The following is a 143,413-nucleotide window of genomic DNA, read 5'->3' as shown; positions in this document are numbered from 1 at the left end:
GGGGGACAGCTAAATAGGCCTTTATTTATTTAAATTTTTGGCTCACAATCTCAGCATGCTCATTCCCAGGGTCTGGGTGGGTGCAGTGAGCAGGAGGCAGCTTAAGGAGGACTTAGCGCTGTGTCTTAGACATTTCCCTCAGAAATGTCAAGAACACTGTGGTTGGCCCATTTAATTAATGCTTCCCTATGCAATTGGCCTCTGTGGCTACCTTCTCCCTTTACTCCCTCCAGATTCCCACCACTCTGGCAGGGTGGCAGAGTGGCAAGAGACTATCCAGATGTTTAAAAGCCACGTGGAGAATTCCAGCACCTGGAGCATGGAGATGCAGACGTTGACTTGTAGAGTGGACAATGTCAGTTCTCAGATCCAGGTGCTCGGTGGTCATCTGGAAAATGCCAGTGCTGACATCCAGATGGTAAAAGGAGTTCTACAGGTTGCCAATACCTTGACTTTCCAGACCCAGATGTTAAGGAGTTCCGTGGAAGGTGCCAGTGCTGAGATCCGGAAGCTAAAAGGAGATCTGAAAAAGGCAAATGCTTTAAATTCCCAGACCTACAGTTTCTTAAAAAGCAGTTTAGAAAATGCCAGCATTGATCTCCACATGTTGAATGGAGGCTTAGAAAATGCCAACACTGAAATTCAGATATTGAAGGCAGGGTTGGAAATGGCAAATGCCCAGGCCCAGCTGGCAAACAGTAGCTTAAAGAATGCTAATGCTCAGATCCATGTTTTGAGAGGCCAATTGGATAGTGTCCATGATTTAAGGGCCCAAAATCAGGTTTTAAGAAGCAGTTTGGAAGGAGCCAATGTTGAGATCCAGAGGGTAAAGGGAAGCCTGCAAAATGCAAATGCTTTAAACTCCCAGACCCAGACTTTTCTGAAAGGCCATTTAGACAATGCCAGCTCTGAAATCCAGTTATTAAGAGATCATTTCAAAAGGGCAGGTGATGAGATTCACTTGTTAAAAAGAGATTTAGAGACTGTCACTGCCCAGACCCAAGAAGCAAGCCACCATCTGGAGCAGACAGATGCTCAGATCCAGTTATTAAAAACAGAGCTAGAAAATTCCAATGCCTTAGATTCCAAGATTCAGGTGTTAAATGGTTATTTGAAAAATGCCAGCAGAGAGATACAGACCCTAAAACAAGGAATGAAGGCTGCTTCAGACTTAGATTCCAAGACCCAGATGTTAGAGAGCAATCTGCAGAAGGCCAGTGCTGAGATCCAGAGGTTAAAAGGGGATCTACAGGACACCAAAACACTAACTACGAGAATCCAGGAGGAGCAGAGTCGCCTGGAGACACTCCGTGTGGCCTTTGGTTCCCAGGAGCAGCTACAGAGGACACAAAGTAAGTGGGAGGCAAGGGCTTGGCCGGGACATATAGTCTTTTGGGTGGCTGGAGTCTTCTGTCCCTTCAGTCTTTTGCTTACTTCAGCACGTATCCCCCTAGGAAGGAGGCTGGGTGCTGGAGAAGGGCTGAATCCTAGGCAGTGGTAAAGGTGGCATAAGGCAGCTGACCCTGCTCTCAAGTTGTTTGTCATCTGGCCAGAGTGACAAAACAATAGTTGAGAAACGAACGATGTGTGGAAGATATGCAAAGAGGTGCAAGAGGTGTTAGGTAAGGGACAGCTCTAGGAACTGGGGTGGATAGGAGCAAAGAGGAGGGAGAAAGGATCTTCTGAGGTTGATGTCCTCTGATATAGACAAGGGATCTTCTGAGGGGGGAGAATTTTTTTGGAGGACAAAGGATTAAAGGATGCTTTGCAGAGAAGATGGCCCTTGAACTGGGCCCTGAAGGACTCATAGGTGTTTGTCAAACAAGTAGGGTAAGAGGGTGGCAGATTCATAGTCATGAAGATGTGAAACCATGAGGTTCAGAAAACTTCAGGCAGTTCTGTGACTGGACTGTGGCCAAGAGGGCAGTTGATGAGAGGTTAGTAGGCAGGGGCCAGGATGGTGGCTTTAAAACTGTTTGGAATGTAAGCACAGCCTGAAATTAATTTTATATTGTGACCCAGTATAATTATGTGTATCTCTCTCTCACTTTCTCTCTCACACACATATGCATACACACACACGCGCAAAGACACACACACATTTCAAAAGCAAACATTTTAACACATGGATGCACTCTGATATTTTATAATCTATTATTTTTTTTTATTTGATGGGTGGGGGAGGGCAGAGGGATATATAGAGAGAATCCTAAGCAGGCTCCATGCTCAGTGTGGAGCCCAACATGGGGCTTGATCCCATGACCATGAGATCATGACCTGAGCTGAAATCAAGAGTTAGGTGCTCAACCAACTGAGCCACCCAGGCACCCCTATAATCTTTTATAAAAACAAAAAACAAAAAACCCCAGAAAACCAAAAGACCTTGATGCCTCCCATGAATGGGTTGATGATTGCACTTTGAAAATCACTATGCTAGGGGCACCTGGGTGGCTCAGTCAGTTAAGCATCCGACCTCGGCTCAGGTCATGATCTTAAGGTTCGTAAGTTCAAGCCCCACATTGGGCTCTGTGTTGACAGCTCAGAGCCTGCAGCCTTCTTAGGATTCTGTGTCTCCCTCTCTCTCTGCCTCTCTCCTGCTCGTGCTCTGTCTCTCTGTCTCTGTCTCTCTCAAAATGAATAACATTAAAAAAAATCATTAGGTAGACCTGGAGACGTATCAGCTGGATGTGGAAGGCTTCTGAGTTTGGGTTGCATCTTCTAGGAAATGAGGGTATATTGAAGGGCTTCAAAGAGTCTGACTAGATGGGCCTCCTGACTGAGAGGGAATAAAAGAAGGGAGAAGAGCAGTGAGATTTGGACATGCTGAGCCTGAGATGCTTTGGGGATATTCAAGTGGTTGTCATCTGCATGCTGTGTGGAGTGTAGGTGACTAGGCCCTGGATGCAGACACAGATGTGGAAGCTGTGGTTATGTTGGTTCTGGTTGTGGCAGTGGGTGTTGGTGGAGGCAGGAGGCATTGCATACAATAAAATGCTTTGTGGGAAAAAGGCTGAGGGCAGAAACAGAAAGTCAACCTTCAGGTGGCAAGAAGGAAAAGATGAGTTTTTGAAGGAGACTATTAGAAAAGGCAGTCTTAGAGGAAGGAATAGAACCAGGAGATGTGCAGTTGGGGAAGTCAAGGAAGGAGGGAACTTCAAGAAGGAAGGAGCTAGTTCTAGCGAATGCCTGAGAGGTCATGTGAAATAACCAATAAGCACCCGCTGACACTGGGCAATTAAGAAGTCATTGGTAATGAAGTTCCAGTGGAGAGTTGTGTGTGGCCTAGAGGCCAGACCACCATCAGCAGGGTGTGAATGAGAGCTCAAGTGCACAAGCCATTCAAGGACCTCGGCTGAGGAGCAGAGGAGGCTGTGGGGGAGAGGGGGTGACATGGTGGAGGGAGGGATGAAAAAAAAACACGTAATCGATATTTACATTATAAAACCTCCATATTAATTATAGACAACGTGGCAAATATTGAGAAAGAGAATGATGAGAAAACAACCACTTGTATTTCCATGAAAAGTTCTATATTTTCTGTATGAGCCCACTGCTAACATTTTGGTGAACTTCCTTGAGAGGGTTTTTCTAGATTAAGAGGATAGGCTTGGTCTGAAGATGGGAGAAAGGAGCCAGCAAAGAGGGAGGAGGTTGGAGGAGGGAGAGACTGAGAATGACATACACGGCTGAGGGAATTCACCTTGAAGCGCTGGGACAATAAATACTTGAACCTCTGAGGCTAGGAGGAAGAGGTGTGGCAGTAGGTTTGCAGATGTGGGAATAGGAAACTGAGGCAGCCAAGCTTTAGTGGTGCCTCTTCCTAGGTAGGGTAGGCAGTCACTTGCTAAGGATGGGAGAGGGGACAGTTTGAGCAGCTGCTAAAGAGAGCTGACAAATGAGGGCCTTGGCAGGCAGCATTGAGGATTCCTGGTCTGTCAGAGCCTGGAAGTCTGCCCTCTGTAATGTCCCTCCAATGCCCCCTGTTGTCCTATGTCTACCTACTGCTTTAGCATAGACCTGTGTTTCTCCACCTTGGGGCCACACTGGGATCACCTGAGGAGCTTTACAAATAGTGATGCCTGGGACCCACCTTCAGAACTCTGACTTTTTTTGGAGGGGTTGGGGATCTGGGATGCAGTGTGGGCATTAGAATTTTTTAAAAAGTTCCTTAGATGGTTCTAATGGGCAGTGAGGACTGAGAACCATTAGTTTAACTTTTTCTTAAAGGGCCAAATAGTAGATATTTTGGGCTTCTGGATGAACAGGCTCTGTTGCAACATGTCTGCTGCTGTAGCAATAAAGCAGCCAAAGATGTATATAAAGAATGTGGTTGTGTTCCAATAAAACTTTATTTATAAAAAGAGGTTGCTTGCAGGTTGCAGTTTGCCAATCCTGTTTAGACTACCGGTTCTCAGGTTTTGGAATACATCAGGATTACCTAGAGGGTTTGTTAAGACACCAACTGTTGGGATGCCTAGGTGGCACAGTCAGTTAAGCATCTGACTTCGGCTCAGGTCGTGATCTCACGGTTCATGGGTCTGAGCTCCAGCTCAGAGCCTAGAGCATGCTTTGGATTCTGTGTCTCCCTCTCTCTCTGCTCCTCCCCTGCTTGTGCTGTCTCTTTCTCTCTCAAAAATAAATAAATAAACATTAAAAAAAAAAAAAACCTACCAACTGTTAAGAAACAATTTCAGAATCAGCCAGTCTGGGTGGGTCTGAGAAATTTACATTTCTACCAATTCCCAGATGATGCTGATGCTGCTGGTCTGGGACCACTCTTTGAAACCCCTGGTTTACACACTCACCATAATTACTGAGACATTTGCAACTATGTTCTAATTGGTATCTCTGGCCCGGTTAGGATTGGCTTCTTCCTATTTAGTCTCCACACTGTCACCAGGTTGACATTATTACAATGCAAATCTGAGCATACTACTATCCTTCTTAAAACACTTCAGGGCTTCCCTGTGCTCACAAGGGGAAAAAACCCCAAACTCCTTTATACGGCATGTACGATATGGTGCTGGTGAGCCTGTCCAAGTTTGTCTCCTGTCCCTTATGCACTGACCATCCCAAGCACTTGAACAGATCAGGCCATGCCATGCTGTTTCACACCTCCATGCTTTTTGTGTCTACTTTTTCCCCTGCCTGGGATGCTCTCTTTGGCACTGACCAACTGGCAAACTCTTCCTCAGTCTTTTAAGACTTAGCTCAAGTGAATCTCACCTACGTACGAGTCCTTCCTGAGAGCATCACTTGCAGCCCAGGTGAAATAGACCAGACTGTCTTTTATGCTTCTATTCTAGCATGCACATGGTTTTCAATGAATGCATCTTCAACACCCTTTTTACATCTGTCTTGTTTACTAGACTGTACGTTCCTTGAGGGCACAAATCATGTCTTACTGGTCTTTGTATAACAGTCCCTGGTTCACAGAAGTTAAAAAACACTGAACCATGGGTGTTGAACAAAAGAATAAATGAATGAATAAGCGAGTCTGTTGTGGCCCCATTTCAAAGAGCTGTGGTACAGATGATGTTAGAAAGCAGAGCGTTATAGTGGGGAGGAATGAAAGAGCTGAGAACACAAGATGCTTGTGCTCATGGAATGAGCTACTAGAGCTTGACATTGGGAGGTCAGGTAGACCAGGTCCTGAGTATGGTCTGGGGTATGGGCAGCTGAAGTGGATGGAGATGAAGTCAAGGAAATGGCTGACACCACGGGATGGCTGTAAAGTCTTCTAGGGAGATGGCAGGAACTGAGAGGCAGAGGACTGTCAGGTGATAGCAGTGAATGGGGAAAGAGGGTAGTGGAGCCAGAATGCAGGAGTCTGGAAAGAAAGTGTTGCCTAGGTAACAAAGCTATCTGAAGATCCTTGGAGAGATGGAGCCAGGTGTCCTGGGCTGCTTTCTGTTGTACTGGGTATCAGGCTGGGGGTGCAGCCTCCCAGGTCTTGCCCCCAAGCACTGGGCATCAAGCGCTGTGTGGGCCTGTGACTCTTGGTGGCCAGTCCCTGGAGATGTCAGGAAGGGCAGCTCTGGGGCATCCACATCCAGCCCCTGGTTCTCTCTCCTCCCCAACCTTTGCTCCAGATCAACTTCTTCAGCTGATCCTGCAAGGCTGGAATGCCTACAGCGGGAGCTTGTATTACTTTTCTCACGTCAAGAAGTCTTGGCATGAGGCTGAGCAGTTCTGTGTGTCCCAGGGAGCCCACCTGGCTTCAGTGACTTCTGAGGAGGAGCAGGTCAGAGCTGCAGGCTTGGGGTGGTGCTGACGGGCTTGGTGTGGGATGAGGGACCTTGGTGCTTTGGCCTTTCTCCTCTTGCAGTAGCCTGGGCTGTTTCCTGCATGTTTCCTCTGTCAGTCAGGGAGCAGATGTTTATTGGGTTGCAACGAGTGCCTTGTCTGGAGGTGAAAACACTGACAGCAAACCTCGATGTTCTTGATGAATGAGGGAGACACCCAGAGGCCCACAGATGTCAACAGTGAGGAAGGGCAAAGAGAGGTGGCATGGGTGACTGCCCTTAAAGTGTTGGGAACATATGTCCCTCCCCATTCCTCACTTCCCCCTCAGCGTCTGCTCTAGTTGTCAGTCCCGAGTTTAACACCAGTTAATCCAATGGCTGTGGAAGGCCCATGAGCAGGAGACCCAGGCTTCCTGGGAAAGCCAGACACAGAAGTTTGAGGACCACCAAAGGCAATATGGACCTTGGGTGGCCCATCTGCCAAAGGTCCTTACCAGAATTTACTAGGGTTCTTGTCAAAGGACCATAATTAGTTTGGTCCATTTCAACTTACAGAACTGCCCATCCTTTGTGGTTCTTCTGAGGCTGTTCTTGTATATCTGTCAAAGGCCATGCTATTTTTTATTGCATGGTTGGTCTTTGTCCCAGTGAAGGCACACTCATCACGTCAACATGGGAGAAGACGGATTTTCTCTGCGGGCACCTGGATCCTGCCCTCAACTCTGGACAAACCATGGAAGGTTCAGGAAGGGGCTCAGCTCCTGCAGAGGAGTGGGCTTCATGCCCCAGGACCAGGGAGAGGACAGCCTAGACTCCTTTTCCATACGGCCGGGAAAATGAGCTCCTCACATAGGATTAAACACTGCCTTTTCTCTGCAGGAATTTCTGGTAAAGTTCACGAGTACCTCTCACCACTGGATTGGCCTCACTGACAGGGGCAAGGAGGGCTTCTGGCGCTGGGTGGACGGGACACCATTCAATGCTTTCCGGAGCAGAGTGTGAGTCCAGCACTATCTGGTGCTGTCCTAAGCAGAGTCTGGAGCAGGTCTGGCTAGAGACTTTTGCATGTCCTTGTCTTGTGTGTGTATTCCTGCCCAGTAAGTGTTACTGTTGTGTATGATATATGTGTATGATGTGTATGTGTGATGTGTGTATAAAGAGTGGATGTATGGTTGTGTATGTGATGTATGTGTGATGTGTGGTATGTATGTATGTATGATATGTGTGTATGTATGATGTGTATGATGTGTGCGGGGTGTGCATAATTGTGGTCCTTGTGTGGACCCTTCCACAGAGGGGTATCAGAACAAGACAGGTCCTGGGGCTGGCAAGTGGCCTATGAGTGGGTCTTCCTGCCTTTTTTTTGTTGTTGTTGTTCTTTGTTTGTTTGTTTGTTGCCTATCCTGTAACTTTTGAAGGCCGTGCCTTCACCAGAAGGTATCTGGATGTGAATTCCGGGGTGGGGGCTTACAGCTTCAGACACCCTTCCTATCCCTTGACCCTCAGTAACTAAAGGCAACCTCAACAGAGCCACCCTTAGGGCACCCTTGGGCCCAGCTCTGTCCCCATCCACGGCCACCAGGAGATTAGGGACCCATGTCATTTCAGCTCCTTATACCAAAGTCGGGGGAAGGGACACTTCCTTTGTCTGGCGGAATAAAGCTGTCTTGTTTCCAGGTTTTGGGGCACAAATCAGCCAGACAACTGGCGGCACCAGGATGGGCAGACAGAAGACTGTGTCCATATTGAGCAGAAGTGGAATGACATGCACTGTGACACCCCCTATCACTGGGTCTGTAAGAAGCCCATCAACCAGCATGTGGCCTGAGACAGGCCAGATCTGAAACGTGGCCGCCGCTGCCAGCTCTGGACCCACCCTATCACCCCTCCCCCGCCGACCTGATGCCTTGTGAACCTCTGAACCCAGCTTGTTCTCTGGGGCTTTCCATTTGGCCTTTTGTGTTTCCTGCTCTGTCCTTTCATGTAACCCTTCAAACATATTTACCCCACATGACCCAATGGGATCAAGGGCTCTTCAGGACCAGAGGCTTGTTGTGCCTCTGTATTCCCCTCAGCAACCGGCACAGGCCTGTCAGACAGCGGGTCCTCAATAAATACTGAACGCACAAAAGCGTTGTGCTTGTCTCTGTGACGGCCACCACCCTTTGTTCTCCCTGGATTGGTCTCCTTCCTCAATGTCCCTTCTGTCATATCAAGCATAATAAGCATATCTTTGTTTAAGGGCTTTATAGCTATGAATGTTTAGTTAGTTCCTTGAAAAACAGCAGAAGTTTAACACAAACCACAGGGACATCTTACAGGGGTACGAATTCACAAGAAGTAATAGTCATTCCAGGTGTTCCTGCATTTCCTTTGTTGCAGATGGGGCTGGAGCTGGATTTTTCCAGGCCTTTAAAACACTCCAAAAACTTCTTTCTGTCCTGTGGCTGTCCTCATCTCATTTCCCAACTGTTCCTCTTGAGGTCATATCTCTGGCTTTGGCCTCTTCTCGTGGTCCCACTCCCCTTCCAGGGACTGGGATCTCTGCCAGCTCAATTTAGAATGAGAATTTCTAGAGCAGCTCTTTGCCCGGCCTTGTGGAGTCCCGTCCTATGCATTCAGGCACAGGGAGCCCAATGTAGGTTTCTGTGGCTCTTCCTCTGTACAACTGCCTCTCCTTCATGTTCCTCCCCAAATCCTAGCACTCTCAGTCTCCCCCAACTCCCATCTTCCTCTCTCCATACTTAGTGCAACTGTCATTCCCTGTGCGGGCGGGACCCTCCTCCCTGCACTGGGGTCTGGCAGGAGCCTCCAGGAAGAATCCTAGGGGGCTGGTGGGTTCAGCCTGTCTGCTTCCCTAGCCAGGAACTTGGGTTGCAATTGTCCAATGTCTGAAAACAATTGTTCATCAATTGTTTCATAAGTTTTGTCCAGTTTCCCAGTTGTTGACAGCAAAAGGACTGGTCCAGCTACTCCATTAGGACCAGAAATGGAAATCTATTCTACCTGGTATGATACCTTTGGCTGAGTAGGACTTTAATCTGTTCGTATTCATATTTTCCTTTTGGCTTTTCTTTTGGCCTTTTCTTTTATGGCTTCTTAGCTTTTTATCGATCTTAGAAAATTCTCCTCTATCACAGGCTTGAAATAACATTTTGCTGTATTTCTTTTATTTATTTAAAAACAATTTTTTTTAACGTTTATTTATTTTTGAGACAGAGAGAGACAGAGCATGAACGGGGGAGGTTCAGAGAGAGGGAGACACAGAATCTGAAACTGGCTCCAGGCTCTGAGCTGTCAGCACAGAGCCCGACACAGGGCTCAAACTCATGGACCGCGAGATCATGACCTGAGCCGAAGTTGGCTGCTTAACCAACTGAGCCACCCAGGCACCCCTTGCTGTATTTCTTTTAAATACCTTTATTGTTATTATTATTTTTAGACTTACCTATGTTGCACGATTTGATTTCCTGATAGTTTATTCCTTAGTAGTTTGTACTATAGCAATATAGATATATAGGGATGGGTTTATTGTTTTCTTTTTATGTGTTCCTATTCTTTGTTTTATGGTTTCCCTAGCCTATGCAAAAAAGGTAGCAGCCAATATTAATATGTCCCACTTTTGCAGAATTTACAGAGCTTTTCTTTATGGCCTAGTAGTATCTGTTCACTTTTTATAAATATTCCACAGGTATATTTATTAGATTAGGCTTGTGATTTTCATTCAATATCCTTATTTATATGTTATCCATACAACCTATCAATTTCTCTAGGAGGATTTATTTGTGTTAACTCTCCCATGTAGAACATTATATATGTTTATTATCTTGTCATGTTCTTATGTTTCTAATAGCTTTTGATTTATGTATTTTAGTATTACTTTAATGTCTAAAGACTCATGACCATTAAGTCTACCTGAAGACTTTTAGTTTTTATCAATATTCATGCAATCGAGGACTATTTACTGTGCCTCTACCGTGTACCAAGCACTCTTCTAGGTTTTCAGGATTCGAAAGTGAAGGAAACATAAAATTCCACCCCACCCCCACTCTCGAAGCCAGCATTCTAGTAGGGAGGAGAGGTACTTAGGACATCCTGCCCCTTCTCATAGCCGCAGGAAGAATTCTCTGGAACCTGAAACCTGGTGGTGACATTCTGGAGTAGCAAGCTAGCTTCGTTATCTATCTAACCAACCATGGTCTGTGGCCTAAAGCTAATGGGACAGGGACAGGTAAACATGCTCACACTCCAGGGTCAATTCTCATGCGCGAGCTGGCCCTTTCTTCCCTATCGAGAAGGTTCTGAAAGCTGAAATTTCCCCAAGACAGTCAGAAAGGCAGAGGAATTAAGTTCTCTACAGACTGAGTGGAGCCATCTGGGGAGACAGAATGAAGTCCCCGGTTGTCCTGGAGGAAGTGGTCAGCTTGTCACCCTGGAGTGATAGCCTGCTCCACCCAGCCTCCACTGTATAGCTGCTACTCTCGGTGACCACGGATTATGTTGGTGATAGATATAGGCTGTAATAGACAGTTGCCACCACTTGGGTGCCCACAGCTTTTTCCCCCAGAGCTATGATTTCCAGTCTTTTAGGGTATGAGGGCCCAACCTGATAGAGGCTGGAGTCTACACATTATGAGTTAGGGGAGATCCTGGCTCTAGCATAGGGAGAAGAAGGCACAGAATTTTTGGCTGTCATGAAATGACCTCCTAGGCTTGGTTTTCTAGGGGCAGGGAACAATTTCTTAGTCAGGAGAGTGAGCATATTCTGGAAGCAGATGTCACAGCATTTTGAGGATGACGCAAGTCATTAGTTCAGAAAAAAATCTACCTGTGCTTATAGTCAGAAACTGTGAGTGTCCTATATCAGCTAATGCCCCAGCCCTCTATACTCTGGAATTCTTACAACACTTGCTCCCATATACCCAGATCTGGGCCTGGGTCTTTGTCCAACTCCCTTGTATGCCTATACCATGCCTTTTGGAAAGACCCTCTCCCTTTGTGTTGCTCTTGCTTAATAAGGGCCAGTTATAAGTGGCTATGCTTCTATATGCTGCTATCAATTCCTACAGCTCAAAGCCAACCAAGCCCAGGGACTCTTGCCGCCAGTAAAAGCCCCAGCCCCAGCCCCAGCCCCAGCCCCAGGGAGAATCATGGAAGAGTAAGGAGGCCTGGGCTACTCGTGGGAGGGACTTAGGATAGAAGAGGGTCTGCTAGCTGGGCCTCAAGAAGGCTTCTTCCTGGAAAAGGCCTTCCAGGACAAGGCCACATGAAGCAGGGTATCCATAACACAGCTGTGCCTCTCTGTTCCACCTGCTCTCACCAAAGCAGCCTGTAGCTTACTTCCTCTTGAATATCCTCAAAGCCCTACTTTTGTTGCAATCTCATCTTTATTAGATATGATAAGCATTTCCTACTCCAGCTGGTCCCAGGATGGAGGTTTCAGGCCCTCTTCAAGGTGGCCCCAACAAGCCTTTCATGATATTTCTGCTATGGGGTCACCAGAACCGAGCCCTGGACCTCAGTGTCTCCTCAACCAGCTCTGACTGAAGCTTCTGCGCTTTTTCTCAGAACACCCTGCCTGGGTCACTTATGTGTAATAGCCAGGTTTCTGGACATTCTATCTGGTTCATATATCATCATTGCTATTGTAGTTATCACTTACAATGTGGTGGGAATTATGTGAGGCAGGAGAGATTGGTGGTTATAGACTGTTATAGTCTGTGGCCAGACAGCCTGGGTCCAATCCCAGGTTTACCCCTGTCTAGCTGGGAAAGTTGGTTACTTGACTTGTGTGTCTCAATTTCCTCTTCTATGAAAACATTACAGTACCTCTCTCTCTTGAAGTCGTTGTGTGATTAAGTTAACCCATAAAATGAGCTTAGAAAAGTACATGGCACATGGATTCCATTATACAAGCCTATGGCCTAATTAACTCCTTGCTACAACTCTGAAGAAGGTTCTGTCACAATTTCCCATTTATAGATGGCAAGATGAGGCCTAGAGAGTTTGGATGTCTTGCCTGCAGTCCTATGAACTCCTGTGCTGCAGAAGCTCTTCCTTCCCCTTGGACCCACAACTAACCCTGAGGCCCTATAAGTCCCCATTCTTCTGTGAGGCCCCATAGCCTGCAGGGCTCCAAGCTTCTACCTACTCTTTCATGAGGCTGCCAGGCATCGTTCTTCATCTTGTCAAAGCTGGAGGCTACCGGCTGCTGCTGAGCACAGTGGCAAAAATGAGAAGGATTTGAGCTGGGGGTCCCTGACCTTTCATCAGCTTCTTGGGGACAAAGCCTGTGGGTCTGTTCCCTTTCTCTGTTCTTGGTAGAAAAGCACTTCTGACCTACAGTTAACTCTTCCGGTGATGTGGCCAAGATAGTTACCCCAGCTCATGCTCAGTGGGGGTGGAGGAGGAGGAGCCTCCAGGGAAGCGAAGTATGGAACATGGCAAGCAGGGCCTGTGTGCTGGTGGACCAGGCCAGCTGGAAGTGTGGGATTTCCACAAAGGTCTATCCCTGGTGACCCTGGGACAGTGGCCATTCAGATCTCAAGGAGAAGCTGACCAGTAGTGTAGCTTTGGCTAGTGACTCAACTTCTCTGGCATTGATTTTCTCATCTGTACAATGGGAGTAAAATCAAGTGCCCAGGAATATGGTGAGATTAAATAAGACATAGTATGCAATAATAATATGAATTTACATTAATATGAGTAATAATATGAAATTGCCAAATTGATTTAGATAGGCATTCTGGGCAATGCAAACTTGTCTTTTTATAGTTTCTGGTCCCTTTTAAAAATGTCATTCTTTGCCTTCCCTTATTAAAGCTGTTTGTTAGCAGCTCTTTCATGTTTTGACTGAGGTACAAAGATTAAGGCTACTGTGTCTAAGCCAAAAACTGGTCAGTGGGATGAGGAGCTGCCAAAGACCCAGGCAGATATGGGGAGTGTCCCTCTTAGCTGGGTCCCAGGGTAGGAAACAGGATTGATGAGGTGAATCTGCTGGGGCAAAAGATGGAGCAAGGGCCAGTCTCTGTGTGTCTCAGGCAGAAGAGACAGTGGATTAGCTCCCCCCCCACCTTCTTCCTTGCTCCTTCCATTCCTCCAGGGTGCCTCTCTGCATTGTAGAGGCAGAAGTCTGAAATTCCATTTCCCAGAATCCCTTATTCCCAGAGTACTGGATGTCAGTTAAGAGGACCTCCTTAGAAACAGGCGTATGAGATGACATGGACATCAGGCAGAGCATGGACATCAGGCAGAGCTCACATCCCTGTCCTTCCATCTATTTTCTGTGGACAAGCCTGGGGGTGGGACTTGGCGTTTCTCTGCAACAGTGTTCCAGGGCCCCTTTCCCAGCTTTGGGGGAGCTGAGTGGCTGCTATGGTAACATTGGTTCCCACTCCCTGGATTGCAGCTTTGGTGGTATGTTCTCAAACTGAACTTCTCCTGCTTCACCAGCTCTCCCAGTGATGGTGTTAAGCACCTAAATCCCCGAATTAAACCACTGGCTCTGCTTGGAATACCTAGAGGAATTTCTGATCCTGCTCTGACTCTTGATTGGGGTGAATGCCTGAGGACTTTGCTGCCACTGGGCACCGGCAATGGCAGAGGCCTCTAATAGGGCAACTCCATTTTTGGAAATGACACTCAGGAGCCATGGTTTGGAAGGGACCTAAGTCCCTGGGTGACATGAGGAAGAGAGATGAACTATGCCTCTCACACTGCCAGAGGGGAGAAAAATTAACTTTTGGTTCACTAGGCCATTGTATCTTCGGGGAATGGCAAGGTGGAAGCACCCAGTCACTGTCAGGTGGAACACCTTGGCTCAGGTTAGTTCATGTGATTGCTCTCCCTCAGCACATACGGCCCAATATACAAGTCTAACAGACAAGACGCCAACAAGTTATAGTTGGAATTGATGGAGGGGAGCAGGTATGGAGGAATAAATTCTGGGGTTCTCACACTGGGCCCCTGACACACACTAGCTTATCCACTCCAGGGTTTGGCAATAAATTAGAAAATGTCCTTTTTGATACTCACGGAAATTCAAGTAAATGGGTAAACTATCTCCATTTTAAGATTTCCGCATATTTGGCTCTCGTTACCTTCTATCTGTTTGCCAGCAGACAACACCAAATAAACTTAGAGAAAAAAATTATTTTTCTTCTTAAATGTGTACATATATATAGGTTATATGTATACACTATAGAAGTGACCCACGCTTATTGTGAAAAATTCAAGAAATATAGAAGATACGAGGTACAGATCTTCCCTCATTCCCAGGCTCACTGCTCAGAGAACCCCAGTTAAACATTTGGTGTGTCCTCTTCTCTTCTCTTGCAGGCAGTGTCATGGCGGGAGCTGAGGAGGAGATGGGGCCGAGGAGGTGGCTGATGTGGCTAGGAAACTGGATGTATACGAGAGTTGAGCAAATAAATAAGTAAATATACTGAGGATAACAGGAGTCAGGTTTCTCACTGTTGGAGAAGGGAGTTACAAATTAGGGAGAAACAAGAGAAAAATGTGAGTTATTGGATTGGAATTGGAGATATTAGTGTGAACTCCTGCGTTTTAACTCTCTATCATCTATCTACACAAAAATATAGATATAACTGTGTGTGTATACTTATATATGTACATATGTATGTTTTCTATCTGCTAAAGGGGCTTAGAAGCATTGACACCCCAAAAGGAATGAACAACCAAGCTTCCAAATCTTTGTTTCTAAATTCCATCTTCCACTAGAATTGACTGATTCCATGGCTAGGCTGGGAAGATTCAAGATGAGCCAGGAACATGTCATGCCTTTTTGGTACAAGTAAGAAAGCACGCAAAGAATGATGGGGTCATGTTAAAGGAACAGAGAAGCCAGCACAAAAGGGGCTCCTTCAGGCCAAATCTGGAACCATTTGAGCACTGAAATAGTGATCTGAATAAATTACATCTTATTGAGCAAAACATAAAGTCATGAGTTCATGCTGAGATAAACACAAAATGAATAAATAAATGAGGAGAAGGAAAAGCTCATCCCCCCAATAGGTTGTCAACAATTCGGCCACAAAATAGTGGTTAATTCAGGCAGGAGTCATCAATGGATGCTAAGGATTTTGGTGATTTCTTCACAAAATATTTATCAGTCAAAAGGAAAAGTTAGTCCATGTATGGTGAAGGAACCTGGGAGACACCACCGTGACTGAGTGATCAAGATTAACTTCACCAGTGGTGGGACAGGTTGGCATCATGTATGTCCTGATGGGATGCACTGAGAAAAGCCCAGCATCTTTTCTGTGGAGTCCCTGCCAAGAAGGGATGGCCTAGGTCTGGACATGAGGGAACATTGGGCAGAACCTAGGTGAGGGACATCCTTCAGAATGAAAGACTTCTCTTAGAAACTGTCAAGGTCATGATGACAGGGCAAGACTTAGGAAACACTTCAGAAAAAGAATAATGAAAATGGGAATATTCCTAGAGAGAAAGAGGGCAATGGAGTAAATGTGGAAAAACGTTAACAAGTAGAAAATCTAGGTGAAGGGGCTACAGGACCTTTTGGTTACTGCTCTTGCAACTTTTATTTATTTCAAAATGAATTTTTAAAAGTTTTCTTTGTAGCCGGCAAATTTTTTGTCTGGTAAATATATACATGTACATAAGTATGTTTGCATACATGTGTATACATATATCCAGAAGCTCAGTCCTCAGCCTGGACTGATCAAACTGGAATTCTGGGGATTGGAATCCAGGCAAGCGGATCAAGAAAAACCCAATTCCCCCAGGCGACTCCAGTGTGCGGCCAGATTTAAGAACCGGTGCTGTCTGTAATCCAGTGTTCACCAAAATCACCGGTGCAGCTCGTGAAACGCGGCTCCCCGAGCGGCACCCGACTTGCATTAGGCCGGGGTAGGGGAACCGGGACAGGTGGTCCGGGCCCCAGGCCCCGCCCCCGTGCTCCGCAGCTCGTGCCGCCGCAGGTGCGGGAGATGAAAGGCCGCACCGCCCCCAGCCCGCCGCCCGCCGCCATGGAAGCAGCGCCCGCCCCGGCTCTCCTGAGCGTCCCGCAGGCCGAGGTGCTGGAGGACGTGCTGCGGGAGCAGTTCGGGCCGCTGCCCCAGCTGGCCGCCATCTGCCGGCTCAAGCGGCTGCCCTCGGGCGGCTACTCCTCGACCGAGGACCTCCAGTTGGTGCTGGAGCGGCGGCGCGTGGCCAACGCCAAGGAGCGCGAACGGGTGAGCGCCCTGCTCCGCGCGGGTCCCCAAGGCCACCCGGGCTCGGCCGCCTCACGACCCGCTGCTCGCCACTAAACACCTGGCCGGTAGCCCGTGCACCCACTTACCCCCACCCGCCGGGTTCCGAGGCGACTGGAACCTCCTGAGGCCCGAGGTTCCGTCGTTTGGGAGACGTTCGCTGACGCTAGGATGGCCTCCTCACCTGCTGACCACCCGGAACGGGGTCAAAGGGTGGGAGTGGGGACACGCGAGGCCCCTGACAACGTTAGAAATGTCTCACCTTGGCAAGTGCTTTCAAAAAGGTTAGCGCCCAGGAGTCGCGCTTAAATCTCCCAACCACTCGGCGCTGGGTAGGCGCTTGGGGTGCAAAGGGCTCCCACCACCCCTTTCCCTTGCACTGCATCTCTGCCTCGAAGCAAGTATGGGGTGAGGGGGCCCAGTGGAAGTTACTCTTTCCTCTTTTTTTAGAGTAAGGAAACACGGTGCAGGGGTGTGCACGGGACTTGCACTCCAGCTAGTGTTGTTTCCCAATCAGGCTGGGACGCCGCGGTGAATCACAACGCGGAATGGTCTTGTGCGCCGTAGTCCGAGCGGCATCTACTGGTGGCTTTTAGTATTTCTCATCGAACCTGGGCCCCCAGTTTGTCCACTCTGGCCTGCCTTCTGCTCTTTGCAGACCTGGGGGTTTGGCCGCGGCGGAGGAAGTCCAACGGGGAGTGGGGTGGGGGGTGGAGGACAGGAGAGGACGGAGGGCGCGCCTTCGGGCTTGGGACTTGAGGGAGAGGTTCTGCTGCCCGTGCCCGGGTCCTCTGGAAGTGGAGCCCCGGTGCCTCAGCTAGGAGCTTTGGGAAAGGGCGGGAGGAGAAAGGACCAAGTGAAAGTAGAACAGGGGAAATTGGGGTAAGCTGAGGGAGTGGAAAAGCCTGGTTTCACCAGGCACGGACCCTTTGTGAAAATAACCCTGGAATCGGATGTGATGATGTGGCCTCAAACAAGATTCTGATTCAGTAGTTTGCGTTTTGTATGGGCCTTCCCATCAGGAAGGAATTGCTTTCTGCAGAGAATTCATCCTGGTTTTACCCTCTATTTTAAAGCTAATGACCTTCATTCTTCTTTACAACGACAAAATTAATACACCTGGAAAATACAGAAATGACCAGGGAACAGAAGCAACCGTAACACAGATATAACTACCATGAATTGACATTCTTGTATATATCCTCCCAGTCTTTTTTCTCTAGTTATGTGTGTGCCATATATAATTCTATAAAACTGTGAGCTAGTACGTATTTTTTTTCCACTTAACACTATCAAAAGCATTTCCTCATTCTTAAGCATTCTTTCAGCTTTTTACTGCGTAGTCATATAAATAGACCATAACTTATCCAGTCCTTATGCTTTTTGCAGCTTTTTACTGGTCTATATATCTATGTGCAATTGCTCTCAAAATACTAGAAATGGAATTACTGGAACATAGGAGCTATACAATCTCAAAAGTTGTGATACAAGTTGCCAAATTGCTTTCTAGAAAGTTTACTCATTTTCATCCTTTCTTACAGGGTATAAGACTGTTCCCTTTGTCCATCTCCAATGCTGGGTATAATTAACAAAATGACAACATTACCAGCTTGGTACATGAAAAATGGCATTTAATTTCTATTTTATTTTATAGTCCTTTCATCAGAGTTGCACATTTTCATATGTTTGTTGGTCTTTGTATTCTGCTGTAATGAGATAACTATGTCCATTGTTGACTTTGATCTGGAGTGGGAGAGGACTCTCGGTTAACAGGAGTATATTGGCTTTATGGTGTAGTGGAAACCAGTTTTTTCCAAGGCCCCTTTCCCCCAGGGGGATGGTCATCAGAGTTCCAGGCATTGTGAGCTGAAGGATTGGACCCTGGAGAATTATAGAGAGCTAGCCTTATTCTGCCTTTAAAGTCTTGCCAACATGCAGACTCTCTAGACACTAACACCCGATTTGGCTGGGAAAGAGATTAAAGAGTTGATGGCACAGTGCTTGAGTAGACCAGTGTTTGCACATTTTATTCATTATCAGTACCACTTATGGAGGACTTTCTATGCACCAGGTCAGGAAGAAGAGTTTTATGTATAATTATGTTAATCACCACAAGGATGTTTACAAGGTGGGTATTTTCCACTTAGCAGATACACCATAATGTGGCAATATGAAGTATCCTAACGTTCTTGTAAAGTTAGTATGTATGTGGTGGAGCTGGGTTTTAAATCCTGATGTATTGACTTAGAGTTTTTAGCCACTACCCAACTGCCTGAACATTACAGTGCAGCGGGTATGCTCTAAGAGGAGGAGGACAGGGTTCAGCAAGAACACAGACCCCTTCCCCCCTGCTAGCCCGTCCACCCACAGTGCTGAGTTTACGCCGCTCCTTCCTCCATTGCCAGCAACTGCACTGCCAGTGGAGTGGGGACTCTGGCATATGCCTATTTAGGTTCACCACCCAGACATGAGCTGTGAAAGCAAGCCCTCACAACCCTCATCTATGGTTTGGGGGGGCATCTGTACAAATTAGCTTCTCTGTGTGTCACTGTGCTTTTTTGTTTTCCAGATAAAAAATCTCAACCGTGGTTTTGCCAAACTGAAGGCGCTTGTGCCATTTCTTCCCCAAAGCAGGAAGCCTAGCAAGGTTGATATCCTTAAAGGTGCAACTGAATACATACAAGTTCTCAGTGATGTTTTGGAAGGAGCCAAAGACTTGGAGGTAAAGGTTTAAGAATTTAGAACAATGTCCACCATTTATTGAGCCCTTTCCATGTGCTGGGCAATTTATATGTTCTGGTTAGTTTGTAACAATCCTAGGAGTTATTTATGATCCATGTTTTACAGAGCAGGAAATCAAAATACAGGTAAAGGCTACATAGCTAAGAAATTTCAGGACTGGGGTTTGAATCCAGATCTGTGTGAGCTTTGGAGCCAAGTTTCTGATTATATACTTGCCTCCTGTCACTGTCCAGGGTACGTGGTTCCTAACTGCTGCATCTTTAATAGAACCTTGATAGCTAGGGTATGACAGGAGGCTTCCATAAATCCACTCTATAGTGGTGGTTTCCCATCAGACAGGACACAGAAAGGAAGAGGCATTTCCCTTGGAGAGGCCCTCTCTAAGACAAGTCTGGTGGAATGCTCAGCAATGGTTGGGGATACCAGTCTCATGGGATTTTCAACCATTTGGTGGGATGACATAAACGAGCCTGCTATGCAAACTGTGAAGCACGTAGTGTCAGCACAATTATCAGTGTGTAGAGCTCACAACTGTCCATTAGGTGATGGAAGCTGTGGGCTAGTTATATGGGTTTGTTGCATGGTCAGGCAGGACTTGAAGGCCTGTAAGTGAATTAGTCATCAGAGGAGGTAAGATACGAAGAGAGAAAGACCTTAGAAATGAGTCATGAGTGACACCATTGGCAGGAAGGAGGAGGAGCCATCAGAGAGGAGAAGGTGGCAAGAAGGTGGAGAAGCAAGACTGGTCCTGAAGTTGGGTGGGGAGAATCTTGGGAATCTGAGGGTGGGAAGTGGTTCAAGAAACTATGGAGAAGCCCAGAATGTGAGGTGTAGGATAGGAGTGGGCTGGAAGTCAGCTTATTAGGGGCTTGAGGGCGTGTAGGTGGCCCTCAGAGTAAAATGGGCCCCAGGCAGAGTATAATGGCAAATTTCAAGTCCATTAAACCTAGAAATCTGAGACTGGAAGAAGGATCAAAAGGATGGAAGAAGAAAAGTGGTTAGATCAATTGAAGTCTTTTGTAAGTAGCAATGTGATTGTGTTTAGGGACAGAAGAGAAGGACCGATATTAGAGAGTAGAGAAACATTATCATTCTAAAAATTTAGGCTGGAAATAGCCAGGTTATATAATGGTTCTTTTCATTTTTTTCCTTGTCCACTCACTAGTCCTACTTGGGTGACCCCTGAGGGGATAAATTCTGCAATGGTGGGAATGGATTGTCCTGTGAACCAATTAGATGCTTGAGTTGTGGCATGGTCATAACATTTGTACATGAACAGGTGGCTGCCCTAGTTTTTCCTTGCATGTGTAACAGGAGGGCTTTGTTTTGTGCCACATTCATTATAAAATACAGGATCTGTTCCATGGGATAATATTTTTAATGCAGTTGCCAACTGTACAAAATCTTAAGGTTATAGAAAAACAAATACAGTCTCGTGAGTAATGATTTTCTCTCCATCCATGATAACTTAAGAATTGCCCTTATCACTTAAACTTCATTGGTTAAAATTTTGGAATATATTGATTTAAATCTTCAGAATCTTGACTGTCATACTGTTTGACAACTACATATGGTTTCTAGAGACAAAATCTGGATCACCAGAGCTATAGCAACAATGTTTCTGAACCACCTATATCATTGGCTAGAGATCTATCGAGAAACATCACCCAACATGCCAGCTGTACTGTGGGCTTCAAGAACGAGGAGGAGAGGCCCTGGGCAGATGGTGGCAGTGGTGAGTCAGCACACACTTGTCGCCAGAGCATGATGTCCACGACCGGAGTTCTCTCCCCAACCAGGAGTCTGGTAAAGTGTTTTTTCTTAAATAGCCACATAGATGTCAAAAACTCAAAATATTTTCCTTGAAGTGTATGGCATTTTCCATGCTGAAAGATGATTGAAACAAAGTCATTTTGTGAAAGTACCTAATGGGAAGGTGGAGTTTGCTAGTTTGGAAAATTTATTATGTTTCCAAATTAATAGGTAAGCAACTCAAGGGGAAGGAAACCCCTCCAGAATTACCCACTTCAGACCGAAGTTTACCTTTTATGACCCTAAATAACTCATCAAAAATATTTCTGACTGTGAGGCCTCCAGAAAAAGAAAGAAGTAGCTTGCCATACACAAGGATAAATGGTGATACCACAGACACATGCATGCACATGTGTGCACACACACATTTTGTTTTTGAATTGGCCTTATTGGAAGGCATTTTCTAAGTAAAAATAAGAGTTTATTTAATAGCTCCTAGTACTTTGCCAAACTAATGAAGCTGCTGGATAGAAATAGCAGTCTGCCTCTTCAAGTCCACAAGTGGACATTTAGCCCTTGCTGTGACTGTGTTACTCTGATGAGACCCCTTGGTCCATCCTGCCACATGACTGCTAGAAACAAGAACAGCTTGTAGGAACTGTAACCAAGCGTACTGTAACAAGTTGCTTAGTGTGACATAAGGGGCAGTGGGAGCTGTGGAGTCACAAATGCTGGTTGGTGGAGGGAGGCAGTTTAAAATAGCAGTTGAGTGCAGGATCTAGAGCGCCAACACTGGGGTTCAGATGCTAGTTTTGTAACCTTAGGTGAGCTGCTGAATCTCGTCCTCTGTTTTCCCATCTGTGGAATGGGAATGATAATTGGACTACCTTGTACATGAGATAATTGTGAGACTCAAATGGCATCATGTCAGGGAAGTGTCTAGCACAATACCTGGCATGTCAGTGTTCACTTGGACGTACATTATTAAATCTGCTGGACTCATCATGAGCAATCAGTATTGATTGATGGGTAATCAACAATAAGCCACAGGCATTCTGTTTGTAGCAAGTGTTCTGAGTTTTCTCACTTGGCCTTTAGTAGTGCTCTACTCTGGTTTGGGTCTTCCGGGCTTTCTGCTGACTGACCTTGGCTGCCATTTTTTTACTTGATTACTGTTCTGTAAGGGTTATACTTCTTGTACATGCTCAGTTTTAGATTTTTATATTCTGGCCACTTGACCTATATAAACCAAACCTTCCCTTGACAGTCAACCTTTGGGAGACTGAATTCCTGTTGCTACTACCTAAGCTGACTGGGAATGACTGGGAATAAAAGTAAGGATGAAGACCTGACCTGAGCTGAACCTTGAACCTGGCTATCTGTTAACAATAGTAATGTTAGTTTTGGGACGCCTGGGTGGCTCAGTCAGCCAAGCATCCAATTCTTGATTTCAGCTCAGGTCATGATCTCACCATTTGTGAGATTGAGCCCCACATTGGGCTCTGTGCTGACAGCTCTGAGCCTGCTTGGGATTCTCCCCGCCACACACACCCCTCCCCTGCTTTCACGTGTGTGTGTGCATGCACACACACTCTCAAAATATTAAAAAATAGTAATGTTTTAATATATACTCAGTATTAAGGCAAGAATCTTACTTGCATTTAATCCTCACCTATCCTTGTCAGATAGGTATCACCATGTCATTCTTGGGGTGAGCTGCTTGGCTATACCTTCCTGCCATTCCTTTTTGGGCCTGGGCTGGGAGTGGAACCTAAAAGGAAGCACAGTAGGCATATGCTTAGCAACACCAGCAGCAGGGATGTACAGGAGGTCTTTGTCTTCCAAGGATAATTGATCCTGGAAATAGTCTCCGCTTTAAATCTACTTACTATAAACAGCCTAACATTTTCTATTAAGAAACAGAAAAGTTCTAACTTTCTTTAGGAAAGGGAACAAAACACTTAAATTTTAGTCTTTTGGTTAACTCAGTTTAAATTGCTAGTTGAAAGAGCATGCTAATTCTTAGACTAAACAAAGAATCATGTTTTTGAGATTTTTATATATGCATGTAACTTCTGCCAAGTGCGACTTTCCAGGCCTGAATGTAAAGAGTGACTTTCTTTTTTGCAGAAATGTTCTAGGATTTCATCAGTTTTGTGAAGGGTTTCTCATTCTTTGACATTTAAATCATTTATTTTTAAAATAAAAGCATTTATTCTGAAACACTTTATAGAAGGGTCACAAGTACAGTACAAATAACTTTTTTCCTGACCCATTTGAGAATAAGTTGCCAACCTGATGCCCCATCGCCCCTAATTAGTATGCATTTCCTATAAACGAGGGCATTGTCTTACATGACCACAGTGTAGCCATCAAAATCAGGAAGTTAATGTTGTGGCGTTACTGCCACAAAATCCTCAGGCTCCATTCAGGTTTTCACCAACAGTCTGAATGTCCTTTCTAGCAGAAGGACCAGCTGAGAATCATGAGTTGCATTTAATTGTCATGTCTCTTTAGCCTCCATCTGTCTGGAACATTTTGTTGGTCTTTTCATGATTTTTATGACCTTGACACACTGAAAGATTACAGGCCAGTTGTTTTGCAGAATGTTTCTTGATTTGAGTTTGTCTCTTTCCCCCTGATTAGATTCAGATCTACATCTTTGGCGGGAACGGCATGGAAGTGATGCTGTTGTCTACCCATTGCATCTTATTAAATGGGGTACATTTTGATTTGTCCTATTGCTGAGGATATTCACTTCCATCACTTAATGTAATAACTTCCAGGCCTCTCTACTGTAAAGTTAACCTTTTTACTTTGTGATCCGTATTTTGTGTGGAGGTGCTCTGAAGCTCTCTCGATATCCTGTTCTTCACCAACATTCTGTATCTATGAAACTTTTAATTTTGAAATAATTATAGATGCACAGGAAGTTACAAAGATAGTACAGAGAAGTCCCATGTACCCTTAACTTGGTTTCTTTCCCTCAATGACTGCATCTCCTGAAACTATAGTACAATATCAAAACAAAATCGATATTGGTACTATGTGTGTCTAGTTCCCTGTCATTTTATCACAAGTGTAGATTTGTGGAATCTCCACTACTGTTAAGATCTAGCACGGTTCCACCCCCATAAAGCTCTCCTGCCTGCTATCATCCACTGCCCCCACATCTCCACTTTCTCTACCCACTGACCACCAGTAATCTGTTCTCCATGTCTCTATCATTTGGGGAGTGTTCTATACTATATGGAATCATTCAGTGTGTATTCTTTAAAGTCTGGTCTTTTTACTTAGCACAGTGCCCTTTAGATCATCCCAGTCATTGTATTAAAAGTCTATTCACACCCCTCCCCCTTCATTGCTGAGTATTAGTCCATGGGATGGATGTGCCACAGTTTAACCATTGACTTATTGTAGAACCTTTTGGTTATTTCTATATTCATTTTAATGGTTTTCTATTTAATTCAGTAATTATTATATCATCATAATATCCTAGTATTTATTTATTTTGTTATTCCAATTGTCCTCGTTGTGGCCAATGAAAGCCCCATCAGATGGGCTAACTTTCCACTTGACCTGTCACTATCATTCTTTGATCATTTCCTTTCTGGCAGAAGATGTTCTGAGCTCAAGCATCATGTCCTTTCCCACCCCTAGCCCTGGAATGAGTCTTTCATCAAGGACACCCTGTGTAACTCATTTCTCCTCTCTGTGCTATCTCCCCCATGCCTGGCTCTTCTCTTCACCCCTTTTGGGCTTTAGCGCCTGTGTTAGTTTGCTAGGGCTGCTGTAACAAAATATACAGAGTAAGTGGTTTAAACAACATAAATTTATTTCTCGCAGTTCTGGAGGTTGGAAGTCGAAGATCAAGGTGTTGGCAAGTTTGATTTCTTCTGAGGCCTCTCTTCTTGGCTCACAAACGGTCTTTCCTCTGCATGTGTGCCCCAATTTTCCCTTATAAAGGCACCACTCATATTGAACTGGTGCCCACCCTCCATTTTAACTTAATCACCCCTTTTAAGGCCCTATGTCCAAATACAGTCACATTCTGAGGTAGGGGGTTAGGACTTCAACATATGGATTTTGAAGGGACATTATTCAGCCCATAACAACACCATGACTAGCTGCCCCTCCGTAAGAACCTTCTCCTTGGCTCTCACATTCCACTCAGGCCATCCCTCACCCCACACATGGGTGTCTCCTCATCCTGCTTGGACTCTGGGTCACCATGTAAGGTCACCTGCACATATGCATGGCTGCCTGATTTGGCATGGGCTGCTTCTCCCCATGCTATGCTGCCCTCTGCCTGGGCACCATCCTTGCCTGGCTTGGGTCTGACTCCCCTTACCACACTGCCCTTCCAAGACCCCTCTCCTGCTGATTGGACTTCATCACTTTGCACTGAGCCTCCCCACTGTGTGGCCATTCCCCTCATCTGCTTGGTCTCTGACCTCCTGTATTAGGCCACCTCTATGTGTGGATGCCATCCTCACCCTGCTGGGTCTCCAATAGCTCACTCAAGGCCACCATGTCTCTCCCCCCATCTCACTGTGAGCTAACAGTGTTAGGACTGAATTGTTCAGGATGGGAAGGGAGAAGTGAATTTTTTCTCTTTTAAGTGCCTACTGTGTGACTATCTTTCTGACTAGTTTTTTTTTCCCCTGGCTAATAGGTTTAACTCTGAGATCCTAATTTACATGTGGCTTTGAGCAATTACTCAACATCACTTTTACTAACTTTATAAAAGCTTGCATTTTATAATCAGGAACCAATATGAAGTGAGAGGGACCAGAGAAACAAAGCTTAGCCTGACCTTTATTTGCCAAACAATTCTCATAAGGGGTCAGTGTAGTTTACATGAAGGAGTGAGTATATAGGGTTTCAGGATCCTGGCCAGACGCCCTAACCAGAAACCTGGGGATAGCTGATGTGACTCATTGGACTGAAATGCTTATGTACAGAGGGGCTTAGGATTTGGGATGCAGGCCTCCTCCAGCTTCAGTTTGCAGGAACGGCACCCTTCTTCCTGCCCTTGGAGAGGATCTGAGGAGTGGAATCCTGGTGCTGGCAGAGATGGGCATTTTTGGGGATTTGAGGATGGGGTCAGAACAGCCTGTGCAAGATCAACAACATTCCTGAGAGGCAAAAATCCCAAATGAAGTACATAAGAATCTGCTGATGGCAGGCATGGAGATTAACTTCTCGGGCCAGAGCAGGTTCACTTGGGGACTGAATCAGCAAGTATGTGTGCGAATGGAGAGGGCCCTGAGCCATGTGAAGCTGCAGCATCTGGCCTTGGTAGGAGTAGGGATCAATGTCAGGATCCTGGCAAGGCTCATTTAGGATTGGATTTTCAAGTGTAGGATTTTGCTGTTTTGGGATTGGGCATTGCTGGATGGCAAGATGTTTACTGACCCACCATTGCTTATTTCTTTTGTTTGACACCTGTGTTTATGGTTTGAGCATTTCCTATCACGCAAGGCTCTGAGTTTTGTTCACAGTTGCCTATGATCCTGCAGAGGCTGTGTCCCTGGACAAAGGCCATCCTCTGTGTTGGAGTGAGATGCCAATTGTGCTGGGGTCAGAGGGACTCTGGAAAGGAATATGTGGATGAACCTAAGTGCCTGGTCTGGGGCCTGGGTGTTCTGCCATCACACACTTCTAAAATTTTGGCCTGGTGTGGGAGTATTCCTTGGAAGAGTTTCTGAGAGGAAGAAGCCTATGTGGATGGTAGATTTCCACTACTCCCTCTGCAGATTGTGGTAATCCGTGTGTGGAAATTAATCACTGGGAGCATTTCTTCTAATAGCATTTTAAGCTCTGAAATGGAATGATCTAACTAGCTGGGATGAATTCATTAGCACCCTGGGAAGGCCTTGAAGCAACTATCTCCTGTCTTCCCTCTCACATTTCTGCCAGGAACTGGCTCTATGTGATAGCAAAAATTCTACCACAGTAGTGTGGTGGTCTAGGCTTTTCCCTGGGAATCACATTTGTCTGCCCTGGTGTTCACTGGGGCCTAGGGGGTATATTCTGATGAACGTAGCAGCAGAATATTTTAGAAACTTGCACTTCCTTTTGATGTGGTGGATGCTCGCTGGGTTGTCGGCCCCCAGACACCTTGTTGTACCACCAGTTTGGGTGTTAAACTTTGCAGCCCTGGACCAAGAGTGCTGGGACTCCGAGTGTGGAGGCTGCTCTAGTGGTTGTGTTGGCTCAGGATGTGACTGTGTCTTCTAAATTCTGGGGACTGAGGGATTGTTGCTGTGATGATATGGATGTTGGTTTTTTTCCCTGGAGCTTTGGAAAGGTGAGGTCTGGAGCATACAAGCAGGATCCATCTAACCTCAGAGTGATGCCACCTCCAGTGGAGGGTTCCCCTGGGTGCAGCTACTCAGGAAGAGATCCAAGCAGCACCCAAGGGAAACTCTTGAGTCCCAGTCTGACCAAGATGAGAAGAAAATGTTAGAGGAAAGGTGAAGTTCTTCATGAACATAAGATAGGGAGATTTCTTTTGTTGGAACTCTCAATCTTCTGTCCCCATGGAAAAATCAAACAAAAAGTGGGTTTTGTGAATGTGTGTGAGGTTTGGTGTGTTTGACAAGATGTCTACCTGGTGAGCTGAACATAATTTGAGAAAGCCAATAATTTCTATTTCTCTCACATATGATGGGCTTGGTAGTTAAATTAGTTGAAGTAAGGGGTGCCTGGGTGGCTCCGTCAGTTAAGTGTCTGACTTCAGCTCAGGTCATTATCTCGCAGTTCATGGGTTCAAGCCCCATGTCAGGCTCTGTGCTGACAGCTCTGATCCTGGAACCTGCCTCAGATTCTGTGTCTCCTCTCTCTCTACCCCTCTCCTGTTCATGCTTGGTCTCTCAAAAATAAATAAATGTTAAAAAAAATTAAATTAATTGAAATAAATCTTGATTTATTCTAGTGGACTTCTGGAGGGAATTTATATGAGTTTTATAAAAGACCCAAACTCATTGGTCCCACATGGATAGAGAGGAGGGTTGTAAGAATTGAGTGGAAAGGTCTCTCAAAGTTAGCGGCAGGATTCCTATGATGTGCTACTGACCTCCCTTAAGACAGACTGCTCTTTGGGTTAGCAGGAAGCCATCAAGTACTAGGACCACATAAGCCTGCCCCTCAGGGAGGTCAGTGTGTCCTCCTGCCCTCTCCCATCTCCCCTTTTTCTAACCTCTGAGTTATCCAGAATGGGTTAGCAATGAAACAGACCCCAAAGATATCATTTTAAAGGTAGATCTTCTAGTGGGAGGGTAAAGGAACCATAAATATAGCTTGATTATTTGGGGGGAACTCTTCTGGTCCTCTTTGGATCACTCCTTTTTTGGAAGACTTCCCTCCCAGGAATGTGTCCTTCCAGCAATGCTAGTGTGGAAGATGGGCGTGGGGCGCCTGCCTCAGTGCTCTGAGGTGAGAAGAACCTAGGAGCAGAGTTTCCCTGCTTCATGCAATTTGGACCAGGCCCCCAAGGGAAGAGAAAGACCATGTGGGGCTTGGTGGCCAAAGCCCTGCTCATTATAAAGGAGCTTTATTTGCTGGAAGATCATCTGTACAACTCTATGAGGTGGCAGGGCTGTGGTGACCATGCTGGGTTCTGATCTCTGGGTCCTGGCTGGATTTGCACACATCAAAGCAGGATTGACAATTGTGAGCACAATTTATATGGGAAGAAATATAACTTTACTTTCTACACTGTATTCTACTTGTTTTTGAGAACCTAGTAAAGACCTTATGACTCAGATGGTGGAAGATTCTCTTAGCCCATTAAGGTCTATCTTCTTTGAGTAAATACTGTTACCAGTTTAATATTCAGAATCCCTGTGGGACTCTTTGCCCCGTCTCCCCTAGGAGATCCTCTTGTCCTCCTTTAGGTACAGCAAGGAGTGTGTGTGCTATGGCTGGAGGCTGGAAGGAGAATGCTCATGTGTATTTCCCCAGCTAATCCTTAGGCCCCCAGTCTTCTTGAGCTGACATCTGCTGAGGATGTCCATGGCCCCACTATGGCTTCTCTTCTCTAGGCCAGGCTCACTGGGCTGCCTGCCTTCAGAACCCAGGCATCTTCTTGTCTCCCTGGCTTTCCCACTCCTAGATGGGCTATGTAGCTGCCCTCAGGCACATACTTAAAAATTCCTTCAGCCATGTGGTCACTAAACTGTGAGAGGCTACATTCTGAGAAGTGGGTACAAATCCTGGCTTTCCTCAGATTCTTTTTTATCTTTCTTGGGTTCTGTTCCCTTATGTAACTCTTCCCCAGGATGGTGTGGTACAGGGGCCCTTCCCAGGGATTAGGAATCAGGCAGCTTCTACAGACGAGTTCCATCCCCTCCAAATAACTACTTCCTGCTATTTCAACTTTCATTTCCATTTTTGGTTGTAGGAAATCTTCTCCCACATCATGTCTTGCCTCCTCCCTGCTTTGTGACCACCTGAGCTGCCATCTGAGCTCTGGCCCATCAGAACCCACATGTTTATTATTCTCCCTTTCAACAAAGTCAGCTTCTTTCAAATGAGAACCTTGCTTTTCAGACTGTTGTTGCTGGGAACTGAAATATGAAGCTAAATGTGGACTTCTGGTTCGTATCTATCTACCTCAGTCCCTGGCCCCTCCCCCAAGTCTTGGCTCAGTGGGTGGAGGGAAGGTTACATTGGATAATATGTCAAACCATGCAGCTATACAACCAACAACAGGAGCACGCCTGCCTTATCAGAGGGGCTGAGCAGCAAGCTGGGTTTGTTCCTCAGACCACCCTCTTCCTAGACCTTCAACTGCTTAGATGAGGCCAACAGGCATTTTTTTTTTTTAATGAACTGTGAGAATAAGGCAAAATTGATCATCTTTAGCAAGTTTTCATATTCTGATACTTAAATACTACATTCCTGGAATTTTCTAGTTAACACTTAAATCCAAACTAAGACAATGATCTATAATACACTAGACTGTAGGCTATTGGAATAAATTATCTTTTAACTCTGGGTAAACCTAGCAATACATGAACTTATCTCTTAGGTTTAACACATTATAAGTATGTGAAAAGTTTAAAAAAATTAAATGAAACTTTTAAAGCTAAATTTGAACTCAAAAAGTTAGCTTAATCACATGCATAGTGGAAAGACTTGATTAAGATCAGAAAAATTATTGATACTTTGTGCTGGACACTATTCCTGGTGGTGTATACATAATATTGTAATTTTCATGACCACCTTATGATGTATAATTATATCCATTTTACATGTCAGGAAACTAGAAAACAGAAGGAACTTGACCGATATCCAGTGGGTCAGTGAAGAATGGAATCCGAGCATATGTGTAATAGTGTTAAACTCTTTACTGCCTTTTGTTCTAAAAAACACCCTTGAAATATAAATGAGAGTGGGCTAGGAAATAGGTAAATGTGTTTTTTATAACCTGAATTAAAGCATGTGACTGTAGTATTTTATTTTCCACAGTGAAAGATTGGAGTGGCTTTATTTTTAGTCATGGGTTTGGCTTTTTCTTCAGGTTGAGATTTCAGAATATTAAGACCCAAAGTAATCTTACCATCTTAGTAAAACCATGGATGGAAATATACTAAAATGCTTCCAAATTTTTTTCTTACACAACTGAATTAAGAAATTATAACAGGGTATATAACACTGTGTTGTATTTCTTCTTATTCTACCATTGACATGTTTGAGGTTACTGTGTAGTCTTTTTCACAAGTTTTAATGATCAATTGAATGGAAGGGTTTTCTAATTGGGGATCATTTAAGTTTTCAGTTTTTTGTTCTAATCAACATGGCAAATAGCCTGATGTATTTACCTCTTTCTATATTTAAAAAAATTTTTTATTTATTTTTAGGATAGATTCCTAGAAGTGGAAGTCCTGAGTCACAGGTAGGTACAATCTAGGACTTGCATGAGGCCAACTTATAATACCATCAGTTCTGAGTGCCGAGTTCACCATATCCTTGCTAACAGTGGGATCTATTAAAATGATAGAATTTTAATAGAAAAAAAAATGATATCTTTAAACTTAAACATTTTTGATTACTAATGAAAAAATTTATATAGTTCTTTTGGGAACTATCTGTTATTATCATTTAGCCATTTATAAGGGACTTTCTTCTCTGTTTCAGGCTCCCCCAAGTATGAAAAGTGAAAAGTGCCAGCCCAGGGATACCTTCTAGAGACAAATAAATGCAGTCTTGAAAGTCTTGAAGTCTCTTAAAAATTGTGATAATTCAAAGCTTTGCAATTACCCTTTAAATGGCCTTGCTTGTCACACATCTACTCAACTATTTTTCCTTAATTTCATGCTTAGAAGAAATAGGCTTCAGGGTCTTCAGCCTTCATGCTTATCCCCCAGCTCCTCTGAGGTTTCCATCCTTATCCTTTCAGGACCCGTAGCTATTATCTTTCATTCTATCTATTTTCATCACTTGAGGAATAAGTGCCTATTACCCTTCTTGGGGAGATTAATAGGAATATAAACTTAAGCTAGAAAAGTAAGGAGTGGTAAGCCTTGGCCATTGGCAGTGAGAATTTTCAAGGCTGTCTAAATACCCAGCTAAATCCATAATACACCTTATGCAAGTTAGACACCGAAGCACCTTGACCACAGAGACCGTCTTCATCTCTGTAACAACTGCTCACAAAGACCTAGCACTTGTTATATGCTGTATCTGTTCCCATACTTTCCATATGTTCCCTTGTTCTCATAACAGTCCTATAAGATAGGCATGATTATCCCTGTTTTACAGGTGGATAAACCAAGGCACAGAAAGTATATAGTCTGCTTGGGCTGCCATAATATAAATCCTGTACTGGGTGGCTTAAACAACAGAAATTTCTCACAGTTTTGGAGGCTGAGAAGTCCAAGATCAAGGCTGAACAGTTTTGGTTTCTAGTGAGGTTGCTCTTACTGGTTTGCAGATTTCTCTCTCTGGCCTCGCATGGTGGGGGCAGAGAGAGAGCAAGCAGTGTGTGTGCAGTCAGCAAACTCTTGTCTCTCTTCCTCTTATAAGGACACCAATCCTATTGGATTAAGGGCCCAACCTTATGACCTCATTTAACCCTAACAACCACCTAAAATCCCTGGCTCTTCGTCACACTGGGGGTTAGGGCTTTAACATAGGAATTTTGCAGGGCACAATTCAGTCAATGGTTTTTGGTGACTGACTCCAAAACTTCATACCCTTAACACATGCAAAATACATGCATTCCATCTCAACATCCCCAAAAGTCTTGTTCCAGCATCAGTTCTAAATTCTGAAGTCCAAAGTCTCATCTAAATGTCCTCTAAATCATGTATGGTTGAGACTTGAGATATGATTCATCTTGAGGTGAAATTCTTCTCTAGCTGTGAACCTGTGAAACCAGATGAGTTATGTGCTTCCAAAATACAATGGTGAGCAGGCCTAGGGCAGACATTTCCATTCCAAAGGGAAGAAATTGGAAAGAAGAAAGGAGTGATGGGTCCCAAGCAAGCTCCAAACCTAGCAAGACAAATTCCATTATATCTTAAGCCGTCATAGTAATCCTCTTTGGCAGTGTCCCACCTTCCAGGTCCGCTGTGGTGGAAGCCTCACCCCACACAGCTCTGCAGTGGCCCTGCCCCCTGAAGCCAGGAGGAAACAAACTTGGCCCCTGGGCCTGTGGTTGGAATGGCAGTGCTGATGATCTCTGAATCACCTTGGGGGTCATTCTCTCCTTTCCTGGAAGAACAGTGTACTTTTGCAACCAAATAGTTTTGTGGTCTCCTCCAGTAGAATCCAAGAAGTTTAATAGCCTTCCTTCATTCTGTCCTGCTTTTTCTGTTCCCTTTAGTTCAAAATGGCACTGTCTTTGCTGGAAAAATCCATCTCTATTCCTGGCCTCTGCTGAGATGGCCGATTAGGTCCATGAATTACACCCATGACCTCTTTATCAAATGGTTATTCAGCCACACCCTTCATACTCCCTTCAGAACAAGCTTTGTCATGTTTTGCAATGTAGATGGGCTGAGAATTTTCCCAGTCTTCAAGCTCTGGCTGCTTTGTGTTTAAAGAGTCTTCCTTTAATTCATCTCTCCTCTTGCATTTTGCTAGAAATAGTAAGAAGGACGCTAGTTGCACCTTCACTATTTTGCTTAGAAATCTCCTCCATTAAATATCTAATTTCATCACTTGTAAGTTCTACCTTCTATGAAACACTAGGACACAATTCAGCCAAGTTCTCTGCCACTTTATAATAAGGACTGCCTTTCCTCTGGAGTCGGGGGCCTCTCTACCTCACCCTGATGACTCTTCCCTCTGTGACCATGGTTTAGCTGTGTCTTTCTAGTCTGTAATAAGACTGTAAAACTTACTAAGGCTTGGTGTCCTATTTTGTCTGCATGACAACCCTGGATGGTAGGAGACCATTAGTTTTCTAGGGCCACCATAACAAGGTAGCCTGGCCTGGGTGACTTGACCAACAGAAGTTTGTGTGAGATCAAGAAATCAAGGTGTCAGCAGCGTTGGTTTTCCTTTCTCCTTGGCTGTTGGTGGTTGACTTCTCCCTGTATCTTCACATGGTCTTCCCTCTATGGCAGCCTGTGTCAATATTTCCTCTTATAAAGACACCTGTCCTAGATTAGAGGACACCTAATTTTTTCATTTTTAATTATCTCATTAATTTACCTCATTATCTCTTTGAAGACCCCCATCTCCAAATATAGTCACATTCCGTGGTTCTGGAGGTTAGAACTTCAATGTAGGGATTGGTGGTAGAGGGCAGGTAGAGGAGCACAGTTCATCCCTTACCAGAGGGCAAGGGCTGTTACCTTTACAGCCAGGAAGTGAGACCTGGGATCAGTCCTTTCTGAGTCCACCCAGTCACTGGGACTGAGACGAGCCCCAGGCCCTGGGCTCCTAGTTCAGTTCTCTTTCCACAGCATGCCTCAACCATAGGGTTGGGCACACTTTTGCTTGTTGGGAGAGGGGCATCTTCAGGAGACCTAGACTTAGAATTTATCATTGGTCTTACTTTGAAAGCACTGTCATTCTCCCCCACCCCCCCCCCCACTCTCCTGTCTTAAATTTGATTTCCCTAAAAGTAGGCCATGATTTATAGTTTATTTGGGAGACAAGGCCAGGAACTAACAATAGAGGAGTGGGAAAGTAATACAAGGAAGAAAAGCCAGACTATGAAACATGCATGACTGAGGAGGATACTACTGGGGGCCTCTGGGGCTCAGTCCTGCTGAGGCACTCTGGGAAACTGTGTACAGCATGCCTCAGTGGTGTCTTCCTAACACCCAGGAATGAGGGAGGTGGGCTATTCATAGATTCCCGATGGTCGATGGTCGTTGGTTGAAAACTGATCCCCTGGGGTGTCAATTCCTCCAGAACCTCTGGCATGCCCTGGGGAAGGCAACTGATAAGTATGCTTTGGCCTGGAGGGTGCTAAGGCACTGTATTGGTTATCTAAAAGCTGTGTAACAAATTACCACGAACATAGAACTTAACACATTCATTATCTCACCGTTTCAGTGGGTCAGGAGTCACACCTGGGCATGGCTTAGCTGGGTCCTCTGCTTTAAGCTTACTCTCAAGGCAGAAATCAAGGTATCAGTCCGGGCTGGGGTCTCAGCTGAAGGCTTGGCTGGGGAAGGATCTGCTTCCAAGCTTACATGGTTGTTGGCAGAGTTCATTTCCTCTAGGACTTTTGGACTGATAACCTCAGTTTCTAGCCGGCTGTTGGTCAGGTGTCACCCTAAGTTCCTTGCCATGTAGGTTGTCCTAGCATTGCTATTTGATTGATCAAAGCATGCAAACCAAGAAGGTGATCGAGAAAGTCAGCAAGTTGAAGAATCTTATGTAATGCAATCACAGAAGTGGCATCCCATTCCCTTTGCTGTATTCCATTGGTTAGGAGCAAGTCACAGGTCCTGCCAGCACCTAAGGGGAGGGGATTACCCCAGGACATGAATATCGGGAGGTGGAAACACTGTGGGTGTCTGATATACTGCCATCTGCTCTCTCTATAAGTTATTGCTGGCCAGAAACATTTTTTGTCAAGAGACCTGGGGATTAGAAATAATTTTACTGCAAAAAAATTTTTTATTGCAAACCAGTCAGAAAATCTAATTTTAACCTGGCTATTGGAGGCTAGACAAATGTGATTTTTTTCTGGGTCTGACATGGTGTCTTCTATGTCCCTAGTTAAGGGCTAGGTATCTTGAGCTTTTTGTGGTGTGGACTCTGAATTCTAGCGATCTTCCCAGGATAGCCTATATAGACAACTTTTGAAAATCCTTTTTTCAAGTCCCTTTGTTGGATTTCAAAGTGAATTTGGAATTGAGCAAGAACTTTAGGAACTTCAACTAAAATTCCATATAGGCTATCAATATGGAAATTTATATGTTGAAGTCTTGCTTCCTATCTGATATTTGAACAATTCCTAAAGCCACAGGATGGTGCTAATCTTTCCAGCACTTGTCACATTCAGGTGGCATCTAAGAGAAGCTGGAGGATTTATTTTTTTAAGACTGAGGAGTAGAAGAACAGAATCACTTTTTTGGGAAAAGAATGTATATCAGCCTATCAACTTTATCAGTGACTTGTACTAGTTCTAGTTCTGCTTTTTATTATTTTAATTTTTAAAGAGCATGAGTCGGGGAGAGGGGCGGAGGGGTAGAGAGGCAGTGGGGTGGGGGGGTGGGCGCGGGCACGGGAATCTTAGGCTCCACACTCAGCATGGAGCCAGATGCAGGGCTCAATCCCATGACCCTGGGATCATGACCTAAGTTGAAATCAAGAGTTGGATGCTCAACTGACTGAGCCATGAAGGTGCACCAGTTCTAGTTTTTAAAGTTAATTTTTTTGTCCCCTCCAAGAAGCCATGTGCTGGGTAGTGGTTAGGGCTCATAAGCTCTGGAGCCATATTGCTTGAGTTTGAATCCTGGCTCAGCCATCCACTAGCTATGTGACCTTGAGCAAGTTACCTAACCTCTCTGTGCCTCAATCTTTTCAACTGTATAATAGGAGTAATAATAGTACTGACCTTATGGAGTTCTTGTGAGGATTAAATGAATAAAAATGCATGTAAAGCCCTCAGAGCAGTGGAAGGAGCCAACAAGAGTTTGCAATTATTAGTTTGAGAAAGCTAAATAATGTATCATGAAGTGATATATTTGAGTGATGGAGATGACTTAAGGGGATTTATGAAGCCTGTTATTTCTGGACTAAACAAAAATTCTCTATTCTCTTTTTGAGTTCTATTTCAGAAAAGGGCCCACCATACCTATGATTTCAGGGCTCTGGAAAAGATGTTCCTGATTCCCTAGATATCATCACTCAGTACCAAATATCACTTACAAAATACATCTAAAATTAAATATAGTGCATAGCCACTTGAAGTGTCTCAATAAACACATCACTTCCTGGTTCTGGCCAGACAGACCTTGGGTCCTATTAGCTGAATTGCTTGTAATTCTAGCAGGTTTTGACAGGTGAATGGGGGAGAGGGCTTGTGGACTCAATTCTGAAAGTGAAAGGGGATGTAAAGAGCCTAAATGTCCATCAACTGATGAATGGATAAAGAAATTGTTGTTTATATACACAATGGAATACTACGTGGCAATGAGAAAAAATGAAATATGGCCTTTTGTAGCAACGTGGATGGAACTGGAGAGTGTGATGCTAAGTGAAATAAGCCATACAGAGAAAGACAGATACCATATGGTTTCACTCTTATGTGGATCCTGAGAAACGTAACAGAAACCCATGGGGGAGGGGAAGGAAAAAAAAAAAAAAAAGAGGTTAGAGTGGGAGAGAGCCAAAGCATAAGAGACTTAAAAACTGAGAACAAACTGAGGGTTGATGGGGGGTGGGAGGGAGGGGAGGGTAGGTGATGGGTATTGAGGAGGGCACCTTTTGGGATGAGCACTGGGTGTTGTATGGAAACCAATTTGACAATAAATTTCATATATTAAAAAAAATAAAAAAAAAAGTGAAAGGGGAATGAATGAGAAAGAGGGGATTGAGACTTGGGGGGGGGGGTGGAAGGTTGGAAGAGCTACAGCAGAAAGACACAGTTCTAGTGTCTCAGAATATTTTTCAGTTCTGGGGTTGTTGTGGGCATTTTCTCTTCTACATCACTAGTAGCTCACATAGAGTGGCATTTTTTAAATGTTAGTGTACGAAGGAATTACTAGGGATGCTTATTAAAAATATGGATTCCTAGGCCTACCTCCAGAGATTCTGATTCTGTAGCAGCACTGTGGCGGGGTCTGTGGTTTTTATGGGAGTGTCTTAAGGCCATGGTGCCCTGGAACCTACAGGGAGCAAAGGGGCCATGAACTGGTTGGGGAAAATGACCAGGGGGCTTTTCTGGAAACCATACTTGCCCTGCATTCACATTTTTAAAAACAGAGTAAATGCTGATTGGGGGAGCTGGTGAGATTATGCGGGTCTAAAGTCCCAAGCAACCACTTGATATGCCTACTCTGAGGGCATATTGAGAAACACTGTCAGAAAGTAGAAGTGGGAGATGCCTTAGGTACACTGTCATTTTACAGAGTAAATGCCCAGAAAGGTTAAGTGACTTCATCAAGGTCACACAGCTAGTTATTGGCAGGTCTGAAACTGTAACCAAGTATTCTGTTCTCCATCCCCTTCCCCATTCACTGAACACCTGTTCCCTCTGGGATGAGGAGAGGGGGCGAGAGGAGGAAGTAATGAGAATTGGAAGGAGCTGGGCTCACAGTTCCAGAGAGTAGCACAACAAAAATTTTGCTCTAGTTGAAAATGGAGCTGGCAGAGGGATAATTTTGGCTCAGAATTCAAATGGTCAACAATTGCTATTAAAATCGCTAATAGTTAATTTTCTAAAGGCAGATGTCCTTCCCAGACAACAAATATTCCAGCTGCAAGACTTTTTTCTTTTATTATTCCCAGGGAGGATACATCCTTTAAGGGAGTTCACATTTCAGATTTTCTTCCTAGCTCTTGGCTCTTGCGGGCAGTTGGTGGTGCCGGAGTGGACGTGAGCAGAGGCCGGGCGGCGGGACTGCGGCAGCGCGGGCGGCGCGCGCTGCGGGTGGGGGCACTGCAGCACCGCGGCCCTGGGGCAGCCGGGCAGTGGCCCGCTAGAGGGGGCGCTGTGGGCGCCGCCAAGCGTCCTTTTGTCAGCTCACTCGGCCAGGAGAGCTCTCATTTCCTCCCAGCCTCGTGCGGGAAATGGATTTAATTCTGACGGCAGGGCTGTAAGGGACGAGCGGGAACGAAAGCCTTTTGTCAAGGAGTAGCAGCCTCTGTCGTCTGTAATTACCACTGACGCGGAGAAGCTGCATTGCTGGTGGAATTCCAGGCAGCTCTGACAAGTGTGGGGCTGCAGGATGGGAAGAAAACATTGCTCTGCAGATTAGCTGGGTGCATTAAGCAGACACTCAAAAGACAACAACAACAACAACAAAGCAAAACAACAGCCCACAGTGGAAGACCAGGAATGGATAAGATGCCGTGCAGGAGGTAAGCCCGTCTTGGCAATGAGTACCATGGCTTTTGCCTTGGTTTTGTTTCTTTTAATGGAATTTGAGACCCCTACAGCATCCCTCCACCGTGAGAGAGCTGGTTGGTCCAGATTGGTGAGCGTCTGCTAGTGTGGGTGTCTGCGATTCACCCTTCCCGGCGGCTGTGTGTTTCATGCCTAAAGGTTTCTGTTGACGATGTAACGTTGGAGGTTGTTTGGAAAGCGGGGCTAACTGGCGTTGGCCTCTGCATGAGGATGGTTGGATGCCCTCGCTCCGAGCGCCACGCCTGACAGGTGGGGCTTTCTTCTGGGGTCCGGGCTGGCGGGTGGCAAGCGTTGTTGCCTCGCGGGGGCCGCCCCTCCCTTCCCTTCCTGCTCAGCCGACGCCCTCCCGGGGAGCCGTGCGGGGTGCTCGGCGGGCTGGGCGCGTTCCCCCGGGCGTAGCTAAGGCTCGAGGCGGGGCATTGTGCCGCAGCTGCGGGGCCAGCAGGCGCGGTGTCGGTGTCGGCAGCCGCCTGCATTTGGAGCAGGGGAGCTGGCACGTGAGTGGGCCCCATTGGACTTGGATTTTTGTGCGACTCCACCACTTTGGAGGGATAAAAAGCCACTGCCCCCAAGAGGTCTTGCCAGTCTGTTCCTCCTCTCTTAGCTTCCATCTTCCCTCCCCTCTCTTTTTTCTGCCTTCCCTCTCCTCCCGCCTCCGGGTTGGAGGCCACCCTGGCTCGGGGAGGTGGGGGTGGAGTGGGGAGGATGGGGAGCGTCTGCCAGTTTTGAAATCGCGACCACTGAGCTACCAGGTGTTGGGGGTAGGGCGGGGCATACTGCTTTAGGATGCCGATCAGGCTCTCTGTCTAGCCTATTGTCTTGCTTTTTCTCCCCCTTCCTTTTCTTCTGTAATCTCCACCCCTTCCCAAAGAGAAAGAGAAAGAAAGCCCCAGGAGAGAGAGAGAGGGAGACAGAAGGGAAGGGGGGGGGGGGGGGGGGGAAAGCCCCAGCCCACACCCTATCAAATTCTTTTAAAAATTGTTATGTATCTGTGACATATGATTATTACCCATCTGTTTCTTTACACCCACTCTTCCCTCTTGCTGTTTGTCGTCTAAGGTTCAACTGACTCAAATGAGCCTTATAAATAATAGAAATCAAGTCTCAGTTTTTTAAATGGACATCTTGTGCTTCCTGACTAAGCCCCAAGGAGGGGTTGGTCTGATGCCCTGATGGGAGGAAGTGACTGGAGAGGGCAGACCCACCTCCTTTCACGCCTAGTGTGTGGGTCTAGTTGAGGTACATGGGATGCATGTTTAACTTGTGCAGCAAGGGGTGTCTTTGTTAAATGGATTTAAACATTGGATTTCATTTTTGAGAAATGAAAAATGGTCCACATATGAAGTGAAAGTACTTTAAAAGAGTGAGAGCAGAGCAGAAACTGAAGTTTCAGACTTGCAAGTCACTCCAGCCGCAAGCCTATGAATAGCACATGATACAGACTTTACAAAGGGGTTTAGACTGTTGGATATTTGGATTATAGCATTCTACCTTCATTCTGTAAGGTGATCAGACTTTTGTCAGTGCATATGGACCAAGATCATGCCCAGCCCTGCCTCCCTGTCTCTCCCTGCTGCTCATCTCCCCGCCCCCAATAGCAAACCTTTTATTATTAGAATTTCAATATATTTTGGAGAACCACTAGAGATAAATCATTCCTTGATCCCAAATCCATACATTTTTGTGGCAAGCCGTTTATTCTTTCTTGTCCAATTGCCTAGCCTTATTAGAAATCTGCCTGTTACATTCAGAATATACAACACTGCCTGAAATGACGCACTACATGTTGTTTCTAGTCTTGGGTTGAATTTGCCTTAAATGTTAGTAAGGTGCTGGAATTAGCAAATTACAGCTATTCTTAAGAGCCTACAGGTGATCAAATATGTTTGTTGGGAGAAAGTTTAGTGTTAAGGCTTTAAATATGTATATATATGTATATATATAAAAGACTTCAATAAATATATTTATCACAAGAACTTTAAGACCATTTACAGGCCTTCATAAATCATAGCAAGGGAGACTAACTTAGAAGTAAATGAGAAAGAAAAAACAAGACTAAGGGTAGAGGTATAAAATGGTATTAAGAATGAAGCTAATACAAAAATACAAGTGTGAGACCCGCTACACTTGCTAAGCGGGGAAATAAATCCAGCACTAAACTTTCGAGCATTTCATGGAAAAGGGGGACCTGACCAATCCATGGTTCATATGTTCTATTTATTCATTGATTCATTCACTCATTTGTTCACTTAACACTCAGGACTTACTATGTGCCAGGCTCTGTGCAAGGTGCAAGGACAGACATGGTCTCTGCTCTGACAGCAGTTACAGATGATTGCAAGGAACTGACATTCATCAGAAAACCTTGTATATATACATGAATGTATAATTACAAATAGTGCTGAGGGCTGTGCAGAAAAAGCATGAAACAAAATGTCCCATATCTAGAACATAAAACACAGAAACTTGTTAAGAGAAGCACAACAATTCTTGATTCTAAGAGCAGAAAGGAACTTCTTGCAAATATTACAGTGTTTGGAATGATGTCTTCAATCATGTCCTTGTCAGCCACAAGGAGGTTTTCATACCGCTGTTTTTATAGTGTTCCTTGGTGTGCACTCATATTACTTCTTGGGGCTCTCAGACCCCTGGAGTTCTGAGAATATATACATTTTGAGGGATCTGTGTCTTTTCTAAAATTAGCAGTTTTACTTCAGTGATAATATTTTTGTAATGTTTATTATATAATTTAAGAGAGAGAGACAGAGCATGAGCAGAGGAAGGCAGAGAGAGAGACACACAGAATCTGAAGCAGGCTTCAGGCTCTGAGCGGTCAGCACAAGGCCTGACACGGGGCTCGAACTCACAAACAATGAGATCATGAACTGAGCCAAAGTCGGACGCTTAACCGACTAAGCCACCCAGTTGCCTCTTCAGTGATAATCTTAACAATAAAAATGTGTTCTGGATTATCTTGATGGCAACCCCAAAACCCATGGTGGGGCCTGTGTTTTCCTCTGCATCTTCCCATGTGAACCAGGGGCAGGCCTGGTAGCTCAGGTCATGAGGCAGCGAGGAGTTTAATTAGAGGCACATGGAGAGAAGGGTGAGCCCACACAGGGCACAGGCTTGTCAAACTCAAAGGAACAACTCCTGGGACCAGTGCTATATTGGCAAGGAATGATGCTCTCATGCTGGTTCCGCCCTCATATGGACTGGGCTGTAGCCATTTATTAGCAGCAGGTGTTGTAGTGAAAACACAATGACAGAGTTGCTGTTGCTGATTTCAGCAATAATTGGGTTAGATCTGTATGCAATACAGATTTAGTGACCTGTGATAACTACCTTATGTCCAAAACAATGAGACAGGTAACTAGGCATAATGATTGGGTGGAGCCAGACTGACTTCTAATTCGCTTTTCTACTTACTAGCTGTGAAACCTGGGCAAATAACTCAACCTCTCTGTTTCTCAGTTTCTTCTTTTGATAATATGGAGATAAAGATGTGGTATTAATTTCATAGTGATATCACAAGGATTAGAGCTATTATGTGTGAAAGACTGGTAAAGTCTTCAGTAAAGTTCAATAAATGTTAGCAATTATTATTATCTTTATTAGTATGAAATGGCACCCACTTAGGTGGGTGGTTTTTAGCAGAATTTTAAATTATGATACCTGATTATCTTAAAGTAGCAAACACATTTTTCAGGTTATCAATATTGTTTTGCACACATGCTTTAGGAGTTGTCTGCATTGGTATCGTTGAAGCCAGGATTCAGATAGTGGTAACATGTAGTAACTGGGCCTGAGACTAGATCTTTCTGTTAAGCCCCAAATGGTGTTTTAATCTTAGCAAAACAATATTATCTGTTGTATAAAGTTAATTTTATTAATTTGACATTTTAAAGTTTGATAATTACATGTGCTTGTAAATTGGCTTTGGTATTTTAGTTATATAACTAGCTATTAATGCCTAGGTGTTTAGAACTGGTCTTTATGTGTGCACATATTTAATAAAAGTGATGTAGGTCAACCCTAGGTCCATGGAAATATTTCTCTTCAAAAGAGATAATTGTTTAGTTTAAGCATTTTGCACTGTGTGCAAGGACACACCCAAGATTCTTGGAATAGAATTTTCACTCTCTAGAAGAGAGATTGCAGCCCTAATATTTGACTCTATATACCTTGACTGCCATAGTTTTAGCCTGAAATAATTTTAAGACAGTAATACCAAAAACTGCCTCTGTTTTCAACAACAACAACAGCAGCAAAGTCCCCCAAACTCAAAAAGCATCTATGGAATGGCAAGCTTCCAGCAAAGATTCATCCAGGCCTATCTTCCATGATAAACTACATGTGAGAGGTTTGCCAATGTTATTGAATGAGGTGAAAAGAAAGTCTATTCTCTGTGCACTACAATGTTGGATTGTATAGATTAAAACAAGTTTATTGATTATATTCAAGTCTATTTTTATTTTTCTTTGTACCTAAGTGATCTGTCAAAGATTACAAGAAATATGTCCGTCTCCTACTATAATTGTGTTTTTGATAGCTTTCCTTTTGATGTATACATATCATAGACATATGCATTTATATTGTATTATGTTACACACAGGTTATATTTGATGCAGTATTACTTAGGGCCCTGATGGCTTTCCTGGGATGGGGGACATTTAGTGCTAAAACCAGGACATGCCAAGCAAAGGAAGATCTATTTTAGTTGTAGAGAAGAGGGAGATAACAAACAGTGGGCCCAGATTCTTCAAGGACTCTCCAGAAGACATGGCAGAGATGGTGCCAGCCAACGTCAACCAGCCCATGATTCAATAAGGGGCACTCCCCAGAAAAAGGAATGTTCTCTCAGCTGAATCCTAGAATAATACTCAGGCTCAAAGCACCAAACCTGAGTGGGTTATGGTGTGGTCTGGGAGAGCGTGGGGGTATTAAAAGACTCTAAGAACTTTATCAGCACCTTCCACTTTGGGTATCTGGCCCCCCCCCCAATCTTGATTTGTGCTGAGGGAGCCTCCGATAAAGTGGGGTTTTAACATAGCCAGCTTCAAGCCATATCAGTTCTACTCACCCCAACAGGTATAGCTGAAAATAAAGTTAAATAAGTACATAAATAAATGTCATCTGGCCCAGCAGTAAATATCTCTAATGTACTTGGATGTCACCCCACAAGCAACCTGGGTGAGACCCAGAGGCTAGGGAATTTAGGATGTGGTTGCCAGAGAACAAATATCAGTGCTCCATATGATATCTGGAATGGTCTTCCCTGAGCCAAGCCTTGAAGTGGATGAAAAAAACTTACCAAGCCAAGTAGCAAATGCCTCTGGCTTTTATGAGTGACAGCCCTAAGGATCATTTGACATCCTCTACCCCATGCACCGCCCCCCCCCAACACATGCAGACAGCTGATTGAACCAGGTGTGGACCTGTGAGGACTTGGGATCTCAGAGCTGGTGGCCATATTAGGCCAAATAAGAGAGGGAGTCAGGGTGAGGAGGCCAAAAAAGAAAAAAAAAAGAGAGAAAGAGAGAAGCCAAACCCAAAACAAAACAACAAACCAAAACAGACATGATGCAATGATAGTGATAGGTCATCCCCCTACTTCCCGCGCCAATTTAGAGAAGAAGCCACTTGGTTTTCCTGAGGTGGCCACAGCGATTCCAGTTCTAGCAGCTTCCATGAGGCCCAGCTAGATATTGGTTCCTATGTTGATGAGGTTGCCTTCCATCTTGCCTGGGCTAGTTTGCTTGGGTTTGTGTTTTATCAGCCACACTGCTCCTGGGTAGAACTTTGGGTTACTCCAGAGCCTCCCATTTGTCTTCCCTACATCCAACTTGAACTCCATCAATCCACAGTGATCTTGCTGAAACAAAGCAAATCTCAACATTACTTTCAGGATAAAGCCCAAATTCCTTGCTTAGATCTGCTTTACATCTTCTTCCTTCATACTCCACATCCTAGGTAGGCTGACCAAGCATCTTTCTGGACATGCCCCTTCTCCACAGCTCCCCACCAGCTTCCACATCTTTCTCATCCTCTTTCCTCCACCTTACATGCCCCCCCACTTTGTATCTGGCAAGTTGCTTCTTTCAGAAAGCCAACCAAATAGACAAACTTCTAGCAAGCCTGATTAAGATAAAAACAATAATACTAGAAATGATATATGTAACAAAGAGAAGATTTGAAATCATAACACTATGCATTATTATATCCTAACATGAAAATCTTGATGAAGTGGACGTTTTCACAGAACATATGAGCCACCACTATTTCAGAAATCGAATGTCATGTTTCTGGATGGGAAGAGTTGATATTGCAAAGATGCCGTTTCTTCACAGGTTCTGCCACATGGATGGCAGCCTTCCCAGTAACCAGAAGTGATGCAGATTTCTTCCTATTTTTCTATTCCTTTGATTATTTTCTGTGGAATTTTGGAAGGGTTACTTAACTGCATATACTCCATTGCAAATCATTGTATTGAAGGGAAGGTCAATATGTGTGCATTTGAATGTCATTTATAAACTGTTTTTCTCGAAGAGCAAGTGAAGTTATTTAACTTTGAAATGCAAAGGGACTTTATGAAGACAGAATTTCACTTAACAAGGGACATGATTTTCAGCCCATATTTTATTATGAATTTCGTTATGTTTGCTTTCTTTACTCAGCATGGAGTCCATATAAGAATCTCTTGACTTTTGATTTTAAAAATTTATGGTGAAAAGATACTCGAAAAGTGAGGGCATGTACAGTTCTTTCTTCCTCTACTGTGTCAGATGGCAGAGCATCCATACAGATTATCTCAACAGTCCTTTATTTAGAATTTATTCGTCTTCCCTCTTAGCACCACATTTCTCTTAGATCTTTCCAACACCCTCATTTGTGTCCCAAATTAGCTACATCTGTTACCATAGTTATGCAGCTTAACCCATTCCATGCTTGTTCGTGCTGTGCTGTGCTGTGCATGAGACTTCCTTTCTTGCGTTTCCATAAGTCGTACTGTTAGTTTTCTTTCTTCTTCTCCTTCCCCCCGCCTTTTAAACTGTTTTTAAGGCAATGCATATGCATAGTTAATAAATCAGACAGGACCGAAGGGCTTCTAACAGAAAGCAACAATCCCTGCCCCACCCCAAATCCTTATCTACATAACGGCAAACTGCTTTTAGCTGTGTTTCCCATTCTGCTGTAGTTCCCTCTGTATCTCAAAATAATATGCATACACTGCTGTTTCTGAATTTATCAACTTCAATCATCATCTAGTGATCTTCTGCCATGAAAGTCAAGGATGTAATTTATTTACATCATGCCTACATCTCCTCACTGTCTTTCTCTCGTCATCCCTGCTGCTCCAGACAATGCATTTATTAAAATCTGATTTTTCACTCCATGGACTATTGACTAGGTCATTTGACTCTCTACTGTGTATAACATAAGGCTATTACCACCGCCTCTTCTTGCCCTGCTTCCTCCTTCCCTCTAGCTTCCCTTTACTTTTGCATTATCAAAGTTGATAAAATATTCATTCTGTTCCATGGCCATAGTTGCTATCTATGATTTGTCTATAATTATGGTGATTCTAAATGCTGAAAACTTTTAAACTGTTCATTAACTGGGTTGATATTGTTCACTGCACAATAAGTAATATGCTAGGATTTCATATCCTTTTCAGGGGATATTCCAGCCTTTGGGCCCCTAGGTGGCAAACACAGAGTGACCCTGGGGACACCATCACCACCACAGCTGCCCTGTTTCACCCCCTGTAGGGTTCAGTTTCTGTAAGACCCCTCCAGATCCCTCTGAGATACAGAGGGATCTATAGCTGAGCGCTTGGCCAGGGCCGTGTCCTGTGACTGAGCACAGGAGAAGCGGCTGGTGGGGGGGCCTGCTGCTCCACGGAGATGTGCAGTTTGCACCCCTTTATTCAGTCTCTTTTTTCTTCCTGCCCTTTATCATGCCTGCCATATCAGAGTATAGGACACCTTCAAGGCTCTGCCACAGATCATCTGCTTCCTTGGCTCCAGCATCCTCTGCCTGAAATTTGGGCTGAGGCTTCTTTTGCTTCAAACATTAGTCACCAGTTCTCCATCTGCTTTTTGTCCTCCAGAAAGTTGTTGAAATCTCTCCTCTGATAACCACCTGCTTTTACTTCATCATTGTAGGGTTGTGCATTTTTCTTCCCTTATGATCAATTTAACTGGAGACTTAGGAGAGAGAGAGGAACATAGGGATAGGTGGGATTAGGCCTGCCATCTTGAATTAGAAGCCACGGTCATTAGTTTTCATCAAGCCATGCATGGTAGCAATAGAATAAACTAGTGACAATGACATGATTTAAATTCAAACTCTAGTGAAGTTTGCTCTTCTTTGTTGTGAAAACGACTTCAAATGTGTGCAGTACGTATCAGCTCAATTCCAGTATCTTCTCACATCTAGAATAGTGCAGAAATACGGAAGCATCCTTCTACTCCACTCTAAAATGAATGACTCTTAGCTTATGTACAGTTCTAACAAGCTCAGTTGTTTCTATTCAGAAAAGGGCAAATGGCAAATTAGAAGGGTTTGGCTAATAGTCTAAAAGAGCTCGGGATAAAATGAGGGCTAAGAGAAGACAGAAGCTTCTCTAGGGACCCTGGGTTGTAGTTATTGCCCAGGTGCTAGGGAGATCATATGTCAGAGTTGCCAGTACTCGATTTAGATACAGAAAGTTAGTGAACTCACTAACAGTGTGCATCCTCCAGGGAAAGGGACTGCTAGCTTTTTTTTTAAACCTGGTTGAGAAGGAAGGATTTGTGGGTACCAAAGGTTCTTTGTTCAGAAAGTAAATCTGGAGTTATGATGGACAAGAAGTTTCAGTTGCCTCTATGTTTCCATCGAATTTGGAGATTATTGCTTCATTTTTCAGCCTTAGCAATGATCATTGAGACAGAACACAGTCTGGGGGCTCCTGCTTTATATATCTTAACTGTTAAAGTTACAAGCTGTGAAAACTGTTGCCAACTGTTTGAAGCCTGTACTTGTTATACTGAATATCTATCAAGATTAAGGATGTCAAAGAATTAAAATCTGCTTTTCAAAGTCTATTATATTTATGGATCAAATGATAACACCGTCTATGATTTATCTCAAAATCTTTTTTATTGGGAGATGAGTGGATTGGGATGGACTACAAATTGCTAATTGTTGAGGTTGGGTATAATCTGTTATCTAAACTGGCACTTTTTAGAGTGAACGGAGGTGCTCTTAATAATCACACTGGAACAAGAGGCATGTCCCAGACACTCAGGAAAATTGTAATCTACTCTGAAGCTAGGTGATGGTTACTTGGAGTTCATTATATAGAATGCTCTCTAATTTTGCATATTTTCAAATTTTTCCATAATTAAAAATTTCTACTGTTTTATACTCTTTGCTGTTTTATTAAGATTGGAGACTTTCATCTTAACCATGATGTTAAACATTAGTTAACTTCAAATACAAAATGAAAATAGCTAGAGAGTATTGTTAAAGGACAAATCTATTAATTTATAATAATGGGATAAAAATCCATAGATTCTGCAACTGGGACATCCAGGAAGCAATACTTAATTAAGTAGACAATGTTATAAAGCAGATCTCTAGCTTATTTATGCAAAGGAGCCTTGTTTCCATTGCTGAGTCGGGTTCATCAGGATTTTATGGATGGGTGGGTGCATCCCCAGAAAGGTCAAGTCTGTTGGGAAATGAGGAGCAAAGCCAAGAAAGCAGCGTTTCTATTTGCGGAGCAAGTCTACATGCTGATCTATAACTATCTTGGTGTCTCTCCTATTTGAGGTTCTCCGTTATCTTTTACCTGCTAAAATAGTCTTTCAGAGTTAGAGTTTGAGAAAGAAGGTCTCCAGTCTCGTTTTGTAATTACCATGGTATGTCATCCCACAGTTTACTGGTATTTTTGCTTCTGTGCCTGTAAGGTGGTATGGCTGAGGTACATGGATGAGGCAGCAAGGGTGGGCTCTTTCAGGATGAGTCATTTTGTTTCTGCCAATAAGAGGGCCCAGGTGGTTGTGGATTTGGGGTGAGGTCCTTTTGCCCTGTTCAAGGAGGGCTGAGATGAATGACTGCCCAACTCCCAGATGGTACCCTGACAGGAGTATGAGGCAAGGTAGTATATAAATATGGGCTTTTTCAAGGCTAGAGTGCTGCTTCTGTAGGATCAGAAACCAGTTCTGTAAAAATGATTTGTTCTGATGCTGTTTGTGTTGCTAGTATAATTTACATAATTTACTTTTGTGTCCCCTGTATTATGCAAAAGAAGGTGACTTTTTAATTTATTTGCTGTGCTTTTTAAAGTCAAGCTTATTGAGCTATAATAAACATCATATAGTACAATTCACTATTCTTAGATGTATTGTTCTATGAATTTTGACAAATATAGACATTCATGTAACAACCACCACAATCAAGATAGAATAAATTTCCCATGTGCCCCTTTGTAGTAAATCTCCGCCATCCACCCATGGCCCTTGATAACCACCCATCTGGTTTTGCCTTATCCAGAATGTCCAATAAATGGGATCATGCAGTGTAGTCTTTTGTGTCCAACTTCTTTCACTTTGTATAATCTTTTTGAGATTAATCCATGTTGTTACAAATATTAACAGTTTATTTCTTTTGATTGCTGCGTAATATTTCTTTGGATGGCTATACCAGTTTCTTTAGCTATCTACCCGTTAAAAGACATTTGGGTTGTTTCCAGTTTTTGATGATTATGAATAAAGCCACTGTACATATTGCCTTACGGATTTTTGTGTATTTCCATTCTTTCGGGTAAATAAGTACCTAGGAGTGGGATTCCATCGTAGTATGGTAAGTGTATTCTTAACTTTATAAGAAACTGCCAAACTGGTTCTAAAATGTACCCCATTTTGCATCCCCACCAGCAATGTATGAGTTCTAGTTGCTCTAAACTTGGTATTGCTAGTTTGTTTTTTTAAATTCTAGCTATTATGATAGATATGGGTAGTATCTCATTGTGGTGTTAATTTGCATTTCCCTAATGTCAATGACTCCGAGCATCTTTTCATGTGCTTGAATGCCACAGTATCTTTTTGGTTGTTTCTTGTCTTTTAAATGTCTGCAAGTTTCTGCCATTCTAACAAACAGGGGAAGGGATATTTCTTTAGTCTCAAAGGGGGAGCAGAAGCATAATGGGGGTGGAGAGGAGCCATATGGGGGGATGTAGGGAGAGTTGCCTAAGAGGAAGGTAATATGGAAGGGCTGGAGAGGGTGAAGTCAGGAGCTAGGGTATCTCATCCTTCCCTCCTACCCAGGCTGCTTCTTGAGCTCTTCCCTGGAAGATTTTGTGGTTTACATTATGAGGAACTACCCCCTTAGGAACTGATGGAGGAAAGGAGGAAAACAGCTATAATATTGATCCTTTTTTTTTTTTTTAATCCAAGTACTGGTCTTTATACATTTAGTTCAGTAAATATTTCTTTAAAATAGATGTTTGGCCCGGATCACCCCTTCTGTTAATTTTTGGGCAGAAGGGAAAGGAGAGTTACATAAACGTTCAAGAAAATGTATTTAAATTTTTTTTTTAACGTTTATTCATTTTTGAGACAGAGAGAGAGACAGAGCATGAATGGGGGAAGGTCAGAGAGAGAGGGAGACACAGAATCTGAAACAGGCTCCAGGCTCTGAGCTGTCAGTACAGAGCCCGACGCGGGGCTCGAACTCACAGACCGCGAGATCATGACCTGAGCCGAAGTTGGACGCCCAACCGACTGAGCCACCCAGGCGCCCCAAGAAAATGTATTTAAATTTGATTGATATAGGGACTCAAAGAGATATTTGTATACCCATGTTCATAGCAGCATTTTCACAATAGCTAAAACACAGAAACAACTCAAGTGGCCATAAATGGATGAATGGACAAGGAAAACATGGTGTGTGTGTGTGTGTATATATATATATATATATATATACAGATATATATACAGGTATATATACAGATATATATATATATATATATATATATATATATGAATTCTGACATATACTGTAATAAGGATGAACCTTGAGGATATCACTAAATGAAATAAGCCAGTCGCAGGAAGACAAATACACTATGATTTCACTTATATGAGGTACTTAGAGTAGTCAAAATCATAGAAACAAAGTAACATGGTGGTAGCCAGGGTCTGGGTGGGGGAAATTTTCTAATGCCTTAATGTTTAATGGGTATAGAGTTCCAGTTTTACAAGATGAAAAGAGATCTAGAGATGTGATGGTTACACAACATTATGACTGGATGGTACACTTAAAAATGATTAAGATGGTTGGGGCACCTGGGTGGCTCAGTGGGTTAAGCGTCTGACTTCAGCTCAAGTCATGATCTCACAGTTTGTGAGTTCAAGCCCCGTGTCGGGCTCTGTGCTAACAGCTCAGAGCTTGGAGCCTGCTTTAAATTCTGTGTCTCCCTCTGTCTCTGTCATTCCCCAACTCACACTGTCTCTCTCTGTCTCTCAAAAAAGGAATAAATGTTCAAAAAAATTTTTTTAAATGGTTGAGATAATAAATTTTATGCTATGTACATTTTATAGCAATAAAAATGTTTAATGTGATTGAGGTATATTAGCAACAATGAATAATTTATCACAGTAGTAGGTAAATTTATTATGGTTTGACTATGAGTATCAATTAGTCAGTTGACAAGTGTTTACTTAACACCCTCTATGTCCATCTACTGTTCCAAGTGCTGGGCATGCCTCTGTGAACTAGGAGATTACATTCTAGTAAGAGAGAAGAGGCCAATGTGGGTATTTGAGGAGAGGTGAGAAAGTAGGATACAATCTCCTTGAAGAGTCTACACCAAGGAAGGGCAGGCTGTTTGGTAATATTTAGAAATAATTTGAAAGGGTGTAGAGAGAGTTTTGAAATAAGTCTAGTTTGCACAGCTGTGTGCAAAGGTCAACTATTCAGATGTATACTGGAAGCAAGGCCTTATAGCATTTGACCAAAGGTAGGGCTCTTTGAGGTGAGAACAGCGGAGGAGAATGGAAAAGAGGAATTTGAGGTATTTTGCAAGGGGATTATTACCTAGTGGAGCTAGTTAATGTAAGCAAGATAAGGAAGGATGTGAAGAGTGGAGTTTGAGGCTAGATAGTGAAAAAATGAGCAGAAGTTCACAGAGACATTGGAGAATCAGAGTAGATGGGCTAGAAGGAGATGGTCAAGGAGGAGGATGTAAAATCCAGATGTTGGAAATGGTGCACTTATTGGCGGCAGCAAGATCTAGGGTATATAACCATGGAGTAGATGACTGAGACTGGGGTAGAAGGAGACATGGCTGGCATGAGAGGCCAAGGAAATGTGAGGCTGGGTGTTGGGTGTATCACCGCATGGGAGTGAATGTTGAAGTCATCAGGAATCAGAAGGCCTAGTGACCCAGGGGAAGATGGTGAAGTCATCCGTGAGTGAGGGGAATGACCAAGAAAGAGTGATGGAGGATAGCCACAAGGGGGCTGATGGGAAGTCTGTCCAGTTGGGAGCCGTGGGCTTCCAAGTAGATGGAAGTGGCCGTAGGTTGTACAGAGGCTATCTACACTGTGCCAAGGCCCTGAGTATGTGGGATGTGTGCTGTGAGAGAACAGTGAGCTCAGAGGAGAGTGAGCCTTTGGATTTTTTATTTTTGGATCACAGAAATGGGCTTCATGTAGCTGGATTAGGGAATCCTGCAAAGAATTATGGGATTGTTCAATGAGCTTGGCTTCCAAGGAGGAAGGAAGGTAACCAAGGAGGCATTAGTGACTTTGGGCTTGTTCAAAACTCAATTAAAGGCAATTAACAGTATATGGTGTTGTTTATGAAAGTGCTAGTCTCATGAGAGATCTCCTAGTAGTTCTTGGGGCATTGTGAGAAGAGAAGGAAAACTTCCTTTCTTGAAACATCTTGTGTTTTCATGTCATTAATTCCTGCATTACCCCCAGCCATGCATCTCATGGAGGGGACAGAAACCTTCTGTCCTTCCATATCACCATCTTCCTGTGGCTCTGAGATGACTCCTTTGTCTAGGCTTGCTCTGCTGATGGTGACCTTTAACATAATAAACTGCCACAGGAAAAATAAGGATTGACGGAGAAGATGTACTTTTTCATAATTCATGCTTACACAATAGAAGAGGACATTTGAGGGGGGGCGGGGAATGAAGCATGTTATAGGAAAGTGTGGGTTTTCTTCAATGCCTGGCCAAAAATCTCAAAAAAGTACTCTGTACTACGTGGTAATCCTGAGACATTCACTTTCCCACTCTCCAAAATGAGTATTTCACTCCTCTTTTAAAAAAAATATCCTCTCCTCCCACTCCCATACATCTTGCTAGGTGCCTCCAATTTCATTGAAAGACAGAAGCAATGAGCTGAGTGGTCCTGCTTTTATTAGGCACCATCCTTTCTCTGGGATCTGGGCCCCCTTTCCTCGTACCTTCTCAAAACCACCACTCCAGCAATTGGTCATTCTTTTTTCTGCATTGTCAGCTCCTCCCTACCCCCCCCCCCCGCCCCGCCCCGCCTTTCAACATCCCCATTGGCATTCAGGCATGCTCTAGTATCTCCTACCCTAAGTACCCCTGCTACTACCCCATTTCTCTCTTTTATGTTCTCAACAAAACTCCTTGCAAGAACTGCCTTGCTCACTGCCTCACTTTCTCTTCCCCACTGTCTACACATGGGCTTTTGTCCCCTCTCTGCTACTGAGGCTGCTCTTGTCAAGGTCATTAGTGACCTCCTTATTGCCAAGTCTAATGGTCTCTTCTCTATTCTTATCTTACTGACCTATCAGCAGCTGTCAACACAGTGGACCTCTTCTTGAAACATTTTGTTGTCTGGCTTTCTGGTACCCTTCACTCTCCTGGTTTTCCCTTGCCTCACTGGATGTTTCTCTTTCTTCCTCTGTGGAGTTCCATTTACCTCTACTAGACCTCTGAATGTGGGAGAGTCCCATGACTCTACCCTGGGCCCCCTATTCTTGCTTCCCCCAGGGGAGCTTTTCCAGGCCTTAGCTTTAGGTTCTGGTCTAAAGCTACATCTGGTCTCTTTTTTCTGAGAACTCTAGCTTAGTGCTACTTAGTCTTTATTGTGCATACAGATCACTTGGGAATCTTGTTAAAATGCACACTCTGATTCCAATGATCTGAGGTAGGGCTTAAGATTCTGTATTTCCAACAAGTTCCTGGGTGATGCTGAGGCTGCTGGTCTTGGGATCTTATTTTGAATGGTGCTGAGCAGTGAGGCTACAGACTTGTATTCCCAACTGCCTCCTTGACGTTTCTACATGGACGTCTTACAGGTAACTCAGATCAAGCCTAACAACCCTAGCAGAGTCTTAATTTCTTTCCTCAAACCCACTTTTTTCTGTATTACATTATCCTCCCAGTTGTTCATACCAAAAATCTTGGAATTTTTCTTGGTTTCTCTATTTTCTTCACTTTCCCATCCAATCTATCAGCAAATTCAATTGGCTTAATTTTCTAAAACATATCCCAAATCTTTCACTTGGCTCCATCATAATAGTAGTAGCTAAAATTTATTGAGCACTTTCTACATATCAGGCTGTGTTAATGATTTGTTATAGACTGAATGTTAATGCCTCTCCAGAATTCATACATTGAAATCTAATCCCTAATACAAAGGTATTTGGAGGTGGCGCCTTTGGAGATGATTAAGTCATGAGGGCTCTGCAATAATGAGATTAATGACATTATAAAAGAGATCTCAGAGGGGTGCCTGGGTGGCTCAGTTGGTTAAGCATCTGACTTTGGCTCGGTCATGATCTCATGATTTGTGGGTTCAGGCCCCGCTTCGGGCTCTTTGCTGACAGCATGGAACCTGGAGCCTGCTTCAGATTCTGTGTCTCCCTCTCTCTCTGCCCCTCCCCTACTCGTTCATTCTCTCTCTCTCTCTCTCTCTCTCTCTCTCTCTCAAAAATGAACATTTAAAAAATAAATAAATAAAAGAGACCTCAGAGATCTCCCTTGCCCCTTCTGCTATGTGAGGACAGTGAGAAGACAGTGGTCTATAAACTGGAAAGCAGGCTCTCACCAGACACCAAATCTGCTGGTGCCTTGATCTTGGACTGCCCGGCCTCCAGAACTGTGAGAAATAAATTTCTGTTGTTTATAAGTTACCCAGCCTATAGTATTTTGTTATGGCAGCTTGGGCTAAGACAGTGCTGTGTTTTTGTATTTATTATTAAAACTCTAATCGCAACAATTGTATAAGGTCAAGTATTATTAATCTCATTATTTAGATGAGGAAAACTTATTTCTAGGTAATGCTACATAGATGAACAGTTTAAAAACCCAATTTACTCTTTTGGTTTATTTTTCTCCTTTGTTGTAAATATGGTTGTCAGTAGGGCTATTGATATACTTAGAGAATTATGGAGATGTTATTTTAAGGTTTTGGTGTCCTTGCTAAGCACAAATTATATTGCAAATGTCCATAAGTCAACGTCCAATTCTGTGCATCTTACAGAATTTATAGTCTCTTTTGCATTCTCAAACCATTTTTGGCAAGGGCTATATGCATTTAAAATGCTAAAAATATTAGTGTCTGATAATTATAATATTGTGATGCACCTTACAAAGACATTGTGTCTTGTGCATCCTTGTGCAAAGCAGGGATTCTTTATTTTCACCCCTGAATTTCTGGTAACCTATAGGATACATTGACAACACAACCTTCTGGCTCCAAGATGTATTCCTTTCCTAAACTTACTCTGTGTTGGTCAGTTTCAAGAGTATTGCACTGTGTTGTTTTTCACCCTTACAACCTATGATGACAAGTAGCTGGGGTTCAGGAAAAAGCAGCCTACATGGTCTGCTAGACCATGGTCTTATAGATGGAAAGTAGTGCATATGAAGAAAGTCTCAAGGATGTGGGGTTGTTTAGACTGGAGAGTAGGTTGAGCTCTTTGCTACACTGTTAATGTTAAAGGAAATTCTTAGTAAACTTGTTGGTAAAATAAAGACATCTTTTGTAATGGGAGTAATTTACTTAGCTTTATTTTTTTTATCATTTTTTAAAAGTTTATTTGAGAGGGAGAGAGCAGGGGAGGGTCAGAGAGAGACGAGGAGAGAGAATCCCAAGCAGACCTCATACTGTCAGTGCAGAGACCAACGTGGAGCTTGAACTTACGCACCGTGAGATCATGACCTGAGCTGAAGTCAAGAGTTGGGTGCTTAACTGACTGAGCTACTGAGGTGCCCCAATTTAGTTAGCTTTATAAGTGTGAGTTTCTCTTGAGGGTGGGAAAAGGAGATACACAGTCACCATTATCCTGGTAATTAGTATTACGCCTTTCTCTAGAGAACCAGTCCTCTCTAAGAACGTCCAATATGCCAAGGCAAACATTACACCAAGCATAACACTTCAGTCTTTTCTCTTGCTCAGTTATAATATCCTAGGAAGTAATATTCTTGCATATAAATGAACTCAGGAAAGCTCTAAAAGGAGCCCCAACCATTAGCAAGGGGCTGCAATTCTTTATTTCTGAGAAACATGCATCAGATGTTCCTATATATGAGAAATGCTCCCACTGGAATTCTGGCATGTCAAAGCAGAAGGAGCCAGGCAGACCCTCCAGTCCACCCCTGGAGTTCTAGAGAGCACACAGATGAAACCGAGAGAAGACAAGACTCTGACCCAAGGTGAGGCCATAATTACTGGCAAATCCAGGGTTGCTGAAAAGTTGTTCTTCAGGATTTTCTGTCCATCTGTCCTCCCTCCCTTCAAAAAAAAAAATTGTATTAGAAGCATTCAGAATGTCAACAAAATAGCTACAACTTTTTTTTTTTTTTTGCAATTACAGAGTGGTACTCAGTTAATACAACAACAGTTTTTTAATGTTTATTTATTTTTGAGAGATAAAGAGAGAACAGGGGAGGGGCAGAGACAGAAGGAGACACAGAATCTGAAGCAGGCTCCAGGTTCTGACCTGTTAGCATAGAGCCCAATGCAGGGATGGAACCCATGAACCATGAGATCATGACCTGAGCTGATGTCAGACACTTAACCAACTGAGCCACTCAGGCGCCCCAAGAACAACAATTATTTTGTATAAACTGCATCAGACTACCATCGCCATATATAACTAATTAATGCTATGCACCAACAGGAACCTGCTTTAAATTTCCATGCCAGTTTACAACCCCCATACCGACCAGGCAAAGTTAGTGGCTATTAAAGATACCACCAGGATAGGTCTACCTGAAGACACATTCGGTAGTGTGTTAACTATACAAAAAAAAAAAAAAAAAAAAAAAGACCCTGTACAGTTTAAAAACAAATATTACACAGTCTTACATTCCAGTTTTTTTCTTTAAAAGGAGTGAGCTGTGTACAGGAAGGGGGAGGGGTTAAATGTTTTATAGACCAGAACAAAAAACTACGCCAGGATGAACTTGTTCATCTTCTTCATCTTCCTCTCTTATCTTCCTTGTCTTCCATCTTTTTCTTGCTTTTTTTCAGCCCTGACGACTCCCTTTTTTGCTGTGTCAGGCTTTCCTTTGGCTCAGTATGCAGCAATAGTCTTTTTATATTTTTCCTTCAGCTTAGCAGCCTTCTTTTCATAAGGATGCGTGTTCTCTGTGGCAGCGTTATTCCACACCTCTCCAGTTTCTTTGCGGCATCACCAACGGATAGGCCAGGATATTCTCCTTTGGTTTTTGGGTGATACTCAGAACCAAACAAGAAAAAGGCCGAAGGAGGCTTCTTAGGTGCATTGGGATCCTTGAACTTCTTTTTTGTTTCTTCTTTAGAGGGGGATGTAAGTTTTCATTTACTCTTTTATAATGGGCTTTGTCTGCCTTTACCAGGTCTTCACATTTTCCTTTCTTTTGAGCACATGGGCTTCCACCTCTCTGAGTACTCCTTAGAAAATTCTGAGCTGACTGAAGCATCTAGGTGATTCTTCCTGTGCTCCTCTCTGCAAGTTTGCATATGATGACATTTTGCCTCTGGGCTTCTTAGGATCTCCTTTGCCCATGTTTAATTATTTTCCTCAATGTGGCAGAGCCTCCCAGTACCCGTCTGGCTCTCACTTGCCCCAGTGCTGCCTCTGTGGAGCTTAGGGTACTGCGGTGGCTGTCCAGGACCTTTCTTTCTAAATGTCAGCTTCTCCCTTTTTTAATGTTACAGTTTTCAAGATCCTATTTGGTTTCAAGGGAAAAAGACAGGAAGAATGTAAGTTCCTTGTAAGAATCTTAAATATGGTAGAGGAGACGGGTGGGGCTGAGCCAGGCCTCCACCCATGTTGACGCTTCATCCTCATCCTGGACACAGGGACAAATTTACAATGATTTAAACTTTATTACAATTACAGCATCACAAAGCATATTAGTTCCCTAGGGCTGCCTTAACAAAGTACTACAAACTGGATGGCTTACAACTGTAGATGTATTTGTTCATAGTTCTGGAGGGTAGACGTCTGGAATCAAGGTTTCCATTGGGCCGTGCTCCTTCTGGAGGCTGTAAAGGAAGAATCCTTCCTTGCCTGTTCCTGACTTCTGGTGGTTAGCAGCAGTCTTTGGTATCCTTGGCTTGCAGCCACATGACTCCAATCTCTGCCCCCATCATCACATAGGCTTCTCCTCTGTGCCTGTGTGTCCTCTGTGTTTCTTTATACCCAAATCTCCCTCTCCTTATAAAGTCCCCCATCGTTGGATTTAGGGCCCATCCTAATCCACTATGAATTATTCTTAATTTTCTACAAATACCCTATTGCTAAATAAGGTCACATTAACAGGTTCCAGGGAGACATGAATTTCAGGGAGATAACTATTCAACCCAGTATGCAAAGTTACAATGTTTTAACTTTTTCTAAGAATTTATATTTGTATTGCTCTAGAAAGGCATGTTTTTTTCTTAGTTCAGGAGAGAGAGAGAAATGCACCTGAAACACTGCTTTCCAATGTATATCTGGTAAAACACTATTCTCAAGAAATGTAACATGAAATAAAAGTTTCCATGGTCAAGAGAATTTGAGGACCCTGTATTCTACCCCCTCTTGAAGCATCATCAGGTACCTAGGACAGAAAATGTTGAGAAAGGTCCTGTAACAAGCACCTGTGTTTATCCTTCCAATTTCAAAGTGATATTGGACAGGAAACACTTCTGTCTGTGTGTCTATATTGATTAAGGGTTGCCTCCACTTCATGAAACAGAAACCCAACCACAGTAGCTTAGTCCAATAAGGATTTATTCCCTTACCTAGAAAGTTCCAAAGTCAGAGTCTGGGATTTACACAGTAGCTCATTATGGTACCAGTAGACTGGGCTCCTTCTATCTCTCTGCTCTGATGTATTCAGTGGGATTCTTTCTCTTGAAAGTTTGCAAACCAGATACTCCATTTCTTATCTCTCAACTACCTTCTATTCAGAGAGGAGGAGGAAGTGGTGAGGGAGAAGGAGTAGCATTTCTATCAGGAAATTAGGGCTTCCAAAAAATTCCCAGCAGATTGATACTTGCACGTTATTGACTAGGACTGTATCATATGGTTGCTTCTAGCTTCAGGGAATGCTGAGAAATGTAGATTTTGGGTTTTTTTAATAAAGTTTATTTTTGAGAGAAAAAGAGAGTGGGGAGGGGTGGGGAGAGAGAGAGAGAGAGAGAGAGAGAGAGAGAGAGAGAGAGAAAATGAATGCCAAATAGGCTCCACACTGGCAGCTCAGAGCCTGATGTGGGGCTTGAACTCATGAACCATGAGATCCTGACCTGAGCCGAAACCAAGAGTCGGCCACCTACTGACTGAGCCACTCAGGTGCCCCAGAAACACAGGTTTTTTGTTGGACACATTGTATGTTGGACAAAATTGAGATTCTGTTAGGAAGGAAGAAAGGGAGGTGATATTGTCTAGGCAGCTGGCCATGACTGCCACATACACAATTTCCTATGGCATTAGTGACCAAGAGATCACCCTTGTTAAAAAAATGTGTCCACATGATAGAATGTTTTCTGTAGAGTTCCAGGGTTTTTGCACCAGTCTCCAAGTTTAATCCTACCAAACATTTTAGCTCAGTTCAACCAAAGAAGTTTGAAGTGCTCATACTTGTATGGCTCAATGCTACCCTAAGTGCCTTTTAAATTATTTAATGGCTTGATATGTGCTTACATTCCTAAGCTAATTTCATCTTCTTTAATGTGCTCTAATGGTATTTGGAGCTTCCCTCCCTATAACCCCAAATCCCTTAAATATATAGCTGCCAGGTTTAGAGTAATAGAGTAATACATTAGGAATGCATTGTGGAAGCATCGCTGTTTCTTCTGGTCAACATTTAAAGCAGTGAAAAGAGAGGCTCCCACCTTCTCAGAGACAATGGATGCTGCCTTGTGACTTAGGAGAGCCTTGTCAATGCCAGAGTCCTCAATGATCACTGTTGTGGTCACATATTCAAATCACCAGTGGATCTAAAACGCATTCCTCCATTCCCAGGTAGGACCTGCAAAGAAGAGCCTACTAGGAGAAGGAGCCAAAAGGGTCTCATTCTGTCTTTGGTTCTCCCCTTTTACTTTGTGTGATCAGGGAAAGCACACAGGCCAGGGGAAGGAAAGCTCATTAGTGCAGCATAGCCTAGCTTAGCCTGAAGAATACAGCAGACAATAATGTCAAAGAGAAAGATCCAGAGACATAAACAGATTCCAAAAAAGGTTTCCTTTTGATCTCTGAATATGTGACATTTTTAAAAAATGTTTATTTATTTTAAGAGAGAGAGAGAGCGAGCAGGAGAGGGGCAGAGAGAGAATCCCAAACAGGTTCCATGCTCTCAGCACAGAGCCTGATGCAGGGCTTGAACCCATAGACCACAAGATCATGACCTGAGCCGAAATCAAGAGTCAGATGCTTGACCGACTGAGCCACCCAGGCACCCCAAATATGTGACATTTCTAATCTTACTTCTGGAGATAGGTGAGGAGGAGGAAAGGGCCCACAGGATAAAGCAATCAGGTCATCAAACCTAAGAATAGGAATGTGCTTTGCAAGTGAGTGCTTAGTGGCCTGGGGAAAACAATCATGGAAACTGAGCTATTCTCCATTCTCTGCTATGTATATAAGGTCTTTCCTTCATTCTGGGTGCAGGTAATCAACCTGGGATGTCAAAACACCTGTTTTTCCTTTCAGCAAAAACATGTCAAGATTTTTAAAAACCTTTAAAACATTATGCCATTATATGTTTCTTTTTTTTAATTTTTTAAAACATTTTTATTTATTTTTGAGAGAGAGAGACAGAGTGCAAGTGGAGGAGGGGCAGAGAGAGAGGGAGACACAATCCGAAGCAGGCTCCGGGCTCTGAGCTGTCAGCACAGAGCCCAACGCGGGGCTCTCACCCACCAACCATGAGATCATGACCTGAGTTGAAATTAGACACTTAACCAACTGAGTCCTCCAGGTGTCCCACTCTTATACATTTCTAAAAAAACACAGGTTACACTGGCCTCATATCCAAAGGCAGCAGCTGAAAGGAACAAATGCTCCTATATGATTTTGGTAGTTAACATACTATACAGAAAAAATTTTTTCAATTTCTAATCCCCCTAGTACAAGGGAAACCGTTTGTTTATCACAGAATGGTGTTTCAGAAAGGGCACTCTGAAAATTGTAAGGGGTTCCCAAGTCACTGACCCAAAGATACTGTCCCTGGAACACAAAATATTGTACAGAAGGTATAAGGAGAAGGGTAATAATGTAGCAGAAGCCAGGATGAGTTTCTCTTGCCTGAGTGACTATGTGGCATAGTGGGTGAGCACGTGCCCTACAGCATTGGATTGTATCTTGAGACTTGGTTTCCTTGTTCGAATCCCTTGTTAAGCTCTTAGTTCTGGAGTGCAGGAACCATTTGCTAAACATTTTTTTTTTTTTGTAGTATTAGGTTTTATTAACACAAATCCGACATGCGCATAAGCTGTCTGTCTGTTCCTTTTCTTCTCTGCGCAGCCTGGCATTGGGATTGATGATCCTGATGGCCAGCTGGGCTGCTCTTTCCACAATGCTTTGTGGTTCTTGGAGGAGACGTTGTGAAATCCCTGCACCGTAAGATTTGTTGCACATCAGCAGCACTTTAAGCTCCTTGACGTTGTGGACCAGGAACTTTGGGAAGCCACTGGGCAGCATGCACTTTATCTTCTTATTGCTCCCATAACCAATGTTGGGCATCAAGATCTGGCCCTTGAATCTTCTGCACACTCTATTGTCAGTGCCTCTGGGTTTCTGCCAGTTGTGCTTAATTTTGATATATCAGTCTAACTGGCACCAGATGAACTTCTTGGTCCTCTTTTTAACAACTTGGGCTTCACCAGAGGTCTGAGGGTGGCTGTAATGCCCAGTAGGAGATGGCTGCCACCTCCTCAGGCAATGCCGAGGAAAACCCATCTGCTAAACCTTTGCCGTCTCCCAGCACTTAGCCTAAAAGCTGCAAGATGGGTAAGGACACCAGGAAAGAAAGAATGCCCCAGTAAATCCAGCCAGAAACATTTGTCTCAGCAAAAATGTTTGGCTGAGATGCCAATCCAGTAGCTGCAGGCTGTGCTTACTGGTGGGAAGCCCAGCCACTAAGGGGACGGTTGCTGTTTTACAGGTGGGTGTGGATGAAACCTGGAACTGTGGAGTTGTAGGGGGAATCTCAGAGGCCAGAGTGCTCAGTGAGTATCCTAGGATGACACAGCTAGTAAACTACCAAATAAAGACCTTGACTCCAGGTATTTGGACTCCCAGGCCAGTGATTTCCCATCTCACCCCAGTCTGCAGGGTGGCAGAGTGGGACTGCCTGAATTAGAATCCTGATTGTCCTCACTTACTGGCTGTGTGGCTGAGGACACATCTTTTCACCTCTGTTGCTCGGTTTGCTCATCTTGGTGGGACTTCTGTCATTTGGATCATTGTGAGGATGAAAGGAATGATTGCATGGGGTTAGTGCCTGGCCCCATGGACAGTTTCCTGGTGTTAGCAGCTGCCAGCTCTACTGTCAATGCTTCTCATGTTTGCATTTTCTTCAAAGCCGCAGAATGAGAAGGAAGTTGGGTTGTACGCTAGGAAAATGAAATCGAAGAGAACCACCCGAGAGACACCCCATGATAAATAATTCCACTACCCGCTGACAAGTGTCGTAAGGGCTCGGAGGAGAGGCCTATTAATTCTGCTCAAGAGATAAGAGAAAACTTCACAAAGGGGCTGACATTTGAGCTGGGCCTTACAAAGCAAGTTGGAATATTCCTGCTTGATTTGATTCTTTCTTGAAAGAATCCTTTTGAGCACAGAAACTCTTTTTTATTTATTGGGTGCTATTTTATATGTGATCGTCACAGTTGCAGGCTCCCTAGCTCATTATTATTTGAGTTCTGTCAAGGGGATATTTATGATTTACAACTTTTCCTCACCATTTGTATAACCTGTAGATTTAAAAAATAGATTTGCTTCACAATGAATTTAGATTAAATTAGTCCTTGTTTTGGCAGTAATCTACATAGAGAGGTATTTATGCAATATATACAGTTAATTTGTTTCTGTATATATTGGCCACAGATGCTGGGCTCAATTTATCTCCTCTCTGCAGGGTCTTTTGTTGTCCTTGAATACCCATCTCACATATGTCCCTGAATGTGTGCAACTGATTAATCATAAAAATGATGACATTCCTTGGAGTAATTGGACATTATATAAAAAGCATCTGCTGTGCTTTCTCAAGAGGGAAGGGCAGGCAATTTCCTAGTCAGCACAGACAGCTGCTCTTCCGGGGGGGGGGGGGGGGGGGGGTGTGTTCCAAGGCCATAGTGTGGCAGTGGATGGCACATGGCATTTCCCCGCTTTGTGCTGGGATGTTAGAAATGCCGCAGGGATAAAAAAAAAAAAAAAAAAAAAAAAAAAAAAAAAAAAAAAGAAATGCCGCAGGGATGTGCCCTGTGCCTCAGGAGGAGACCAGCCCCCTTTATGTCTAAGCACCATTTCCTGTACTCTGAAGACCTTCCCATAGCATATACTTGCTCAGTCTCTGATTCTGTATTTTGTGGCACTGTCTGGAAAAGGGGTGTGGGAATAAGAAACAAAGCAAAGCAAAACAGAACCCAAACCTATAGCAAGAGTAGTGTAGGGGCACTTTAACAGTTCACCTTGAAATCTTAGGTTCAGTTTCATTAACTGATCCAAAGCTTATAAAAAGAGAACCAGAGGGCACATCCAGGTCACCATAAAGTCCTGTTTGATTTTTTTTTTTTTTTTTTTGTCTCCTAAACATTCCCAAACCCATGTACTTTTCACCATCTCCTCATGCCCCAACTCCAAGCCTCATCATCCCCATCACCCCATCTGGACACCTGCAGGGCCTCTAACTAGTCTCCCAACACCACTTGTGCTCCGCCCCCTAAGCCCTGCTCTCATTCTTCCTTGTAGTGTTAGCTCAAATGTCATTGCCACTGGGAAGCTGTCTCAGACCTGCTTTACCAGGTGGCTAAATCCTTCAACTATACGATTTTCTGGCATGGGTGTCTCTGCTAAATAGCAGTGATCACAGGTACATGTACAATGTTTCTGTATTTCTGGTCAATGCCCATTTCTTGTACCAAACTGTGATTTCTATGTTTGCTAGGATGTTGCCTAGTTTTGCTCACCAGCCTACCTTCTACATAGCATTTGCTGATGCTTTTTTTCCACAGTTGAATCATTGGCAACATCTAACAACAGCATTCATTTTTTTTCTCCAAGTGTTCAATTTGGATGGAATTGATTGAACAAGCAACTCAGCCCAATTTAAATCTTTAGTGTTTGATAGAAAATTCTTGTCAGTGTGCTTTTAATATTACAAAATGTCCAATGCTATTAAATTTTTCTTTAGCTGTTACTTCTATCAGATATTTACACAGAGTTTTAAAATGTCAAATGCATGCTGTTTGGAATGTTAAATCCAAATGCTTTCATTGTCAGTGTAGAATGATGTGTAAACAGATAATATTGTGAACTAAATTGCCAAATTAAGCTCATTTGATTTATTAAAAATATTAACAATATATGCAAGCTAGGGTACTCTTGTTAGGTTTCAGAGGTGTCTGGTAAGTTTCTTGTCAGAAAAATAAAGTCAGAAAAATTTCTTGCTTCATTTGAAATATTTATACCAGCACCTTGCCTTTAAACAGGTAATAAACTTTTAAAAAAAAATTTTTAATGTTTATTTTTGAGAGACAGAGCATGAGCAGGGGAGAGGCAGAGAGAGAGGGAGACACAGAATCTGAAGCAGGCTCCAGGCTCTGAGCTGTTAGCACAGATGTGAGGCTCAAATCCATGAACTATGAGATCATGACCTGAGCCGAAGTCAGATGCTTAACTGACCGAGCCACCCAGGTGCCCCACAGGCAATAAATTTTGTAATGAAAAACTAATATTCTGGGATTTACTCCTCAAAATATTATGAGGAATTCTGAGAAGGGAATGTTTAAAGAGACGTCTTCATTTGTTTGACACATTAAAACTTTGATTTGAAAAGTATTGCCTCCTTTCTAATAGCTTGTGCTTATCTTCGCCATGCACAAGGATGGCTTTAAATAAGCTACAACCATGCTTTTATTTTATTTTATTTTTTAAATTTACATCCCAATTATTTAGCATATAGTGCAACAATGATTTCAGGAGTAGATTCCTTAATTCCCCTTACCCACTTAGCCCATCCCCCCTCCCCAAACCCCTCCAGTAACCCTCTGTTTGTTCTCCTTATTTATGAGTCTCTTCTGTTTTGTCCCCCTCCCTGTTTTTATATTATTTTTGCTTCCTTTCCCTTATGTTCATCTGTTCTGTGTCTTAAAGTCCTCATATGAGTGAAGTCATATGACACTTGTACAACCATGCTTTTGGGAGGTCTCTACTCCTGGGTTTTTAAAACCAGGTTTATTTTTAAATAGGTTTATTTTTAAAGAGAAGTATTTCCAAATTTTACAAACTTATTTGAGATTTTACATGCCTATTGAGAAGAAAAAACATTTTCTTCTCTTCTTGTATTAATGTTAAGGGTTTCAAAGCATGTATTCTCCCTTATAAATTACCTGGGTGATTGTCATGTCCAAGAAGCAGCGTAAAGAGAACCATAAATTCCTTCATTTCCATCAACAAGCCTGAACATTTCATGTAGAGCAGGTTCTTTATGTTCGCATGTATCTCATGGTAATCCGACTCCTAGAGAAACAGGGTAATATGACCAGATTATATTTTGCACATACTCTTTTGTGAGTCATATGTTACAATGTACATGTTACATAATTGTCCACGTTACATTACTGTATAGGGCAATACATAGAGCTCTATTCTTCCTAGCCATTGAGATGTTCAAGGATAATTTTCACTTTAACTAATTTTGCCCATATTAATGGACTTGGGAACCTAATCCATCATAAGATGTGATTTGCAGTGATAATTTTGACCTACTTAGCTAAGTCATTAAATCCACTGTCTTAGATTCTTGGGTGGACTGTGCTATCTGACAGCAGCACTATATTTTTGAAGTAGGCTTTTCACTTAATGCATATATGACAAGGTCTGTGGTATAAGATTTAATAAGCTTTTACAAGAGAGCGTGTGTTTTTCCCTCATGGGCAATGTTAAACATGCACTGTCAAACTTAAATATTACATAACTTAAAAAATACATTATGATGTATGTTTTAGATTGAATGTAGCCAAGAACCTCATTTTCAGGCTCATTAGATACATGTTCTATGGCAGAGACTCTAAAGCTATTTTGCCAGGGTTTGCTACAAAGCATATCAAGAACTTGAATGGATTTTGTTGTCCTAGGAGGTGAGTTCCAAAGATAGATAATAGCTACTGTATTTTCTTGTCTTTTGAGTTTTTGTGGCCTTCCTCCTGTTTGTGTCACTGTTGTTCTGTAGCCAAAAAGAGTTGAAGGATCAGTTGGTACTGGCTGAGTCTGACTTGATGCTTCACTTTGAACTTGATCGCTTTGGTCATAAGTATCTCATATTTTCTCTTAAAAGGCTCTCTCTTCAGCCAGCAGACCATTTCTCTTTTTTAACAGTAACTATTCTACTTCCCCCAAAAGAAACAGTATGTATAAATAAAGTTATATAAGAACACCCAACACTTAGATTTGCAATGTCAAGACCTGGCTCTGATTGGAGCTGAGCTTCTCAAGCTGTCTTATTGGGCCCAGCACACATATTTGTTGGTGATGGACTTGATGGTACATTTTCATGTGAACAGACACAAACAGGCTTTACTCTCAAAAAATTTACCAGCTCAGAAATAGAACTCTCCTGTCCCAGGACATGTTTTAGGCAGTTCTCAAGTCTGCAGCAGGAAAGGAAGAATTAGCACAAGGTATTGGTAATCTCAGACATATTTATGTTAGGGATATTAAAAGCATGGCTTATTATAGTCTTTCAAATAGAACAGATGGAATCAAATGCTCATAGAATGACTGATTCATTTCTTTAGAACCTTCAGTGTTCTCAGGATAGTTTGAAAACTTATACAAACCAATATCCTCATTTTAATTGCTGATTGAAGAGATGTCAAAATTGATGAACTGATTTGCCTTCAAGTCCACAACTGGCTGGGGTATGTGGTAGAGGAGCTGAGATTATGGTCCTGACTTCCTGACTCAAGGGTGGTCAGACTGGTCTGATGTGAGAGAAGGGAAAGAGAGAAAGGAAAGTGGGAGAGAAAGCTAGTGAATGCCAAAGGACAATAGGTGGCGATCGCCTCGTCAGAGCTGCAAATGATAGTTAGATTTTTGGCATAGATTTCTTTTAGAGCATTTGTAGGTTCACAGCAAAACTGAGCAGAAGCTACAGAGGTTTCCCATATGCCTCCTGCCCCCATACCTGCTTAACCTTCCCCATTATCAATATCCCCTACAAGAATGTTACATGTGTTATAATTGATGAGCCTATACTAACACATCATTATCACCCAAAGTCCATAGTTTGCATTAGGGTAAATTCTTACCAGTTAGATTTTAAGTAAGGGCTCAAGCTGGAGGAGGGGCTTGACCTGGCCATGAAAGAAGAGGGAAGGCCTTGATCATTACCACCTACAGAGGTTTAACACACCTGTTGTGCCACACCTTGGGGTCAGGTTGTTCCCCTGGTAGACTGTGGCTCCTTCCCACCTCTCCAATAACCAGTGACACTTTGTGAGCCAGGCCTAGTGTGAGGCAACCATCCAGATCCAGGGTGGTGTGATATGTGATGATGCACCATGAACAGTCATGAAGAAATGTATCTGTTGTTTCCCTCCCCAAAACGGCAAAGCAGAATTGGATTGTTCTCTATGTTGAGAATTTTGCTTCCTGTAGTCTCATTATGCATAGAGCTTGTTGAAATATGATTCTCTCTGGACGTTACCAAATTAAATGCTAACATTCAACACTGATGGGCAGCCATTTTCCAAAACAAGGCCATGGCTGAGTGACACCACATATTCCTCCTTCCCCTTGGTTCCCCCCTCAGCCCCATTGGCTAGGCTGGCTTTGCTCTTGTCCTCGTAAATTTTTATTTTCTCTCTATAAACTGATATGTTCCCATTCCCATTCCCAATTTTCTGTGCTAGCTACTTCTTAATTGACTTGCTAAGAATATGTCTTTATTTATAACCAGCTCTTGGATTAATTATTTCATTATTTTTAATATCTTAATTTCCTTCTTCTTTCCTTAAGCCTATTCTGTTTTTCTAACTTTTAAAGTTGAATGCTTATTTGATTTTCATTCTTTTTTTTTTTTTGAAAGTTTATTTATTTATTTCGAGAGACAGAGTGGAGGGACAGAAAGAGAGGGAGAGAGGATCCCAAGCATGCTCCGTGCTGGGGCTCAATCTCATAAACCATGAGATCATGACCTGGGCCGAAATCAGGAGTCAGATGCTTAACCATCTGAGCCACCCAGGCGCTCCTTCATTCTTGTTAATAAAAATATTAAAGGCTGTAAATTTGTTTCTAAATGTGGCTCTGGCTGCAGCCACTAATTGTTGATATATAGTGTCCCTTTTGTCATTTTAAAAAATAATATGCAATTGCAGTTTAGATTTCCTTTGTGAACAGATGTTACTTAGGGGAGAGTTTTAAGATTTCTAGGTGGCATTTTTTGTTTGTTGTTAAAAATGTATTACCTAGTTTTGTGGTCAGAGAATGTGTCTTTCTCAATTTTTAGGGTTTATTGGATATTCCTTTGTGTCCTGATTTGTAGATTTTTATAAATGTTCCATCAATATGTAGTCCAAATGTCTCTAAGACCTCCTACCCGTTTTTGATATGCAGTTTACCTTTCTTTTAATATGCAATCAAAATGCCTCAGATCTCTACTCCACAAACTGTGGGAAGGTCCTTACCTTTCACAGATTCCCCAAGACATTTTGGGAGGAGGGGCTTTTATTTTAGTCTGCCTCTTAGTCTATATTATTGGTGCTTCTGATGGTGGCCTCATTCAGATTATTTGTTATGACAGGCCTATTACACTGAAGTATCAAGCCCCTCCATGACCTCAGTGGCTGAACACAACAGAAATGTATCTCTTGCTCCTGCTGTGTGTCTATTGAGTTTTGGGGGGGGGACCTGTCCCATGTCTCCCTCACAGGCTGATGGAGTTGTCGCCATCTGGAAACTGCTGGTGGCTGTAGCAGGAGGATGGGTTCTAAAATGCTTCTTCCCAGATGAACTTCTGCTCATATTGCATTGATCACAGAAGGACATAGGCAGTGCTGAGCTGGAAGAGAGTGGGAAACTATCATCCTCTTCTGTACCCAGAAATGGAGGGGAAACAGATACTGGTGAACAAGGGTGTCCGTCATACTTGACAGCTTGCCTCCCAGAGGAGCTGCCCTCTTTGTTAATACATTTGCCCTCACTAAACACTGTCCTTTCTCCTTTATTCTCCCAAAGCACCACTAACACAAGGCTCTTCTGCACGTCAGACTCCTAATCAAAGGATTAGGCATAGAGAAAGTATTTATAGTGTAGGGCCAGAAACAACTTTTAAATTCAACTCAGCATCAATGATTCTTGAAATTTATTGGCCATTCTCCATCAGAGGGAATTTTTCATTGTCTCTCTCTTTCTGTAGGCCCCTGTTCTTTGCCGTGTTCTTGTCCCAGTGCCGCTGCCTGTTCTTGCATCTCTCGTCTTTCCCCATTTGCTGTTGGAACACCACTTCTCATTTTTTTGTTACTCTTTCTGCAGGGCAGTTTATCCCTTTGTTTCCCCATCTTCTTCCACATCAAGGTTGATGAGGGTTGGCAAGTAAAAGGAACTTGTTTCCTTTACCCATAACGTTTCTGACATGAAATGTGTGTGTGTGTTTTTTTTTTCCACATCAACTCCATAATTCCAGTGGGGCATCCCATAATTCAATTCAGTTCTGACACTACAGAGCTGGACTTAGCATCTGATCCAACAGGTCAAAGGCTCAGTCCCACAAGACTACACCCACTTCAGATGCCAGTTGCAAGCCTGGGCCTCTGCTTCTGACTGGCTATAAATCAGGGGTTCCCCCAGCCCTTCTTTGCATTTAATAATTTACTAGAACAGCTCACAGAACTTAGGGAGTTACTTATGTCCACTGGTTTATTATATAACAAAGGATATGATAAAGGATACAGATGAAAAAAAAAAGGATACAGATGAAAGTCAGATGAGGAGGTACATAGAGTGAGGTGTGGAAGGGTTTCAAGTATAGGAGTTTCTCTCTCTATGGAGGTGGGGTACTCTACCCTCCTAGCATGTGGATGCATTCACCATACTGGAAACTCTCCAAATCCTGTATTTTAGGGATTTTTATGGAGCCTTCATCACAAAGACATTGTCAATTAACTCAATTTCCAGCTCCTCTCCCTGCGCTGGAAGATGAGAGATAGGACTGAAAGTTCTAAGCTTCTAATCATACCTTGATCTTTCCGGTGACTAGTCCCCATCCTGAAGCCCACCAAGATTCACTTCATTAGTGCAAAAGATGTTCCTATAATGCAGGAAACTCCAAGAGATTTAAGAACTCTGTGTAGATGTGCCTTTCATTCCTATCAGTCATAAAATTACAAGGGTTTAAGCTGTGGGTCAGGAACCTGGGTCAAAGACCAAATACTAGGAAAAAAAAAGATGTTTCTAGCACCCCCATTTCTCAGGAGATTACAAGGGTTTTAAGAGCTCTGTGTCAGGAACTAGGAGTAGAGACTAGTATATATATTTATTTCATAGCAAGGGAAGAAGGAACTCACTTTTCACTTTTTAAGAGGGCCATCAAAAAATTTCTTAGACCCAAAAAATAAAAAACAAAAGAAAACATAAAACCCCACTGTCCCCCTGAAGATAAATGATGCTTCTCTTAGAATGAAGAAATGTTTTGCTGGATTGTTTATTTTAAGAGGCATTTTTTCCCTGTTCTTGGTGCTTGCAGTGAAATAGCTTTCTATAATGTTAATTTGCACTCCAAGTTTGTCACCCAAACCTATTGGTTCCTGAGTTTGTATTGTGAGAATGTGGGTACTGAGGGATACATTTAAGTCTAATCAACTTATTCAGGCTTTTTTACCCTCTCTCCCCCCACACACTCGTTTTAACCTCTTTAATTTGTTATGCACTGACCAGCATATTAATGTCATCCATTATTATTGAGATCCTGTTATTTTCTGACCGATTCCCAATTGGTTTTGATATATATATGTATGTGTGTGTGTGTGTGTGTGTGTATATATATATATATATATATATATATATATATGTGTGTGTGTGTGTGTGTGTGTGTGTGTGTATATATACACATACATATATATATACACACACATATATATCAAAATACATATATATAGTCCAATACTATGTTGTTTGATGCATAATCATTCAATATGGTATTTTCGTTATGGGAACTACTCTCTTCAAAGATAAAAATAGTCTTTGCATTATCTAGAGGTTTTTACCTTGAATTTTGTTGGCTTTGATATAAATAATGCAACACATAGTTTGTTTACATTTATTTTTCCTAGATAGCTAACAGTTTTTATTCATGTTGAATGACATATCTATATCTACGTCTATAGCTATATATCTTTATAGAAGTAGCCTTTATCTGATTCCCACACATATCCTATTACAGCCACTTCTTATTTGTGTCTTCAAATCCCTGGCTGCAACGTAGTATTGGAATCCGTGTCTGTCCCCAGCCATGTTGCTTGACTGACACTGTAGTCCTGGTACAGGCATAGCATGAGAGATGTTCACGGTTGTGACGTGTGTGAAATGACTCTGGCCTCTCAAGGAACAACCTCCACATCATACTGGGAAGGTTGCTAAATTTTCTGGACGTTCAGAGCCAGAAGGCAGGCAGTAGGGGAGGAATAAGACATCACCTTCTATGTGATTTTTCTCTTCACAAAAGGACAAAGACAAGTGCCTGTGTCAGTCTCCGTGTCTCTCTTTTCAATCTCATAGGTCTTTGATGAGTAAATGTTCATCCATTGTCCTGGCTCTAGTCTAATCGTCAGTCTTTGTTTCTGGAGTCTTTATGAGTTCTGATCTGATTTAGTGTGTGAGTCAACATAAGTTCTTAATGAAAAGTTGGGGGAGAGTGAGTAATGGATAACTAGGTAGACACCATCCTAAATTGGAATATTTTATAATATTTGTAATTATTTAAAAAATTCTGGTCATCCATGACCAGATTTTTGTCTTCATTTATAAACAGGTCTCTTAAGTGGTGATTAATTTTCTTTTTAAGTAAATAAGCTATTAGAAATAATCAGAGGCCTCTTGGTGCACTGGACTTTGGAATCAGACGAACCCAGGGCTGGTGTTCAGCTCCACCACTTATTAGCTGCATGTTTCTGAGAAACTTTAATGCTCTGGGCTTCAGTTTCCGTTTCTGTAAAATGGGGATAATGATTTCCACTCTGAAGAGTGGTAGTGACGATTAGAGGCAATTTGTGGTATATTTGCCAGAACTTGCTCTCTTTTGGCCTCAAATGGATGTGAGGAGCTGAATCACAGAATTCTTAAGGAGATGGAATCAGAACAGAACTGGGATGAATTAAATGTTTCAAAATAGTGTCAAGCCTGAAGTATCCTTTTTATAACAGGGATGGTCTTTCTCTCCTGAATTGTGCCTTTATGAGTATATTGGGTGGACTAATGATTCTGCCTCTCTCCAGGCTGATATTATTTAAGTATTTACTTATTCAGCTTGCTTTCTTTCTTTCTTTCTTTCTGTCTGTCTTTCTTTCTTTTGAGAGAGAGAGAGCGTGCGAGTGAGCAAGCAGTGTAGGGACAGAGAAAGAGGGGAGAGAGAATCCCCAGCATTGACATTGCAGAGCCCACTGTGGGTCTCAAACTCACAAACCATGAGATCATGATGTGAGCCGAAATCAAGAGTCAGACGCTCAACTGACTGAGCCACCCAGGTGCCCCTCAACTTTTTTTCTTTTAAATCAAGAGTGGGGAGAACTAGATTCTTTACATGCCCAAAGTCAAGAAAGTCTCAATAAGATTTTCTGAACCAGGCAGCTTCTTGAAAGGCATATGACAAGTTCTAGACTTTATGTAAGGTAATTAACTTATCTCAGTACATAGCACTCTTTCTTGTCTTATTTGTTTAGAAATTTCAACTGGATGTGGTGACAGACCTCTGGGGACTGTTATGTTTATACCATGAAGCCTCAAGGAGCATTTTGCAAAAATACTTGAAAATTATACATCAACATGGTCAAGGAGCTGTCATAAGTTTTCTGTCTGCTTAGTAGGAGCAGAACCAGTTTAAATTTCGCCACAATGGGAGGAGTCTTGTATGGAAACCTCAGCTAGTGTGTGTTGTTTCTATGAAAAAGTGGTTAACTAACACTGTATTTCTACATGAACTAGAGTTAACTTGTGCCAATGATTTTTTAGTGTGGCTTGATAATTGGTGCTCCAGGCTCCTGCCCAGCTGGCCCACCCTTTAACCCAGCTTTTATCCAACCACTGCCCTGCAGTACTCGTTTATGCCTTCATGCTCATCTCGTTCTCCTTCCTCCTTATACAGTCTTTAGGGGATGGGGGAGAAAGTCATTACCATCTATCTGATGTTTCTCAGCCTTTCTGCTCCCTTGGCAGTTGAAGAAGACTCTGGTTTGTGCACATAGGTACTTCCCTTGCCCTGTTAGACCCTCTTGAGGAGGAAAGGCATGACTGCCTAATTCAGCCTATACTCCTGGCTTCTGGGGTGGAAAGTAGGGGAAGAGACAGAGCTTGGAAGGAGAGGTGGGCAGGGTAGGAGAAAGGAAAGCTGAATTGAATGAGGTTAAATTTGTGTAGTAAAGTTGAGGCTGTCAGGGAAGGAGTGAGGGGAAAGAGGGAGGAGGAGGGAAGTAGGACTAAGGCATAGCCACTGGTTCAGGAGAGGAGTTTTGGGCAGTGGGGAGGTTAAGGCTTGGAGGAAAAGGCTTGTGGTAGCTTTGTATGTGAGTGCAGTGAATTGGAAAGGAAAAGAGAGATTTTAAAAAGTACCGCTAGAGACTCTCAATTCTTCCTGGTGTTTGAGAAATCCAAGCAAAGCACCTGAGATACTTTAAACTTTGTGTTGTACAAACCACATCCCCAGGGCTGTGCCATCCCTCCAGGACTGACCTGGGTGTGCAATGAAGTTTGGTTGTGCTATTACACTGTCAGGTGAAAGTCCACTCCTACTGGACAAGGACTCATTTCCTCTGTCAGCTAATCCTTATGTCAGTCTGCCCTCAACATTGTGTCCACTCTTAGGGTTTAATTCAGAGAGTGTTCTTTATTCCCCATTTCTCTGTTCTGGTGTCTTATTATAGCTTCCTTGTGCTGACAAGGACCATCATTGTCAGTGGGATTATTAATTATAATAAGGCAATTGCAATAATTGGGACAGTTGGATAAAGCACCACAGGAAGTGAAATCCCAACTAATACTCTCTGAACTCGAGAGATGAAAATCTTAAAATTCTTTCTCAGGATCACTACAAAATTGTGAGCACTTTCTGTAGGTGATTTCACAGTGTCTAGAATAAGCATTCATTCATCCATTCATTCATTCATTCATTCAGGAAAACTCGACAGACCCTAATCAGTCCTCATATGTGTAAGCAGTTCTTCCAGGGCTGTGGAGGATGGGTCAGAAATAGATCTGTGGGGCTCCTGGTTTGCAAGAATAGATATAGCATGTATCCAAATAGGTATAATGCAAGGTAGAGGGTACTCACTTCTGACCATGTGGGCTCAGGGTGTTCAGAGGATCAAGCACATGGGTTGTTTTCTGGGCAACCCATGTCCTTAACATGTATAACTTCAGGGTCCCCTTAATTTATTCTCCATGCTTGGTTTCCACAGAGCATATCCCTGAAGATACCAGTCATCCTCTCCCCTCTCCTGCCAGCAGGCTGTTCAATCTGTCTGTCTCTGTTTCTTTTCCATCTCAGACTCCCACTTCCTTGGTGGTAATAATATTGTGGTTCTCCTCTCTCCTTCTCAGACCCCTGTCCTACCCCCAACTCTCCAAATGCTTTCCAACAGGGGAGCACTTACCCAGACCCTTTACCACAAAAGGCTTTTCTGGGCCCCACTCTCTGCCTCAAGTAGAGCACCAGGTTTGAGCCATTGATGGATGTCAGTGGGCTGACTCTTTGGAGAAATTTTGGGGTTAATGTTTTGGAGGGAAAAGTGTTGGGTGGCATTGGATGGTCAATGCTATTTTCCTAAGCCATTCCCAGTAACATGGGTCAATTGCTTGTTCTTTGTCAATTGTCTCCTCCCTTTCTGTGTGGATGAACTCAATTCTCCCCCCTTGGATTTGTTCGCATGGGCTGTGCACCCGTCTGGTGGGTTGCTTTGGGCTGTTGAAGGAGCCCCCACTCCACTGGCCAGTGCTAGTGATTTTGTGACATGGTCTTCGGTGTCCCCAGTGGGCAAGAAATGGCGGGCCTCATCGAGAAGTGGGCATAAGGCACTGCTGAAGCCAGACGCAGGCTTTCTAATTCTAGAGCTAAGAACAAACTGGTTTCCTTGACAACAGAGATGAAGTTTGCTCATCTGCTCCTGGAGGTGGGCTTTGTGTGTCTGTGGAAAGCACTGGGACTTGGGGACAAGAAAGGAGATCCTTTCTTTATCCTTTCTGAAAACTCGCCAACTCTTACTGTATTTTAACAATATTATAAACTTCCCAGGTGGCACAGCGACATCAGTTATGTAATCTACGCATTGGGAATCCAAACATAGAATCATCCCTTCCTTTTCACTGCTTTGCTTCTGATTCTTGATGTATTTTACCAGACCTGCAACATCTTTTTGATGTCAGTTTTTTAAGTTTTAAGATGTCAGTCAAATATGTACTTACCCCAGAACTCTTGATGGCTAAATGAAAAGCATTTTTTCCTTCTTTAGCTCGAAGTGATTTGTGTGGCCAGGCAGTTGGGAGGTAATGAAAATCAGCACTTGACAAGCTGATGTTGGCTCAGAGCTGCACTTGTCATATGGCATCCTGAGAAAAGGGTTTGGGATCCAAACCCTTTCCTGATGCAAACCGGAAGATTCAGGCTAAAAACTGGTCCATTCGCTTTGCCTACCAGGCCTGATTTCAAGGCAGCGGTTTGGTGTTTAATTCGTGCACCACCCTTCCCTTCCTATGCATTATTAAAGCCTCTTTAAAAAGCAGCCTACAGATCACAGGGGAGAAGACATGCCAGCAGTGATTTCACGTCTCCTGCAAGAAGCAACATCTGTTGCCAGAAAATGCAGGGAAAAGATCTGCAAAATTGTAGCCTGTGGTAGATCTGATAAAGATGGCCCTTGGATCTTGAGCTTATAAAAGCAGCTAATTTGTTCAAATCTGTCTTACTTTTCATGTGTCTGTGTCAGTGCACAGCATCCTCAAATGCTAGGTAATGTAGATGGGAGATTGTGAGCAGGACTTACATACCAAGAGCGACTGATGAGGCAGGAATTAATTAGCAGGGGAACGCCAATTCAGACAGATGCATGAACAGACAGCTGGGGGCCGGAACCCCGTACCTTTTTCTTGAGATGTTTTGGTGATTCTTTCCTCTTATGAAGTTCAAAGCTCTGTGGCTCAAATTTAGCTCCTGCATGCCTCCCTCCCCCAGTAACCAGGGGATGAGCTGTGGCATTCTAAAGCCTTCCACAAGTTCCTTTGTTTCTTTCATCTCCCCAAAGGAAAGACCCTGACTCCCCCAGGCAAACAGTGGGCTCCCCTTACAGGAAGCTTCCTAGGCTGAGTTCTTTGTTTAGAGGCAAACTCCCTGTCCCTGGGACCTTGCCAGATCCTCCTCTCCTTCCACACTTCCCACATCTCTCAGGGCCAGCTGAGGATGTTCAGGGAGAGGGAGAGCCTGCCTCAGCTCATATGCCACACAGACCAAGCAGAGACACCACTGGAGCCAGTCAAACCAGACTCTCAGTAAAAGAGCATCTCTGTACTAGAAGGAACTTCAGAGGCTGCCTTGTCCCACACTTTATTTTACAGATGCCCAGAAGCCCAGAGACTATGAGTGGCTTGCTTTGATCACAGAGCAAGTTAATTAGAGATCTAGGACCAAACCCCAGGCTCTTGAGTCTGTCCAGTGCTCTTTCCCGAGGACACGGTTCCTGGAGTGCCCACTTAGTGCTGTGGTTTCTCAGTATGGTGTATGGTTCAAGTGTCTATCCAAGGATCAGGAAAGCTTTGTTTCACACATATATGATCTCAATTGGTCCAGATATACATTGCACTAAAATGTTTCTTTTTTTTTTTTTATTTTTTTTAACGTTTATTTATTTTTGAGACAGAGAGAAACAGAGCATGAACAGGGGAAGGGCAGAGAGAGAGGGAGACACAGAATCTGAAACAGGCTCCAGGCTCTGAGCGGTCAGCACAGAGCCCGACGCGGGGCTCGAACTCACGGACTGTGAGATCATGACCTGAGCTGAAGTCAGACGCTTAACCGACGGAGCCACCCAAGGGCCCCTGCACTAAAATGTTTCTAAATCAAACAGAATTTGAAGACTTACTGTGAGCCTAGAATTGTGCGAGGTGCTTCCATGTGGAGGTGGATTTTTTTTTTTTGGAAGTGGATTTTTGTAGATGTGCTTTAGGTAGGAGTGTCACTGTCTGCACCTAGTGCTGCTTTTGATTGGTTGACAAATGGTGTTTGCAAATTATCAAGCTCTATAGGTCTCATACTATATATACACACTATATATACTCTCTATATAGTATATACTATATGCTATACTATATATATAATATATATTACCACTTCATGGTTTGGTTAGAAATTACTTAGTTTGTTCTATCTTCCTATAGAATCATGGCTAGGTATTCATCTGCTGCCTGCAGCACTTAATCCCCTAAACCTCATGAGAGGGGAGGGGCAGACTGAAAAGATGGCCATAAACATCACCTTGGGACATTGGGTCCAGCAGAATACCAGCAGTTTCATTTTGCCTGTGGTGCCTCAAAAATGAAGGGCAGAAAATATCCCAAAGAGTTTCCCTTCAGTATCTTCAGGTGCAGAGCCTGCCGCCTACCGAAGGGCAGAAAGTTTTGGTTGAGAGAAACTTAAGGTTGGTTGCTGCAGCCTCCATCTCCTGTTGTGGGCGTCAGCAGAGAAGATGCCCAGGTTGCCTGATGTGCCGTGTGGGCTGGCCATTCAGCAGATGCTGCCTAATGAAGGCAGTGACCCAGGGCAACAGCAGAAAGCCTGCAGAGCTCAGCATACATATCTGTAGGGGACTGCAGAGGGATTTCCTTTTTTCCCAGATGCCCATCTATAACTCCAACAAGAGATTATGCAGACACAAATGCCCAGCAGGCCTTCAGAAATGCCGCTAGAGGGGCCTTGAGGTGTTCTCATTGCACACTGGTCTGTACCGTCTCATTCATTTAACAAGCTCCTACTGAGCACCTCTTATCTTTTAGGCACTATTCTAGATGCGGAGGATACAGTGATGAACAAAATCAGACAAGGCCTTTCCCTCCTATATCATCCAATGTAGTGATGAGTGAAAGCCTGTTCTAGTTCTTTGTTATTTTTAGAATTTCCAGAAAAAAAGTTTCACACAATGAGCTCTTCCCCAGTCGCACTCAGTTTCTTCTGCCTCATTGTCAACCTTTTGTTCATGTTTCCTTCTTCCCCCAAAGAAGAAGCAATCCTGAGGTTGTGTGGGTGTGGAGAGCGAGAGTGGGAGCGGGTGCGTGTAGGGTCATCCTAGGCAGAACCCTGGGTAAGTAGACATTCCCTCCTCCCTTCCCCTTTGGTGCCCTATGAACCTCTAAAAATGCCTTACCTCAACTCCTCAGGTGTCCAGGGTCCCCGTTACAATAAAGTAAGGCATCTTCCCAGTGCATGGCCCTAAGTGCTGCATGTTATCTTTGGGGTCCCTGACTTATCAGCCCCTGATGTCTGCAAAGCTCCAGGAAGAAAGCTGTCTCATTAGGTCACACTGATGTAGGAAGAGATTACAAATATTTGGTCAAGTCTTCCAGGAGTGCTGGCCTTTAAAGAGAGAAGACACCAATCTAACAAACCTCTCAGTGATCAAACTTTAGGCATAGAGGAGTAGGGTGAGGATATTTGGGCAGCCTGGTGAGATTTGGGGGCCAAGTGCCACCAGCCCCCACTCTGTACCTGTGGCTTCATTTGCCTTGCCTCTCAGCCTCAGACTATTATTTCGGGTTATTTTGCCCAACCAACTGGCTTTTTCATGCAAGTGCTGTGTGTGTGTGTGTGTGTGTGTGTGTGTGTGTGTGTGTGTGTGTATGCACACACGTGCGAATGTCCACGTCTTCTTATTAGGTCACTGTGTAATTTACGTGCATCTGCATAACCAACCTTGGCCCCTCAGAGCTTCTGAAGAACATCAGTGCTTGAAGTGTACAAGGTGGTCCTATGCCCACATGTCTCCATCAACCAACCCCAGGGGAGTGACCCTTGTTTTCTCCTACCACTTCATTCATATGAGGTAGAAGAGACAAGATCCTTCACATACGCTATCCCAGGGCTGCAATTCAGGAAAGAAATAGGATTCATTTTCTTGACACAACCTTTCACCAGTTACAAATAGTAGCAATTGCCTATGGGACTCTTTTGAGAAATTATGAAGTGTTAATTAGCAGAAGCACTGTGTATTTAAAATATGTGGCATGTTTAAATAACTATTAAATTAAACCTACTTTGCAGAGTTGAGAATCCATCTGGTCCAAAATCTGAAGAGTTGAATTTTGCTGCATGTATTAAAAGAACTGTTCAAATGCTTCTGGAAGTGATCATTTTGTGTCACTTTTGTTTCCTTAGATGTAGAAACTGAGGTACAGAAGCCGATGGTGACTGGCTGTGGTGACAGCTTGGCTATTCTACTTGATGTGTTTCCATCTCTCAGAGCAAAGCTTTAAATCACTCCCTATGTCCAGTGGGCATGTCAGGAGTGCGAAGGGACTGTGGCTGTGCTTTACAAGTCACATATTTCAAACTTGCTGATCTCGATAACTTGCAAATCTTAGCTTAAAAGTGAAAATCAAGCATTCCCTGACATTTTCTGCGGAGATGAGGAGGGCAGAGCCAGGAAGCCCAATCCAGGCACTGACCATAAAGCATCATTGAGTCTTTCTTTGGATGAATCACACTCTCTTGGCCTCAGTTTTCTCATAGATTTTATAAAGGGAGGTGGAGAGTTGGGGTGTGTATCAGTTAGCCTCTTAGAAGGAAAACAGGAACTTCTCTAAGTATCTCAGCAGAGGGCATTGAATGCAGGACATTTGCACAGGTAATGGAGGAGGTAAAAGATCAGATTCCTGGGAGGTAGCCCAGGTATTAGCCCCAGTAGGAAGTTACTTCTGCCAGGAAGGAGGCTAGGAGGGTGGAGGGTGAAGCTGGGGAAAGTGGTGTCATCGCAGCCATGGGGCCAGGGTCACTCACTCTTCGGAAGCTGGAACATGGTAGGCCTCTCAGGTGGGAGCTGGGGCCATGGAGGAGGTGCCACATGAGGCAGAGAGAGGGAGGAAATGTCCTGGCGTCCTCCCTCTGTCTTGGGTCAATGCCTCCTATTGCCCCCAGCCCCAGGAAGCCAGCTGACATGGAGTCTGCCATCGTCAGCTGGGAAGGCTGAGGAATGATTAGCTGTGAACAGCCCAGGCCACGTTGCTTCATTCAGTAAGAACCAGACATTAAATGTGTCCTTGAGAGTTTGCCAATGGGTATGTCAGGCCAATAACACCAGAATGATATTTAATGAGACTCCCCCACTCCCACCATCAGAAAGAAACAAACATTCCCAAGATGCACCTAGCTTTTTATGCAATGGACTTGCCTCTATGCAGGGAAGATGAGATGAGCTTTCAGGGGTGGTGTTTGTGGATGAGGAGAATGAGGAAGGTATGAGAGTAGGAGAGGATGAGAAAGAGAAGATAGGGGAGGGGTCGTACCTGTAAGTGGAGGGCTGAACCCAAAGGCAAAGAGGTCAGAGGGTCTTATCCATGTGAAATGATACTTCCCATCATAAAATAATTCACAATAGGTTAGTGTCCATAGTAGGCTTTTCTAGAATGTTTAACATATTTTCATACAGAGTACTTTTTCATTGAGTGTCTTCAATCAATACCTGTCAAACTGGACTGGTTTGATATCCCCTCACCTAAGGTACCTCATCCTGAAGGAGGAAGGAAGGGAAGTGACATTAGCAGACACACTGTGCCATCAGCTCTGGGAAAACTGCTCACACAGGCATTTTAGCTCCCGTGGAAGTTGAGGGCTACAGACCCTTTCTCTGGGCTTCGGGCTCTTTGTAAAGTAAGGACGTTGAGTGAGCTTTCAGGCCTGCCTGACTCTGCCACTCTGGGATCTGCCCCAGACCCTGGAAGACAGGTGCAGGAATGGCCCCTCAAGCCATGCAGGAAGAGAGCATGGGAGGCATAAATGGGACACTTGCACAGCCATGTCCCATGAGGTCCGGACTGAGTGTATCATTGTGGCCTCAGCACAAACTTAAATAAACAGAAGCCCTTTGTGATAACTTAAGGTCTCGCATTTCTTGACTTTGAAACAGGGAGGGTGCAGGCCACACAACTCCTATAAATCCACTTTTTTCTGCTGCCTGCTTTCGTCTTACCTCATATTGCTGCTCCTGTCTCAACACAAGGCCTTAAAAGCCACCAGCTTCCTTGAAGGTCCCTCCTCTTGTTCTCTCCCAGCTCCCTTCCCTGTTGATTCTACCTCACAAAGCCCAAAGGAGCCAATAAGGCAAGGTGGGCTTTTCTTGGAGTTCATGGAGGAGAGAGGCTGCGGGAAGGGGAAAAGCTGGGAACACTCATGCATTAATCATTTTTGTCCTGACTCATAGACAGAGATGAGTAATAGCAGGAAAAGATGCCAGTTTGGTGGCAAATGAGAGGTGCCAGAGCCAAGAAGAGGGAGAGAGTTAAGTGCTGGAGAATGGAAAGACCTTGACCAGGGGAAGAGGAGGGAGAGACATGTGTAGAGCTGGGGGCTTTCCTTCAGAGGAAGACTGGGAGAAGTGCTAGCTTGAGGAGCTTGAGAGCCAATAGGAGCTTTATCTTGTTGTTTAGAAAAAAATGGCACTATGCCACTCCCTCTGCCCTGAGCTCATGGCTGACTCTGGAAACCAATTCCCTCCTCCTTTCCAACTGAACTCAGAGGAGGACTCAAGCTGTCTTAAGTCAGTGCCACCAATCCACTGGACTTGGTACATGATCGAAAGCCTCATGGCTGGCTTGGCTACGGACAATGGGAAGTCTTGGGTGGCTTTTGTGAAGCATTTTAGAGACAAAACTGTGTGTGTGGATTGGTTTGCAGGAGGGGCACTGGAGAAGGAGATCAGTGGGAAATGAAAATAGAATTCAGGCTGTTAAAAACAAAATTCATCTAAGTAAATTTAAAGGCCAAATTGGCTTTATTCAGTGATTCATGAATCAGGCAGCATCCCATTTAGCAAATAGAAAGGAGCTCAGAGGAGCTGTACAAAATGGAAGGGTTTTATAGGCAGAAACAGAGAGGGACGACTGGCAAAAGAATAGAAAGGATTGTTTCAGGCAAGGTCACTTTCCCTTAGGGGACAGATCAAGGGGTCTTATTAGGTGGATGACCTCATCTTCCTTTGGGACAAGGAGAGGGCCCATGTGACAGATGACCTCACTGGTACTGACTAGAAAATTCCTGACTGAGCAGTGAAGACAACATTTCTGGGGGGAGGTTGAAACTGCAATTAGGTTAGGTAGTAAGCCCTGGTTTGGTGACTTGTCCTAGCATAAGTGACTCCATTTTGGGCTTGTGGTTTTCTTTTTAATAAGGCCAAGAAACTTCTGTGTCTTCTTCCCATTCCTACATTAGACTTGGTGGACTGGCTTTTTCTTTTTCTGTTCTTTTCTTTCTTTTTCACCTTTCTTTCTTTCTTTCTTTCTTTCTTTCTTTCTTTCTTTCTTTCTTTCTTTCTTTCTTTCAACTGAGGTTGTTTTAGTGGATAAGCTACTTTATTTATTCCCACCCTCATCCTGTGGCATACCAGTATCCTCTCCTCTCTTGGTGACCAACCTGAGCTTCTCAAGATGTATTCACAGGTGTAAGAGCCCAGGCTACATTAGAGGCAAGTTCTCGTCCTCTTTTTGGACCAAGCATTTTTCACTCCATAAAAACAGTAGGGCAAAAGTACTGATGTATAAGTCTCCATCAAGTTCACTGAAATTTGGAAACTGGGATTCTGTAACCAAAGTTTCCATTCTCCCACGAGTTATTCTGGGTCCTCCATAAGCCAGGGATAAGGAAATCTTATTCTGTCTTTGTTTTGTTTTGTTTTGTTTTTATCCAAAAGGATGAGACCACTTCTTGGTTGACCCTGTTAGAGAGTGATGAACAGGAGCAGTCAGAACCCATTAGCACTGCCCCAGTGAGCTGCTGTTCAATTCAGAAGCATCGACCGAGCCTAGGGAGACGTGCCGCCAGAGCTCAGTGACTTGCTTCTGCTCTTTATCCTCTAGCTGCAAGGGGGGCTCCTCCACTGTCACAGTGGCCAAGTGTGGTGGCTGATTGGATCTACAACTTCTGACCCTTTGTTCCAAGCATCCCCTTTGTCATCATGGCGCTGCTGGTGACAATATGCTCTTAAACCCCTGTGACTCAAAGCGTGGTCTGTGGACCATCAGTACTGGCATCACTTAAGGCCTTTTGGGAAATGCACAATCTCAGGCCTCACCCCATACCTGCTGAATCAGAACCTGTAGGTTAGCAAGATCATCAAGCAATCTGTACACATATTAAGGTTGGAGTAACCCTAAGACCGTTCTAGAGACCAGAAGTGCAAAATCACGAGGCATCAGCAGGGCTGTGCTCCCTCCAAAGGTTCTAAGGGAGAATCAATCCTTCCTTCTTTCAGCTTCTGCTGGCTGCTGGTGTCCCTTGACTTGTGGCTGCACCACTCCTATATCTGCCTGTCTTCACATGGCCATCTCATCTGTGTGTCTTATAAGGACACTTGTAATGGGATTTGGGGTCCATCTGGATAATCTTGGATGATTTCATCTTGAGATTCTTAAATTAATTTCATTGTTCAAGATCCATTTTCCAAATAAAATCACATTCTTATGTTCTGGGAGTTAGGACATGGACATATTTTTTGAGAGGCTACTATCCAACCCATTTACAGACCCCTCAGAACATTCCCAGGCAGCGTGCTTCCGAGCTACTTGCCATTGCTCACCCTCCTCAGCTGGTCCAGTGTGGTGTTTGGATTCACCCATACAGCTGACAACTGCCACATAATAGCAGCATTATTGAATACATCTTCTGTGACAGACATTGTCCTATGTGCTTTTCATGAATGAATCCATTTGATTGCAGCAGTTCTTTGGGGTTGCTATCATAACTACTACCGCCACTTTATAGATGAGGAAACTGAGGCCCGGGGGGTTCAGTAATTCTCCTAAAATCTCACAGCTGTTGGGGCACCTGAGTGGCTCAGTTAAGCATCCGACTTCGGCTCAGGTCATGGTCTCACGGTTCGTGAGTTCAAGCCCCGCGTCAGGCTCTGTGCTGACAGCTCAGAGCCTGGAGCCTGCTTAGGATTCTGTGTCTCCCTTTGTCTGCCCCTCTTCTGCTTGCACTCTGTCTCTCACATTGTCTCAAAAATAAATAAACATTAAAATCTCACAGCTGGTGGAGGTGAACCTAGGATACAAATCAGGCAGTCTGCCCCAGAATCTGTATGCTTTGGCATATAGTAATGCTTCTGAAGTTATATAATGTGTTTCTGAAATTATAGAGGGTTCTAAAAGGTGTAGGAGAGAGGTGCCATGAGTACCCTTTGTCCCACTTCCCAGAAACGCTGGGCACAAAGAAGGCAAAGATGGAGTGTGGGCAGCTGTCCTACCCCTACCCTATAATATATGGAGTTGGGGGACCCCCCAGCTGTTATTTATTACAACCCAAAGCCTTTTTCATTTAACACTGTATCGATGCACACAGCCTGTCCAGGCTAAATGCCTTACGGGAGTTTATTATCAAAAAGGTCTTTAGGTGGATGTTTAGTAGGCTTCATACGCTTTAGTGTATATCCTTCCTTGGGCTAGCACATTCCATTTGTTTACTAACCACATGTAAAACCTTATTTAATTTGCTTTAAATGCCCTTGTTTTGAGTGGTGAGAAGTAGGCTCTCCCATGTGTTAGCTCTCTTTATACCTTTCGTGATTTTCTGCCTTAGTCCTTTTCCACTTTTATTTTTCTCAGACTGAAAATCTCACCCCTTTCTTTTGAATTCTAGGCTTACCTGCCAGGAAGGGCCAGAAGTCCTTTATTCCCAAGACACAAGCATGTCAGATGGCTGGGCACAGCTTTTAGTACCCATAATAAATAGCCAGGTCAAGGGGGTCAGGGAATTAGCTGGAGAAATCTGTTACCAGTCCAGGCATTCTCATCACTGATGCAAGAAGCATTGTAACAGTACTGGAATCCCTAGATCACCTGCTCAGATGGAAGAGTGGAACCCACCATTTAAAGCTGCCTATCAGCCAAAAATCTACCTATGTCTTTAGTACAGAAATTCGGCAGCAAACATAATCTGCCTAATTTTATTAAGCTCAGTTTCACAAATGCATTGACATTCCCTTGAGAACATTTGATAGGGCAGTGAGCCCAGATGTATGCTTGCTGGCAAGATGGAATCCAGACTGACTGCAATTTTAAAAATTCAATTGTTACAGTGTCAATAGACCACAAGAAAAATGATTTAATAGTAGCATCTAACATTTATTGAGCCCATATTATTTACCAGGCCCTGTGCTTTCATATATTATCTCAAATAATCCTCTGAGGAGGTGCTGTTCCTCTCTCCATTGTACAGATCAAGAAACTGAGGTCTAGAGAAATTAATTAATTTGTCTAAGTACACACAGCTAGAAAGATGCAGAGGCAGGATTTGATCCGAGGCCTCAGTGCTTTTCAGAGCCTGGATTCTTACCCACAAGGCTGTAGTGTGGAGCCAACTCCCTAATGTGAGTAATGTGAGATAGCTTTGGACTTCTACTCCCCTAACCCTCTCAGGAGTTCTTAATTTCCCTTCCATTTGCTTCAAATCTGTCTATTCCCAGTATTGAGAAAATGCAGGGCAGATCTCAATGGCAGATCAGGGAGGGTTCTGAAAGAGGATATAGGAGATGGGAACTAGAATTTATTGAGCACCTACTATGTGCTAGTCCCTCTGGAGAATACTTCCAGCCAGGGTGGTTTTCATCCACTTAGCAAATCAGAAATCTAGGTAGTGGATCCATCTCCATTTTTGTCTCACATTTTAAGCTTTGCTTTGGCTTTCTCATCATAGGACAACAAATGTCATAATGTCATAATACGTTATGACATTATGCTCCTGTCTCACAGAGGGGGAAGATGCCTCCTTGGGAGAACGTGGATGTGCATGGAGCAAAACATGTTCGGCAGCCAGGCACATCAGCCTGCCTTGCAATTGTGGATATTGGGGCACTGCCTGGTGGAAGCAGGACTGACAGCCAACAAACTTAGTTGCTGGTAAATCCCCAAATCCAGGTTCATGGGCCTCTCTTGAAGCCTCATGGCCTCTTTCTCTTGTCTCCATCCCTTGGCTTCCTGACCCAGTGGGTGACCTGCCATCCACATGTGAAAAGCGGTTCCAAAGTTGGTGACCTAACTTCTAAGTTGTGTTTCCATACTTCGTCAGTTCTAAAGCACACATTTTCCCCACATGTCAGCATTTTGAAATTGGGATGTGTCCTCCAGTTAATGATGACTTATAATTATAACTGATAATGGTTTTCCTTTCCTAGTAATACTTGAAATAATAGCGTGTCAGTCAATGATGTCTTAGATTTGAAGAAATAAAATGATGCCAATGTTTATTTTTACCCCTTGCTATCAAATCAGTATCTGGGCTTGTATCTTTCTGCCTTCACTTCTGAGGCCTGAATCAAAAGTCTTCCTTATGCTGGCCTGTGTGATTGATTTCCAGAAAACATGTGGTTTCCTGATCATCTTTTGCTAGAAGCTATTTTTCCTGTACATTAGAGGACTTGAGTTCATCTTATTTGAGAATAAAGTGAACGAAAAAACAATTAGAAGTGTCTTGAGAAAAGACACTTCAGAGGAACATAAGTGATCTGGGAGGCTCAAAAGTGCTTGCTTCTTGTAATAATCTGCTATAGGAATCACAAGAAAAATGTCAGAAAATGATTTGGTTTTCTTAATGTAGTTCAAAAAGACATGGCTTCTAAGAAATAGGAGAGGATAGGCACAGGAGCGAACAGCTTAGGAGGAAAGGGGCGGAGGTGAAAATGGAGATGAAGGAAAGTATGCAACAGACAAAATGCCCCATATTCTAATTAAAACCATACCAGTTCTGCTGAATTAACACCAGTGAAGTTGGAAATCCTGACAAACTGTCAGAATGCAAGGAAAGTGTCAATAATAAAACTAATGAGGGGAAAAATGAAAAAATGTAGAGAACAGAGATTCAGTATATGGATAATTGGTGATCCTGAAAGAGACATTAGGATTCAGTTAATAGAAGACTATCTTGAGCTAAAAAAAAAAAAAAAAAGTGTGACGATGTTGTTCAGGGTAGGCTGTCTGCTGTAACAGCAACCTCAGAATCTCCAATCAGATGCTCAATGGACTGCTTTTAGCGACACTGTGGTTCCTTCCATTTGGCAGCTGCATTATCCCCCAAGGGTACCAAAATGTCTACTGGATCCTCTGCATCCAGCAGGGAGGCAAGAAAGGAGAAAGTGTAGACAAGACACTTCTCTCTCCCTCTCTCTTTTTTAATGTTTATTTATTTTTGAGAGGGAGAGACCACAGGGGAGGGGCAGAGAGAGAGACGGAGACACATAATCTGAAGCAGGCTCTGAGCTGACAACACAGAGCCTGATGCAGGGCTCGAACTCATAGACCGCAAGATCATTATCTGAGCCGAAGTCAGACGCTTAACCAACTGAGCCACCCAAGTGCCCCTGCTTTTTTTTTTTAACTTAAAAAATTTTAAATCCAAGTCAGTTAATACACAGTGCAATAATGATTTCAGGAGTAGAATCTAGTGATTCATCACTTACATATAACACCCAGTGCTCATCCCAACAAGAACCCATTTCTGCTCTTAATTGCCTGGGCTATAGGTGAGGCACATCACTTCTGCTTATATCCCATTGACTTACATCCCATATGGCCCTTGCCAGATAGATGGAAGGGGGGCTGGGAACTTGGGTGCCCAGGAAGAAGAGGAAGTAGGTTTGGTGAGCACATGGCATTGTCTCTGATGCAAGTACACATACAGATATACAGAGAAGTTGAAATAGTTCCTCCCTTAATACCTTCACAATAAAATCTAAACCATACAGAATAATAGCGAGGATCACAGAGACGACAGCAAAGCCAAACAGCATGCCTCCTAATTTTTCCATCTTGTCCTGACACTTTGTGACAGCCTGAACCTCACCTCTCAGGCTTTTGGGATGTCTCCACATGGATATTCTAGAGACCGGTAGAGTTCTCCATGTGAGCCTTTAGACCCTCTGCACTTTAACACTTCTTCACCATCCCTTCTTCCTGGGTCTACAAAGTCTTCTCACTGGGGTTGTGAAGTTTTAGTTTCTTTAGTCTGGAGAGAGGAGAGATGGTGTCAGATCCCCTTCTAGTCCTAGGTGCAAGGTGTTCTTATAATTTTCTCTTATGACCAGTTAGTGAGGAAAACCCTCCCAACACCACCACTGGAAAAAACAACAAGACAATTCTGACTTTAATGTGCTAAAAGAGCATTTATTTTCATCTCTGTGGCTGTAGAACTTTATTAGACATAGAAGGGCACATCACCCAATAGCTGTTTTCTGGATTTCCTGGCTGGAGGTGGGGATGGGGGCAAGGATAGTCCTGCCACATGATTCAATGAGTTACATTTTACTTTCCTATTGAAGAACACATGCTCTCAGATTAGGTCAAAAAAAGCAGAACCAAATGTTTTATGTTTGAACTTGACAGAGGTGAAGCTTTTCAAAATATAGCCCCATTGGTCTTAGGTATAGTCTTGCCAGAAGCCAAAGGTAGAAAAGATGACTGCTTAAAAGTATCTGTGACTGGATTCTAGGACAGCCTGAGGTGTGGAACAGTGAATCAGAGGACATGTCAGTTCAATTAGACAGTCTTTTTGATGAGCTTTTATCCACAGAGTGTGCAAGTTTGGCTGACCTTTTCACTGAAGGGACTATTTGAAGGCTGAACCCAGCCTTCCTGCTAGTTCAGCATTGTCTCTGCATCACCAGGAATTCCTGAATCCCCCTTTCTTTCCTCTTCATTGAAGGCATGAAGTCCACATGTTTTTGTGATTGGTGGCAGACATCTGACAAGTGGATTAAAGCTTAATGCTGGAGACCCAAGGTGGGGACCTCCCTGGAACTCCATGGTTCATGAGGATCCACTAGAGCACTGGCCCCCTAGTATTGCAATGATTGCTTTATGAACTGTCCCTGCCTCAACTACATTGTGGGCCTTTTGAGAGCAGGGATTGGGAATCATATCCTTTGGTGTCGCCATGCCAGAAATAGGAAACAAAATGATCCTTTAAGGGCCTGGCTTCTTCGAAGAATATGAAGCCTGGGCCTTGGGCTTTTGCTATTTGCTGTTTTCCATTCCCCACCTTCCTACCAGGCCCCCTTGCATGTGTTCATCTTCATTTGGAGGAGGGGAGGGAATCATGGCGAAGTGAAAAGAGAGACCAGGCTCTGGAACCAGATGGGTTCAAACTATCCTCTGCCCTTCAATAGCTCTGTAGCCCTGATCAGGCCACCCCATTTCCTGGAGCCTCAATTTCCTCACCTGAAATCGAGGAAGATGAGCCCTTCACTGCAGTGTCAATGAGAAGGGCCAAGCACAACTGTGCCTATTTGGCTTTAATAGCCCGAATTCTGTTGATTGAATAATGTCTTCCTTCAATATCTAACTCAGAACTTCGGTATATATATATATATATATATAATATGAGAGAGAGAGAGAGATCGTCATTTCAGAGGTGGTCTGAAAGTATGTGTTCAATGCTTGTTATTCTATCTATCTATCTATCTATCTATCTACATTTGTATTCACATTTCACTATGACTGTAGGCCTCTAGCAGGCAGGGGCCAAATCTCATTTCTTTTGGAAATCTTTCCTCTCATGCCCAATTTCAGTTCATGCTCATTCTTGGGCACCAATAGATACTGTACAAATAATTGTGCTTGTCTAGCGAGGGGCAATGGGACTGATTTCAAGCGGTGAGAAAAAATACTGGGTCCATTCATTCCACAGCAGCACAATTTCTAGATGATAGAAAAATGGAAAAAAGTGCCTACCAACCATTAGGTCTGAGGCCCTTTACTAAAAGGCTTTTAAAATTCACTGGACTTTGCTAGGAAAAGATGCATCAGGGATGCTCAGAAATGAGCACTTCTTAGACCCGTAGCAGTCAGGAGATTAAAGGGTTCTTCCAGCCAAGGGGGTTTCCAGAGATGGATAGAGAGAGACTTTACCATTTCTCTCCTTTCTCCTTCTCCTCTTCTTCTTTTAAACTATTTTTGTCCTAAATGGTCACAGCAGTTGATACCTAATGTAAAACTTGGGAAATTCAGAACCGTATGAAGAAGCTGATGATAAGCTTCACCCATAATCCCACCATGCAGAGCTGTGAGCTTTCTCTTTATCTGAACAGACCAGGCAGGGTGTGGTCCAGCCCCTTGTTCAGCAGTCTCCATTTACTTAGCAAAGTAACCACAGCAAAGCCATGACCGGCTCCTCCCTCCCTTCTGGAAGTCTCAAGGATCGGTGAGTTTGGGTTCTGACTTGGTCTAAAGCTTGGAGCAAATGGTGTGCTGTGGGGCTGGGGGTCTAGGGCTTTACAGGGCTGGGACCACCCCAGGGGAGTCCATGCCCATGGTGGTGGGGGGGGTGGGTAGCTGGAAGTGATCGCTTGCAGCATCTTTCCATTTTGGGCCCAGGGTGCTCAGACTGTCTGTTCCTGTTTGATACCTCCCGCTGAAGGGGCAGGAGACAGGCACCCACCTCTCTTAGGTGGACAGGCACCCACCTCTCTTCACATGGAGCTCAAACAGCTTCTAACAAAAGGTCAGACAACTTGGGCATCTGTTACTTTCCTTCTAGACCTTCTGTTCCTTTTAGAGCAGTTAGGAATGACCCATAGAAATGTGATTTTATACTTGAGTGATTACAAACACCTGGTGTCCGGTGGGACAGTGAGGAAAATGACTTGTGACAGAGAGCATCTTTTGTGATTTGCAGTCCCCAGCTGCTCTGCTAGGAGGATGAAACCCTAGGCAGAGTCTCTGCCAAGTAGGGGTCAAGGATGTGAGGATACAAACTGGGGATACTGAGAGGGAGCCTCAGGGCTCCCCTGAGCACAGAATCAAGGGTCCTGGGATGGGGGCAGGAGAAGGGCTGCTAGAGGGCAGAGGTGAGAGAGACAGATAAGGGGGCAGGGCTGAATTGTGGAGAGCCAAGGGGATTGTGGCTGGTGGTATGTGGTGCATATTGCTTTCTCCTCTGTCTCCCCATAATCAGTGTTATAATGTGGAATTGGATTTGTTAAAGAGTTGTGGTCAATTGCTAGAATTCTGCTTCAAAATAGGTAGGAAGAATGGCTGCCAGAGGGGGCCCAGCCATTTGGGTTGTACAACAAAAGAACATTTTGTTTTAAAGGAGGTGATCTGGGCACTAGGGAGCCTGCCATATGTGCTTCTGTTAACACTAGGCACCTTACCATGAAATAGGCTGCTTAGGGCTCTGTTTCCCCACACTGTCCATGAGCTCCCCTAGGGCCTAGAGCCTCTCTTACCTCTGGTACCCCAGGACCTGGACAGTGCTGCTTTGCTGAACTGGCCGAACTTCCAAAGTACCGTTAATTGAGTTTTGGTTCAACTAACATTCATTCAGCATCTGACTGGCACCACGTCTTGTGGCAACATGGGAAACAGAGAAATGCCAAAGACACAGGCCCTGCCTGCTGAGGAGCTCATGGTAATAGTCTGTTGCTGTCTATTGTAAGTGGAACAAAAGAGGTGAGGAAAGATGATGGGAGAGCCTAAGGGACAGGGGTGTGGCGGGGAGGCTTCCAGGAGGAAAGGACAAAGAGCTGAAGAGGAGAGTTGAAGGGAGAAGGCAAAGAGGAAAGAGTTCTCCAGGGAGAGATCAGCACGGACAAAGGCATAGAGTTGGGAACCAGCCTGGTGCCTTCTAGGTCCTGGGCACAGTCTCCGAGCACCCATGAGAGGCAGGGAGGGTGGGGGCAGGCACTGAGAGATTCATGGGGCTTTGTGTGCTGGCTAAAAGCCTGGATCTTATCATCTCTCTTCAGAGAGTTGTCAGACCGGGGTCCCTTGAGGTCCATTCAGGGTGGCAGCCCTGCCCCAATTGCTAGACCCTTCTGAGTGGCCCTGGCATCACACCTTTTTCTCATTAAGACTTGTTGATATGGTGCCTGTCCTGGCCCTGCTCAGCCTGACTGTACAATCAGAGATCTGATAGTTTTGGTACCGCAGGGGAATATTTTGCAACATTTGCCTATGATATCTTTCAGGCCTATTTTCATTTTAATCAGGGGATAATACTACAACCTATGGAATGAAACTCTGATAGTGGAATTTCAACACCAACAGAGATTAGGATGGGAATTATTATTTCCAGGGTCCACTTATCTGGGGGAAAGATGTCTGTCTTCTTACATGAATGACACAGGTCACTTCTGGGGGCAAAATATTAGTTTTCTCAGTGGATACAATTAATAGCTCAGACTCTGAAAATCCAAATCTTAGCAGGTTATGGCCACTAAGGTATACCTCATATCTCATACCCTGTGGCATGGGCTGCTGGGGATGGGGAAGAAGCTTGTGCTTTGGATAAGACAACTTACGAGCCTGCAGGATTGGTACTTATGGGACATCAATGGCCACCTGTAAAAGAATAGCAAAGGAGCACCTGGGTGGCTCAGTCAATTAAGCATTTGACTCTTGGTTTTGGATCAGGTCATGATCTCATGGTTAGTGGGTTCAAGCCCCGCATCAGGCTCTGTACTGACAGTGTGGAGCCTGCTTGGGATTCTCTATATCCCTTTCTCCCTGCCCCTCCCCCGCTCTCTCCCTCCCCCTCTCTCTCTCAAAAATAAACAAACTTAAAAAAAAAAAAAAAGAATAGCATCCAGAGTTGTCAGCAAGCCCTGCCCTAGAGCTAGACAGCCCTAGAAGGGAGGGTCCCTTCCATGTTGGTAGATGTTGGACAGAAGCAGCATCAGGTGGTGGCCATGGCCCTGTTCTGCCTAAAAATAAAACTAGTGGGAAGAGGACCCCAGCTGGCAGTTGGACATGCAGAGCATAGAGAATAGATTATGGAAGCAACTGCCAGGTCCCTAACTAGAGCCGTGAGCATCAAGACTGGGCTCAGGGGCCATCACAGTACTGAATTGCTGAGCCCAGGGTACCCCGGCCGGGCTGAGAAGGAAGCTGTGCCTCAGCGGGCATGCAGTGTCCCGGACTCCCTCAGGCACACAGTAACTACCAAGATGCAATCTCCCTGTCCCTCAGTGGTAAGTCAAGTCTTCCCAGATGCTCCGCTGTGGGCAGTACTGGGTCAGGGATGGAGCTGAGCTGGCCAGTGAGGCAGGACAGTCAGGGACTGGGCCTGGGGCCATGGTGGGAATAGGAGTTGGTGTCTGGGATGCTGCCATCTCTGGGGGAGACAAGCATCCTTGCTCTGAGCAACAAGTGAACAAGTGAACATTGCCCAAGTGAAATGGAAAACTATGTGTTTTTTGAAGACCTTGATCCCCAGGATTTTTGGAGTAGTAACTCATCCTTGTTTGTAAGACTTTCAAAACTTTCCATTCCTCCTTCAGGGGTATTTCATGACCAGTTCCCCAGGCATCAGCTGGGGGCTTCTCTTCCCCTTGAATTCTCAGTGAAATTGTCTTGAATCCACCAATTCATAGCCTGTGCACCTCCAAAACGCTTCCACTTTCCTGGGGTGTGATAGTCTTCAGGCTTCTCCTGCTTCTTTGGCTGTGCCCAAAATTCTCTCATACCCAAGTCTGTGAGTTGAGTAGCTGTTAGTGAAGTATTGGGGGGTGTGAGGAAGGGGTCATATGCCTTCCAGCCCAGCAGCCCGTGACCCCTCTGGGCTCATTCGGGAGTTCCACATTGTCCCTCCACTGTGTAGAGCAACTTCTCTCCCCTATTCCTTGAAGCCAACACTCAGCAAAGAGATTTTCCAATTCCTCTCTTTGAAAGGAGTTTTGATCCCATTTGTCAAGATAATGAAGATTTCTTTACTTCTTTTCATAGGTATAATTTGCTTTTAAACTAAAATTTCATTTCTACTTCATTTTAAAGAATTTCTTAACAGTCCTTAAAATAAATCAGCACCTAATGGTGTTACAAAAACAGGATGAGGAGTCCTGGTGGTGCAGACAAGACCCTGATATTTGTTGTTTGTGTTTTTCAGCTTCCACCCAGATGTTTGAAATCCTGTAGATGTGGTTGGAGTCCCTGAGAACGAAGCAGGGTGCACGGGCCGAGCACTGAGAAGCAGCAGCCTGGGACAAGGTTGGTCCAGCCTCCAGGTAATTTGTCAGCAGTTTTTGGTGGTGACAGGGAGTGAGGCAGGCTTTTTGGTTGAGGTCATCTCACCAGGATGAGCTTCCAGTTTCCCAAGTCATTGCCACGAACTCCCCCTGTCCTGCTGACTCGAGAGCTCCCATGAACTCTGAAGGACTTTAGTGGTCATTAGTGCAATCCCCTTGGAAGAGGCAGAAGCCCCTCTACAGAATCCTGTAGTCACGGAGCTCCAAGGAGAGAGACACCACCTGACAAAGCAGCCTGTCCCATCTTCCTGTTCCTGAGGAGCTTCTGCTGGTACAAAGTTTCCCCTTGTACCCTCAGCTAAAATCTGCCCACCTAATTCTGGCCCTGGAGTCTCTAAGGAATCAGTTTCCTCCCTCTTCCACATGGCAGCCTAACAGACATCTGGGGACAACTGGGGTGGAGGAATGCAGGATCTGGAGCCAGAGACAGTCCTGGTTGAAATCCTGACCTCACTGTTATCTGTGTGATCTCAGGCAAGTTAGTTAACCTCTCTGCAATTCACTTTCTTTATCTGTAAAACTGTGACAATAACATCTGTCCTATGGAAGCGTCCTGGGAATGAAAATGAACCATAAATAGAAGTTACCTGGTGCTGTCCTGTCACCAATTCTCTGATGCAAATGGGGTGTCCTACAATTCAGCTCAGTTCTGACACTACACTGAGTTAAAGGGCACACAGGTTAACTACCACAAGTAAAGGGCAAGGTCACCAATAAAATTGCCCACACTTGAGGCACCTTGGTGGCTCAGTTAGTTAAGCATTTGACTTCGGTTCAGGTCATGGTCTCACGGTTCTTGAGTTCAAGCCCTGCTGTCGGGCTCTCTGCTGTCAGCACAGAGCCTGCCTCAGATCCTCTGTCTCCCTCTCTCTCTGCCCCTCCTCTGCCACTGTACTTCTGACTTACTTGGGTATAAATTTGAGGGTTCCCATGCTCCCTCTTTAGTCTCTAATTCACTGTAACAACTCACAGAACTCACTATAATTGTGATTACAGTTTTACTACAAAGGATTCAACTCAGGAACAGTGAAATAGAAGCAATGCATAAGGCAGAACATGGGGAGGGTGGGGGATTGGTGCAGAGCATCCGTGCCCCCTCCTTGTAGAATCTGGGTGTCTCACCATCCCAGCATACCAATCAGGAAGCTCCTCTAAGCCTTGCTGTCCAGAGATTTTTAATAGGGGGCACCACTGGGGACGGGGGCTTTATTAGTACTAGGCATAGTTGTTTAAATCATCTGCCACTTGATTAAACTCCATCCCCTTCCCCTCCTGTCCTCCATGGTTGGGAATGGGGCTGAAGTTCCAACCCTCTAATCATGTGCTTGGTCTTTCTTGCTGGCCAGTCCCTCCCTTGAAACATCTAAGGGCCTGCCATAAGTCACCTCATTAGCATAAATTCAGGTTTGATGAGATGGACTCATTATGAATAACAAAAGACCCTCTTAATGTTTTTTGGATATTTTAGAAATCTCAAGGCTTTTTGAAGCTCTGTGCCAGGAACTGGGGACAAAGGCCAGATACATTCTTTATGATGTCACACCTGGCCCAACAAGCGCTTGCCTCTGATGGTCACCATCCTGCTTATCCTCTTTTTTTGTGATCTCCAGGTTGACATGTTCCCACTCTCTGGTCAGAGAACGACTCAATCTCATCAGTCTTTTTCTGGATGTTCTTTTTGTTAATATAGCTCAAGATTGAGTTAGTTTTTTGGACTACAACATATAATTACAGTACTTGATATGCACCTGTTTACAGTTGAATCATAAGCCTCTCATTACTTGAGTTCCTAATGCTGTAATGATTCTAGCCCCAAACGACACATAATAAGAGCAAATGCTTAAGAGCACTCGATATACACCAGGTGCTGTTTTAAGTTCTTTACATACATTAACTCATCTAGATCCTCAAAACAGCCTAAAGAGGTGGTTAAATAGTTCCAATCCCCATTTTGTATATGGGGAAACTGAGGCACAGGGAGGTTAGGTAACTTGCCCAACAAGATCACATAGCTAATAAGTGGCACAGTTAAGACTGGAACTCATCACGTTCTTATTCCAGAGTCCATGCTTAAAAAAAAAAAAAAAAAAAAAGATTTTAGTTTTAAGTAATCTCTACACCCAATGTGGGGCTCAAACTTGTAACTCCAAGATCAAGAGTCACCTACTCCAACTGAGCCAGCCAGGCACCCCTAGAGTCCCTGATTTTAACCACTAAGCCACACTGCACTTAAATTTGGTCACCTATGTAACATTTTAGAAGGAAAAGAAGGAGCACAAAAGAATGCCTCTGGTTCACAAAGTCAAAGAGTGGTTTTTTCTGCCCCCTGTTGTCATGGTGAGAGAGTCAGGGCTTCCATTTTCTAACCCAGTCCCATTGGAGCATCTCTGGAGTAACCTTCTGGGATGGGCTCTGAGAAGTGAAGGCAGGGCTGGAGGCATGGTGATATGGGCTCCTGTCCAGCAGAACCTGAACTTTTTTGTTCCTCATGCTTCAGGGAGGATAATGCTACTTCAAGCCTTCACAGACCCATTTCTGGGAATGCAGCCACTCCAAGGGGAAGGAAAGAGGGTCAGCCTCTGGTGGGACCTGGAGTCATAAGGAACGCAGGGAGCTCATCCCCATGTGCACATCCATTGTACTCATTAGGAGGCTGCTTGTTTTTAAAATAACATCAAAAACTGGGGCTACAAAAATGCCAAAGAGAATTACAAAGGGTGGGGCAGTGCCTCTGGAAAAATGTCTGCAGTGCTGTCTGCCCAGGAGAGTCTGGGTGGTGACTGCATGTCTGCACAGCTCTGATGCACTCCCATTGTCTTTGTCCTTGCAGTCCCTTTTCCTACTGCCCAAGTTGCAGGGATGAGGCTGTCTGAGAGCGTGGTGGAGGTGAAGTAGTCTTAACTCAACCTATGCTCAAGGGATTGACTTGAACCTACAAGGCAAATGTCAATAGGTCATGTGTATTCTTTGCAGATGTTTCTCTTCTGGCATCCGGCTTGAGGGAGAGGCCCCAGGGGGAAGGGGAGAATATGAGGATGCACGAGGAAGGTCTCTTGCTCCGGAAATCCAGATCCTCCATCCTTCTGCTTTTCTATACGAATCTGTCTCTCTCCATATGGTGTGCAGCTGGAAGGAGCTCCAGAGTTCATTCTGTTCACTCCCTCATTTAGAGACAGACAAGAGGAGACCCCAAGCGGGAAATTACTACTTGCCCAAGCCTATGCAGCTAGAGAATGACAGAGGGGGGTGATACTGCAGACTCTGGCTTCTAGTCCATAGCTAATCCCACCAGAAACATCCATGATGGACTCAATCACTTTCTCTACTTAAATGAAGAATCTGGCTTGAATGTTACTAAGTACAACATCAGCCACTCTAGCACTCTGCCAAATCCGTTACAAATCTTTCTTTAGAGAATGCTTTTTGTTTTTTTGGGTATTTTCGCTGCCACTTCTGGAAGATGCCTTCCCCATACTCCATCCCTTGCAGGCAAATAGCTCATCTACAGGACTGGTAGGCATGATGCTGGTTGGGGGAGATCTGATGAGGGCATTTATAAGGAAATGATTAATTAGTGAAAGAATTAAGAGGAGATGTCATGGTTTGGCAAACTTGTAAAAGCGGGTTGTGGTGGCATTTAGAGCACTCTTGCTGTCCCAGGTCAAGTGTATGGTGGCAGGTGGTGACTGGGCTTGGGGGATGGAACCTGGATAGTCATGGGAAGTGGCACCTGGAAATAGTGTTAGAAGATGAGGCTTTGTGCCATCTTTGGCTGGCATGCTAAATGGCCAACACCTGGGATGGATACCTTCCATTACATGGTACAACTATTAACATCTAGCCAGTGGTATTTCAACCCTGGCTGCCTATTGGAATCACCCAGGGAGCTTTTAAAAATCCTGATGTCCAGGTCACACCGCAGACTAATAACATGAAAATCCTTGATATCAGTATTTTTTCAAGTTCCCCAGCAGATTTCAACATGCACCCAAGTTTAAGAACCACTGCTTTAGGCCACAGGTTCAGGCAATAAGCTAAGGGACTCTGCATATGTTCCCTCCCTTAACTTTGCCATTTGCTATTCCCCAAAAGGGGAAAAGGAAGGAAGGAAGGAAGGAAGGAAGGAAGGAAGGAAGGAAGGGAGGAAGGGAAAAAATGGAACGAAGGAACGAAGGAAAAATGAAAGAAGAGGGAGAGGAAGAAAGATCACCTGAGTGTTCTGGGCTGATGGGGTGAATTCCCACTTTACCTATTACCTAATGCTTCATCCTACCTGCCCCACTCAGAAACTATAAGGTGGAGGGTAGAGGCCTGACAGAAGATGGAAGAAGTCACATACAGCTCACCGACAACAAGAATATGTTTTACTAGCTGTCAGCAAGGCTTCTTGTGTAATGAGCTGCTGGCTGTCATGAAGGTCAAGGTTTGGGCTAACAGAATGGGCCAAAGGGAAAGAAAAGATCAGGATGAGGAGGCAGGAGTGCTCTGAGGGAACAAGAGAGCATTCCACCTCCTCATGGAATGCAAATGTGAGCCCATGGAGGTAAAGTGAGGGAGGGGCAGGTTAAGGATGAAAGCCAGTGTCCTGATCCCCTGTAATGCTCTTTTGTTGGCATCTCTCTACTCGTGTTCAGAAGCTAATTCTTGCTCGGTTAAGGCCCTCTTGCTGAGAAGGGGATCACAGAACAGGGAGAAGGCTAGAGCTCTGTAAGGCTGGCCTGGGTGTTGAAGGGGCATAACCTTGATTTGAAGGCCTAGTGGTGCTGACACACAAAGGGAGACTGCTGTGGCCAAAGTCCCACAGCTGGGAGGTAGAGGCTGGAACTGTAGAGCCTGCTTCTTCAGAAGGGCTCCAATATAGTAAGAGAAGACATTCCTATATTTGCCCTCAGACCTTAGGAAAAAAAAGCGTGCTTAAAAAGGGGTCCCAGTCCAACTCTCCTAAGGCTGCCCTAGTCCTCATTCGTGGGATCAGGTCTAGATATAGTACTTTAGTAAGTACTAACTCCCAATATATAGGTTTACACTATATAGATATGCATCATAGAAATGCTCCAAAAGATGTGCAGGTCATACACTGGATTCCAAACTGTCCACTTCCACCGGGGTGTTGCTGTTTAAGCCTGGCAGGTTAGTGAGGGAAGGGTGGTGGACGCCTGAGCCTCTGCCATATTTTCGCTTGGTCCGATGATGTGTTAGCGCCCCCTATAGATAGGCAGCTGCCGGCGCACTGCAGTCCAAACCGCTGCTTGGCTTACACCCTACTGGAAATAGCCACCTCCAGCGTGTGAATACAACCGAATCCAGCCCCTCTGTTTTAGAAAACTGTACTACGACTGGGAGCACCCTCTTCTCTTCTCTTTGTAGGCTTCCAGGAGTGGATCGTAAACCCACCAGGAGAATGAGTGAAGAGACCGTCCCAGAGGCTGCCTCCCCCCCGCCCCCGCAGGGGCAGCAGTACTTCGACCGCTTTTCTGAGGACGACCCCGAATACTTGCGCCTTCGCGGTCGCGCCGCGGACCTGCGACAGGACTTCAACCTGATGGAGCAGAAGAAGCGCGTCACCATGATCCTGCAGAGCCCGGTGAGCGAGGTCCGCCCCAGGCGGGTGGGAGAGGAGAAGGAGAAGGAGGGGGGGGAGAGGGGAACTCATATTCATTTGGGTGAACCTGAAAGCTATAGAACTCCTACTGGCTCAGCGTCTTAGCAATTTTAAGCCCGTTGACGGGCCTGGCCCTGGATTTAATTCTCTCCCTAGTCACTGGTAGATGGCAAAACCTGGTTTATGTGCAGATGGTTTGGCTTGGTACTGGGAGGAGGTGGGTATGAAAGACAGGAGCCCTGCCTCAGTTTCCAGTCTTCCACCAAAGCTGTAACACTGAACTAACAGGCATATTTGTATAAACCAGAGGCCAGCAGGGGGCGCCATGTGGAAGGCTCGGGCCTCCCATTTTTGAACACCACAAATAACTCACTGTCAGGGCAAGAAGGTTGACATGTATGGGGCAGAGGTGAAGAGGGTCTGGAAGCCCCAGGAGGTGGAGAGAGTGGAGGGTACAGAGAGATATGGGCCGGGCAAGAGAGGGCAAGTCACGATCACCCTACCATGGCCCCAGACTTGAGGTCAGTTGGTACCTGCATGGCATGGACACAGAACTCATCCTTCCACAAGTGGTGCATTGAGAAGAACAAAGCATGGACCTAATGGACCACTGAGTGGGAGGCTGATTCAGGTTGGGTGGTGTGGGGGTGGGGGCAGCAGAGCATTGTGGAATGGGAGGGTGAGGGCACAAGAGCTGCGAGGTCCTCAGGAAACAGCGCATGATCCTAAGGCTTGGGAAGCTCAGGATGGAGCTGGCATCTCCAGGTGCCTGCTGGGATGGGGGTCTGCCTCAGTCCCCATGGGGTTTGGAGGGCCAGGACATGTAGTGGGCTGTGTGGGACCCTGGTTGAGAGCACACAGTGAATGCTCAGACCTCACAGAGGAGCGTTGAGGTAATGGTCCTGAGGTTTGGGTGACAGGTGTCTACGTGAGGAGCCTGGAGGAATATGGCAGGTACTAAAAGCATTGAGATGATGGAAAAACTCCAACTTGTGACTAGGAGAGATGGCAGGTGTGGTAGAAGTGGCAGAGTTAGTACCAACCCAAATTTTGGGGCCTGAATGGATAGGACTCTATTCCCAGGCAAGAAATGAGGACATGAGGAGGTCACGCTTCTTCTGTCGTATTATAGATTCACCAATGCCTGTTTCCTCCTGTGTGTTCCCTGCTGCCACCTGGTGGACAGGCATGTCTTAGTTATGGTCTGAAAAGCCAGGCTTAGAGTCATAGGACATCAGAAATGGAAGCTACAGGGAGGACAGCAAATCCTTCCATATATGAGGAAACTGAGGCCTAGAAGAGCCATAGGCATGCCTACTGGACAGGGACAATAGCACACTTTTTCATTCAGTTCTGCTTTTTAAAATGTCTCAATTACTAAAGTGAAGCCGCCTTAGTCTGATGGTGGTGGGTAGGGGAAGTCCAGGTGGGTGATGGGAAGTGTGTCTTGACTGTCACTTAGACCCAGGAAGGACCTGGAATCTGGATTACGGTTCATAGGGCAAAGGGAACACAGCAGGGGACATCTCCTTTTTGCTTCCCAAACAGCAGTTTGGGGGGGGGGGGGTCTCCTGAGGTACCTGTGGAACCCCCAGTGTTTTCTGGGGCCCGAGGATCCCATGTGTGGCCCTGGCCTAGTTGAGCCAGGGGATAGGGGCGGGAACTTGGAAGAGGGGCCCTCAGTCTCCTGCATGAGACACACTGGGGGGACCAGCGCCTTGGGGCCTGCTTCAGTCTTTCAGGGAGGAGCTGGAAGGCCTCATCCAGGAGCAGATGAAGAAGGGGAACAATTCCTCCAACATCTGGGCCCTGCGGCAGATCGCGGACTTCATGGCCAGCACCTCCCACGCAGTCTTCCCAACATCTTCCATGAGTATGTGGGGAGCTGGGGAGCTGCCAGGAGCAGAGGTGGAGGAAGTGGGGCGGGGAAGAGAGGGTTGGTTGCCAGGCTACGGAGTGAGTGGTGCAACTGGGTTCGCAGACCTGGGGGACCAGCCAAAGAGGTACCTGGCTCTGCTTCTGAGGCTGCTGGATTTAAAGACCCACAGAAGAATTCTTCCTGATGCCCAGAAATAGAATGGGGAGGATGACTTACAGGAAAACCTTTTTCTTGTTCTGCTGGGGGAGGGGACGGGATGACATGGTGTTACTGCTGTGAGAGGCAGGGCAGCCTCTTTGTGACTCTTTCAGTCCCGCTCATAAGTGGATTAGCATGAAGGGAAGAGCTTTGCAGCTCAAAGTCCCTTACATGGCCTCTACTTGAGCGACCAGGAGTGGGGAGTGAGGATTCTGCTCCCTGTTACTCTAGTTACAGGTGCAGAACCGAAGAAAAATCCTTGTGTTCTAGCAGCAGGCCCTGACTCAGGCTGCTCTTTCCTCAGTCTCCTGGAGCCACTCCCCTGCAGATGGGGTCGTGGGGATGAGAGGAGGCCATTGAAGCGAGTGTCTCAGTCTCACACTGGACAGACCAACCTGACTCCCTAGACAAGAGCCACAAACATCCAGAGCTGGGCATGAAACCATTTTCCTAGTCTCTGAAGCTTTGCCCACAACCTTTAAGAAACAAACATTAAAAAATACTTGGGGCACCTGAATGGCTCAGTTAGTTAATTGTCCAACTTCAGCTCAGGTCATGATCTTGCAGTTCATGAGTTCGAGCCCCGCATTGGGCTCTGTGCTGACAGCTCAGAGCCTGGAGCCTGCTTCGGATTCTGTGTCTCCCTCTCTCTGTGGCCCTCCCCCACTCACACTTTGTCTCTCTTTCCTTCAAAAATCAATAAACGTTAAAAAAAATTAAAAAAATACTTCCCCTCAACAACATAAATACAGGAATATGACTGAAAATTAGAAAAATAATTCAAGAAAGAGAAATAAAAATCACTGTACTGTGTTCTTACAACCAAGAAATGACTATTATCAATATTTTGGTGTATATCCTTCCAGCCTTTTTCTCTTAACATAGATAAATTAAGAAAACAAAAATGGAATCTCATTATATATGCAAATTTGATAGCTTAACATATCTTGACTAATTTTTCACATAATAAAACATGGTTCTGTAATACAATGTTTGGTGGAGGTATGCATATTCTGTGGCATGGCTGACTATGCCATAGTTCATTTAACCAATTTCCTATTTTTGGACTTTTAGGTTGTTTACAATTTTTTGCTGTTGTGAACAACAATGCAATAAATTCTTCGATTTATTCTATGACTATTTTCTAAAGACAGATTGCTGGAAGTAGAATTGCTGGATTAAAGAATGTGCATGTTTTGAAGATGTTAATGCATAATGCCAAATTTCCCTGGAGAAAGAAAGAACCAATTTGCATTCCCACAAAAAATGCAGTCATGCCCATTTCCTGCACCTTGATCTGTGCATAGTATGTATTATGCCATTCGTTTCATCTTTTTGATTTGATAGGCAATAAATAGCACTTTGTGTTTTAATGTGCATTTATTTAATTACTAATGAGGTTGGATATATTTTCATATACATACTGGGATGATTTTCTTTTTGTAGTAAATTGTAGTACAATTCAGAATTGTATCACATTCTGAATCCGTCAGTACTTTCTTTTGTGTGTTCTGCTTTTGATTACACACTCAGAAACACCTTCCCCATGTTTTATCATCTCATGGGACAAATGCCCTTAATTATTTATTTGTCAAATCCTCAACTATTTGTGCCAGTTTATTCTTAAAAATAACTTTAGAATTTGTCATGTTCTGCAACCCCCCTACCCCCACCCTCCGCCAATCTACCTCAAAAATTCCCTTTTGGGATTTTGGTTGGGATTGTATTGAATGGATTCATTTGGTGAAGAATTTATAAATTTACAATTTTATATTAGAATATAAGTTCCACAGGAGAAAAGATATTTGTATCCTTTGTTCACTGCTGTACCCTAGAGTAGTGTCCTGGACTTAGAAAAGTAGCTGTCACAGACTAGGTGTTTTAAAAATATTTGCATGAATGAATTTTAAGTCTGTTCAGAGATGATGTATGTCTTCTGTTTATTTGCTTTTTTTTTTTTTTTTTTTTTACCTTTTTTAATGTCCATCAGAGAAGGTTAGTAGTTCTTTTCATATAGTCCCTACTAATTTCTTATTAAGTGTATCTTGGAAATTTTATGTAACTTTGTTATTTTAAATGATTTTTTTCTCCACTCAATTTTCTTTCTGGTTATAGCTGTCACCAGTAGCTTCTTACCAGAATCTTACCAGTACCAGAAAAGTAGCTTCTTGTTGAACTCTTAAATTCTAATAGTTGCTCAGTTAATTCTCTTGGGGTTTGTATATTAAAAAAAAATCCCATGACCTGCAAATAATGTTCATTTTGAATCCTTCATTTCAACATTTACCCTTTGTTTTCTTTTTCCAGTTTTCTCACTATATTCATTAGAACTCTCAGAACAATGTTTAATAATACATTAGAGAATAATCATTCTTGTCTTGTTTCTGACTTTAATAGAAACCCTTTACCCGAAGAGTTGAGTTTGTGATCATGTTGAGGAAATCTCTTCTTATTCTAGTTCAATATGGGTTCTTCTCAGAAATGGATGTTGAGTTTATAAAATGCATTTTGGGCATTTATTGACTTTCCTTTCTTTGAACTAGTGATGTGATGAATTATATTAATAGATTTATGAATATTGAAGTATTTTTTCGTTCCTGAAATCAATCATTCCTGGTCTTGATGCATTCTTCTGAAAATATTCTTCTAGATTTGATTTGCTAGACTTATTCAGGATTTTGCATATTCATACATGAGATTGGTCAGAAATTCCCTTTTTGTGCAGTCCTCATTTAGTATTGGTATTAAGGCTATAGTTTCATAAGATAAATCAGGTGATCCCTGCACTTTTCTTTGTCCTGATGGCATTTATTTATTTATTTGTTTTCATTTTAGAGAGGAGGAGAGGGGCTGAGGGGGAGACAGAGAATCTTAAGCAGGCTCCACACTCAGTGTGGAGCTGGACATGGGGCTTGATCCCAGGACTCTGGGATCATGACCTGAGCTGAAATCAAGAGTTGGATGCTCAACCAACTGAGTCACACAGATGCCCCTGCCTGATGGAATTTAAATAAGATAGGAAGTCTCTCTTCCTTGGAGATTTATTATTCACTGGTAAAGCCATCCAGATAGGCAACATTTTTGATAACATTTTTTTTTCTCAGTTTTATCTAGGGTCTTTAAAAAATTTATTTTGCTACGTCCTGAGTAAATTTTGGCCATATATTTTAAATAAATGATTCATTTCATAGAGAGCCTCAAAATTATTAGAGTGATGTACCATCTTTCTACCATTTAAACTTTCAGTTGTGGATGAGATGACATCCCATTCTCATTTCTGGTGTTGTGTATTCCCCCTTTCTTTTTACAGCCAATCCAGGTGTTGGTTTATTCATGTATCTTGCATAAGCCAATTCTTGGATCTATGTATTCTACTAATTTTCGAGTTTCCCAATTCATTGATTTTGTTTTTCTATCAATGAATTGGGAAACTCGAAAATTAGTAGAATACATAGATCCAAGAATTATTTTCCAAAAGTTTTCTTTGGTTTATTTTGATATTTATATTTTTTTCTTGAATAGAATAAAATGAATACTTTATTTTCATTCTAATTCAATAATAAAGACATTTTAGGCTATGAATTTTTTCTCTCTGAATGTAAGTTTGGTCTTACCTCATTAATTTTGACACAGTATTTCCTTTATTGTTAATTTACAGATAGTTTGCAGTTGCTGCTTTGATTTTATTTTTATTCTAAGAACTGTCTGGGAGTGTGCTTTCTCATTTCCAAGTGGTTTAATTTGTATTATTTTAAAGGTTTGTTGATAATGTCTAATTTTATTGCATTGTGTTTGGGTAATTTGGCCTATTTAATGTCTATGTTGGGGATTTACTGAGATTTTCTTTGTGCCCTAATATAATTTTTAAATGATATGTAGATTCTATCTCTAGGGCATAGTGTTTAATCTGTATCTTCATTTATTATTTTCAATTTTATAAAAAGTGAGATTTGTGTTGTTTTTCTCTGTATATTTGATTACTGTTCATTTATCTTTGTATTTCTGATGGCTTTTGCTTTGTACCTTGCTGAAACATTATCCAAAGCAAAAGTGTTCTTTATAGCTGTAGCTTCATTATGCATTATAGGTTTATTTCATGTAGAATAATATATACAATGGTCCTTCCAACAGTGACCTCTGCTGCCTGGCTTTGTCTGGGGTCCTTATGCTTTTGTTATACCTCCCTTCTTGGTGCCAAGGATGAATATTCCAAAAGGATGTGCTTTCCCTGATTTCTATTTTGATAATAGTATTATGATCTCTGTTTATTTTTGTTTACATTTTCTGGGCATAGTTTTGGTGACTGTTTTCTTTTTACCTGCTTTATGTCACTTTATTTTAGTGTTGTTTGTTAGTAAACCTCCTGTAGCATTGTCTTCTGGCATCTATTGCTATAGCAGAGAAATTTGAAACGGCCTATTTTTTTTGATACTTTGTAGGTAACCCAAATTTTTTGTAGGTGTTTGTGCATTTTTTCTCCTTATCCTTGTATTTCAGAAACGTGTCAGGAAGCATATAATTATAGGCTTTTTCTCTTTATGGACTTTTCCCTCTGGCATGTAGTAAATCCTTATAACTTAGTTACACAGGTCTCTTTTTCAGTTCAGAAATTGTTTCTGTTATATTGATGCTAATTATCTGTATGCTGACTCTCTGGTCTTTGTCTTCCATAGCTATCCTATTTTTTCTCATCGTTTTCATGTCTCTGACCTTATACTCTTTCTTTTGGGAGAGAAATAGAGCTGACCAGAATTCTCACTGCCTTACTGGCCAGCATCTGTCAGAAAGACAGTTGGATGCCTGAAAATCTGATTAGTCTATGTCCAGGGTATCTGAGTCAGGGATTGTGGACAGGGGAGGTTCCAAGAGTCATGAATTCGCGCACAGATAGGTTGTTCTTTGTCCAGCTCCATTTGCCTTAGAATTTTGTGGTGGTTCTGTGTTTTTATTTTGGTTTCTTTTTTTTTTTTGCAATAGTGTGTCCTTCAGTCTTAGCTTTCCCAGAGGGGTTAGTGAGTTTTCATCTTTTTCTGTGTTTTCTTAGGTCCCTTGAGTAAATGGCTTGGTTAGATCTAAGTCATAAACCTGGCACTCAGTATCCTAACTTTTGTGAGGCTGGTCAGAACAAGCATTATTTCTCTTAAAACCCTGAGAGCAGAGGTTCTGAGTTGCTGGTGGAAGCTTCTGGTCTCTTCTCCCACCGTGGGCCTGTGGGTGGGATAATCCTTACAGCAAAGCTCCATGGAGTGGGGGAGGGGGACACTGACACAGGACACGGAAGATGTGATGACATGTTTTTAGATCTATTCTGGCCTCCTGGCCATCCCTGGGACTCCATAGTTATTTGTAAAAGAAGGATTCCAAGAAATCATGGATAGCCCCTCTTGCCTGGCTTTATATGGGGGCGGGGTTGCTTTTGATATCCCTCCCTTCTTGCTGCTAGGGATGAAGTAAAGAGGTAATTGCTTGTCTAGGGAATGCACAGAGAGGAAGAAAGGATCCCAGACTGGTCAATTCCAATTAGAAATTGTTGACTTTAGAATTTTGTTGTTCTTTTTGCCAGTTCAGCTGAGCCTTTGGACCACTTCTTTCTCTGTCAACCATGGTTACTGGACACATGCCCTGGAGGTATCCCTCTGGTGGTCACAGGCTTTCTAGGGGCATATTCCTGACATGGGGTGTTTTGAGGTTGGTTCTGTTTGCTTTACATAGGCCCAAAAGCACCTGATCCACCCTCACTTCTGCAAACAACCTCATCATTTCAACTAACGGCAAACCTGATATAGGACATATATCACATTGTGTAGTAGTGAGGTTATTGAGATGGTGGAAGCTTCTAAAGGACATTTGAATCCATTAAAGTTTTTAGTGAGATGCTGGGAGAGGCATCATCAGGAGGCTCCCAGCCAGACATCATTTTAAGCCAGAACCCTCTCCTATTGATTCTTTTATTGGTTTCAGGATACTAGTCAGAAGTGCTGGTCTCAGACACCCTCTTATGCCTTCTGGAGGTGTACAGGCAGCAGTCATCATTTTTAATGGGATAGATTGGACATCACCTCCTAGACCCTTTGGGTACCCTGAGGATAGGACCATCAAATCTTCTAGGCCAATTTCCAAATCCTTTCCACATCCCTCCAAATTCCCAGAAAGAACCATAAGTAACCAAGGGACTGCACATCCAGAGGGGAAAAGATGTGGCCTGTCTGAGGCCTGAAGCCTTTCAGCCAGCCATACTGACTTCTGGAAGTTTATGACTTGTCAGAAAAGGTTGAGGAATTGACTTCCTGCCTGACTTGGCTTTCTAATTTTCCCTGTTTCTAAAGCAGAGGAGAAGTTATATTACATGATATAATTTAAACAATATGATATAGCAGGTCTAATGATTAGGAACTTCTTCATGAAAACTAGTTGATGAAATATATCCCTATTTCTGCTCAGAAACTTACTTCTGCTTTTATTCAGTGTCCATCTTCAGGATTTATTGTAGGCTTGGCATTCTGAGAACTCTCCATTCTGTGGTTTGACTATTGCCATGAGTTTTGATCAAAAGCAATGCCATTTTTATCTGAATAAGCAGAAGACTTACTTGGGCACAACTATCCATTCTATGGACATTTTCCCCCTGGGTAAGAGTCAAAGAATATTTAATTCCCTGCCTGTGGAAGTTTTGTGCAGTTGTAGTGCCAGTGAGAATTTGGAGAGGACTAGGGAAAGGAAGGAAGGGGGGCAGACAGGAGCCCTGACCCTGAGAGCTGCCCTATCCCCGCCCTGTTTCCTTGCAGACTTCTCCATGATGACACCCATCAATGACCTCCACACAGCTGACACCTTGAACCTGGCCAAGGGAGAGCGGCTCATGCGGTGCAAGATCAGCAGCGTGTACCGTCTCTTAGACCTTTATGGCTGGGCCCAGCTGAGCGACACCTACGTTACGGTGAGGAGAGCATCTTGGAGTGGGGTGGGCACTGTGTGTGGCCTTGACAAAATTGGAAGGGAGAACTCCTGCTGTTGGCATGGTCATGCACTGTGCCCTTTCAAGGTTTCTAACCATTGTGGTCAATCATGGCCACTTCTCTAGATAAGGAGCTAGGAACTCCTGGAGCCTATTTCTAGGGCTACCCCTGATCATTGGGAGATTCCTATTGTAGGTCCATTGCCCCAGTTCCAAATAAAGGCTGGATCTTCTTCATCTCTCATATGCTGGAGGGAGATAAGGGTCCCTGGGAGGAAGTTTTAGATGCAATGGAGTCAGGGGAAGAGGGGATTCAAGCAGAGAGTCCTTGGAAATGATCCCTCTCTCTCCTTGCCACTGACAACATGTGTCTTCCTTCCAGCTGAGAGTCAGCAAGGAACAGGATCACTTCCTGATTAGCCCTAAGGGAGTTTCTTGTAGTGAAGTCACCGCATCCAGCCTGGTGAGTACAGTCTGGCATCTCGCTGCCTATTCCTTGTTGAAACAACAGCAGCCTAGAGTGACAGGCCATCTCCAGATTAGCCGCTGTTGTTCTGTCCCTTGTGGAGCTTGCAGTCTGGTGGGCCAGAGAAGACACATGGCCCTGAAGCAGAAAACCCATAGCACAACCCAACCATGAGACCAAATGCAAGGTGCAGGCAACAAGCGCAGTTGGAGGGAGGAGGAGGAGGAGGAGGAGGAGGAGGAGGAGGAGGAGGAGGAGGAGGAGGAGGAGGAGGAGGAGATGATGGAGGAGACGGACATGGGGTCTTCCTATGCCTGGGATTGGACCCCAAAGGCTGGGAGTGGGGAGGTCTTACTAGATTCGGGGATATATTAGAACAACAGCCAGTACTTTCTCTCAAGCACTCTGCAAGACCTGCCTAGTGCTGGTGCCATTCGAGATAGCTTCTGGGACCCCTTTTGGTTCTCTTGCTCCTTTTAGGTGTAGTAGGAAGAAAGTTCCAGAAGTTGGTCTTGATCAGGAAAGATTCCTGGGTGGGAAAAGGAAAACAGTAGAAAGGACTGTCTTACAAGCGGAAGAGGGCCAGTGGTTGTGGGGGGCTACACCATCTGTGCTGCACAGTCGAGGCCAGAGGGTGCCACCTCCAGGCCTCTGCCAGCCTTGACACACTCTCACATGTTGAGTCCAGGCTTGCAGTTAAAAGAGCCAGCTGACAAAGTCACAGTGTATTTGGGCAGGGCAGGACCATGAGGACTGCCAAGGCCACTTTACAGGGAAGAGAGGATGCTGATGCCCAGGGAGGTAAGTGACTTGCACAGGGCCACCTAACAAGGTCATGGTTGAGTCAGACTGGAACCAAAGACACAAGGAGGCACAGGCTCTGCCTTTAAGGCATTCGTGGCCTAGTGGGGGAGCAGGCAAGTAAACTCAGAGTGAAGAATGCTCTCCTATAGCAGGAAGCTTAGGGAGCCCCAGCAGGAGGGGCAAAGGAGTTGGGTTGACCCAGTGGTGAATGAACTGAGTCCCCAGGAAACCACAGGATAGGCAGACATAGACTGGGACAGCAGGGAGGGGCTGGGCAGAGGCAATTGTGTCCTCAGCAGGAAGACAGTTCGCACAAAGCCAGACACATGCCAGATCATGGTGCACTTGGGAGGACAGTGAGTGGCTGCGTCTGGCTCACATATTAGTGAGGCTGGAATGGTGACAGGGACCAGATGATAAATGGCACCAAAAGCCTTGTTATGGTGCTTTCGCTTTATTCTGCTGGTCGTGTAGAGCCTCTGAAGCATTGTAAGCAGGTGAGTGATGTGGCCAGGTTTCCATGTAGCAATCGTACCCTGCCAGCTGTGTGCAGAAGTGACATTAGGACAACTGGCTGGTGCTAAGAAGAGGGTGCTGCCTTGGATAGTGCAATGTCAGGCATAGGGGCAGTTCTGTGAGGCAGGAGTGGGGGATTGGAGCGAGGCAGAAGCTGCCATTGATAAAGAAGCTCCAGGGTTTCCCGTTAGCCAGGAGGAGGTGTGGACATGATTGTACTTGCACAGGGTTGTTTTTGTCTATGCTTAAGCATGATTAAGGAATAGTCTTTTGTCTTGCTGTGTCACAAAGTGACCTTCTCTAGTGGTGATGTTCCATGAAACTGTTTATGCTAAGCAGGGAACACCACAGCCTGACTGTGTGCAGAGCCAGCCAGAGCCACCATTAGGTGTGTGTGTGTGTGTGTGTGTGTGTGTGTGCGCGCGCACACATCACATGAATGTGTGATTTTTAGCCATGACACCTACTACCTCCTTGGCCTCAGAAGCAGATTATATTATAAGACCAGTGACTAGTTTCTACCTGTCCTTTAAGACCTAACTTTTGGGTGATTAGTAAATGGATGTTTATTATACTACTCTCTTTACCTTTGTGTATGTTTAAAAATTCAAAGTAAAGGGTAAAAAAACAAGAAAACATCTCAGATGTTACTTCTTTTGGGAAGACTTCTCTGATCTCCTTCTTTTACTGGGATCAAAGACTCCTTCCATCTGTTTCTAGAGAATTCTGTGATGGACTGTCTTCTAGCCCCTCTACCCAAGTTGTGGTCTGTAGACCAACAGCCTGAGTGTCACTTGGGAACTTGTTAGGAATGTAGACTCTTGGGCCTCATTCTTGGCTACTGAATCAGAATCTGCATTTTGATGGGATCTCCAGGTGATTATTATACCCAGTAAAGTTTGAGAAACTCTGCTGTATTATTTTTCCTGCTGAATTATAATCACCCATGTTGCCTGTTGGCCTGTATACTCACTGAGGGCAGAAACCAGGTCTCTTTTTCTCCCAACACCAAGCCCAGCCCTAGCTCCTGGTGTGCTGGAATGTCTGAATACAGTGGGTAGGCGTGTGCTGGCCCACAGGCAGGGAGACTCGTGAGGGCCTCTGCCGGCCCTGTGGCCATCAGTCTCTCTTCTTTATTGGCCCAGATCAAGGTGAATATCCTGGGAGAGGTGGTGGAGAAGGGCAGCAGCTGCTTCCCAGTGGATACCACGGGCTTCTGTCTTCATTCGGCCATCTACGCAGCCAGACCCGACGTGCGTTGCATCATCCACCTGCACACGCCAGCCACCGCAGCCGTGAGTGTCCACTCCTTAGGCCGGCATTTCAGACCCTGAGGCTGGCGGCAGACCCCTGCTACCTGCTTCTCTGAGGTTCTCCCTGAGGAAAGACCTAAGCCCCCCAAGCTGGTGGCAGTCTTGTTTTTTAAAAACAGTTCTGGAAAGATTTCCTGGAATTCAGGCCAAGTTGAGGAGAGGGAACACCCAACGTGGGGACACTAATCCTCTCCATTTTTCTAAGCACCAAAGTCTTGGTTTGGGGAGATAAGGTAAACATGTGTAATGTCTGCTCTACTGCGTCCCCCACCCTGCTGCACACACACACACAAGCACCACTGACCCAGGTAATGGCATCTCTTGAGTTTCTGTTCAGGTCAGTCCTATTGGACTAAGGGCTGACGCCTGCCCCCAGCCCCTCTCTCTAGTAAGGAGAAATCTTGATAAAAGGTAATACAGTGGGAACCTGGACTTGTCCACTCCTCATTGCCCAAGGTAGGCTGAGAGCTGGGATTGCAGCAAGGAAAACCAGGAGAGAGTAGAAGCGATACCCTCAAGTATCAGATTGTCCATTCAAGGGCTCTGGTAATTTCCCCATGTGTACCTAAGACACTGCAGTGTCACTTGGAAAGGCAACCACCAACCAGTTCTGGATGTTTCCCCAGCCTTCAACCCATCTTTCTGACTGCAAGGCCTCATACCTACAGGGGCAGAGCAGACTTGTCACTGGCCTCGGGTTTTTTCTACCAAGTACACTAGTTATGAGGATTCAGATTTTCCAGAATTTGGGCCAAGACTGAATGATATATGTGTGCTGAGTGTCCATTTCTGCAGGCTTACTCATGGGGCAGAATGAGTGAACAAAGGCAAGAAGCTCTCCTAAATCTCTCCATGCCCTTGCTTTTAATAAAAGGCAGGGTGTGGGGCATGGATTTTAACCTTATTCCCTGGTGCTCTTATTGCCCTGTCACGAGTGAGACGGGGCTTCTCAGTGAGCCTCCCTGTTTCTGCCCTGACCTCAAGGTTGAGGACTTCCACCAGCCCATCCCAGAGGACCCTGGACCCTGCCTCACCCCAGCCTCTTCCCCGAGTCCTAGGACAAGAGAAGAGCTGGGAGTGGGCAGCAGCATCAGCTCTCTCAAGGGCATTCTCTGTAGCAGTTTTAGAAAATGGTATATTGACATGGCTGCTATCAAAATGGTAAGATTTGGGAAATCTGGAAAGACATCAGAGGAAGCAGAAAGCCAGACCCAATCAGGTACAGCAGAGGCAGAGGGTGGTGCTAGGGGAGCTGCAGGTGCTAACCATTCCACTGTCTCACTGAAGGTGTCGGCCATGAAGTGCGGCCTCCTGCCTGTCTCCCACAATGCCCTGCTGGTGGGGGACATGGCCTACTATGACTTCAATGGTGGGATGGAGCAGGAAGCGGATCGAATCAGCCTGCAGAAGTGCCTTGGACCCACCTGCAAGGTTTGCTCAGCTGTTCCGGGAAGACACTCTGGGGTGGGATTGTCAAAAGCCTACATCATGAGTGACACATGTTCAGTGGACAATGTTTCAAAGTTGCACATATACAAAAAAGTGAAAAAAGATTCTCTATATGCCACTACCCTGAGATTTTGGTGCTCACTCGAGATATAGTCGCATATATTTATAAAACTAGGATCATAAAATATATTCTCCTTTCTCCCTTAGCAATATCCAGTAAATACCGTTGTGTTTTATTATTTTCTAAATCACTATTTTAAATTATTAAAATATACCTCATTATATGAATGGCTGTGTCACCATTTTACCTTAACAGTCTTCTGTAGTTGGACATTTGGAGGGTTTTTTCCCCTGAATTTTTCCTTGATATGAACAACATGCAATGAAAATTCTTTCATTTAAATCTCTGTGTATGCCTGAGACTGCATCCTTAGGATAAATGCCTGGGATGCACATTTTAGAACTCTTACTTCATATAGGCAAATTGCCCTCTCCTCCCCAGCATCTGGTATGTGAGAACGCTGCTTCCTAGTCTTCCTAAACTTGTTATCATTTTTTTTTTTTTGCTAACTTGATAGAAACAGAGTCTCACTATTGTTTTTTTTAAATCTAAAGACCTATATTTTAACAGCAAATAATTAGGGGTGGCCAGCTTAGTACAGGAAGTTTTGGAATGGAGCCTGGGCTGATGGATGCTTGTTCCTGTCCTCAAAAGGCACTCACTGCCTGAGTCATTTCCAGTCTGAGAGCCCCTGTCTTCCCATCTCTGACACAGAGGAGAAATCCCTGCCACTCTCTCCTGACATTCTCTAATGCCTCATTAGCAATGCCCGGAGAAGGAGGAAATGTTCACATCTATGAAATGCTGTCAGAGTTTGAGACATGGGGCATTTGCTATCTACAAAGTCTTTTGGAGGCCAGAGTCATCATCCCTTCCTGTTTCCCTTGAGGGGAAAAAAACTCCAGCTGTTTTCATTCAGCAAGAGAGACTGTGATGATGAGGCCACTAGGCCTCAGCCGAGGTCTGCAAGGACAAATCCAACACACCGATCTGTGTTCCTGTTACTAAGTGGGCATCATCTGTTTTCAGAGAGTTCTTGAAGATAAAATTAACCAAGGAACAGTTTCTGCATCTGAACTTTGGGGAGTCAGGCTCTTAGTGTAAATTCATTTCTGTTTCTCTCCCCCACCACCACCCCTTTTATCTCCCTGCTCCTGGCTGACTCACAAACATTGCACCAACAGTGAAAACACCTGGGTTCTAGTTTGGATTCTGCCCCTGACTAGCTGGGAGACTTTCAATTTCTTTAGGCCTCTGTTTCCTCTTCTGTAAAACCAGAGAGTTAGAGTAGAAGGTCACTACAGCTTCTTTCACAGAGCTATAGGGTCTTAGAGCTGGCAGGACATCACCGAATTCATGGAGAGGAGACCTGAGGTCCAAAGAGGTGACATGACTCACCTGTTTCTTCAGAACCACCTCTTGAGAGAGCCACCCCCTTGGGTTTTGGTTTCCAAGTCAACCAAGTCACAGGATCCAGAGGTTGCTTTTGAGGTTAGTCCCTAATATTGGACATCAAGTAATTTTGTTCAATTTAACAGACACCAGTTTTTTAGATTTCTAAGCCCTCCAAAGCCTAAAAATCCAGGTATTGCCCAAAGAAATCCAGCAAGCTACCTAGTCTCAGTTTTACAAAGCATCTTCCATTTCTTAGGGATGATGCCTCGGGTTAATATTACATGTGGGGTAGCTAGGAATGTTTGTAGGGGGAGAATGAACAAGGAGTTGGTAGGGAGGGTGCTTTGGGATTGGATATGGAAACTGATCTGGAATAAATGAAAAATCGCTCCTTCTTAACTAAAGTTTAAAAGACTTGAAGTTTTAATTGGCCGTTTGCTCCTCTGCAGATCCTGGTGCTAAGAAACCATGGAGTGGTTGCTCTAGGTGACACCGTGGAGGAGGCGTTTTATAAGGTCTTCCACCTGCAGGCTGCATGTGAGATACAGGTGAGCAAGTTCCTCTGGGGAGTGGGCCCCAGAGTGCCTCTGACGCAGGCCCCCCTGGCTGTGATTTAAGGAGTCCTGTGAGCCAGCCGTCTGAAAGCCTTGCCCTGTTTCTCTGCCTTGGAACCACCTTATCCTTCTAAAGTTGCACAATTAGAATCAGTTTTGCATCTTTAAAATATTTATCACTGTTATCTAACAACCATTGCCTACCTCTTGAGGGTCAGTGCTCAGGGCAGGGAACTTTTGTAGGCCCATCAATTGGACGGTGGTAGAAACCATAATAGGGCATATAAAAGTTCTTACCATGCTCAGGTCCTACCTGGGGTATAACTGTTACATCTAGCTATGCCAAATAGACATATTTGGTAGGTCTTTTTTTTTTTTTTTTTTTTTTTTTTTTTTTGCCTGGAGGGTATAGTTTGCAAATACTATTAACATGGTCCAGCCCAGAAAGAGAAGTGGAGAGCAGGCCAGGGTGAAGTTTGACATGGCAAGCCTGAACACCAGGGAATCCCCAAAGTAATGTCCAGGGAGCCCATCACAAAGTTCCCCTAACTAGTAAGCGATGGGATAGAGGGTGGGTGGGGAGTGTCAGTGATCATGGGCCCCCTAGAGGAATTGGTGGAGAAGCAATAGGAAAGCACAAACCCTATAGTTCTGCCAGTTAACAAAATAATGTTGGATAACCCAAACACATGCTCCTTTCAGTGTGGCAAGCTGTCAGGGGTGAGGAAGGTGGCCTTGCAAGCTGAATGGACTTCATCCTTCCCAGCTCTGGGATGTGTGCCTTTGGGTCGGGGACTTGCTTTCCATAGCCTATGTTTCCTCACCTGGAGACATGGGGCCTGTGGAGTCCTTGTGAGGATGGGGCCTTTCAGACAAGGAGAGGTGTTGCTGATGGTATTTTTAGGACTCGGTTGACACACGGGAAGGCTAACTGCTCCAGGATGAGTCAGCTCCTTGCAAGGTCCTTTGGTCTCCTGTCTGCTCTCTTCTGGCCTGTCTAGGCAGAGCAGTGCCACAGACAGAAGGCCTGCCTTTGTCTTGGGAGTTGAGGGGTGGGCAGAAGAATGAGACAATCCTAGAAGCATCCCAGGTGGAGACTACAAGTGGCACCTTTCTCAAAGGTTTTTAAAGGCCTAAGTTGAGAGGACAGTTATTAAGACAATGATGAATAGGTGTTAGAAGAAGTCTCCCCACCCCCCAAACAGCAGTGGTCAGAACCGGAGAAGGTGAAGGTAGAACCAGGATCAAGGCAGTACCTTTCAGATGCGGTGGCCTCCCTACCCCAACCAGAGATGCTGGCCCTGAGCTCTGTCCCATGACTGACATTAGAACCTGGCAGAGCCTCTGATATGCCCACTTTGTTTCCCCCCATATCTGAGCTCTTACAAGTTCCCCACCTTCCTGCTGAAGAAGAGGCTTCCATGAGAAAATAGCTCTTATCACTTTGCAAAGACAGCATGGACCTAAAATGAATGGAGAGAGATGCCCATGTATCCCCCCACATGGTGAAGACTGCTCCACACTAAGAAATGGCCTCTGTGCAGTTTAACCAAAGGCAGGATGGCTGTCTAGCAGCTGAGGGGATGAAAGCGCAGAGCTGTCAGCCACTGGCCCCAACAGCCCCAGCTGCTTCTCTTGGCCCTGCCTGCTGTCACTTTCTTTTCAGTCAGGACTGACTCGATGTGACCTTGTTAAAGTGCATCAGGCAATGGAGCCAAATAACCCCCAGAAAAGCTCCAGTGGCTTTTTTCCCCAGCTTGTAGAACAGGGAAGCTTCTAGAGAGAGAGAGGAAGCTGGAAGGTATAGAAGCAAAACAGGCAAGATTAGACCAGAAGTGTGGATGGTTTAAAGCATGAACGATCCCAGGGGCTGACAGATGCTGTTGGGATTGCAGCCCCTGGCCAAGGTCATTTCTAGTTGAACAGCCAGGACTGAGGTTCTATTTCCATTGTGGGCCTGCTTTTCTCCCCCAGTGACCTTGGCAAACAAGCAAATGTGGCTGTGGTCATTTTAGTGGTTCAAGGCTAAAAGCCTAGTCCATTCACCTTGGGGAGAGTGTTCTCATTGCTCTCCATCAGTTTGGGGTTCTAGGAATCTGGGTCATCCCCAGCTGAGAGAGGCAGCTCCCTGCTCTGCTTACAGGCAGATGGGAAGAAGCTCAGGCAATTCTTCCCCATCTGCTACCCATCACCATGGAAACTAATGGGGGGCAGGGAAGGGAGGTGGAAGGAGTCAGCTCTTGTAAGGATGTGGGCAATTCTTTCCTCCTCCATAACGACTAGTCCCCAGGGCATATTGTTTCTTTCATAGTAAAACCTCAGAATTTATTTATCATAAACATTTATGTGGCACTCTCTATGTACCAGGTGCTATTCTAGGTACTTCACGAATATTGCCTTACATAATACTCATGAGGTAGATCCTACTATTTTCATTTTACAGATGAGAAAACTGAGGCACAGAAAGGGTAAATAACTGCTGCAAGTCACACAGTGAGTGAGTAGCAGAGCCAGGATTCAAACCCAGGCAGCCTATGTCCCAAGTCCATGTCCTTAAACACTACATTGCATTGCCTCTTGGGGCAATGAGGGTCAGTGGGAAAGATCAGCTGATAGTCAGGGTTTCACTCCAAGTCAGCCAGGGAAACATCAACTGACAGTCTGCACTCCAAGTCAGGGTTTCACGGTCCCAGGGCTAAAGCCCTGCCTTGGCTAGATAGGGACCCACGATGAACTAGGTAATTGATCTACCAGTTGGAATTCATGGCCATTGAGAGTGCATTCCCACGATGCGGCCCCAGTGTAGGTGTGAGGGACTTCAGCATTAGAAAATACAGCAACAGAGGGCAGAACTGGAACTAGTGAATGCACGTAACAAAGAGGGAGGTTTGAACTCAATGCAGTCTGTATGAACTCACTGTAACCCTTCTCACATTTGGACAACAGTATAGTAGGCTACCTCAGTAGGCACGGATCTGAGCATCTTCCAGGGATATTGGACAGGGACATTTAGTTTTGGTGGGAGAGGGGAGTAAATGCCTACTGAAGTCTCTGTTTTTGCCAGGATATGGAGTCATCTTTGTAAGATAAAAATGGAGGCTTCCACTGAACACATGTCTTGGATGAAGAGGGAATGGAAAATGAGTGTTCTTGCTCCCTCCACTTCACAGGGTGACAGGGATCACCTTGCAGGGGTGGCCTGGCTGACCTCTAGGACATCTCGTGGGAGCCATTTGTTACATTGGTGAATTTAACACACTCTGGGTGTATCCCAGAGCCTCATGGTTTCATAGGCTTATGTTTGCCAGCAAGCTAAATTGTACACTTTTATTTTCAGTAAAAACTGGAACACCGAATGTTTATGTAATCGGAGCATTCTCCTAGAATAAGTAGGCTTACAAGAGATATCAAATATCAATCAGATTTGCAGCACAAAACACCTGGCTCACTACCTATAATACTCAGAAACCACCATCTCTCCCTGTTGGTGGACTCACCCTGGAAGCCAAATCATAACCAATTATGTCCGAGCGGCAGATTCACGGAACAAATAGAATGTACCATTAGATGAATATAGAATTAGGAAATAAGGAGATTAGTTAGATTAGGAAATGTTTTTTAGGATCATTAAAATCGCCTGCTGTATACACACACCTCTTGCCCTAATACCCAGAGTCCATTGCCTGCAACCACTTGTTATATAGCCCCTTTCCATGGAGACATGATGGGACAAATACTCCAAGTCCATTGGTGAAGCTGCCTGACTCCTGCACAGCGCCCGGCTGTGTACTACCAGCACATCATGTATCTCCTTTTTCTGGGTTTCCTTGACCAACTAATACCACTGTTGAAGATGAATTCTTCCTTTAGACCTGTTAATTCAGGCCATCAGGCTACTCTGATGTTTTTTATTGCCTGAGAAGCTAGCCTATTTTCTTTCGAGTGACTTTTTTTCTAAAAAAACAAAAACAAAACAAAACAAAAAAACAACAGAGGGAGAGATTTTGAAGAGAGAAAGAGAAAGGTGCAGAAGAATAATAGAATATACACCCACTATTCACCACTCAGATTTAAAAAGTAAAAGCCTTTTTACTTGATTTTTTTCCTCTTTAAGAAATAAAATATTACAGACAAGAATTGAAGCCCCTTTGGAGCCCTTTCTGATCTTACTGTATGACCCCACCTGCAAAATAATCACAATTTGAGGTTGGTCTGTATCCCAGGTAACTTTTGAGTCCTCCATATGGCTTTATTCTTAAGGTTTAACATTTGCGTGATTTCCTCCTCCTCTGTAGTCTCTAAGAACTAACACTAAGAAGAAATTGCTAATACCTCTGTTCCTGGAAATGGGTGCATGCCCAGTAAGTTTCCTCTGGGAGGAAAAAGTCACATGCAGCTCACATTTCTAGACATGTGTACACACACACACACACACACACACACACACACACACACACACAAACTGAGGTCTCTCTGCTCTTTGCCACAGGTGTCCGCCCTGTCCAGCGCTGGGGGAGTGGAGAACCTCATCCTCCTGGAGCAGGAGAAGCACCGACCCCACGAAGTAGGCTCTGTGCAGTGGGCAGGGAGCACCTTCGGACCCATGCAGAAGAGCCGGCTGGGGGAGCACGAGTTTGAGGCCCTCATGAGGATGCTGGACAACCTGGTGAGTCTTGTGCCATTGTCCTTTCAGGCCAGTCTCTTGAGCCTCAGCCCCCTGTAACCAGTCAGTGGGACAATAAGGTGGGCGTGAGAACTGCCAGCATCAGGGTTAAGTTGTGAAGGCCTCATTGATTGGCACCTGACTCAGAATTTGTGGTCATTCTAATAGTAGTTGAGTCTTCTTAAATGATGGCCTTTGCCACCCCTTCTAAGGGCTGTGGATGCCATCTTATATTGTGGCTCAGTTCACTCCTTTGTGGTTAGTTCTGCCTTTCTTATCTCATGATTTTAATGTAGAAAACACGTAATATACTAATTTCCTTATTCTGGTGAGCAGTATTCTAACAACATGCTGTCATAATGATTGAACGAATCAATCCTGCAAGGAGTTAACTGGTATGTGTCCAGGAATGGGCTTGAAAAGATACAAAAGAATGTTAAGACGTTCTTCCTTCTAGGGGCTAACAGTTTAGTTGATGATACGACCTATAAACAGGGGACAATTGGAGAACAAGAGGAAAGCATGCACCATGAGGTACTGGTTGCAGGAAGAGACTATAACATTGATTGCTCAGAGAAGTGAAGGATGAAACCTATCCTTAGACCGTTTCTATATCTAATTCATGTTCCCCTCCTCATTGCTACTACCTTGGACCCTCTTTATTATGTCCAGGTCATTGTGATAATTAATCTTTTTCCCCTTGCCTCCAGTCCCTCCAAACCATCTCCACATTATTATGAGACTGACCATGAGGACCACGTTATAATGATGAAAAATACAATCCACACGAAAATATAATTCCCATTAACATTCGTGTGCCGAGTAATCCATGCCTAAGTAAAGCACCAGAGCCAGAAAGTTTCATACAGGAATTCTTTCAAATCTTTAAGAAACAGACAATTCTTGTGCCATCTTAAACTGTTTCAGAGGATGAAAACAGGACACAAAACCATAATGATCATAATACATTCGGACCAGTCTTTGAGTTGATGAAAAATGCTTTCTGAACACTAGCAGATAGTATCTGGCATAACATTGAATAATAATACCTAATAACCAAGTGAAGGCTCATTCCTAGTATTCAAGGATGGTTTAATACTATAAATCTTTTAAATGTATTTTATGATATTAATGAGTCAAAGGATAAAAACCTTTTGGTCATTTTAGTATCAGAAGTTATTTGATAAAAATATATCGACTTATAAATATAGCTGTTAAGACAGGAGGACATTTATCATGATAAAATAAATCATGGTAAAACACTAGAAGTAGAAGTAAAAGTATTTCCATTAAATTTTGAAACAAAACAATGATTCTTGCTGTCAGCACTTTTAATATTGTTCTAGAATAATATTGGACCTCAATCTAAAATGGGAGGCATAAAAATAAAATATTGAAAAGGAAACAAATTTACTATTAAAAAAAATTTTTAATGTTTATTTTTGAGAGAAAGAGAAACACAGTACAAGAGGTGGAGGGGCAGAGAGAGAGAGACACAGAATCTGAAATAGGCTCCATGGGGCTCGAACCCCCAAACTGTGAGATCATGACCTGAGCCAAAGTTGTACGCTTAACCAACTGAGCCACCCAGCTGCCCCAAAATTACTATTTTTTATAGATAGTATGGTTAAATGTATAAAGATACTTATTTCAGGGTTGTTTATAATATTTTGAAAATGACAAAGTATCTACCACTATTGGTTAATTATGGTATATTCATTCATTGGCATATTCTGTAGCTGTTTAAAGTTTTCTGTGTGGGAGTGCTGATGCACAGAAGCACTTGTACCCCAATGTTTATAGCAGCACTTTCAACAATAGCCAAATTGTGGAAAGAGCCTAAATATCCATCAACTGACAAATAGATAAAGAAATTGTGGTTTATATACACAATGGAGTACTATGTGGCAATGAGAAAGAATGAAATATGGCCCTTTGTAGCAATGTGGATGGAACAGGAGAGTGTTATGCTAAGTGAAATAAGTCAGGCAGAGAAAGACAGATACCATATGTTTTCACTCTTATGTGGATCCTGAGAAACTTAAGATCATGGAGGAGGGGAAGGAAAAAAAAAGTTAGGAAGGGAGCCAAACCATAAGAGACTCTTAAAAACTGAGAATAAACTGAAGGTTGATGGGGGGTGAGAGGGAGGGGAAAGTGGGTGATGGGCATTGAGGAGGGCACCTGTTGGGATGACCACTGGGTGTTGTATGGAAACCAATTTGACAACAAATTTCATATTAAAAAAAAAGGTTTCTGGGGCACCTGGGTGGCTCAGTCTGTTGAGCGTCCGACTTCAGCTCAGGTCATGATCTCATGGTCCATGAGTTCCAGCCCTGCGTCGGGCTCTGTGCTGATAGCTCAGAGCCTGGAGCCTGTTTCAGATTCTGTGTCTCCCTCTCTCTCTGACCCTCCCCCATTCATGCTCTGTCTCTCTCTGTCTCAAAAATAAATAAACGTTAAAAAAAAATTAAAAAAAAAAAAGGTTTCTGTGTGTTTATAGGTTCAATAACATGAAAAAAAAAATCTCCAAAAACACATTGATAAGCTAGAAAAGCAGCTTATAAAGCTGTTTATGCAGTATGGTCCCATTTATATACTATTTTATATATGTTATATATAATTACTGTATGTATTCTATAGTTATATATTATGTATATACTTACATACATATGTGTATTTGTGTGTGTGTGTGTGTGTGTGTGTGTGTGTGTGTTTACAGAGACGGCCACAAAGATTTTTATTAGTTTTCTCTGGGGATGAGATTTTTATATAAAACCCACTTTTTTCTTTCTTTTTTTAATGTTTATTTATTTTGAGAGAGAGAGAGAGCAGGGGAGGGGCAGAGACAAAGAGGGAGAGAGAGTCCCAAGCAGGTTCCACACTGTCCGCTCAGAGCCTGATGCAGGGCTCGAGCTCATGAACCAGGAAATCATGACCTGAGTTGAAATCAAGAGTCAGATTCTTAACCAACTGAGCCCCCAAGACATCCCCCCCCCCATTTTTCTTTATGTTTTTCCATATTGCCTGGTTTTTCTAGATAGGTCTATATTTTCTTTACAATCATAAAAATATCTTAATGCCTCTTTAATTTAAAAAAAATAAAGGAAGAAGGTAGGCAAAGTCAAGAAATTATTGCTTCAGAAGCTGCCAAGCAAGATGACTGAATGTTCTCACCAATCATCACTCATTTCCACCTTGGGATATGGTCTTGCTTAGAAGCAGGGATGTTTTTGAGTCCGATTTCAGGGTTCTAAGAAGGAAATAGTTAAGAAGCCTTGGAGTCGAGAAAATGAGGGTTGACTTTAGAATCATCTGGGAGGCTTTCAGAAATCCTGCATCCCAGACTGCACCACTGTCCGTGGAAATCAGCAGCTCTGAGGGGCCCAGGCACCAGCATTTTTAAAGCTCCCAAGTGATCCCAAAATGTGGCCAGGGTTGAGAACCACTGGGGTAGATGAAAAATTGGGGCACTATTAGAATAAGGAGCCCTGTCTGGGATTTTAGGGATTTTCTCAGCTCTAATCAGAGGGCTTGTTGGGGTGAAGGGAGGAAGATGTTGGGGGATCAGGATGAGGGAGCAATTCTGAAACACAAAAAAGGAACAGCAAGGCCTATGTTGTGTTACGGAGATTTTGGCTTAAACAGAATCCCTTAGAGAGAAGGGACAAGTGTGTGTGGGATATGTGCGTGGAGGCCATTTTCCCCACAGTAAGTGATTCTTTCTATTTCTGTCTTGTTTAGGGTTACAGAACAGGCTACACATACCGCTATCCCTTTGTTCAAGAGAAAACCAAACACAAAAGTGAGGTGGAGATTCCAGCCACCGTCACAGCCTTCGTGTTTGAGGAGGATGGGGTCCCAATGCCTGCCCTGCGGCAGCATGCCCAAAAACAGCAGAAGGAGAAGACCCGTTGGCTCAACACGCCCAATACCTACCTACGGGTCAACGTGGCTGACGAGGTTCAGAGGAGCATGGGCAGCCCCCGGCCCAAGACCACAGTAAGGAGATCAGGAGGGAGGGTGCCTGGCTACCTCTGTGGGCTAGACAGCTTTAAAGGGGGAACAACAAATATCCCCAGGTCTGGGTTATTACAGTTTCCCTTTAGGGCTTCCTATTGGGCCTCTGGGAGCAGCTGCTCATGCCCACAAAAATCTCTGGCCACCTTGTTGCACCTCTGCATTGAGATTTTGGGGCCTGAGGAGCAGATTTCTCCAGGGCACAGCTGGACCTCACTCTCAACAGCACACAACCTAGGAACAATTGGTTTTTGCTTCTTGCTCCCCCATGCAGAGGGGGCTTCTGCAAAGTTCATGGCCATCCAACATTTGGACTGTACATCCGATATAAACCCAGGAGGCAGGTGGGATATTAATTTCTATTACGTAGTCTTCTTCCCCACCCCTCTTCTCTCTCTGTCCTCCTCTCTTTCTCTTTCTCTCTCCCCTTCCTTCCTTCCTTCCTTTCTCTCTCTCTCTCTCTCTCTCTCTCTCACACACACACACACACACACACACACACACACACACACACACACAAATACACATACATACACATCCACTCTTAATTTGATTTTTCATTAACATTAAAGTTAACTAGCAGCCAAATAGAATAGCTCTTCATAAAAAAAAAAAAAATGAAGCCCTGCAAATTAAAAAATCATTAAGTCCTTTGATACTGAAGCTCAAGTGGCTACCTGTTTCTCAAAGCTGGTTGTCAGGGTTCTGAGCCCTAGTCTCCAGTGCTCTTTATGACTGACTGTTGACCTGAGGGACCTTCTTTGACAGCTGGGTCGTTTGTTACCCATGTCTCTTCTGGGAAACAGACAGACATGAAAGAGACCCAAGAAGAGAGAACATCTTTATGTAGGCCTGCTGACCTTCTGTGTAGGCCACATGGCCCAGATCTCAGGGGGTGGGCCATGGGGGAGGACATGGTGACTTTATTCCTTTGCCTTACCCACCTGGCCTTGTATGTGTTCAGTGGATGAAGGCTGATGAAGTGGAGAAATCCAGCAGTGGCATGCCAATACGGATCGAAAACCCAAACCAATTTGTGCCTCTCTATACCGACCCCCAAGAAGTGCTGGACATGCGGAACAAGGTAAGGTGGGAGCTGCTTGCCTTGCCATCGCTTCTCCCACAAGCAGGGAGCAGTCTCAGGTCTCACAAACGTGAGATGAGTTCCCAGGGTGCACCTGTCTTAACACCCCAGATGCCTCTTGTGGGGAAGAAGCTACTATTCATTGGCCATACTCTAGCGCTGTGCTCACTCCTGTACTTATGTGGTCCTAAATAACCCTCAGACACAGATACTTGCTTGAGACATTAGATATGTCTAAGAAACCTGCCCACAAATTGAGTTTTTATGAATTTTATGCTACTTTTCTTTTGGCTCATTTTTAAAATTTCAAAATCTTTTCTGTTTATTTCTCGACCTTTGCTTTATAGTTCACTCACTCATATTTCTCATGTTACTTTAAGAACTAAGTTGTAGTAGACCACCCCCAAAAGGTAAAATCACAGAATGGTGATTTAATGTGTGGTTCAAGGACCCTCTGCAGTGCTTGTTTAAAATGCAGATTCCACGGCCAATCCCCTGTTCTTCCCCACAGACAGATTCAGATTCAGTGGTTGTGGGGTGGCCCCGGGAATCTGTTATATTAAAGAAATTTCTCAGGGGCTTCGATAAAACATGAGGACCTCCTTCAAGGAGCTACTATGCCTTGTTCACCTCTTAAAAATGACCTCCTCAGAGTGCATGAGAATCTGGTATTTTACATAAACTACTCATTCACCCTGAAGCAGACATGGAGACTGTCTCTTCAAGGCACACACTGTGTTAGAGGAGACAGGCCCCCACCCCACTGGAAGGACCTTTGTAGACCCTAGTCACGGAACACGCTGGACACCAGTATGCCTTCCAAATGCTCCCTCCCAAACTCCACACTGTGACACTGAACAGCAAGCTCACTCTCCCCTTCCCTTGCCACACAGATTCGAGAACAAAACCGACAAGATGTGAAGTCGGCGGGGCCTCAATCCCAGCTCCTGGCGAGCGTCATCGCTGAGAAGAGTCGAAGCCCGGTACAGCAGAGGCTGCCCCTGTCTGGAGGGGAAACGTGTTTGCCTTCTGGGTCTTCAGTGCCTGGGGCTGGGCAGCAGGACCCCTGAGTCCTCATGCCCACCGTCCCCCATGATTCGGGGCGCTGGTGCTCTTGCTGCAAGACGGATGCTGTGAGGACCAGGGACAGTGTCTAATTGCTCTCTCTGGGTACTGGGCAGGGGAGCCTGGCCTGCCCCAGGAGGGATGCTAACTTCCATGCCTTACCCATGGAACTCCACTCTGCCCTGTATTGGTATCCTGCAAGTGGGCATCACAGGAGGGTGGCTGGTGACTCCCAGCTGCTCCAGGCCCGCCTGCCCTGAGCGTTTCTGGCCTCTGTGCGTGGATATGGCATCATCAGGCCATAGCGCTGGGAAGATGCTCATGTGCTCACAGAGGGAAGGCATGTATATAAGGACTGGTGCTCAGTTAGGGGCAGTTAGTTGCCCACACAAACCCACATAGAGTTAGAAAGTATAAAGTTTCCATGCCTGAGATAGGACAGTGTTTTACTAGTGCTTAGCAAAAAGGGTGAAGATCATAATTCTGGCTTGTGTTGAAAATCATTGTTACTCATTGCAAGGTAGCAGTGGGCATGGCATATTCCTTAGTGGTAAGAAGGGGGAAAATACAGGAACTGTTCCCCTCTGCAGAGTAAATTGAGATAGTTTAGATCAGGCTGCAGCCCACAAGGTGGGTACCCATGCCAGGAGGCGTGAAGGTTATGTCATTGCAACAGCACGGTCACCCACCTCCACTAGCCAGGATGAGGAACACCCAATGTGCCACAGGAGCAAGGATAGAAACACCCCATGATACTGGCGTGGTGGTGGTGATAGTTCGGTACAGTGAGCAAAACTGTTAAAAACTCTGCCATTTACACCATGTTCTTGGAATCCCTCTTTTTTTGGGGATCCTGGTCTTGGATTCTCTCTTGAACTCTGTGATTCCTTAAGATAAGCCAATGCTGCTTCTCTTTTGGAAGATGCCCAAGGCCCATTGTCAGAGGACCTGGTAGGCCAGGGAAGGTGGCCTGGAGTGTGTGGTGTGGCCCAGCTGTTGTGGGCTCACCTCCCGAGTTTCACACTCTTTGACTCCTCCTCAGCTTCCAAGCACTGCATTCTCAAAGGTCACAATGAAGATGCCAAATTAGGAGAAAGGGCTATGGGGTCTGAATTTTAGACCTTGTCATGGGCTAGAGAGGTCAAAGGATTCCTGAAGCTCACACAAGTTCCAGCCAATGAGCCCCCCAGGAATTGTTGCCACTGTCCCCCAGGGACCTGCAGTACAGGCAGGTTGAAGATCTGAGATTCAGGACCTTGGCCTCCTTGTAATTTAAGACTGTGTGCAAAACAGGACTAACTGTTTGGACTGAGAACGCTGAAGCCATTGTGTGTTTTGCATTTGACTTACTGCTGTGTGCTGTGGCTTGTGCTGCTGTCAGGGGGTGGGAGGAGGGTGTAGTGGGGAATGGCTGGCATGAAGCTGGCTTGAGCCAACGCTTTGCTTGCCGGCTTTTGGCTAACTGACTTTGGGCTGCCAACTGTATTTGCATAGTGATGGCTTGCAAGCATCCACAGGAGGGATTGCAATAAACGTGTGTCTTCCTTCTGCTTGGGAGCATCCTTTGATTTTATTTCTAGGGCAGAGGGTGGACTCCCTGCATTTACCCAGGTAGTTGCAAAGAACCCAGGTTTGGGGGTGAGGTAGCCATGGGGAGGAATGAACAACCCCTACCCAGAGGCCCCGAGCTGTTTCCAAGGAGCTGCATGCCACGCTGCCCCTAGCAAGACCGCTGGCAGCCACATGAGTCTGAAAGGAAGCTCGGGCCTGGGCCCCAACCACGGCATTCAGAGAGCAACACACACTCTGTGGTTAACTTTCAGTCTACAGAGAGCCAGCTGATGTCCAAGGGCGATGCGGATACCAAAGACGACTCAGAGGAGACTGTGCCCAACCCCTTCAGCCAACTCACTGACCAGGAGCTGGAGGAGTACAAGAAGGAGGTGGAGAGGAAGAAACTAGAACTTGACGGTAAATAACCCTGGCTCCCTAGTGCTTCAGGATCTCCCAGGGTGGAGGGAGAGCTGGGGGCACCCAGAGAGGCAGCAGAGCCACCAGCCATTCACTCCCACCAGTACCCCTGTGACCATGCCTCTGCTTGGCAGGGCCCGCGGGGCTCCAGCTAGCCTTCCTTTGCTCTCACTCTCAATCTTCACTTGCTTCTCTCCCTCCTCTCTCGTATCCTCAGTTTGCCCTTCCTGCCCCATAAACCAGCATAATGCTATTAATTACAGAATGGTCCTCATTGCTCAGCGCCTAATGACGGTGACACAGTGTTGCCACGACCTTGTCTGAGCCTCTCACCTGGGAATAAAGGAGTTAATCCTTGCACAGTGCTTAGAACAGTGCCTTTAAGGGCCGCCTGGGTGGCTCAGTTGGTTAAGTGTCAGACTTCAGCTCAAGTCATGATCTCATGGCTCGTGGGTTCAAGCCCCCCATCCAACCCCCCCATTGAAACCCCCGTCAAGCCCCTCGTCCAGCCCCACATCCAGCCCTGCATGGACAGCTTCAAATTCTGTTTCCCTCTCCCAATGAGCCCTGCGTCAGGCTTGGTGCTGACAGCTCAGCCTGGAGCCTGCTTCGGATTCTGTGTCTCCCTCCCTCCCTCCTTCTCTCTCTCTGCCCCTCCCCTGCTTGTGCTCATGCTCTCTCTCTCTCTCTCAAAAATCAATAAATATTTTAAAAAGAAAAAGAACATTACTGATTTCTTAAAAAAAAAAAAAAAAAAAAAGAACAGTGCCTGTAAGTATGGTTTAGGTCAGATAAACATTAGGTATGATAAGGTAATTATAACAGTGATATTTATTAATCTATAAAATTATTATTCCTTCTTTATTTCAGAATCTTCAGTCAAGCTCATTTCTCCATGTTGACTCCCAAATATTCACATTCATGATAGCCTGTGGGCTCTCACTCATGCCTTTGTCCCTTCCTGGCACAGTTTCCCCTCTCAGCTAGCCTGATCCGGACTTCCATCTCCAGCCCCTCTCCAGCTAAAAAGCCCTCTCTGTCCCTCTCCAACCCCCCTCCCCACTTTGAGCTATCCCTTCTCTTTGTTTCAAGAGCACTTGGGGTCTGAGACACAGAAGAATTCAGCTCCTGGTTTAGCCCACCAGGCGAGGCTTTTATTCCCTCAGGGCAGAGTCTTCTTCCACAACCCCCTCCCCACCCAGAGTCAGTCATCTTCCTGGGCACAAAGCACACACTAGAAAAACCCTTGCTAGCTTGCTTGGAATTCTAATATGACAATTGAAAAAGTAGATAGAAAACGTGGTGCTTTACATCCCTAGGGGTTATTTGGGTTGAACATGAAAATTAGATAAATGATACATAAGCTACATGTAAACAAATCACAGGCAGGAAGCCTGCAGCCTTGAGGTCCACATCAGGGCTAGCGTTCCACTGGCAGATGCTCTTGGGTGGAGGAAACAAGACAGGAGTCTGACTCCTCCCATTTGCCTCCCCCAGAATGTAGCAGAGATTTTAAAAAGGTTGGGGGAAGGAGCTAACTTCAGCCCGGAGAAATGAGGACCAGCTAGAAGAAAGCATTTTTGTAAATGTTTTCTCTCTGCCCACCTCTCCTCTGTTTGATCCCTAACCTGAGGTGGTTTCCTGTATTTTCAGGAGAGAAAGAAACCACTGCAGAGGAGCCTGGCTCCCCTGTAAGGTCTGCACCTGCTTCTCCAGCACAGAGTCCAGCAAAGTCAGAGACGAAGAGCCCCCTGGTCTCTCCCTCCAAGTCTTTAGACGGTGAGTGCAATGTGCAGCTGGGAGGGAGAAGGCATGTCCACAGCCCGGAAAGGGGTCTGTGAAAGGCAGGGCAGGGGTGCACACTGCAGGGACCCTGCCTTTAAACAGGTGTTGAAAAGCTACCCCAAAAGCTTTCTGATCTGCCATTTCTAGGGAATCTGAAATAGGGATTACCAAACGTAACCTTGTTTCATTCACAACCTGTGATAACACAGCTTACAATTTAAGTGCCTGTCTGAGCAGTGATGAGTGAGTTAATGATTGGCCCACAGCCTTTTCACCACTAACTCAGACTGGCTGATGGGTCTTTCTAGATGCACCAGCCCAGTGCTCAAACTTTAATGTGCGTAGGGATCATCAGGATCTTGTTAAAATGAAGACTCTGTTGCAGTAGGTCTAGGGTGGGACCCAAGACTGTATATTTCCAACAAGCTCCCGGGTAAGGCTGATGATGTCATTCTCAACCTTTGGAATCTCAACACTGGAATTACATGGGGAACTTTGAAAATCCTGACATCGGCCTGGGTTCCCACCACAGCACTCCCAGTAGTTCTCAGCAAAATGGGCTAGGGGTAGGTTAGAGAAGAGTGCACTGGAGTTTTAAGATCTCTCCAGATAAACCTAATGTGTAGCCCAGGCTGAGAAACACTTAATTAGATACTAGTTTAGACAATTAATGTCTAGGCCCAACTCAACCACTAACTAATAATAACTGCTAATTTTAGAAAATCAGATAATCTCTGGGCCTCAGTTTCCTTATCTGTCAAATGAGACTACTAATATTTTCCCTTTTAAAGGTTCTTATAAGGGAAGTTGTCGATGGAAGAGAGTATACTTTGAAAGAATAAGAACGTTTAAATGTAAGATCTAATTGTGATAATGATTAATAATATACGTATGGTAGATAATGATGTTATTATAGTCTATACCACCTAGATCAGAAAAGTGTCCTTAATGAGCTTCTGGAATCACTCTGGGGCATGAACACTCCTCCCCTGGGTCCCTTGAGCCCTCACCAGGGAAGGCTGTACCGCCAAGCTGGGCTTGGTGGACTGATGAGATCTTCTCCCTCCTGGGTCGAATGACCACATGTGTGGATGCTGCTAGAATCCCCTAAGCCCTGAGCTTCCTCCAGAGGTGAATTGCTGCCTTGAGTGCAGTCCCAGCATTGCCAGAGGAAACCCATCTGCTTGTGGCCAGAGCTCCAAGTGGATGTCCCCTGCCTGTTTGTGTTCATTGTGTCTCATCATGGTGTTGTCAACCTGTCTCCACAATGTCTTCCTTTCTCTTCCCATTTGTGCCTTCATCAAAGGACTTTCCTCCGATTCTGAATACTTGTCTCTGTAGTAAGTATAGAGAGGCCATTTACTAACTCACTCCAACACTTGCAATGGGGGAGGGAGGACTTTTTCAAAAGAAATGTGTTTCTTCCCATCTTTTTCTATGGCAACTCTGCCTTCAGGAGGTTCCTGGCTACAAAATTCAAGGCCAACTCCATATGTGCTATGCATGGGCTGGGCCTCGCTCTAGGATATACACACACAGGATGCACTCATGCACAAACACACACTTGTACTCACACAGGGCATACCACCCAGAAGCAACAAGCCTGCATAGTGAAAGGGCAGTGGGGCTGGCTCCTGGGCACTCCCTTTGAGGGAATGCTTATGCCGTCAGGAGCACATCTGCATCCCTGTTCCTAATACATGGCCCCTCCAAGGAGTTCATGACCTCTTCTAGGGTTGTGGCCCAGAGCCTGAATGGCCTTGGGACCAACTGCCTTATGGAGATGTTTAGAGCACCTGACCTGAATGACCATGTCTTCGTCATCCCTTGGGGCATGTGCACCAACTGCAGGAGGGAAATCCAAGCTGGAGAGGAGGCTTATGGAAGCAGTGGGACAAAGGCTAGTAATTCCATTTCAGCTCCTGGGAGCTCCTTGGAGCAATCTCTGCTGTTCAGGGGGACAGAGGGCGGGAGGAGAGGTGTATGACAGGTGGGATAACTGCTTACCCACCCCTGACATCGTTCCCACTGGTAGCATGATTCCTGCCCTCTCTGGTCCAAATTTGAGCCCTCACAGAGAGGCATATCCTGGTTGAATTGTTGGAAAAGTCAAGGTCTTCCCTGAAGACTCTTCCTGTAGCACAGACAGAGCCAGCTCTGCATGACGAGGCCAGAGTTGTAGCTGCCTCAAGTGACCAATGTGAAGCAGGGCTGGGTGGACATGGCCAGGTGGCCCGATAGCTTGCCTGGTTCCCCAGGGCAGACAGGGCTGACCCTCCCCTCTACGTGTGCCCTTTCACATTTAGCTCATCCATTGGATCAGGGCTGGTTTTTCTCCATTTGTCATCATGCATCACCATGCTCTCAAATGCTCTGGTGCTGAGTCACCTTGGTGTCCCTCCTCATCTGTATCCTACCCCATTGGCTTCCCTGAAGGAGACTCTTGCAAACCCTCTTCCTCCACACTGGTCATCTCTGTCATTGCCTTCTCTTTGACTGGCTCCTGACTGTCCCTGTCCCTACTGACTCCATCCCCCAGTAAACTTGCAGGAAGCACTGGCTGTGCCTGCCAAGAAATAGCCCTGTATTCAACACCATCACTTACTGATTTCACCATCTAAATAAGTTACTTAAAAACCCTGCAGAATTTGGGGGGGGGGGGGGGGGGGCGGGGAGTGTGCCTAACACGAATCTTGCCCTTCCTGACTCAGTGTTGTTATTGGGATAAAATTTGCAAATGAATACCAAAGGGCCTTATGATGTGCTTACGTGAATGAGTTCTCATCATGTACTATGTTCCCAGGATTGTGGGAGAAAATACAGACTTGCTGTTTTAAGCCACTAAGTTGGGATGGGGCGGGGAGGGGGGGGGTGTTATACAGCAATAGATAATTATTAAATCATGATGCATAATAAGAGCTGGTTTTATAGAAATTAGTTCTGTGTGTTGACTAGACTCACCTGGATGGTTCTGTTCCATTCATGTTCACTGGGGCTGCAGTCATCTGGGAGCTTGATTAAACTAGAATTTCCAAGATGGTGCACTCTTGTCAAGTGCGTTCAGCTGGGGACACTGGGATGGCTGGTCTTCTGTCTCTCTCTCTTTCTGTTTCTCTCTTTCTCTCTCTGTGTCTCTCTGTCTCCATGTGGTTGTAGGGCCTTTCCATGTGGCCTCTCCATGTGTGTTTCCATTATAGTAGTCAGATTTTATTACATAGTGGCTCAGGGCTTCCCAAAATCTAAAAGCAAGAACTTCTAGGCCTTCTTAAATCTTCAGCCTGTAGCTGGCTCAGTGGCACTTCCTCATCATTCTGTTGGTCACTGTGAGCCACAGAGCCAGCCAGATTCATTTTGGGAGGGGACCATGCCCAACTGTGTCTTCTTAAAAAAAGGTAAATGACATACGCAAGTGTAAAATGGATATATTGGCAATAGGTTTAGAAAAGGACAAGATCATTGCCAAATGTCAAGGGAGGCTTTAGCCAGACAAGAGGGTTTATGAGGCCAACTAGCAGGTGAAGTGAGGAGAGGAGAGTGGACAGAAAGAAGGTTGTGTCTAGGCAACTTTCAAGTCTATTGCCAGGTGATGATGATGGGAACACATGGTGCAAGGGGAGGGGAGTGAGGACCATTGAAGTAAAGGGAATTAGAGAATTTAGTAGCTGGATGATGACAGGACATGGGCCACAGATAGTAGAAGGATAGGAGGCCAAGGTGTTGGATACTAAGAGAAAGACAGTCCTTAGAAGTCATCTGGAAGAGGATGTTGACTTGCCCAGAGAATTTCAGAAGTTATAAAAGATCTCATTATAAGAGTCTGCCCATAGTCAAACTAACCCATTCTGACTGTCCCCAAATTTACACTCATCTGTCCCATCTTCCATGCAACCATACATTTCTCCAGTCTTTACCCCTGTCAAAAACCCTTGTCTTTTCATGAAACTTCTATCCTTACCTATTTCTTCGGTAAGTCATACCAGTTATACCTCACCCATTACTCACATTCCCAGAGTTGAGCATGCCCAGTGTGAGATCTCACACACCCACACTCACACAACTCACACAGTTCACTCACTGACACCAACACTCACACACCACACCCACACACTCATTCACAAACACACACATATACTCAAACTCAACTCACACACACATATACAGCTCACCACACATTTACACACTTACACACACACACACACACACACACACACACACACACATGCTTATCACTCATATACTCCTCTTAGTTTCACATAGTGAAAAGAACACAAGAACGGATGTCAGGAGACTGAGGTCTGCCCACTTTTACTACTTTACTCAGTTTTCATTTCTGTAAAATGAAGAGGAGCTGAGTTAGATGATCTTTAAATTCCTTTCTACTTTTCAAAGTCTGTGGTTTTATAATTTCCCCTCCTCCCTCCCCATCCAGGCATTCCAAAGCTTGAGTGGAAATGGGATGGGGGTGGGGAGGAGAAAGGGAGGCAGGTGGGCCGGGGGGCTTATTTTCTGGGATCTGAGCAGCTCTGGCCTTAAACATGGCGGCAATCTAAACACGTTCCCTCCAGGTGGCCGATAGAATGAGTCGACCATGCATCTTCCCCTTCATCTTCCCCTTCAGTTAATCCTTTTATCTTGGAAATAAAGGGTCCATGTCCCTCAGGGATTCCATTCTCCCTCTGCCTTCCCCTCTGTGCCTCCTGGGAAGATATTCTCCATTTTTCCCAAAGTTCTTCTCGGGTACAGAAAAGGAAATGGCTATAAAAACATGTAATTTCTATGTTAACTAATTGGAATTTAAATAAAAATTTAAAAAATGTAATTTCCGTATTTTCACTGGTGAAACTGAAATAGTTACAATTCTTAGCTTCCCCTTCTGAGTCGTGAGTGTCACTGCTCTCCCTCTTCCTATAGCCTGAGTCTGTCTCTTCATTTTGTGCCTAGAAAAGTTCTCAACTTGGTCCTCGCTGGGCCCCCTGCCACATTTGGACATCATTACCTTATTTACATTTGTAGACAATAGCCCAGAGTAACAGACCTGCCAACCCCCTACAATGCCAGCCTGTCTCTCCTGTTGCTCTAGACTTATTTTACAGAATTATTTAGAAATGGTTCTGTTAACCCCAGGTAGAAACCGTCACCTGAAATTGAAATCTTATGGGTCATGTCTTTTGATCTTTTTCTAGAAGGTGCTAAGACAGAAACAAGCAAAGCCACCACAGAGCCTGAAACAACGCAGCCAGAAGGAGTGGTGGTCAACGGGAAGGAGGAAGAACAGACCGCAGAGGAAATTCTCAGCAAGGGCTTGAGCCAGATGACCACCAATGCTGACACAGATGTTGATACCTCTAAGGACAAAACTGAGTCGGTCACCAGCGGCCCCATGTCCCCAGAGGGCTCACCTTCCAAGTCTCCCTCCAAAAAGAAGAAGAAATTCCGAACCCCGTCCTTCCTGAAAAAGAGCAAAAAGAAGGAGAAAGTGGAGTCCTGATTGGTAGCATTCTCATCTGCACCCTCTCTCTCCACCCCTTCCCTTCTCCCAAATCTGTCCCTAGAAGCACAGGGCCAACAAAGGATAGAATAGGACCCTGGATCACACTCTGAGGGGGAACTTAGAGATCACCCAACCAACCCCTCATTTTACAATTGCCCCAGAGAAATCAGGTGACTTTCCCAAGGTCACACAGCTAGTTAGTGGCAGAGCCAGCACTAGAATTCGGGTCTCCTGGCCCCTAGTCCAGTGCTTTTTCCACTATATAACACTGCCTAGTTGTGGGCCGCCTTTGTGAGGTTGCTGCCCACCAATCTGAGCCCAGGGCAGAAGGCCAGAGTGGGCTGCAAGCTCGCACAGCCTCAGACCAAATCAGACAGGTCGAGGCTTCCCCTGAGAAAGGTCCTTTTCCTTGCGGGAATCCAATCTCCTGCTGATGGAGCTGTCACAGTTTAGAAATCTCTCTTTCCCACAGGGTCCTTGCTCTGCTGCTCACAGTAACCAGACAAATTGACCTGTTCCCTCCACCAGAAGTTAATCTTTGTTCCCAAGGGCTGATGGCTTAGCTCATGCTTCCCCAACCACTAACCCTGAGCTTTCTTCATGGAACCTCCTGAATGACGGATGGATGAAGAATTGTAAGAGCGGGCAGACATGAGGGCAAGCCAAGTCAGCCACAGGATTCGAGTAGTTTAATCAATATAAGAAGCCAGGAACTCGGCCCATTTGAATCGTGCATCTCAGGCGCTTCAAAACTAAAACCAAATTTAGCTTAGAGAAAAGTTGTCTCATGCTCAGGGCAGAAATTTGGGGAAATTTAGATCCTCCTTTGGCTTTGGGTTGTACAAGGAGGATCAAAACAACACAGGAAATGCTATGCCTTTCTAGCTTTGCATGACACATGGAGCAATGTGGCTCTACCTGTTTCACTCCTACCTGGCAGTCAGGTGTCCCCTGACTTCCCCACAAACCTGGAACCTGGCTCACACACTGGAACTGGCATGTTACCCTTGGCTCCTTTGGGTTCCGACTCAGTCACTCTGGGTCCAGCAGAGGAGAGTGAGATGAGCCCTTCAAGATTAAGTCTCTTGAATCATCTAGGAGAGAAATCAGCTTGAGTGTCCTCACCCTGTCACTATCTGTCCATCCTGGGGCCTAGTAAGAGCTATGGCTTTCGTTGTAAATGCCAGCACTACCTTTTCATATCCTTCCATGGGACATCGAGTAATAAGCGTTGTTGGCTTCTAAAAAATAGACAATCCATTCTCTTTATAGCACAGTGTCTTCAAAGAGTATTTTTCCTTTTTGTCCTGATGATTGTGAAAGTACTTTTGAAAGTTCTTAATCATCGTTTTCCACTTTTGGGCACTTACTTTCTATGTATAGACACTGTGCAGCCTTTACATTCATTGCACCCTTTGACCGTCACAATAATCCTGTGATGTGGGTGAGGTATTCCCATTTTATGATTAAGGAAACTGAGCCCCAAAAGGACAATTGACTTGCTCAGGTGATGTGGCTAGAAAGATCGGAGCCTGGATTTGAGCCCAGCTCAGTCTGAGTCCAGAGCCTTGTTCTTAACAGTTGATGATGATTAGAAAACTTGAATCCCCAAGGATGGTTGTTTTAGTCCAGGACCCATTTCTGTGACTGGTCTCCACTGTATAATGTCAGCAGTTGACATGAAAGCAGAAAACTACCCGTGTTCTCCCTCATCAATACACGTTAAGTTCCCAATAAACGTGGATTGTGGTGAGGCCAATGTGGACCTCCAACAAAGGAGAGGCAGGAGCCATCTGGTTGGGCCGGAGTATAGTTGGGCTATTTCTTAAGAAGGAAGGAAACTGACACCTGACTAAGGAGAACCCAGTGCTGCATCTCTCTAGTCAGATTCCTAACTGCTCCCCCACCCTCTACTTCGTTCTACTTTCTGATTGGATCTTGTGATGGGCAAGCCAATGGTCAAGGGCATGTATGCCTCAGAAAAAGTCTGTGATGTGGGAAATGCCTTCAAAAGCCAATCCTCTGATGCCTTCTTTAAAAAATTAGATTTCACATTCATTCATTTATCCCTCACCATCTTTGTTGAGCACCCACTAAGCATCAGGCATTATGCTGTCATTAAAAGGAAATAATCATTGTAGCTAGAATAATCAGCAGGAAACAATGTTAGGAGTGGAGACGACATAACCGTTGACACAGCTTTTTGTGTTCAAGTGGTTGTAGCTCAGAGATGATGTTGATTTGACTCTGCATTCAACAAATTGTCTTTATTCCCTTTACAACAATGAGGCCTCATAGGTGAAAATGCCAGAGCCTTGCTGGAGCATCATCCTTGGAATTTATGCCATGGGTCCACCTTACATTTATCCATTTTCTCATTCCTCATACATTCAAACAAAACAGCAGACCTGAAAGCAAAACATAGTCCCTGCCCACAGGAAGTTTTTAAGTGTAGGAGGCATGTAGACAAGTTACCAAAAGGGCAAGAGGGCCGAGATGGCATAAGGAAGTAATGATTTACTATCTTCTGGACCAGAGAAACTTTCCTGAAAGATGTGATGATTAAGTTAGGTTTTCAGACAAAGAGGAATTCTCCAGGAAGACAAAAGGGTTGTTGGAATATTCCTGATGAGGGAAAAGCATGTGCAAAGGCATGGAAGTGCCAGGCTCCATGACAGGTCCACTGAGTGATATAGTAATGCCAGAGCATAAAGTGTGAGGGGGTGGGAGGCTTTGTTTTATAGGTGGGAAGGGCTGGATCAGAGAGAAACCTGTAGAAAATGTGCAACTAGATTTTATCACGTAGGGTGTTTGGAGTTGCTGATGGCTTACAGTCAGGATGTCATAATCAAGCTTGAATTTTACAAAAATCTCTTTGGCGGCTGGGTGGAGAATGGCCTGGAGAGGAGGAGAGCAGTGAAGGCACAGGAGATCTTAAAATGAGGCCTTTCTGAAACGTCAGCACTGAAACGTGCTTGGTGGCCTGCCTTACCTACATTTTCCTTTGTAGCATATAGCATGCTTCTGGCACAGAATTTTACTTCCCTAAAATTCTTTGGATAAAGCATCTTAGAGATTTTCAACAAGGAGAGGGAAATATTCAAAGAGCTAATCCTTGGTGCAGTTTGCAGGTCTATTTTGCCTTAGTGCAGAATTGCTACAAGAGCTTTTGAGTCATTCTGCCAATTTCTTCCTCCCTTGTATGCGCAGGAGGTGGGGCCCTTAGCTCCAGGCTTAAGGTGGTGCCCTGGGTGCTATTGCAGGGGACATGCAATCCAAAAAAACCCAGAGGTTTTTAGAGGAGAGGCCATTTTCTTTGGATTTGGATAAAAGTTGGCTGAAAACTTTTACCAGTATCCTTCTGGAGAAAATGCATCTATGGGGAGCTCAGAATGGGTAGGCAGTAGGTTCATTTCTAGTAAAGCCACTGGGCATGAATCTGCCACAGAAAGGGATGAGAAAACATGAGCCAGTCTGCAGTGTTATGGATGGCTGAGCTGGGCAGCGGGGAGGTTTTGAGGCTGTTTCCATGGGAAGACAGACTGGAGTGAGGTCGGGAGGCAGGAGACAGTTACAGAGAGACAAATTGGCTCCGGTGACTCTCTGTGCGCTGATGGCTGGCACCCAGCAGTGATGTGGGAGAACTGTCCACACAGTGTGGCCTTTCTCAAACTTTGCAAAAAGCTCTGCTTAGAGGCAAGCCTCCAGCCCAGATCTGTGCTCCATAAGGGCCTCCTGGCCTGTAGTGACCCAACTATCTGACTTTGTCCAGGTTACACACAGATTAAAAATAGCCTCCCTCAACAGTGCTGTAATGAAAATAGGGTTCTTCCTCTGCAGACAGAGAAGTTCTTCTTAAGGGACTTGCGGGGATTTGGATGAGCACCCTGGTCTAGTAAGAGCCCCACTGAAAACATTGCTCTCATACTATGGATTTATGTATACTGAGCCTTGAATCCTGCTCCCAGTGTCTAATGCACTGTCACTCCTGAATGTGGCAAGGCAGTCATTCAGAAGTCATTCAGCACCATTATAACAGGGCTATCACTCTTGTCAACATGTGGAGAAGCACTATAAGGCCACTTCTCTGGTTACCATGGATTCGAAAGAACCATTCACCCAACACCACGGTTTACTTCTGAAAGCTGAAAAGATCAAAAAGAAATTTGGAATTTTCCATGGAGGTATCCATGGGGGTGGATATACACATAGTCTCCCATTGGCCTGTAGGCCATCTTTTGCACAAGTGTATTTTATATGTTCTAGTTCCAGGCCAAGAGTATTCAGTTTTTGTTGAACAAATGAGAAAACATACAGTCCTTACTCGTTTTCCTTACACAGGTCAGCATAAGCCCTTGAATTGGTTGGTACAGTTGCTGTTGACTCTCTGAGCTTAGAGGAAAAACAGGTCTTGTATTTTCTCTCACCACTTGAGTCTAAGCAAACTCTCAAAGACAATAACATTCAAAGAGTCTCAGAAGAAATTAGGGAGGAGGTAAATCCACTCTCACAGAAAACACAGGGCACCCCCACAACTGTTCCCCATCTGTTCCAAAAGGGATGATTCAATGTGAAAAGTCAGAGGCCTGAACTAACCGATGAAATATGCTCATTGGTTATTTCTCTGTTGCAATCCCACTTGTGCCACAATATGAAAGAGCAGACACAGTAGAGTGATTATTGCCAAATGCCCTGTCTAGCCAACCTATCCACTTGGATGTGGCATACTTTTTGCCAGAAATAAAAGAGCATAGGTAGAGCCCTGTCACCAGGGCACATCCAACCCTCTTGAGCCTCTCAGTGAGAAGCCACCCTCACCCAGGAATCAACGTGGGCATTTCAGGTGGGGTGTCCTTCTTTAGTGGAGAAATTTCCTTTCATCATTTTATATAGATAGGTTACTCTCTTTAGGAATAATTAGAATCTCCAGTTGAGGGTTTTCTTAAAAATATGGAAGTGATGGTTCATATTGGTTCGTACTTGGGTTTTGCCAAATCGATGTTTGGTGCCATTTGCCTTCAAGATGTCCCCAAAAGTTGGGTCATTACTATGAGAAATTAGACCTGAAGATGGAGAACTGGTCACAGTCACTGACACAGGGGACACAGGTGTGGCTGGAGGCCGAGCCTCAGTAGCTTTCCCCGTGGGGCAGCTCCTCTTCTCACCCACTGGTTCCCAAGGGGCAGGAAGAGGCCGTCTGCAATATGGCAAGTCCCTACCTCTAAGTAGCTTAGAGAAAACATTGTGAGGGTTTGGGGTGGTGGGAGAACTATAGAAAAACCCCCAAACTGTTCTCATCTCCAGCAGATCATCTCGTATAACTTTAGATCTTCTCTTTTTAAGTGAATCAAAGGAGGACAACGGTTGGACCAAGGATGGAGGGGTCGCATTTAAATACATCAAAGCTCTTATAAAACGGGACTGTATTTTGGGGACCTCTGCCCCCACATTTCAACCCCACCTCATGCCTGCCAGGCCTGCTTTGATCTCCGTGGTCCAGCCCACCTTTAAATTCCTGCCATCTATGCTACAGCCGAGTCCAGCACTGTGTTCATCCCTCTCCCAGGAAGACTCAAGTGGGGAGGGGGTCCAGGGCCTGGGCTCACCTGGCTGAGCGTGCGGGGGTCTAGGTAGAGAGTGCCGTGTTCTCTAAAGCCGTGGATGGTTTCAGTGAAATGTCTGTGTCTGACAATCGTCTTCCCTTGTACATGCATTGTCTGTGTTTAGCTTTTCCTAGTATTGTGAAGTCTCAAATAGGGGTTCCATGTAAATACTCTTTCTGCTACTGAAAATGCCAGCCCCCTGGATCATGCATCATTCCCACAAACGGTTTTGCCTTTACGCTAACACTTTTTGAGCCACTGATGTGCAGATTGATGATTAGTTTCTTGGGCTTTTATTTTGCAATTTTATATATATATAATACACACATATATAATATATATATATATATATTTATGGGTTGGTTTTGTATAGTTTTCTGTTTGAATCTCTGAGCACCAAAGCTGCCCTTGGATTTTCAAGAGAACTTTCCAAAGCCACTTCCTGAGGCCCCCCACTCCCCCTCTGCTTTGGTGTTTGTGGTGCTGGGTGGCATCTCTACCCATGAATTTCTGTATGTATGTGCTGTTATCTCACCTGCAGATATTACCCTAGTAAATCTACCGTGCTTGGCTTCCCAGTGTGTGACCCATCTCTGTCGGCCACCCAGCTTGCCCTGCTCTCAGGAGAGTAGAAGCCAGAGAGGGGGTCCATGTAGAGAAACATCCAGCCACACAGGAAACTCCCATTTTTTAAACCATTCCTCACACATGTGAATAATTGAGTTCTGGCTGGGGAGGGAGGTAATACAGTAAAATACTGTAGGCTTCTAAGAAGGGAAAGGCCATGTGGATTTGCAAACAGCTTGTGGAGAAAGATCAGTTTAGATGGGTTGGGGTACAGGAGAGGGATGCAAAAACATGTGGATGGTCCCCATGGGTTGCAGATTCATGGGCTGGAATGCAAAGAAGTGTCAGGCCAGAATCAGCAGGCTGGGGAGAGCTAAGAGGTCACCCAGTGGGTGAAAGGGGAATAGAGATCCTAGGGAAGAGAAAAGACGAAAGAGCCCATTCGCCCCATCCCTGCTCCTCTTTACTCACATAAGGAGCCCAGGATTTGTTGAAGGTCCACACACATATAGGTCAGGCATTGTGTCTCACAAGTAGCACCTCATTTAAACCCCATAAAACCCAAAGGGCGGTCCTATTATTACCTACTTTACAGATGAGGAGCCAGCTCTGAAATGAGGTTTTCGTGGGCCACAGGTTTGTATGTGGTGAAGTCCAAATTCAAACCGAGGTTTTCTAGGTAAGCAAGCCCTTGATCTTTCCACCACTTCCCACTAACCAAGTGTCCTGAGCAAATCTCCCCATCCCCATCGTCACTCCCAGGCCCGCTACTTCCTGGTGGGCCAGTGTCCCCAGTGCTGCCTCTTATACCCAAAGCTCCCACAGGCTCCTATGGACCTAGCACAGCCCTGCCCCAAGGCCATCAGTGTCTTCTCTCTTGAAGTTCCTAAGGAGACCACCTGCATGCCATGTGACACACAGCTGTGCGCACCACTCAGGCCAAGAAGCACAGCCAGTGTGCCCACACCATCTTCTAGAGCTTGCTGCAGCTGACGGTGGTGGTGCAAACCGTCAAGGGGAGCTCCTCTTCCTCACGTCCTCAATGTCCACTGCAGACCTGAGGCCTACAAACATGGAAGCAGAACGCCCTCCACCTTCCAGAAACGCTGAGGGATTTCTTCAGAGTATGCCCAGCAGGGGAGAGAAGGCCTAGGGCCCAGCGACCCACAATTCCCTGTTCGTGAAAGGAGCACTGCCTGGACAGGAAGTGGAAAGGCCGGGCAGGGGCACCAGCTTCCACCCGGAGCTGGATGAAAGAAGTGAGGGGAGACCATGGACACTGGGGAAATGCGGTGGGCTCCAG

General features: G+C 44.5%; 3 protein-coding genes and 1 pseudogene across 14 annotated transcripts in view; 3 read left to right on the top strand and 1 right to left on the bottom strand.

The window, feature by feature from the left end:
• The window catches only part of CLEC4F (C-type lectin domain family 4 member F), an 11,695-nt gene extending 3,322 nt beyond the window's left edge, over positions 1 to 8,373 (top strand). Inside the window, exons 4-7 of the mRNA XM_042930226.1 lie at positions 234 to 1,352; positions 6,093 to 6,244; positions 7,125 to 7,243; positions 7,923 to 8,373. Of these exons, the coding sequence (XP_042786160.1) occupies positions 234 to 1,352; positions 6,093 to 6,244; positions 7,125 to 7,243; positions 7,923 to 8,073 (1,541 nt within the window). The 3' untranslated portion in view covers positions 8,074 to 8,373. The remainder of the gene's footprint in view (positions 1 to 233; positions 1,353 to 6,092; positions 6,245 to 7,124; positions 7,244 to 7,922) is intronic.
• A 7,843-nt stretch (positions 8,374 to 16,216) lies between these two features.
• Positions 16,217 to 31,200, top strand: FIGLA (folliculogenesis specific bHLH transcription factor). 3 transcript variants are annotated; one of them, XR_006200768.1, is made up of 6 exons: positions 16,217 to 16,462; positions 19,050 to 19,202; positions 20,804 to 21,028; positions 29,531 to 29,577; positions 30,844 to 30,878; positions 31,121 to 31,200. XR_006200768.1 is itself a non-coding variant. In XM_042932618.1 (5 exons), the coding sequence occupies exons 1-5, from the start codon at positions 16,217 to 16,219 to the stop codon at positions 31,134 to 31,136; spliced, it is 675 nt and encodes a 224-aa protein (XP_042788552.1). In that variant the 3' UTR covers positions 31,137 to 31,200. The 3 variants fall into 3 exon arrangements, 2 of the variants coding, with proteins under 2 accessions (XP_042788552.1, XP_042788553.1); XM_042932618.1 differs by lacking the exon at positions 29,531 to 29,577; XM_042932619.1 differs by lacking the exons at positions 29,531 to 29,577; positions 31,121 to 31,200 and having other exon boundaries at positions 30,844 to 30,882.
• A 6,989-nt stretch (positions 31,201 to 38,189) lies between these two features.
• On the top strand, positions 38,190 to 141,850 carry ADD2 (adducin 2). Of its 10 annotated transcripts, XM_042932609.1 has the most exons (19): positions 39,035 to 39,097; positions 89,350 to 89,426; positions 90,734 to 90,846; positions 94,531 to 94,648; positions 100,037 to 100,253; positions 102,006 to 102,144; positions 109,134 to 109,285; positions 109,686 to 109,766; positions 112,235 to 112,384; positions 113,690 to 113,833; positions 115,757 to 115,855; positions 120,351 to 120,527; positions 124,269 to 124,526; positions 125,509 to 125,628; positions 126,522 to 126,611; positions 128,517 to 128,664; positions 130,318 to 130,443; positions 135,633 to 135,940; positions 136,413 to 137,558. In XM_042932609.1, exons 5-18 carry the CDS (start codon positions 100,071 to 100,073, stop codon positions 135,935 to 135,937), a joined length of 2,172 nt encoding a protein of 723 aa, XP_042788543.1. In that variant the 5' UTR covers positions 39,035 to 39,097; positions 89,350 to 89,426; positions 90,734 to 90,846; positions 94,531 to 94,648; positions 100,037 to 100,070; the 3' UTR covers positions 135,938 to 135,940; positions 136,413 to 137,558. The 10 variants fall into 10 exon arrangements, 9 of the variants coding, with proteins under 9 accessions (XP_042788548.1, XP_042788546.1, XP_042788544.1 ...); XM_042932611.1 differs by lacking the exon at positions 89,350 to 89,426 and having other exon boundaries at positions 39,024 to 39,097; XM_042932613.1 differs by lacking the exon at positions 90,734 to 90,846.
• Positions 56,935 to 57,554, bottom strand: LOC122215244 (annotated as a pseudogene).
• Positions 141,851 to 143,413: the final 1,563 nt, after the last annotated feature.

Source organism: Panthera leo, chromosome A3 (assembly GCF_018350215.1).
Source record: "Panthera leo isolate Ple1 chromosome A3, P.leo_Ple1_pat1.1, whole genome shotgun sequence".
NCBI lineage: Eukaryota > Metazoa > Chordata > Mammalia > Carnivora > Felidae > Panthera > Panthera leo.
Note: the sequence above shows the minus strand (reverse complement) of the source record. Positions and strands in the feature narration are given on the sequence as shown.

Excerpts from the sequence above, each read along its gene's own strand:
- FIGLA (XM_042932618.1), top strand. The coding sequence starts at position 16,217 with ATGAAAGGCCGCACCGCCCCCAGCCCGCCGCCCGCCGCCATGGAAGCA. Across the intron at positions 19,203-20,803 it reads AAGGAGCCAAAGACTTGGAG|AGACAAAATCTGGATCACCA; the intron begins GTAAAGGTTTAA and ends TATGGTTTCTAG. Across the intron at positions 21,029-30,843 it reads TCTCCCCAACCAGGAGTCTG|GATAGATTCCTAGAAGTGGA; the intron begins GTAAAGTGTTTT and ends ATTTATTTTTAG.
- ADD2 (XM_042932614.1), top strand. The coding sequence starts at position 100,071 with ATGAGTGAAGAGACCGTCCCAGAGGCTGCCTCCCCCCCGCCCCCGCAG. Across the intron at positions 125,629-126,521 it reads TGCTGGACATGCGGAACAAG|ATTCGAGAACAAAACCGACA; the intron begins GTAAGGTGGGAG and ends CTTGCCACACAG. Across the intron at positions 128,665-130,317 it reads GAAGAAACTAGAACTTGACG|GAGAGAAAGAAACCACTGCA; the intron begins GTAAATAACCCT and ends CTGTATTTTCAG.